At 40.9% G+C, this 144,179-nt stretch overlaps 1 protein-coding gene across 4 annotated transcripts; it reads right to left on the bottom strand.

Annotated features, from left to right (window-relative positions):
- Nucleotides 1-74,849: 74,849 nt before the first annotated feature.
- Nucleotides 74,850-127,711, bottom strand: HRH2 (histamine receptor H2). 4 transcript variants are annotated; one of them, XR_015794814.1, is made up of 5 exons: nucleotides 125,337-127,711; nucleotides 96,592-98,458; nucleotides 83,649-83,790; nucleotides 82,938-83,043; nucleotides 77,452-77,568 (listed from the first exon to the last, which is right to left on the bottom strand). XR_015794814.1 is itself a non-coding variant. In XM_088133907.1 (3 exons), exons 2-3 carry the CDS (start codon nucleotides 97,719-97,721, stop codon nucleotides 77,382-77,384), a joined length of 1,317 nt encoding a protein of 438 aa, XP_087990033.1. In that variant the 5' UTR covers nucleotides 97,722-98,458; nucleotides 125,337-127,711; the 3' UTR covers nucleotides 74,850-77,381. The 4 variants fall into 4 exon arrangements, 2 of the variants coding, with proteins under 2 accessions (XP_087990033.1, XP_087990034.1); XR_015794812.1 differs by lacking the exon at nucleotides 82,938-83,043 and having other exon boundaries at nucleotides 77,430-77,568; nucleotides 125,337-127,710; XM_088133907.1 differs by lacking the exons at nucleotides 82,938-83,043; nucleotides 83,649-83,790 and having other exon boundaries at nucleotides 74,850-77,568.
- Between the last annotated feature and the right edge of the window lie 16,468 nt (nucleotides 127,712-144,179).

Below are 144,179 nucleotides of genomic sequence, written 5' to 3'. Positions count from 1 at the left end.
AGAAGAAGGCCAAGAATTGTCCTCTGTCATCTCAAATCACAGGACATGGAATTCAAACTACAGGAAAGCAGATTCCAGTTGAAAGTTAGAACATTCTTAATGGTGAGAGCAGGGTTAGGGGATCAAAAAGGCCCAGATGTTGGATGGATGGATGGATGGATGGATGGATGGATGGATGGATAGATAGATAGATAGATAGATAGATAGATAGATAGATAGATAGATAGATAGATAGATTCCTTTGGGTTCAAAGACAACACTCTATTCACATCTGTGAACATGGAGGTGGCTCTGCAGTCCCAGTCTGGAAGTGCAGAATCTAAGTGGAAGTGCACAATGGAGGCACTGGAAGTCCATTGTTGTAGTAACTGTGCGTTGTTATTCTGTAATGCCGCTCACAGTTTTCTATTAGTTTTTGGTGGTGCCAGTCTTCAAATCCAGTGGAGGCTTCATAGCACAGGGCTTGCTGGTGGGTTCTGTCAGCAGCTGGAGCTTCTAGTTTCCTTGGCTGGATGTCACAGTAGTATAGGGTTTCTTTCACAGTGTCTTCATAGCGCTTGTGTGGTCGATCCTGAGGTCTCTTTCCAGTCTCTGGTTCACCACAGAGAAACTGGCAAGGTATACAGTGGTCATCCATTCTGATGACATGTCCCACCCACTGCATCTGGGCTCTGATAATCAGGGACTCAATGCTGGTGGACTCCACATGATCTAAGTTCTCTAGGATGGAGACTCAGTCTTGCCAATGAATGCCAAGGATGGAGCAGATGGCATATATATGAAATTTCTCCAGTTATTTGATGTGCCTTCAGTACAGAGTCCAGGACGCACTTCTATATAGGAGAAAAGGAATAACCTAGCTCTGTAGACTTTCAGCTTTGTGGAGATATGGACATTGTGTTGATTGAGCACTCTAGTACCAGCCGCCCCAGAGCCTGGCTTTCCTTGCTGATCTTGGAGTCAATTTCTTTGTTCAAAGACCCATTGCTTGAGATAATGCTTCCCAAGTATTTGAAATTGTTTACGTTCATCAGCTGGGTGTCACCAACATTGATTTTTGGTTTTATAGGGTTGGTATTTGGGACAGACTGGTAAAGTGCTTCAGCCTTTTTAAAGCTAACAGTCAGGCCAAAGAGCGTAGTAGCATCTGAGAATTTGTTCAGCATCAAATGTAGATTACTGTCTTTGTGCACCAGAAGGACAGAGGCATCAGCAAAGAGGGTTTCTTGAATGATTGTATGGAGGCACTTCATCCGTGTCTTCAAGTGGTGAAAGTCAAAGAGAGAGCTGTCCGGTCGGTACCTGATGTACACTCCCTCCTTCAGACCTTGGACAGCGCACAACAACATGCAAGTGAAGAACAGATTGAACAGGACTTGAGCTAGTACACATCCTTCCTTCACCCCATTGGAAATGGCAAATGCAGCTGACGTATCACCACTGTAAAGGACCTGTCCTGTCATTCCATCATGGAGTAGCTGAATCAACTTCACGAATTTCCTCAGGCATCCATAATGTCTTAGAATGATCCAGAAAGCCTCCCTATTTACAGCATCAAATGCCTTTGTCAGGTCAATGTAGACAGAATAAACAGGCTTGTTCTGCTCAATGAACTTCTCCTGGACTTGCCTCATGGCAAATATCATGTCTACTGTTCTTCGTTTTGGCCAAAAGCCACACTGTGCCTCTGGGAGGTTCCTTTCTGAGACAAGTCTGTTCAGGAGAATGTGGGCAAAAATCTTGCCTGCAATGGACAGTAGTGAGATATCCCTGTAGTTTCTGCAGTCTGATTTGCTTCCCTTATTTTTACAGAGAGCCACAATGAGGGCACCACAGAAGTCATCAGGCATCTCCTCTGTGAACCAAATATCTTCCAAAATGTCTTGGAATGCCTGTAAGGCATTTGATTCTAGTGCTTTGTAGATCTCAGCAGGAATGCCATCCTGCCCTGTTGCTTTATTTGAGTTCATCTGCGAGATTCTTTCTTGATCTCATCAGTAGAGAGAGGCAGGTCTAGGGCATCCAAGACTGGCTGCTGAGGAATCTGCTGTAAGACATCATGATCAACTGTGGATGGCCTATTGAGTAGGTTGGAAAATTGTTCAGCCCAGTGATTTTTTCAGTCCTTCCTGGTCTTTGATCAGGCTCAACCCATCAGATGACAGCAAGGGGAAGCATCCTGATTTAGAAGGACCATAAATGGACTTTAGGCACTGAAGAAGTCTCTGGTGGCACGCATGTCTGCATAGTGTTCCACCTGCTCAGCCTTTTTCTGCCATCGGTCATCCTGCATTTCTCGCAGTTCCGCCTGTACTTTGGACTGCAGGTGCTTAAACTTGTATTTCTTTGAGCCAGATGATGGATCATTCTGCCAGTCTGCATAGGCCTTGTTCTTGGCTTAAAGGGCTGCTGAAATGGTCTCATTGTTTTCATCAAACCAGTCTTGATGCACCCGGGTTTTCAGTCTGAGTACAGTTGTTGCAGTCTGCGTGATGATATCTTTAAACTGCATCCACTTTTCAGAACAGGTTCCCAGAAGTGATAAATTGCCAGAGAGTTTTCATTAAGTACATCTTGAGAACATTGGACGTGACCTAGGTCTTGCAGTCTGCCGATATTGAATGACATTCTGATGGTCTTTGTTTGCTCACAATGTAAAGGGGCTATGTGCAGGTTGAGGACTGAGTGAACCAGCCTGTGATTCAGCTCTCAAGAGCATCTCACATGGCCCAGGTGATGGTGACGTCTTTAAGGTCACACTGGTGTACTAATGACATACTCAAGTAGGCGCCTGTGTTTGGACCTGGGATGCATCCAGGTTGTTTTGTACTTGCAAGTCTGAACTTCATGTTAGTGATGAACAGGTTGTGTTTGGCACACTTCCTCAGAAGCAGCAGGCTGTTACTGTTTAGTTTTCCCACCCCATGTCTCCCAAGGACTCCGTCCCAGTTGTCACTGCCTGTCCTCATACTAGCATTGAAGTCGCCCAAAATAACAAGTTTGTTGCTGGCGGGGGTTGACTAATAGTCTGATCCAGGTCATATCAGAAACCCTTTTTGTCTTTGTCTGGACTCACGAGAGTTGGTGCTTAAGCACCGACAGTGGTGATATACCAGAACTTGCTGAGAGGAAAGTGGAACTTCACAATGTGTTCATTTATTCCAGTGGGTAGAGTACAGATATACTTCAGCAGAGCAGTTTTGATTGCAAAACCTACTCCATGAGTCCTGTTGTCAGTCTGTGGTTTCCCTTTCCAAAAGAATGCATATCCACTCGCTGCTTCCTGTAACGAACTCTCATCTGCCAGCCTGGTCTCACTGAGTGCAGCAATATCAATGCTATAACAGTGAAGTTCGGCTACTATGAGCACTGTGTGTCTTTCAGGCCTTGACACCTTGTCTCTATCCAGCAAGGTGTGGACGTTCCAGGCTCTGAAAATGAGTTTTCTTTGATTCGTTTTTCTTGATACATGTTGATCGCTAAGGAGATGATCCACCAGCCTCAGTTAGCTAGCCAGATCTGGTGAGGCAGGCAATGTTTAGGGTACCTTTTTCAACCCCCTCCCTCAGGCGAGAGTGGGCAGTGCTATCCTAGAAGGGCTGCCTAGTCACCCTGGATGCTGCTGGATATCTCTGCTGCCTTGGGTACTGAGATGAATGATCACTGGTCCAAGGGCTGCCCATGTGCAGGTTTGTAACTACAATTGCCAGTGGTCATCTCCACCTGTTGCTTTGCCACTCCCCCATTGCCACAGGGTTCAACAAATTACATTTGGACTGAGATGAATCACACAACAGAAACCTGCGCGTGATGGAGTTTTAAGTGGAACAGCCACTGCACAGGGGCAATCCCACTCTCTTGGCTGAAGAAACCTTAATCCAGTGGCACAGACAACCATTATGGCTGGAGACTTCATCTGCTGCAGTGGATGACCAGCACATCTAAGTGTCTTGTCATGCTCTATGTGGTTAAAGTCCCCCATTTACATATACAACATATATTAAAAAGTGTTGGGCTTCATTGTCCAATGGCAGCTGCCTTCTTGACTTTTTTGACCCCATGGATGCCCCTAAGATCATTTTGACACTGGTGTAAAATAGCTGGAGATGTGGTGAGCTGCTCTTCACTGGATTGTTCAGATGGAGACTGGATAGCCACCTGTTGTGTGTGTTTTAACTGAATGATATGTATGAATTTATGAATTTATATGTACAGCTTATAAATACCAATATAAACTTACTTTGACAATTTTGGAGGGATCCTGTAGAAAGCTCAGGAAAATCTGAGAACCATTTTTCTGAATCCAACTCTTGTACTGATCCCGAGACGAGAAAGAATGTATATATGTCTCTCTCTCTCTCTCTTTCTTTCTCTTTCCTGTGTATCTCTGCCTGCTACTATATTTTCCTATTCAAAACAGGTCATTCCACTTTTCTTTCCTAGGTTGACCTCCCTTCCCTCCTCCTTCAGAAACTGAAAATAGCCAACTTGCTCTGAGAGATAGAAACTCCTACATAGAAGTTTGCTCAAATGAAGAGGTTTGGGCAATGCTGTTGCTGTTACTCTCAAGTAAAAGTAGCAACAGTCATCATTGGGTTCCGAAGAAGCCTGAAGAGAGTTGCCTTAACAGGGCAAAGTCCTGCTGAGCAATTGATTGAAGGAGTAGAGAGACTGAATTCATCCCTTGGTTTCTCTTCCCAAACACTCAATGGCAAAATTTATACTTCTGAAAAGGCATTGTGCTGTTGGAGCAGACTGGTCAGTGAATAAAGAAAAGAGAGCATGTGTTGGAGAGCAGAAGAAAACCCATTTGAAATGCACCCTTTGCACAAGTGCTGGGAAATGTGCCATTATGATTGAACTGATCAAGCAGTGGGATGGAATTTGGGGGAAAATATCTTTTTTTCCCCTCTATTGTCTGGAGGCACTCCAAATGGTTATAGCAATAAAAGCAGGGAGAAACAGATAGTTGCAGCACATTTTATCTTTCCGATTACAGAAAAGATTACTCTATGGCTTAAATTTTACAGCCATTTTCTTTAAGTGCTTGTGAAAAGGTCAGTTTCTAAGGTCATGTAAAAAAAGAAAACTATAGAGTTTAAGAATCTGTGAGCTGCTAAAGCTGCTAGGAGAGGGAGAAAAAGATGCTGGTTTTGAACTGAGTTGGGAAAAGGTATAATTTTATTGGATAATCAATCCCCCATCTAGCTAAAGTTAATTGTAGGTATACCCCATTGATAGCAGTGGAATCTAACTTAGTGGTGACTCAATACTTTTCAGTGAGACCTCAAATAGTGTTTTATGGATGTTTATAAATAAGATTTGTAAGTTTTCTCCTTTGTACTGATCAAATTGAAGTTCTGTTTATAACTAACTTTTATTTGATTGAGGAGCATGGTTTTATGTGACTCTTCTATTGCTCTAAAATGTTTGGAGCTTTGAACATGTTCTCCAGTAGCAAGGACATGGCTTACTTGAACAACATAGTAGGAATTTGTTTTCCACGCCCCTTTCTGAATCCTAGATTTCACCCATGCTTTCCCCTGGTATGACAGAGCGACCTGAATATTTTGGTTGAGCAGTAGGATCAGATATACATATTGGATGTGTGGATGAGTTCTGAGGGAAGAATGAAAGTCTGACTTTGATGGAATCTTGGTTCTTTCCCAATTTTATGATTTTTATGCATTGTTGAGTGGAAACTGTTCCTCCAGAAAAAGCAAAACAAAACAGACCAGTATCTGCTAAAAGTAAGTTGGAATGACAGGCTGTTTGAAAGGCTGTTCGAAATAGGTATTTCATAAAGAGAAGTGGTTGTGCATGGACACTCATGTGGAGAACAGCTGGCAGCAGCTTCTGAAGCACATGCATGAGCCTGGAAAAAGTCAAGGCTACTTCAACAATTCAGAAACAGCTCTATTTGAGCTCTGCCTGGTTCCATTGCTAAATGATAAACACATGTTCCATTCAAAACTCTTAAACTGGATGCTATCTTATATGATTAATGTGATATCAGTATCTGGAAGGTACAGGGAGTGGAGGAGAAGGAGAAGGAGAAGGAGAAGGAGAAGGAGAGAGAGAGAGAGAGAGAGAGAGAGAGAGAGAGAGAGAGAGAGAGGTGTTCCACATAACATTCTTTTGAAAGGAAGCCTTAGCTGAAAAAGACATCTAAACCAATTTCCTACTGAGGTGGTGGTTATTTAAAAGTGTTTGCTTCTTAGGTTTGCTCCAAAAACCTCTAAGTAGTAAATTCGATGTGTGACCTAATGTGCTCTTACAGAAACTGGGACAAGCAAAATAGTTTGAGTGAAAATAACCAACCCAAGGTTACCAGTGAACTTTTTCAAGCAGTGTGAACTCAACCTGTCTCTAAGGGCAGAAATGCACTAATATTAAATGCATATTTGCCTCTGACATGTAGTGTGGCTTAAAATGAAAATTGCATCAGATGGGGAGACAAGTAATTAATGGGATCATAACAGGCACCAAGACCTTTGTCCCTTTCTCCTCCTGGGTCATTCCCAAGTAAAATACTTTCTTTGGAGTTACTACTTGCTTTGAGAGAAAATATGCCATTGAGACTAATTTGTTCCCCAAACAAATTTTCATCCAAAGCAAATTCTACCTTCTCACAGATATATATTTAAAATATTTTTCAGACTTTTTCTTGCTGATTTTACTCTCTATTATTGCTTTAGTCTGTTGATTATTTTTATTTGTATATTTTATTCATTGCTTTAACCCATCAGTTTAATTGCTTACATTTTATTGTATACCATTTTGATTTTTTCAAAAAATGGAAAGCAGTATACAAATGCTTTAACAAACAAGCAAACAAGGAAGCACTGCAACAGGAGAAGAGTTTCATTTCTCCTTGATGTCTACCTCCAAATATTTGCCATGAAATCTCAGTGCCGTGGGCTAGATGGAAAAGTTAAAAAAAATTCCTAGCAGAAACAATGGCAACCTTCTTTTGTACTGTTTCCAAGAAGCCAACATACAAATGTCCTTTTGGTCAACAAGAGCGGAGCTTGACTTGAGGGAGACATTTACTTTTCATTCTGAAAAAAAAGCAGTTGAATTGAACTGGTGGATGGTCCAGTGTTTATAAGGAAACTCCCAAATTGGAGTGCTTCAGCAAGCCCTAAAGAACTACTGGTTGAAAGCCAACAGGATAAATATGGAGAACTTCTTTTTAATAATGATCTTCAGCTCATGTGGCTGGCTCCCTTTCCGTGAAAACCTCTCCAGCCCTCAGAAATCAGCTTAGTAGCTACTTGTGAGATGAGATGGGGATTCTCAGCTTTGAGGTCAGACCCATGTCTGCAGTCTCAGAAGCAGTTGTCCAACAAGCCTATGCAATCCTGTAGCAGCCTAACTGGAGATGATAAAGATCACACCTACCTATAGATTACAGGAAACATTTTGCAGGAGACAATTTATCCTACTGCTTATCCTGCTATTTTATTTGCCATTGATATAATGCGGGGGTGCCAACTGTATGTGGATCCAACCAAGGGCTGCCCACAGTCCCTAGAGTTTCTTCCAAAGGCTTTTAATGCTGCAGGTTGGGGAAATTACTAAATGCAAGGAATAATCATATTAACTGTATTTAGTTCATTATTGTACTGTTGCATCCTTTTATAGATGGAATTCCAGGCTATTAAGTGAATTGAACCTAGATTTTTTAAAATCAGCAGGATGTTTACTTACAGGACAAGCAATATCTGCTGAAATGTTCTATTCTGCACAGCTGTTAAAGATATATGAGCCCTATCCAATTTTACAATTGGTCACACTGCCAACAGGGAAAGAAATCAAATGTATTATTTTATCACATTATATGTTTTGCTTCACTTATCCTTTTATATCACTGCAGATGATGCTTTTGTAAATCCTTATTGGAGGATAGGCCAGCATTTTATTGTCCCCTTACACATGCTTGGAGGATTCATTTAGTGCCTCGGTTTTGCTTGTCTCAATGATATTTTCGCCAAGCTTGAAATGCAGAAGTTGCTTGTTTGCAGTTTTCTAAGAGAGGGATCATGCTAAGAAATTAATTACACACCTGAAAACAAAATCTGGCTGTTAAAATGCACATTAGGAACAAATTGTGTATTCCAAATTAGACCATTCTCAGCTTGACTAAGTAGCCTGAGATCATAGAAAAACAGCTGAAGATGCGGAGGAGGATTTAGAGAGATGTGGCACCCCGGCATCTTAAGCAGAGATACTTGTTTCCAGCTGGCAACAAACATATTTAGTCAAATGGCAACCAGTGGTCTAAGAGCAGCTCTTTTGTGGTCCTGATCTGCTTACATTGGGCAGCCCATCTTAAAGAGCCAGGAAGAAAAAGTTGAAGGTTTCTTGTAATGTCAATGTATAGAAAACAGATATATGGTACGACATCATTTTAGAGTTGCTAGGTATGTGGGGGAAAGGAATAGGGAAACAGTGCAGAAATGCTTAAACACCTACATACTGACACTGCTGCAGTCCTGATTCCTCACAGCTTATTTTTGTCTAAAAGGGATCATCAGAGAAACAGTATATGTACCTACAGGTAACTTCTGACAAGAAACTGAAGTTTTCTACTGGCATATTTAGCTTCCTGTGCAAACAAAGAGTTTATGTGATGGTTGTTTAGTTTAACAATGTTTTAGAGTAGTGTATCTCAACTTCAGCAACTTTAAAATGTATGGACTTTAACTTCCAGAATTCCCCAGCCAGCTGGCTGGGGGATTCTGGGAGTTGAAGTCTGCACATCTTAAAGTTGCTGAGGTTGAGAAACTGTTTTAGAGGAACCATGCCATTAAGGATGGGGGACCTGTGACTCTCCAGGTGTTTCTGTACTATAATTTCCAGAGTCCCTTACTATTGGTCAGTTCAGACGGAGTACTAGGAATGGTACCTCACAAACCTGGAGGGCTACAGCTTCCCTATCTTCAGCTCACAGAAGCATGGAAGAAACCACAGAATTGGAAACAACCATATTAATGCCTACGTGGTAAAAAAAAGTGTCAAGCTTTACCATTCCAAGTTCTACAGCAGCTTCCCCCAACCTGGTATCATTCAGATTTGTTTGGAAAACAATCCCCAGAATTGCCAACATCATGCTGGCTGGGAATTTAAGGACTGGCTTACTATAATGTTGTTAAATATGTCTTAACAAAGCACATATTTCCTATCTTTCTCCCCTTCCCATCTCCAAATTCCATCAAATGGTATAACAAAGAAATGTAAATGGGAGAAAACACTAGGACCAGAATAATCCAATGAAGATTACAGACAAAACAAAGTACTTCTTCTCACTGTGCATAATTAACCTGTGGAATTCATTATTACAAGATCTGGTGATGCCACTAACCTGGGTGTTTTAAAAGGGTAGTGGATAAATTCATGGAAGACGTGATTATGAAGGGCTGTTAGTCTTGAGATATTACTAGCATGCCTCCAAATATCAGTTACATGGGAACAATAGCGAGAAAGGAATATTTCTCCATCTCAAGTGTGTTTCTTAAATTCTTACCATAGCAATTATATATATATATCAAATAAAATATACCAAATCATAGCAATTAAATATACCAACATTCTCCTCCAATGCAAAATAAAGTATTGAAATCTGATCTCCTAAATATTCAGAATCCTTTGATGAGTGGATAGGAAATGGAGAGCTACAGAAGAGGAGGAAATGAGGAGGGAAACCTGAGTCTGAAGAGGGATGATAATTTTTTAAAATACATACCTCCACGCCAGGATTTTTCAAACTGAGTTCTGCACAGCCTAGGTTCTGCAAGAAGTGGAAGGGGCTCTGTGACAGAGGGCAACAAAAAATAATTCACCTGAACGCAGCCATTTTTTAATCAATACTCTTAATCAAGGATTCTGGATTTTTTTTTAACTAACAGTTTCTGTGGCCTGAAAAAGTTTGAAAAACCCTGCTCTAAGCAATCTTGCTGCCTGGGATTTCTGGGATTCGTAATCAGAACACATCTGGAATATGACAGAAAGTTAATCTGAGCAGAATGCATACAGGAGTAACACTAGCCTTTTCTACTGTTTTCTACTCTCTCATGAGACCTATCTTTATGAAGCTTGAAGAAAACCTTGGAGAAAAAGTTTAGGAAGGAAGAATGAGAAGATAGGATATAATGAAATCTCTGACGTATTTTTTTCTCTTAAAATATTTAAACATTGGATTATCCAGCAGATACAGGATAAAGTAATATAGGTTTATGCAAAGCACATGCTCCCCCCCCCCGCCCGCCACCTGGTGTGGTGAGTCAAGCTGCTGAAATGGCTCAGGTCAAGGTGAGCAAACTAATGGAGGATAGGTCTATTAATAAGGAGACGTGATAGGCATGTGAGACCTTGAATTTCAGAAACATTATTTTGTTGAATGAGAATTGCCAGGCAGCAACCGTGGGGATGAGCTTTTCATTTGAAGCGCTGTTTGTACAGTTGCCAGAGACATCTGGCTGACTACTGTGGGAAGCCAGATGGTGGAAGTTGGTCTAGCCCAGCAGGTTTCTGCTTATGTTCTTATTTGGCCCTTAGAATATGGGTATAGAAGTTATGTTCCCCTCCTAAGCCAGCAAGACTGATCTTAAATGTGTTGGAGCTAAAAAAGTAGCCTCAAATGCAGTTCCGGTATAAAACTGACATGACAGCCCTGCAGAAGTGGGAGAAGTTTTCTGCTTTAGATAAGCTAGGAAGAATTGTTTTGGTAAAGCAAATGAAATCAAACAGAAGGTTCAGATGCCACTTCATCTGTCGGGGTGGGGTATGTTTGTAAAATCCTGAAGTACCGAATTAGACATAGCAGGTTATATATTAATTGCAGGGTAGGCTAAATCACTATTGCATTAGTAGCTTTAGCACTTCCTTGATGTGTCAGGTTTTCCTGCCTTCCTCACTCAATGCTGCTCCCTTGTACCTTTTGGTGATACTTTGTGTGGGAGTCATCAGAACAGTCTGCCAAGGAACAGGCGGGTGTCCAAGATTTCTGTAGAAGGAAAGAAAATTATTCACATTTCTTCCCTTTTGTGTTGAAGTAGCCAGCCAGAACAATCCCCTCCCCTCCTATGTATAGTACTTACACATCACTTGGATTTATATTGGAGGTGCACGCCTGCAGTGGTATGTAATCATGATGGACCTTGATCCAAGGTAGTCAGTTTAGTTTCTCCATTCACTCAGATTCTTGGCATCTGTGTGATACTGGTGACATAATAGTCTCCATATTAGGATAGTACGAATGTTGTATATGGAAGATTGACTGGGTAGTTTGTATCTTTATTATGGCATTAAGAAGACACTATGCTTCTTAACAGATAGGAAATAGGGAACAGTAGGAAGAGCATGACACCCAAACAGAGAATCACAACTGCAAGCATGATTACGTGATCATTAGAATAGTATTAATTTATTTCACACTTTTTCATACTATTGTACCATATTTCTTTAGTAACCACAACAGAATGCTGGTGAATGCAAAATTAAAATCTTTAAGAAGGCCCATCTACCTATCTGGGAAAAGAACATTACTGTTGTTGTTAAGATAGCTTCTAAAGGATCTAAGGGTCAGTTGTACATATAAACACAAGTAAAAAATCAGTTATTTTTCTTAAAAATTGTGTCTGTTCTTTTTGGAAGCCAGAAAATGTCCTGACTCTGATGTTACATGGTATACAACAGTAGAGGTCACATGATTCCTAGCTAAAGAAATTTTGTTTTGTATAATACAACATTACTTGCCTTTGATCTCTACATGGTATCTAGTTCCTAAACTTGTGAAAACTATTTTGGTTTGTTTCAAAAATCTGAGTTCTCCTGATGGAAGTCATATGAAAAACTGGTAGGAGTTCACCAGGAGAAATAAGGAAGTTAACTTGAGTGCCATAGACATAGTTGCACAGGGATGTAACTGGGGTAGTTAGAAATGGAAGAACTAGGACCCTTAGATTTGAAAGGAAGAGATAGAAATAGGCTTCTTGGCAGACAGTGTAGGATGCACAAGGAAATCAGAATTGGGGACTTGTGGAAGGGAAGGACTTTGTTCTAAAGAGTAGGAAGGGGAAACATTAGATGAATTAGGAATGATTGTCTGTCTGTCTAGTTGTGGGTACAAGGGATAGACATATACATACATGTGCAGGGGGAGAAGGGAGAGAAGGGAAGCAGCTTACCCTGAGAGCAATGGCTAGGAAAAAAGAAAAGGAAATGGTTAAGTGTAGTAGGAAGCAATCTGGAAAATAAAGGGAATAAGAGACCTAGAAAAGACTATATACAAGCAAGTGATAAAAGGAAGAAAACACAAGTCTTTCCTCCCTGCAGCACTGTGCTCTGTTGGGACCCTTCTTCCTGCAACTACAAGGGCTTTATGCAAGGGATACAAATCAATTGGCAGTTCAAGCCGATGTAGCTAGGGAAACTGGCAAGTTTCATCAGCAAGGGAATAGCCCAGTGATTCAGCTGGGAAGAAGCGCTCCTTATGTTGCTGAGAGGTAGCAGACTGGGTTGGATGGAGGAGGTCTAAGAGGAATCAAACAGCCAAGAGGAAAGGGATACAAACTGCTACATATGATTGTACAAAGGCAGCTGCGACTATCTTTACAAAGGGAGTTGGGAGAGTTGGTTTCTTTAAGTATAAATGGGGCTCTTGAAATGGCTGATACCGCTAAAGAGACTGCTTAGTCTGTTGTGTAAATGTTTACATATTTGTACTGTAAAAAGCCAAGTCAATACATTTCCATTAGCTCCTTCATGTTTTTCAGTTTTTTCCTCTGGAAATGTCCATTCATTTGTTTGCATTGCATTCCTTCTAACAACATTGTATTGTACTGACATTTCCTCCACTGTATTTTGTTCCATTTTTTTTCCTGTTATCTCAGCTGGATCCTGTTAAATAGTTAAAAAAAAAAAAGATACCCATAGTTTCTACTTGTTTCCAGAGTATAGAACAGCAATTATGAAACAACAAATGAGCTCTTCCTTAACATAGGACACAGACAGTTTGAACCTTTCCAAGTATAACTAATTGGCTTGTCCCTTTTCTCTCAAAAATATAATTTGACCAACTATAGAAAAAACAATATACATTTTACTGTCTTAAACCTGGAGAGATCAAATCAATGAGAAATAGCAGAGGCACCTTTCTTGATATTACCTGGTAGACTACCTCAAGAAACCAAAGGATTATAAGCATAGTAGAGAATTGCACCACTGAGCAATGTGACAGTTGGTTCAAAAATGAGATAGAAATCTGACTCAAACATCAATAAAGATAAATGTGAGCCATATGGATAAGCTCTCTCTGATCATTGCTAATAAGGTCCTCCCAAGGTGTCTGCTTTGGGGCACCAAAGGTAATTTCTGAGGAATGAAACCAATGTAGGTAATATGTGAGTCTCTAAATGTTGTTGGTCTGCAACTCCCTCCATCCCCCACTATTGACAACATTTGATAAGGCTGATAGAAGTTGTAGTTCAATAACATCTGGAATGCCATATGTTGGTCACTTAGCAAGCAGACAAGGAGAGCTAACAGAAGTCTCCCTGGAGAGTTCAACAGGAAGGAGGAGAAAAGCAAGCAGTGAAGTAACATGTCCTAAGGAATTGTGTGCTGAACTATGAGAGGTGAAAAGATCCTCTGAATAGCTGCTGATTGCAAAGGGATGCTGCATATTGCTCTCAGGTGAATAGGGTGACTGCTTCCTGCTGAGTAAAGAGAAGCTGTAAGAGGAATATAAGACAGCCAGGTTGTAGGGAGTGAACTTACCCATTGAGCAAAAATGGAGAGCAGTTGGGAGTTTGCTGGGAATTTTATAAGAGTATCTCTAACAAACTTGTGGCCCAGAGTTCTTTTTTGGTAGATGGGCAGATATAAATTTTCTTAATAAATAAATATTTTCCCTCTAAGGGTTCATCCACACATCCAGTTTGTCCTGGTGCCAAGATGCTGGATATGTTCTCCATCTCAATGGAGCCTTCATTTTGATATAATCCTGCTGAGGCAAGTGAAGCTAAATCAAGGTGATGCAGCAGGAAAATAGCATTTTCCAAGGGGAAATGGAACAGATCCTACTATGCAAACATTCTGATTGCATGGAAAAGAGCCTGTTCACTTGCAGGGCTCTAATTGGCCAGTTTTAGGACTGCTTCTCCCATTTGGCCATGGGGCTCTGGACCTCCATGGCCATTTCTCTTTTGGGTGATGGAGAGAGAAGATTTATCAAGTCCCATGAAGCTGGGAAAGGAACCAAGAACTACACAGATTCCAATAATGTATTTAATGCTAATCTGGGTTATATACAGAATCCTGGAAACTGATAGATATTTTCCAGTCACATTTATAGTGAATTAATTAAGGTGGAGCCTCTCTGAATACTTTCAAATGCTTTTGCCCAGAATTTTTTTCACCTGGATTAAGTTATCATTTATGAGATAAACTGTCAACTCCCTCGCCCACTATTTTTTTATATCTATTGATTGTTTATGCCTGTTCTCATCCGTTCCTTCTCCAGCCTTTCCACAAACTCTCCCATGAGCCTCATCTGGCAGCCAATTTCTTTTCTTTTGTTTTGTCAGCTCCTAAATTGGGGATGGTGCCTGCTGATTTAGTAATTTTAGAATATTATTTGGAAGGAAGCACTACTTTATTCCAGAGCTCAGTGATTCAATCTCATCTTTTTTACCCACACGTCTGAGATATGTCTTGGAGCTGCCCCTTTTTCAAAATGTCAGCTGATAACTGACACATGTTGCTACTTACTTTTGTGTTTTAGTCAGAGCAGGAACTTCAGACTTATATTACTCTCAGCTTTGAATATTTCCCATTAATCCAACGAATGCTTGAAAACAACTGTTGGAAATATATGATAACAATTGTTTTTCTTCTGTACAAGAATGCTGGGTCTGAAATTTCATTTCCTGAGACCATATGCTGCTTTAATCAGTTATTAGCTATTCCTTTATGTGGCAATCCAAGTTTATTATGTGAAGACCTGCAATAAATTTGAAAAGCTTGTATAAAACTGGTTACACACTGAAGATTATGGAAAGAGCCATACGTGCTAATGGAGGTGAACTTTTCAAATAATAATCCCCAACTTAAAATAAAATTGTCATGAAAAATGAGGGCCTATCTAGCTCCTTAAATATTATTCATCTCCTGAAATTTGACTGCATGGAGAAACAAACTCTTCCTTTCTTTGAGAGAAAGTGTGGGAGGATCTTCCAGCAGCCTTATTTTTTGCTTTTAGAAAGACTTTGCTGTTCTAGCACATTTCTGTGCAACACTGTTATCTAAAAATGCCTGGAGGTTGAAAACAGTTTAATATTCATAACCAGTGATCTGAGCATATGGAATATGAATGCGAATAATGCTAATTTTGCTTATATAGATTTAGTAGAAGAAGCTTTAGGAAATGGGGGAGGAAAGCAAGAGAATAAGAGAATGAAAAGACTCATAGAAGAAAGCTACCGGGGATGGGGAGATAACTGAAAATCCAGGAAACGGCTAGATGCAGTGCACTGTGGGGTCAAATGAAGTGATGGAACAAAGTTTTTGAAGGCAATCGTATAATGTGACTATGTTGCTAACAAAAATTGTCTTCAGCTGTAATCTTAAATACGCTTGCTAGGAAAGAAATCTCACTGACGATGAAGCAGACCTGCATAGAATAATACAGTAATGGAAACATGTAGGATGTAAATGCTGCTACTGCCAGTTAGTGCATCTTTGATCCAGTCTGTAAGAAAGGAAATCTTAAAGAGACATTGGTTTGAAACTGAAAACTGAAATCTCCTAGGAATGGTAAACATGCCATTTCTAAACTTTTCATCAGCTGCTACTTTTTACAATTGTTTTTCAAAGGTGTAGTATCCATCTGACCTGGATTGGGCAGGTATGTTATTGGTAGTAAAAAAGAAAAATTGGAGCCATATTCTAGAATAATAGGCATATTTTCTAGAGCTGTCAATGTTTTTAGAAAATCTATGGAAGAATTGGCTTGGAGTTTTTAGTACCATGTGAGTGAGACTTTTGTGTGTGTGTGTGTGTGTGTGAGAGAGAGAGAGTTGGAATATTTTTTTGTTTAAAGCATTTTTTAAAAAATTTTATGCTAAGAATGGTCTTTAATCAGTTCTAATCCCATAAAAATTTTTTGCATAAGAAATGTTTGCATCCAGACCAATTTAAAATGAGGGGTGTTAATTGCCCGGTTCACTCAAATAAGTCGGCTTTTACACAGTCTTATTAATTGCACACAGATGTAAGAAGAAATTAATCTAACTGGGTTCAGCTCTCCAGTACTGCCCAACCGGGTAACTTGGAGCTGTGTTGGAATGTAACTCTGATAATTCACATGTGACATGGCCAAAGGTTTGGGAATATATAAATCAGGAATTGAGAAAGGATAGGCAATTAAGATCTTTTTATTTAGCTGTTTGGTGTCTCCTCTCAAATCTAGACTTCTAGTCCCCTTTTCTCTTGTTCTTTAGCTGCTCCCTGGGAAAAAGTTCAACAGCTCAGGAAGAGAACCCTCACTGGGGAGTAGAGATAATGTTCCTCCTTTTCTCACAATAAGCGTGTCAGGCTGACAGACAAGAACGTGGCTGTAGTTCCTGGAGACTCAGTCTGGCATGGCTTGACAGGGGTCTTAGGCTTGAATTCAGGTGAAGACTCTCAGACTCAGTGACCCAGCATGACTAGGTAAGAATTTCATTGCATACTAGGACAACACCACTTAAAATAGTTGATTGCTTCTTCTGAACATGACAGTACAGTCTCTCATTATAGCCACTGTACTTGGAGTCTTGTGCTTTTTTTTCCTGCCCTTTAATGCAGTTTTTGCTTTGTGTTTTCTGGTCTTGAAGCTGGGCAACTGTTAGTTGTTGGCATAACTGATATCTCTGTCCGGAGAAACTCTGGCTCTCACTTCCCACGGAACTCTGACTGGTGCAATGCAGCTAAGCTGCACAGAAGTCCTGCCTTGTAATAGAGTAGTGGAACTTTCTAGACCCTGTTACTTCCTGACATGTGTTTATGTATTTAATATGATACATTCAAATAATCCATGCAAAACTGAACAAAATCTGCCTGATCTTACTGATTAGCTGTAAAGGTCCAGCTCCAGGACTTGGCCAAGGAAGTTCATCAGATTGGCAAATAAAAGACAAACCATTTTATGCAGTGAATCATTGATGCAGAACCAAAGAAATGAAGAAATGGAATTATTAATTTTTCCATTCAGCTGCATGCATTACAAATGCCCCAAAAGGGAAACTTCACAAACTCAAGTTGCCATGTTTCAGAAATGTATGTGAAGGAAAGAATTGTTATGGGTGAAATGAGATGAGAGTTTATTTCCAGGACACTTCTCCAGGACTTTTCTATTGTTCTCTGTTCATCTTCCTTAGTAAGCTGGAACTCAGCTACTATTTTTTCAGTAAAGTGTTATTTTCCTCCTCAGAGTTGTGCTCTATGATTTTAAAAACAGCCTTGTAAGAAATCCATCTCTCATCTGACCAAAAGAAAAATGAAAGGAAGTTTATAACACATTTTGCTAATACGCACGGAATGGAGCTGGTGCAGTGTGCTTTCATTTAATACAGCTTAAAAGGTCCTTGGGAGGAAACATATTTAAAGAAGAGAAAATCATACCAGACCGCACTCATTAAAACAATGACAATGAAGAGTAAGTTAAATATGCCTGTAAATCACAGTCTACTTAGCTACATAAATAGGAATAGGATTAAATGGCTGTGAACCCATCAGAATCTATTTTATACTATTAGATAGATTCCTATTGAACCTTCATTCATTCCTAGACATTTGCAGTCTCAGGGACAAAGTTGCAAATTCATGCTGTACGTAACATGAGTGTGAGATAAAATAATTACAACCTATGAGTTTGAGTGAAGTGTCACAATATTTCTGTTTTGAGCTGTTTTGTCGAGAGAGGAACTAATGGCCACTTGGTGAGAAGGACTAACTGTCTGACCCCATGTAAGATAATTTTAATCATATATTGAGCTTTTCTGTGTTGACATTGCCATATAGAAATGAGCTCACTGTAATGCACTAAAGGCAGCCTGTAATATATGAAATGTGTTTACATACCAACACACTGTAAATAGTAACCCTGGTTTCTCATGACTATGATTGGAATGTAGCACAAATATTCCTTATGTTTGATTATCATAGTCATAAAATCACAGGGCTGGAAGAGACCCTTGGGGGTCTTCTAGTCCAACACCCTGATGAGGGCAGGAATCCTTATAGCATCCTGGATAAATGGCTGTCCAACCTTTGCTTGAAAACTTCCAGCGATGGGTCATCCATGACTACAGGCTGTTCCACTACTTAATATCTGTCAAAGTCCAGAAATTCCCCCTTATTTTGAGTTTGGATCTCTCCCTATAAAGCTTCCACTTGTTGCTACTTGTCCTGACTGCAGGAACTATGGAGAATAAATCCATGCTCACTTCACTGTGACAGCTCTTCAAGTATTGGAAAACTGCTATCATGTTTCCCCTCAGCCCTACAGATTATGGGAGTTTCCATTCAATGCATCTGAAAAGCACAAGTCCAACCACCCTTAGTCTAAGGCACTGTGACAATATTTTCATTTTCAGACTGTCTGCTAAGAATCCCTAGGGAAGAAATCTGTCCTTGTTTTTACCCATATCTCATACAGGCTTCACATTTTTGATTGAGCTGGCCACAAGAATCCAAGACCTGCTTCCTGGTTAGACAACACCAGTTCAAATCCCATCAGAATGAAACTGCAACACTTTACAGTTATTTGCACTTAGCTTCATTTTCCATTTTTCAGCTTGAGTGATCCCTAATACTTCACAATTTGCTTGAATGCTCACTACTCTGAGTAATTTAGTGTCATCTGCACTCTCAGCCAATTCTGTGCTCGTTCCTGACTCCTATCAACAACAGATACCAGGATAGATCTTTGTGAAATTCCACTCTTGACTCCTCACCATTTGAGACAATCCATGTAGTCCTATTGCTTATTGTTAATCATACATATGAAGACCTCTTCTGTCACCATGGTTCAGTTTGTGAAGGAACTTCTGGCAAGAGGCTTGATCAAGATGAAGTTCAGATGTGTGTCTGTATGTGCGTATTTTGCTTAATGGAGCAGCTCTACCTAAACATTTGTTTACATTCTTTAAAAAAAAAACTAATAAGGATGATGAGGCAAGACATTTGGATGGGAAAAATGCTGATTTCCCCCCCAACAAGTCTCATTCTTCTAGGTGCTTAATTCTATTAATTACATTCTTATTAATAATGTTTTCTATTATTTCACTTAAAAGCGAAACTTAATTAGTTTATTATCTTCTGGGTTCCTTGAAAGGATTTTTCTGTCTGGACCCTATGTGAGGAGACAAATCTTTAAGAAATTACCTTGAAGCAACAGGCAAAATTAAACAACACCTAACAGAATAGGACGATTAATTGTGGGGGATAAAAAGTAACTTGTCTGTTTCTTTCCTATAAAAATGTTAAATATCATGGTTTGAACAATGAGGCAAAACTGAAACTTTGTGAAAGGATGACCCTGGAGGAAAACAGGATAAATGGCAAAAAACAGGCTGTTGTCTTTTCTGAAAGTGTGAAAGGGGCCAAATTAATGAGCATTAATTTAATATTATGAGCAATGCTTCTGTTAGCTATTGTTAGTCTCAGAAAGGCAGGTGGATGAGGAACCATCTATAGAAATGTACCCCAGTAGCAAGGTTTATATTAGTTTACATTATCTTTGTAATTCTGTGTATCATCTTGTAAAGGTATATAATTCGTAACTGTGTAAGCTTTGGGGCTCTTTAGCAGTACCTGCCTGCCTGCCTGCCTGCCTTCCTCCCTCCCTCCCATTTTATGTATTTGTACAGAAAGAAAAACAGCACAATATTCATAATAATTTTTCATCTTATTGAGGGTCATTATGGGAAAACCATAGAATTCCCAGCATGATACTGGACACATGCCATTCAAATCTTGGTCACTGCTCATTCAGGGGACAAAAGCATTACATAAAGGCATTTTTTCCCCTTTCTCTTTTTTCTTGTCTGCTTGCTAGCATTCCAGGAAAAGAACTGGTGAGCAGAGCCAATGTTTTTCACCTTTCAGCCACTGCCCAGTTCAAAATCTGTCTCTTTAAATATTAAAATGTTAAAATTGAAAATTGCCTACAAGGTATGTGCCCAAAGATCTTGTTCTCTCTCCTGTGATGACAAGTGGAAGTCCTAAGTGACTGATAATACCATCCCTCAGTGCAGATGTTTAACTGTTTCAGTATGTGAGCAGCACTAACAATTTTTCATACAGTCATGACAATGGCAAATTATACGCTTGGGCAATTTCTTAAAATTGGGGCTCAAAAGTTAAGGTTTCCATGGCAATGATAACTCATTCTGCAGAGATGTACAGCAGTATTTTCAAGTATTGTTTCTAATGTCTTGAAAATGATTTTGTAGATAGTGCATCAGGAGTTAGACTTAAGGCTTCCAAAATGTGGGTTGCATTCGTAAATGAAGATTTTCAAGTAAGGACACTATTTTACATTTACTTCTTTAGAATGGCACATGCCAAGAAATGTGTGCTGTGGGCATTTTAAGGACTTGGTTGAAGAATATTGAAGTATCCTGCCTTGAAACAAAAGTGCCTTGTATATAAACATTTGGATGTTTTTAATATATTCCCATACATTTTAGCTATACATAGTGCACAAGCTCATGAGAAACACTAGTATTCTTTCCAACATTATAGTTGAGAAAAGTCTGTGACTTGCAATTTGCTTCTTAGTAAAGCTGAAGCTAGTGGCTCTATGTTATTTACCTCCTTCTGGGGAGCATTGCTAGAAATCAGGTTTGGAGAAGCAGGGCTCTTTCTGAATGAAGATCCTTTCATGGTTGCAGAATTGTAGATCTATGCTTATTAGGGGATGCAGCAATCACTTAATTGGATTTGGACCTATTTGATGATTCAGAAAGCAGATTAATTCATGTCCAACTGATTTGGCAGCTCTCCAGGTTGACCTGGGGCCAGCATTTGGACCTCACAAATCTAAAGCCCCATATCACTCATGGACTGTAACTGGAATTCAAGGAACAGTTTTAAATTCTTCCCAAAATTCTTGTTTGTCAGAATTGAACATGCATAAAACTCTTCTGAGGGGATAAACCATACCAAATTTCAGGTAAATAGATTATGTGCCATGAAGTCATTTTCAACTCCTAGAAACCACATAGATTTTCTCCATGACAATCTATCCCTAACCTGTTCTTTCAAGTCTCCCAATGGTGTACCCATTGCCACTGTAACTGAGTCCATCCACCTTACTGCTGTTTGTCCTCTTCCTCTCTTTCCTTCCACCTTTCCCAGCATTACAGCTTTTCCAGAGAGCTAGGTATTCACATAATGTGTCCAAAATAGGATAATTTGAGATATAAGCACTTTATTTAAGGTGCATTTACATTTTGACTTTTAAAATAAATGAATAACTTTGTCTGCAAAATTCATCCATTTTTTTCAAAGTTAATCCTTCTGAGGATATCAAACCTGTACAGATGCTTTCTTGGGGATTTTTTTAAAAATAGCTTTTTATTTTATAATATTATCTATTTACTTACTATATTTATATCCTGCTTTGTTCTAGCATCTCAAGGCATTGCATTATTCCCATAGCAATCATCATAGGGGGCAGGATGAGCTTGCTAAATGCACGCAGAGTGCTCAATGGTAAGGATGGAATTGAGCCTGGGATTCCCTCATCTTACTTGTAATGAAGATGATACACATCACAGATGTGTTAAGAAACCTGTAAATGTTAATTTACACATGTTAAGAAACCTGTAAAATTTCAATTGGGATTAGAGGTTTTTTGGGGCGGTGGTGGAAAAAGTTATTAAACTGGGGGTGGGGAATGGATCCTGCCTCTATTCTTAAGAAGGATAACTGCAGAGGTTAGAATATTTTCCAGGCTAACACCCAATGCATTGTCCTTCCATATTTCATGGAATTCACCCAAACATTTAGCTCCTTGCTTCTAAGAGAAAGAGCAAGCAAAGAGCATAGAACTCTAGGAGATGTTTTGCAGTAAATGACTAACTTTGCAGTAAAGGATTAACATCCTTTATCCAAAGCACTTTGATTGGAGAATCCTCATAGAGTCACAAGGCGAGTGTACAAATGATAAACAAACAAATCTGTTTAGTGTTAGAGCTGTTAGCCACAAAATTACACTCTCCTGCCCTTCTTCACACTGGCCTTTTCCCTATTTGGAGAGTTTGGATGATATGTATCACTTTTTCTAACCTCTTTGTGTCCTAGTGCTTCTAAATCTCTGAATGACTAGAAAAACTGCCATAGGATTCATGTTCAGTCCTGCTACAGGGGAATTATGCTTTGGTTAGATGATTTCAGCAAACTGTGCAAATCAGTATGATTTTTTTGAGATTTGGCCAAATCCAATGAACTCTAGTCCTCATTTGCTGTGTGATCTCATCTAGATGTCACTTACTTGCTTCCTGCACTTTTTGCATGAAGCATTTTGGATGGCACTATTGTAGTTGAGAACTTGTAGGGCTTGAGTTGGGGTTGCTGCCCTTCTGGTACTTGATAAATAAGAAACATGGCAGAAGGATTCTTTCTTCCCTGGTATACACGAGCATATGAATGGTTAATAGTTGCAATAGCTAAAAATGGGACTTAAACAGTAAATTAACTGTGGACAAATGAAAGGGGTAACCAGCTCCACTGTGCTCTGCTTGGAAACCTCCCAGGGGTACCTTCTAGGCTACTTAGAGACAAATATTAAATCAAATGGAACTTTGATCAATCAAGCAAAACAATTGCTTTTTCCTCCTTATCTCACTTACTCCTTTCAGTGTACTCTGGGGATGAGGAACCTATGGCTCCAATTTAATTTCTTGTTTTAATTTAATGTGGCCCACAAAGACAGGATGAGAGAATGCAAGCAAGCTGGAGAAGCTATATAATTCCACAAAGTTTGCCTGCTTTGAGTCTGGCCTTACACCTATGAGTGGCATGCCCTTTACCCCTGGGAGAAGGCATTCTTCAAAAGAAAAAGATGCCCCATCTCCTGATGGTCTCCATCTTCCTGGTGGGGTAGGAATAATATGCTCTGTGCAAAGACATGCAGCCTTTGCTCTCCTGAATCCCTAAAAAAGTGGGATTGGCTTCCAAAGATACCTACTGAACAGATTTCCTTTGTCCTCCTTTTTACTGTCTGCTCCTTTCCTAAAAGTCATAAAAGGATATGCTCCTCTCAGTTCTTCTAAGCTCTGTTTCTTCTATTGTCACATAAGGAGTCTTGACCAGGATTGTGTCCAAAGGCTTGAGAGAAAACTGGAAGAAAATACAGAGACTCCCCCCCCCCCCCCATTTGAAGCCTTCAACATTTAGACTCAACTAAAAGTTCACTTTGGCTCTTGTGAAGACAGTTTAGTCAATAGTGGCTGCAAGTTGAGAAGATAATAACAATGATCTGGCAGCAGAGGCTACTCAACTTATGGCTAAGATAAAAATCAATTGCTTTCATTCCAAGCTGCTCTTCCACAGAGGTAAGGCTTAACAGACACAGCAGAACAAAATAAATTTTTTGTCTGAGGCACCTTGATAAACATTTTTTAAATCTGAGTATTACTTTAGTAAAATGCATTTAATTTCAGTGGATTAGGTAATTAATTATGTCATCCAGCAATGTATCAAAACATGAAAAAGCAAAGGAAAAGCAAGCCAGATCCAGGTTTTCTTATGAGAAAAGGCAAGAGAGGAAGCAAGTGAAATGATGTTCTATTAAGAATGTTTCCTTTTTGTCCTTATTTTCTTGTTTTAGTTGAATAACTACATAACCAATCTGATGGTTTTAATGGAACTGGATCAATGTTGATTTGTTTTCCACAATGGTATATGCTTTTCAGTCAGTTACATACCAGAAATTATGTTTTAACTGGGATGTATATAAATCTGTGTTCTGTACACACTTACAGTTCTACCATAAGGGGAAAGCCCCATTCATAACTTTGAACATCCTAAGTGTGGAGAGGATACACAATCCAGCACAGCATTCTTCATCCCAATCTCTTCACGTTGATGGGAAAAGTCTGGGGTCAGAGTATAACCACTGTTTTTGGTATTAAAAGAAACTAAAGATCAAGTCAAACCAGATGTTTTCAAAATTTATGTTCAGATTACCATATTTACAATTTATATTATAACTCTATTGCTTTTGTTCCTTTTGAACAAATTAAGTCCTTCCATTGCGCATTCCAGTGATGATATTCATCCACAAGCGCCCAGCTAGGGATTTACTATTTGTTTTCCTGTAATAAGATAAGTTCATATTTTTCATATTCTGCACTTTAATAAGACAACAAAGGCCATACTTGTAATAGTATTCTTCTTAATTTTTACTGGGCGATTTAATGGGTCCCAGTTTAATTATTCTGTCACTTTCTCCTGCAGAACACATCTTTATTGGAAGTTCTTACTCTATTTTCAAGCCTCAGAGGATTGAATCTTTCATCCAGCTAACATCATTCATGATTCCAGAAGCCAAATCCCACTTGCTACCATCATTTCTATAGCCAGTCCTTCACCTGTGCCTTTTTCTATCTAATCTATGGATGGATGAGAAAAGCACCTGAGTTCCCAGATTCTTCAAGTGTCTTCCTATACCTTTGAAATCGAAGATGATGTAATTGTAGCTACTCTTGATAGTATAATTTGTTTTCCCATGGATAAGCAGGAAGGAATATCTCTCAGTGCATTTGATGAGTCTTGTTTCTGTTTATTATTCTCATCCACCATCTAGCATGTGCATTCTAATAATCTAATTGAATTATTACCTCCAGGCATGGGTACAGTTAGTGAATTAACCTCAGCTATGCAAACATACCTTAGCCACCACTAAATCCAGAAGTATATTTAAACTGAGTCTTGAGTTTTCAAGCAAAGTGTAATTGCTGTCTAATGTAACCTGAATCACTAGCTTTCTTTGATTCTCTTCCATGTGGAGAAATGTTTCTTCTGTTAACTCTTATTACAGTGCAGTGTTTGATCTCACTTATGAGCTGAAGTGAGGCTGTTTGCTGATTCCATCATCTTTTTAAGCAGAAATACAAGCTTGCACTCTCTGAAAATATATTCCATATTCTTTTAGGCAGGAATACAAACATACCATAACTATTGCAGGGCATAGCAGCAGAATCATATCTGTTCATATTCTCTAGTACCTCTAACCAAAAAAACAAACAAACCCAAACCAAACAAAAAAAACACAACCCCCTTATTTGTATTGTCGAAGGCTTTCACGGTCGGCATACGATGGCTGGTGTGGGTCTTCCGGGCTGTGTGGCCATGTTCTGGAAGTTTTGTTTCCTAACGTTTCGCCAGCACCTGTGACCGGCATCTTCAGAGTGCAGGAGCACAGACAGGAGCAGTTCTCTCTGTGCCCAGGGTGATGTGACCCTTTTGTGGGAATTTATAGAGATCCAAGGGGGGAAAAGGGGGGGATTGGGGGTGTGTGTTGGGTTACTGAGTGGCTGCTTGTTTTGGTGTCAGAATCTGTTACTGAAACTGTGCTGGTGTTTGTGAATCTCAATGGCTTCCCAGTATAGCCCGGTATAGTAGCTGGACAACACCAACAGCTACTATACCGGGCTATACTGGGAAGCCATTGAGATTCACAAACACCAGCACAGTTTCAATAAAAAAGAGGAGAGTCTAAAAATCAACAAAACCTGGCTACCAATCCTGAAAAATACAGCCTGCAAAAGGTCAAGGAACTCAGCTCAACCACCAGGACATGTGAACAGTTCACACAATGAACTTGCTAATCATCCCCAGCAGCCCCTCGTTAACAATTCAATAGAAGAAAAAACCCTGCCTAATCCCCAGGAAAATACACACAGATGCTGACACCAAAACAAGCAGCCACTCAGTAACCCAACCCCCCCCCCCCCAGATCTCTATAAATACCCACAAAAGGGTCACACCACCCTGGGCACAGAGAGAACTGCTCCTGTCTGTGCTCCTGCACTCTGAAGATGCCGGTCACAGGTGCTGGCGAAATGTCAGGAAACAAAACTTCCAGAACACGGCCACACAGCCCGGAAGACCCACACCAGCCAAACCCCTTAATTCTTCTTGTTCCATTCTTAGGCTCTCAGATTGGCTAGATATGCAAAAATGTCACAGGGAACATGTGTTAATGACTTCCCTTCCTGAATATTGCTGTGGAATTTTTGTTAACTCACTCATTGAGTTCATTCCCTGAAACTAGCTGTCTTATATTTCTTCTCATTTTTTGCAGATTTAATCTTTGGGTACAAGCACTGTTGCCCCATATCAACTACATGTTGTGGCTTCTGCATAGATAGTTTGGTATCCTTATTAAAAAAATAAAGGGTTGGATATCCACAACCTTAGACAGGAAACTTCAAAATAACAGAGATGAAAGAAACCTTGAACTCTTTAATCTGTTAAACCTGCCACATTTGTAATTTAGACCTACAACTTCAAGGAGCAATGGAAAACAGCATTTTCCATAATATTTGTGGCTAGCTGAAATTTTATCCTTTAATCTTTCACTGTCTAGGCAATAGTCATTATAATCCATTTAAGTTGGTATCAAAGGTCATAGGTATAGGGCAGTTGGAGGAGTTTGCTGTAACTCATCTGAGTGAGAATCTTTCAGCTTCAGTGTTGGTAATGGCCAGAATGAATCCGGTTGGTTTTGATTTCCACCTCTCTCTCTCATAATCCTGGGTGAAGAACATTGTGTAGCATGAAGAACTTTTACTCATACAATTACACAAGTCAGTGCAGTGTTGTAGCTGGGAAACAACCAAGGGGTCCCAGGGTTGTGGGAAAAACACTGAAGGAGACATGATCTTTAGCTTCTAGAGGAAAGGCAGATTGAAAACCAAATAAATAAATCCTTCCCTGCCTCAAGAAAGACTTAAGATGCTCAATCCTCTGGCTTTGTGCAAGGCTGAATGGAGATCTAGAGAAACATAATCTATACAACAGATTTATTGAGTTGCCAACTAACCAGGGAGGGAAAAAAGAGAATTGCCTTAGTTTGCTTTTATAATTTTAACAAAAATTATTATATAGAAATTGTCAAGTAAAGTTATTTACAGTTAAATATCATTACCTACTAACTGCTAGAGGTACAAAATGGTGCCGAAGAAGCAACAGTGGGGTTTGTTAAAAAACAAAACATTGTTAGCATTGCTAATGTTTGGATGAGTTAAGTTTCAGTGGGGACTGTGCTTTCTTCTCAATAGTGTTATCTCTGAGGTAATTTATTACAGTGGTTTAGTATAATATCAGACAATCCCCAGGAGATCAGGAGCCAACTTTAGCTAAAAGTGCTTCAGAGGGCTGTTGTAAAGAAAAGATGGAGACAATTTCATTTATGCAACCATCAGTTTTTTGTTGAAAGTGGGAGGGAAATATGTGATACATGAATATAGTGTGAGATTTGCCCCGTTCGACAGAGAAACTCTCGTGACACGTGTGGTTCACAAAGAAGGTTTACTCATGCGTAACGTAGTAGTCACAAGCAAAGCCAGGACTGGCTTGGTACAATTGCATCACTTGTTATATTCCCCCCTTCCCGCGCTTTTTCCCGCCTCGTGATCGCGTTGCAGCTGTGGGCTATTAGGCCCCCCAATGTCCCCCCTGATCGTTCATGATGGCAGGGTCAGTCAGAGTCCATTGTCCTTGATTGCCAGTCCCCCTCCGGCTGGGTTGGTCCCTCCCTGCTACGTGCAGACCCGCGGGTTCTGTGCTGCGTTGCGATCTTGTTTCGCTGCCCTGCGGCCCCGTTCCTTGCTTGCTCGCGCCGTTATCAGTTCATAGTTAAAAGCTTCCGCTGCGGTTTTCCTGTTTAGCTGGCCGCAGGTGGCTCGTTAATTAGCAGCGCTTTCGGTTCCTCTTTTCCCCGCTAGCTACCGCCGGTGGATTCCGCGTGGTCTGGTTGCGAGCTTCCCTGCAGCCCCGTGCTTCCCTGAAGCCTCGTGCTGACCGAACCTGACATGCCGCCCCCCTGACGACAACTCCCCCCCCTCGGTCCTATTTCGGCTTCCCGGGGTATTTACTGTAAAAGTCCCGCACTAGGTCCGGCGCCCTTATGTGGGTTTTACTCACCCATTCGCTGTGGGACTTGGGGAAATGTTTCCATTGCACTAGGAGCTGGGTCTGCCCCTTGTGCCTCCGGGCGCCCAGTATCCGGTTGATTTCGAAGTGCTGCTCCCCCCCGACCATGATGGGTGGCGGTACTCCCTCCGCCTTGTGCCAGGCGTTCCCCGGCTTGTGCAACTTTAGCAGGCTGCAATGGAACACCGGGTGGATCTTCCCGAGGCTTTTCGGGAGCGTCAGCCTGACGGTCACCGGATTGATGACCTCCGAAATGGGGAACGGCCCCACAAACCTCGGGCTGAGTTTTTTCGATGCCTGGTGCGTCTTTAGGTTTTTGGTTGACAGATACACCTGGTCCCCCACTTTCCACTTTTCCTCGGGGAGCCTCTTGCGGTCCGCGTGCTTCTTGTAGTCGGCTTTGGCTCTCTGCAATGCCGCGTGCGCCGCTCGCCGGGTCTCGTCGATTTGGGCGAACCAGGCGTCCAGGGAGTTGATCTGGGATTCCGGCTGAGGCAGCTCCGGCATGGGGACGAAATCTCTCCCGGTGGCTACTTTGAACGGAGAGAACCCGGTGCTCTTGTGGACGGCGTTGTTGTATGCCACCTCCGCGAATGGTAATAGCTCCGCCCAATCGTCCTGTTGGTGCCCCACGTAGCAGCGCAGGTACTGTTCGAGCCCCCCGTTCAGGCGTTCCGTGGCTCCGTCCGTCTGCGGGTGCGCCGCGGAGGATAGGGCTTGTTTCGTCCCCACCCGCTTCAGGAACTCCCGCCAGAACCGTGCGATGAAGTTGCCGCCCCGATCGCTGACGATACGTCGAGGTGCGCCGTGGAGTCGGTAGACATGTTGCACGAACAGTCTCGCCAGCCCCTCGGCCGTGGGGACTCGCCGGCACGCTACAAAATGCGCTTGTTTGGAGAATAAGTCCGTGACCACCCAAATGGCGGTCTTCCCCTTACTCTCCGGGAGCTCCACTATGAAGTCCATGGCGACCTCTTGCCAAGGGCCGTCGGGTTCCGCTACCGGCTGGAGTAGGCCTCTAGGTTTGCCTTTGGCTCCTTTCGCTGTTGCGCACACCGGGCAACCCCCCAGTACGCCTCCACGTCCTTCCGGAGCGTGGGCCACCAAAACTGCCGCCGGATTAAGTGGAGTGTCTTTACGAAGCCGTAATGCCCCGCGCTCCGGCTGTCGTGGGCTCTCTCCATGACCTCCCGTCGGCAACCCTCGGGCACGTACAGCTTTCCTTCGTGCCACCACAACCCCTCTTGGCCGGTTAGCGCCTCTCGGTTCTGCTTGAGCCAATCGTCCCGCTCCGCCGCCTCCGCGAACCCTTGCCTTACTTCAGACGCCGCGTCCTGTCGCTCCCCCTTGGTCTGGCTTCGGGTCACCGCCTTTGCAGCCAGCCTGCTGGCGGGGATGACGGAGTCCACGATCTCCTCCCGTAGGCTGGCGTGTTGGGGCATGCGAGACAGTCCATCCGCTAAGAAGTTGCGCTTCCCGGGGATGTGTTTCAGTGTGAACCTGAACCTCCCGAAGTATTGTGACCACCGTGCCTGTTTGGGGGATAGCTTACGCGGGGTCTTCAGGGCCTCGAGGTTCTTATGGTCCGTCCACACCTCGAACGGTTCAGTTGCCCCCTCCAGTAGATGCCTCCACGTGGCCAGCGCCCACTTGACCGCGTACGCCTCTTTCTCCCACACCATCCACCTCCTCTCCGTCTCGGTGAATTTGCGGGAGGCGTAGGCGCACGGGTGGATGGACCCCTCCGGGCTGGGTTGGAGCAGGACTGCTCCCGTTGCCACGTCTGATGCATCCACTTGGATTATAAACCGCCGGTCTGGGTCGGGATGGCGCAGGATCGGCTCCGCGGTGAACCGCTGTTTTAGTTCCTCAAACGCCCCCTGGCATTCTGCAGTCCACGCGAGTGCCATGCTGGGCTTGGGGGTTTCCCAGTGCCCTTGGTTTTTAGCAGGTCGGTTAGGGGAAGGGCGATTTGGGCGAAGTTCGGGATGAACTGACGATAGAAGTTCGCAAACCCTAGGAAGCTTTGGAGTTGCCTCCGGGTTCGCGGCGCTTCCCAGCCCAGGACATCCCTTACTTTCGCCGGGTCCATCTCAATTCCCCGGCTGGATATTCGGTAGCCGAGGTAGTCTAGTTGCTCTCGATGGAACTCGCATTTCGAGAGCTTTGCGTACAGCTGTGCCTTCAGCAGTCTCTGGAGCACCGTGCGCACCAGGCTCACGTGCTCCGCCAGGGTCTCGGTGTAGATGAGGATGTCGTCCAGGTAGACCAGGACGCCCCGGTAGAGTAGGTCGTGCAGCACCTCATTAATTAGCTGCATAAATACCCCCGGGGCCCCTTTTAATCCGAACGGCATCACGGAAAACTGGTAGCTTCCGAGCGGGGTGTTGAACGCCGTCTTCCACTCATCTTTTGCGCGGATCCTAACTCTGAAGTAGGCTTCGCGCAAGTCCAGTTTTGTGAACACCCTCCCCTTCGACAGATGCGACATCAAGTCCTTCATCAGGGGGAGGGGGTATTTGTACTCCGTGCTGATTGCGTTCAGCCCCCGGTAGTCTACGCACATACGGAGCGAGCCGTCCTTCTTCTCCCGGAATAACACCGGGGCCGCTAATGGTGACTTCGCGGGTTGGATGAATCCCCGCGCTAGGTTCTTATCTATGAACTCGCGCAGGGCCCCCATCTCCCTCCTCGACAGGGAGTACATTTTCGGCTTAGGCAGGGTCGCTCCTGGCTCTAGCTCGATGGCGCAATCACTGGGCCGGTGTGGTGGGAGCTGGTCGGACTCCTTCTCCCCGAACGCTGCCGCCAGGTCTCGATACTGCCTCGGGATTCCGCCGCCCGTCGGGGGTTCCCCGGGTCCGGCCCCTCGCTTTGCGGTCGCCTCGCCAGTCGCCGCTGCCTCACCTCGCCTCGGGATCGTGGCGGGTCTCCGGGGTCCCGGCGCTGCTGCTGCTGCTGTTGCTGTTGCCGCCCGGGTCTCGGGCCCCATCTGCTCTCGCCCCGTCTCCCGGTGTCCCGGACCCTCCGCTTGTCCGCCGGTGGTTGCGGCTGCCTCCGTCTCCACGGCTCGGTCCCCTCTGCTCTCGCCCCTCGCCGGTCTGTCGACCCCGAACCGCACTGCCTCCGCCGTCCAGTCGACTCGTGGGTTCCGCCGCCGCAGCCACGCCAAGCCGAGTACCACCGCGTAGTCGGCCACCGGGACCACCACGAACCTCAGTTCTTCCCGGTGACTCCCGATCGTCATCTGGACCGGCTCGGTGTAATACTGAGCTGGCCCCCCCCCTGCCAGCGTGCCATCTAACTGGCTGAATGAAATGGGCTCCCGGAGGCGCCTCAGCTGTAGCCCGAGCCCCGAGACCACCGCTGGGTGCATCAAGCAGTGGGTGCAGCCCGAGTCCAGTAGCGCCCGTAGCTGCGCCTCCCCTCCGGATCTCACCCCCGGACGTGTATCCTCACCCAGAACGGTGGGCAGTCCTCGTCTACTATTGGGTCCGCGCGCCTCGACTCCCCTGATCGCACTGGGACGCCGTTCAGTGCGAGCGCGCCTCGTTTCCCGCCGGCTCCGAGTCCTCTCCGGAGGATGCTGTCTCCGGGGTCGACCACCCCCCGCGTCCTTTCTCGGTCACCGCCACCACTGCCCCCTTCCGCGGTCGGTCACCGGTCCTTTTCCCGTTCGCACGCGGGGTTTTGACTTCGGGCCGTGGTGGGGCGCCTTCCCGCTCCGTCGGGCACTGCGCCGCTCGGTGGCCTCTGCCTCCGCATCGGAAGCACAGATTCGGGGCTCTGGTCGCCTCTCGCCTCCCGGTGGACTGCCGTCGACCGCTCCGTCTCTCCTCGGGGGTCCTCTCCCTCGGCCGGTCCCTCGCCTGGTCCCGCCGTCTTGTGCTCTGTTGGATCTGCCGCCACGCCGATTCCGCCGTTCCGGCCAGCCAGATCCAATCCTTCACTGTGGACGGGTCGTCCCGCCCCAGTGCCCGTTCCAGGATCTCTGGGTTGAGTCCCCTCTTAAAATACTTCACCTTCAGGGACTCCGGCCAGTCCGCGAGCTTCTCGGCCAACCTCCGGAACTCCAGGGCATATTCCGATACCGATTTGCCCCGCTGTCTGAACTGTAGGATGTCCTCCGCCCGCTTGGCGCTCAATGTGTCCTCGAATCTGTCCCGGAGCGCCTGCATGAAGTCCGGGAAACTCCGTAGTTCCGCCGCGTTGGCATCGTACAGCCCGATCACCCAGCTGGCTGCTTGGCCATCTAGCAGCTCGGCCACGTAGGATACCCTGTCCTCGTCTCTAGCGAATAGGTGACCACCCCTCTGCATGAACCCCCTGACGTGCGTCAGAAAGTGCGGCAGCTGTTCGGGGTCCCCTGAGAACTTCCCAGTGATACCTCGAAGTCTCAGGGCGTCTGCCGCCCGTTGGTCCTCCGACCGGGGCGCCGTGGGTGGTGCCGGCGGGGGTGTCGGACCGCCCCCCGTCGCTCGCCTCCTCGTTCACCGCCGGTGGCCCCACTCTCTGTAGTAGGGTCTGGAGCATCGCCTCCACGGCGTCTAGGCGTCGCTCGACTCTCTCCTCTAGTCGGGCGAATTTCTCGCTCCACTCACGGTTCCGGAACCCCGAACCCCGGGTCATCGTAACGCCTGAATCGTCTGGTCCTTGGTTCACGCCCATCGACCACCGCTCGGATGGAGTGCGCCCGGCCCTGGCCGCTGCCCCGTCACTCCCGGGCGGCTCCGACCGCCCTTCCGCGAGCCTGGATCCCTCGCGCTCCAGCTGACCCACGGATTCCTCGTCGCTGGTCATGCCTGTATTGAGAAAGAAAACGCTCCTCGGTGGTACCGGGTAGCGCTGACGGTGAGTCCTGGCTTTATGTGAGATTTGCCCCGTTCGACAGAGAAACTCTCGTGACACGTGTGGTTCACAAAGAAGGTTTACTCATGCGTAACGTAGTAGTCACAAGCAAAGCCAGGACTGGCTTGGTACAATTGCATCACTTGTTATATTCCCCCTTCCCGCGCTTTTTCCCGCCTCGTGATCGCGTTGCAGCTGTGGGCTATTAGGCCCCCCAATGTCCCCCCTGATCGTTCATGATGGCAGGGTCGGTCAGAGTCCATTGTCCTTGATTGCCAGTCCCCCTCCGGCTGGGTTGGTCCCTCCCTGCTACGTGCAGACCCGCGGGTTCTGTGCTGCGTTGCGATCTTGTTTCGCTGCCCTGCGGCCCCGTTCCTTGCTTGCTCGCGCCGTTATCAGTTCATAGTTAAAAGCTTCCGCTGCGGTTTTCCTGTTTAGCTGGCCGCAGGTGGCTCGTTAATTAGCAGCGCTTTCGGTTCCTCTTTTCCCCGCTAGCTACCGCCGGTGGATTCCGCGTGGTCTGGTTGCGAGCTTCCCTGCAGCCCCGTGCTTCCCTGAAGCCTCGTGCTGACCGAACCTGACATATAGAGCATTGATCCATTCTTCCTTCAGAGCCTTCCAAACTCCTGCTGCAGGGATAAGGAACCTGTTGGCCCAGTTATTGCTGGAATACAACTCCCATCTCCACCGGCCATTGACCATACTTACTGAGGATCATGGGTATTGCCCCTAATGTTTTGGAGGGTCACAATTGAGAGGGAAAGAGGAATACAGAAGTTATTGTTGGGAGTTAAAAATGACTTGAAGTTGCCCCACTCTCCTCTTAGGGAAAACTTCCCTTTTCTGACCATAGCTCCTGAGCATACCTAGATACGCTATGCTATTGTTTTCTGAAACTACCTCAAACTAGGGAGAGATCAGGAGACATCGCCATGGTTACAAAGGGGCTACAAGAAGCACAGGAAATAAGGACGGGGGAGATGTCTCTGGGATGAGGCAAGGTGTGATAAAACCAGTCTGGAGCAATTTAACCTGTCTAAAGTGACACTTAGCAGAGATCTTTTAGGAATGAGTGAACTCTTGCCATCCCAACCTTCATTATCATAACAAAAACCACACCCTGCATAGCTAATCACCTATTTACCATGAACATGTAATGTATGTAGTATGTAGGGGTCTGTAGAAGGGGGGTAACAGGAAGTAGGCAGACAAAAGATTATAACTTCAGAGTACCCCTCAGCCAATGGGGAAATGAAGAGGGATGGGCGTCGGCCTAGGGTTGTATAAAATATGCTGAAATCTGTAAGGAGGTGTGGCTGCTTATTTGCAATGAAGCCCACCAGCCTTTGCAAACGCTTCAATAAACTTTACTTCTGACTAACCCAGAGAGAGACTAGTGAGTGCATTTCTTACACAGTCCCTTTTCCACCGCTGTACTGCCTGCATTCCACCCACCCACCAGCATCTCTTGATTGGTTTTTCTCCCTAGACTTGAATAATGCCTTCACTTTAGATTTTAATTGTGTCTGTTCCACTGGGCTTGTTTGCTACTGTGCTCCTGGCCCATTTTTGCAAGACTACCCCTATGTGGCTTCCTAGCTTACTGCAAGTTTGTCTAAGGATAGGCTAGATCTGAGGACACAGCTGCCATTCTGCACCTACAGAGTATCTGCAGAGTATTTCCAATTTCAGCAGCATGATTTTCTGCCTCAGATACATGCAAAATAGCTTTATTGGACTTTTTGAGATTAATACTTATTTTACACTTTAAACCCATCCTGATTTCAAAAGAGAGAGAGAAAAAAAGAGGACATGAAGATTTCCTCCAGGGATGTTCTGCATCTCCAAGCATATCTAAGTTCTTTGAATGCCTAAATAATAAAATACAGTTCATCCTTTGATGAAAACAAACAAACGAAACTAGGCCCCTGATATAAAATGGTCTGGGATCAAATCCATCTTTTGCCCATATTCTTCCCCATGGTCTATAATGTTGGCTAAGAATTCTGAGAGTGAGGAGTTCTATATCCTTGCACATATGGAAGAGTCTGCAACTTGTAGTATACGTCTGCCTTCTGGAAAATGAGTACACTCAAGCATGTTACTAAGAGAAAGCCATTTCATATGAGAGAGCCAATGGTTTATTTTCCACTCTTGCCTGTATTTTACAACCATCTCTAAGAAGCTGATTCATTAAGAATGATAATGTCATTCCCCACAGGGAATATGATGGCAAATCTCTGCAGGAACAAGCCTGAGAAATTGTAAGAAAACAGCCCACTGTTGGGCACTCTTCTACCATAGCTTCCTGTAGAATAGCATTTGTCATCCTGGAAGACATTTTCCCCCTTTCCATCTACAGGAGGAAAAAAAATGCCAATGATTTGTGTGAAAGCTGTGCTGGGAGAAGAATTCAATGTAGAGCAAGCTCTACAAATATTCAGACCTTGCAGGATCAATCTGATTTATTTTTTTCTGAGAAACTGCTTAGCTGCTTGTGACAGGCAGTAAAGAGAGAGAACTGCATAAGGCCAGCATACTGTAAGGATGACAAAATAAAATGACTATCTGGGAGTCCCATGGAACTTAATTTTCCTTTTGCCTTACATACCTATAACACAGCATCAAGGACTCATTTGCAAGTCATCTTCGTGTCTCTCAGTTTCAGAGTTTGCAGTAGTCAAAAAGGCCTTTTTTTTAACATTCCTTTAAACTTGCTTTTCGAGGGTGGTGGTAGTAGTAGAACAGAGAAAAAGGTTTCTCCAAAGGGTCCTAAAAACCTGAAAGGATAAGAAACTACAGTCTTTTAAAATATCCTGCTTTTAAGTCATAAGCTTTGTGGATGATATCCAGCACTTTGAATAATTCCTAGAAATAGATGAGAAGCCTGCAAATAAGCCCATAAAAAGTGAATCAAACCCATCCCCGCCCACCCTCTATGCTGGCTGGGGAATTCTGGGAGTTGAAGTCCACATGTCTTCAGGTTGCCAAGGTTGAAAAACACTGCCACTGATCCTTGTCACAGCATCTGGATCAGCTGAAAATTTGGAACCATTTTAAATGCAGTTCCATGAACAGCACACACATTCTAATTATCTAACTGAATTGCCAACCCCAGAAATGGGCACAGTTAGTAAATTAATCTCAGCTATGCAAATGTATCCTTAGCCCAACCCCGCTGAAATTTTAGGCATCCAGGTTTAAGACTGAATCCAGAAGTTGTGAGTCAGAGTTTTCAAGGCAGCTGTGAGTCAGAGTTTTCAAGGAAAGTATGCTTGTCCTCCAATGTAACTTGAATCTCTAGTAATTCTCTTTCCTGTCCAGGAGCCCTTTGACTTGTTTAATTTTCTTGGCCAAATCAAGTCCATTTCCAGTACTTAACACTGTTTTAGAACTGAACTTCTTGGATTTATATAGAAATGTTAGGCAGAATTGAGAGTACTCAGAATATTATTGGCAGCAGACTCCAAAAATCCAGAGCAGTGTTTCCCACATTTAGCAACTTCTGAATTGTGACCTTCAGCTCCCAAAATTCTCAGCAATGGCTATTTTGATTGGGGCATTTTGGTTTACCCTTTTGGAAGTTGCCAGATGTGGGAAACACTGCTCTGAAGCACATCTTCCGGTTTTCTCACCCTGGAACTGAGAGAGAATTCCGAGAAGTGACCATGAGTTGGGTCAGAAATCTTCTAGCATCCCTTTTTGAAATTACCCCTCCCAGAGGGATTCAAGTGTCTGTGAAAGGGTGTCTCTGAGCCTTGCAGCTGTCCATCAGTCCAGAAAGATGCTATGCCTGACATTACTGAAAGCCAACCAAAGGGGCAGAGTAAGTCTCCATCAGTCCAGATCTTCCATCAAGCCTTCTTCATATCATACCTAAGGGCTTTGTCTTTCCTTTGGCTGGCAAAGTTTGGACTTGGAGGTTTTAGCTTTCATAATTTGGTGAAGTAGGTTTTAACAGATGGCTGGGTTTTATTTCTTTTACTGATTTTGTTTACCAGCCTTTCTTTCAATAATACAGTAATTTTGTATTCTATCTGTATTTTCTCATGATTCTTGGAATGACTAAAATTAGGGGACTAGGCATGGAATAATTCTGAAAAAAAGCAAGAGTTTGCAAGCCCTCAACAGCAATTTGTACATGTCAAATGTTCTGCTGCCTGAAAATATATATATACCAGCTAATCTCCTAATTCAAATAAGGAGTGTCAGATAAGCAGAGACTAATGTAGACTAAAGCTATTAGCACCATAGAAATCAAATGTGCCAGAACCAACTTCTGAATTCTTTGGTGTGCAGACTTGCCTGTGGGGATGTTTCCATGATTCCCTTTGTGTGTACAGAGGGTTTAGTAGAGAGATCTGCTAGGAGATTTTAGGGACATGTGACCTTTGAAGAGGAAAAGAAAGGGATTTCTTCTGTTACATAGTTGCTAATGTAGATGTTTTCTGGATTTACTTTGATCCCTTCAATTTTAGCTGCCTCAAAGTGCTAATCTCTCAGCAAGCAACTTCCTGCAGTTTTGGCATCCAAGAACTTCCAGTCTTAAGAGTATATAAACAAAATCTCAAATGTGAAATTTACAAAACCGATAATCTGTGAAGTTTGAATCATACCCACCTGTTGCCATAAGTATTACTTAGCTGTGTGGAGGCTTATGGAGTAAGCAGATAGAGTAGGGGTGGGGAGAGAAGCTCACTGAAATATTTACTTGGCTCCTTAATCAAATCCCAAATCATATATTGGCATGCCTGCCTTTTTACTTCCCCAACCTGATATACTTCCTTCTTGTTAGGGGGTGCTCAGACATTCTGCTTATTTGACACATGGGATGAATTTGGATGACATTTGTGAGTTTTGTTATTTACAATGTGACTCTTCTGCTTATCCCTTTCTTTTCAAAAATCCTTTTAGGATGCTAAAGTGTACTGAAATTAGTACACTTATTAGATTTGCAGGGAGGAGAAGGCATATAGTTAATATACCTTTCAAGTGCATTTTTTTATACTCTTAGTAACTTTGAAGAAGCAGGTACAAGCAAGAATACGTCTGATAAGAACAAGTAATGAACTCTTGTTAACAATCTAAATGTTGTTGGTTTTGCCTTACCTATTGCTGGAAATGCAGTGCAGCAGGTAGGTGAGGGAAAATCATGCCATAATTTTCTTATAACTAGGAAGGAAGGCATTAATAACATGAATGAGATCAAATTTAAAATTCAGAGTTGCCCCTCACTGCTTATCTGTGGAAGAATCAAGTAGAGATTTATTTTGAGTGAAATTTAGTTGAATCTCAAAATATGCTTTACAAATTGAATTGTTAAATAGAACAATGCAAATTGAACAATCCAGGTATGTTGTACATGCACAGAAATGCTTTTTTCCAAACTGAGTCAGTCATCAGAATTGAATTGACTCAATTTAGTGACTTGACTCAAACATCAGGGTTAAATCAGATCAAAACTGACCTCTTGAATCAGATTTTGCTGATTTGTACGGGCCTAACAATTCCCATTTTGTGTGCGTCTGGCTAGAATAGTCTTTTGACTCTTGTGCTTGAAACTATTATGCAGATTCAGACATTTTTTTATAAGGAACACCGTGCATTTGTTGGCAGGAGAGGGAAGTATGGGGATCGTAAGGGAACTAGACTTCCAAAGCAACTCAAACTACTTTCACTATAATGATTCATCACCAACAATTTAACAAGTGCTATAAAGTCCAAAGCAGAAGACAATCAGGTGACTTTTTGTGTGGCTGAAAGCTTCTACTCTTAGGTCATACATGGGTTTTGCTTGAGTCTGTGGCTAAGAGAATCTTTTTAACACTGATGATCAGAGGAGTGACAAGTGTTGCAGTCAGATCGCCCTCACATCCATATGCTGACAATGCTGTAATCTTGTCTGCCTTCATGTACTAGCATCCTACTGTCAATCTGAAATCCTAGAAATCAACCAGGCAAAACCCAAGGTGTTTGTATTTATCAAGCGCTATGCTAACCATCCTCATACTGGGAAGATCAATAACTATCAAATTGACCAGGTCAAGGCTTTCAAATATCTTGGAGTCTACAGTACTTCCTTTCATCTTTGTCCTGGAAGCTTCACACTTCAAACCTTTCACTGTAAGCCCAAGCAGCCTCTAATGCAATTATTCTATATTCAGTCCATAAGGATAACCACTATGTTCCTGCGGCAATTAAACTTTTTAAAGCCAAGTGCTAAGTGTTTTGCTTTATGGTGTGCAAAGTTGCAAGGACATATTTGCAATAGAAGCTGTCCAATCTAACTTTCTGTGATCCCTACTCCCAGTTCCCCATCCCATTGCTAATGTGCTTCTCCAGAACTCAACTGTATCTCACTCAAGGCTTGATTATGACTCTGTGAGTTGAAGTATTGGCTTAAACAAATTTGGAGAGGTGAATCACTAGTCCTGACAGAAACCAGTCTTCTTGGAAGAAAGAAATAATGGATGACTTGGCTGATTGTGGGCTCAACCCCCACCCCCCACAATCTGTACCCTGTACTGAGCTCAAGCAGAGAATTTTAGAACTTGACTTACAGAGACAGAACCAACACACATCTCTGCTACAAAGAACGTACACACTCCCCTTTTACAATTACGTACAACTCCAAATGGCTGGACAGCCATTTGTCCAGAATGGTATGAGGATTCCTACACTGGGCAGAGGTTGGACTAGAACCCCGATGCCTTCCAATCCTATGGTTCTATGAATTAACAACCTGCATCATTTATTAGTCCCCTCTCACAGGAGGGCCTTCATGTTGACACACGTGGATTCTCCCCTCAATGGTATCCCTTACCAAGAGTGTTCGTGTATCTGCTCAGACTCCAAAATTGAGACAGTAGTGCATGTGCTTTTGAAATGTCCTATCTTCCACTTCTGGAGGTCAGTTAATTTCCCCTCTAATTACAAATTATTCAGACTACCTTTATATGGCAATCATGTACTACTTACGAGACGACCAGGATCAGGAAGTCCCCAGAACTGTAGCCAAATTTTATAATGACACTATGTCAATCTGAAGTTTTTGGACCCAGCTCCTTTTTCTAAGTTATCTTGTATGGGCATGAACAGAGTTTTGATTTTGTTTTAATTGGATGCAGTGTGATGTATTTTTACATTTCTGTATGTTTGCTTTATGACCATATTTTAATAAACTAACGAGGCTAACTTTTTAACACTGCCTCTCAGGGGGTAGGAGATTATTGAACAGCACCAACCCCTTTTCCTAGTTCTATTAACTTTAGCTTAACCAAATACAGAGAGCCAGAGAGAGAAAACTATGAGCAAACCTTCAACTCAATAATTTAGGGCTTAAGCACAAACACTTGCTTCACACATTGCAATAGACTACAGCTGGTTTTAACCATGGTTGTCAGAATGAGCCATAATGGTCTGTTAACTCATGAATCATGGTTTTTAAGCCACTATTCCTGGGTTAACATATCATGCTAAATGAATCCAGCATGGGATATGTTTTTCTGCTGCAGAGATGCTGTACAATTGATTAAAAAATGGCCCTTAGGGTGAGTCATCACTGATTTTAAGTAACAAATTAACTAAAAAGATCATCTCCCTTGTACTTTGTGCTAGAAACTTTTGTTAAACAAAGTTATACCAGGATTGCTCAGTCCTTCATGCAAAAAGGGAAGCATAAAACATATCTTAAGGCTTCGGAATCAGTTCCTGGAGAGGCAGGGAAAGGATCTGATTTTCATCTTTGATGCATAATATACTTTTCCATCTCTGTATGTATATGTGTACATGTGAGGGTAAACAGGCTTCCTGGCAGAGATCCAGATATTATCTACCAAATCTCCCTTAACAGCTATGTGGCAGGCTTGCGGAAAGACCTTCACAAAAGACAATTAGTAAGATTGTGCAAAAGGTCAATTTGGAAATTTGATTTGCAAGCAATTTGATTGAATTTCTGAATTGATTTTCCAAAACTGAATCAGAAAATCAAATCAAATGGTTGAATTAGATGCCTCTATATTGATTTGAATGTTTCAGTTACTTTTGTGCATGACAATTCAGAAATAGAAAGCAAAATTATTCATTTTCAAAATCAATTCAAATCAAGAATTGGTTTTTCTGAAACAAAATGATGATTTGAATAATGTTTAATCTGATTTGCATAGGATAATTGCCTCAAAGATGGCAGCAGCTGGCTGACACTGTCTGGACAGGTTAAACTGGTTAGTAATTGGGTAGGAGACTTCCAGGTAATATACAGTTGCAGGCTATACTGGGAAATGGATAAACTTCCTAGAAAAAGCCAGTGGCAAATGTCTTCTGCCCTGTTGCCATGAGAATTGCCTGGATGTTTCCATGAAATTTCCAGGAGCTGAGCTCAAATCAAGAAGGCTTCATCTATCACCCCATTGCCTAACTATTAGTTTCCACTTGGTTTTGCTAAAGTTCAATGTCTAACTTCCTTTCTGATTCTAGAATTGCATTATTTGTAAACATTGGGAAATAAGCAAGAGACAAGAATACTTTATGTAAACAAAGCTCGCAGGTCTTTACCACTCAGCAAGTCCTTAACACAAGCTAGTTTTAATAAGGAGGAAAACAACAACCCAACCCAACAACAACCCAAGTTCTTGCCTGTCTTTATTTTAAACATGCATTCAGTCTGATAACCTTGGGATAACTTTGGACATCTGCCACAATCTGCAAATCTGCCATTTGTACTTTGCAGTGCCTCAATGTGTGTGCGATTTACAGATGAGGACCAGCAAGGTTTACAATCATCATTCCTTGCCCATTTGGAGTAACTGACTTCCATTTCTGTGGATTTTGCATCCCTTGCATATTTGAGTCTATTTACACTGGCTGAATTTGTACACAGTTCTAAACACTTGCTCAGCATTAGGAGGATGAGCCATAGAAGACTCTGGATCACATTCTTTCACCACCTCCTCTGGTGTTGAAAGCCTCTGCTTCTATTTTAGATGAGCTGAAGCTCATCATGACATCACAACCTAGAAAACTGCTTTATCATAAACTATTGTTAAAGCAGTCTTGTTTCAAGGAATCATAGTTAATGTTGCCTTGAGTTTAGGAGTCAGATATTGGATAAATCCACACTTTGTACCAATCCAGAATTTTAACCATCATTTGAACAAGCCACAATGCCGTTTTGTATACATTACTAACCCATAGTAAGTGTGTTCAACATTAAATTTTGCCAATAAATAAATAAATCACTTGATGTGTCATGTCCCTGGCTGAGAGTTGTTCTTGATGAGGAAGAGGAACATAAGACACTCAATAAGACAGACACAGATGTAGAAGGGGAGTGTGTGTGTGGGGGAAATGACAATACATGCATGATGATGTAATATGTGATGAAGTAATTGTACAAACATCACAATTTATGTAACTGCATGATTATTTCATTACATGTATGGCATCATTGTGGTTTGCTGCAGACACTGTGGGACACAGACTCCCAGCCCAAGCAATGGGCTGCCTCCGGATCTGCTATTTACCTTGGCCCTTGTGATTCACATCTTGAACTGGTGTCTTCTCTGCCAAGCCCTTAGGATCACCCCCTCTTGGAGCAGCATAAGAGAGCTGGGTGGCAGAGGGGTGCTACATCTGGCCAAGGCAGGTCTACTCAGAGTAGCTTGATGCTGGAAATCAGAAAAGTAATGCTAACAATGCTCAGCTATTGTTAGGCTATGGATTTCCTGCATTTCAGTTCCCACCAGGGTGCATTCAGTGTTGGAACTAGATTGCATTTAGCTCTTGTTAGGAAGCTTCCTTAGAAACCCCAACCCTTACCTGGCTGTGATTATGAGCTCTGCTTTGCCCCATGAATTATGGCTACTGATACAAATCTTCTTTCCTTTGAGCCATGTACTTTCCTTTAACCTGGTCAGCCCTAAGCATATGGTGAGGCTTCAGAGAAAAAGGGCCGAGCCAATGCAGAAAAGCGCCATCCTTAATAATTCAGGTTGTTTACTTGTGTTTAGATTATGCCTCTCTGGCTATGAGCTATTTAGAAACAGAATGAAAATCATAAGTAGTAGTTCTCAGCCCCCCAGGAAAACAAAATGCAGCAATGACAAATGAACAACAATATAGTCGGTGGTCCCATTCAAACATGGAAAGAAATAAGAAATTGTTTAAAATCTTGGCTCAGATTTCAAAACTTTGCTTAATTTTATTTTTACTGTTATTTATATCCTCCTCCTCTTGAAGCTATTCAAAGATGCTTCCAAAATATGCAATAAAAACAAAAATGCAATTACAATATAACAATATATGCAACATAATAAATGCAGCTACAGCAAAATAAAGGTAGCTGTAATAAAAGCCTATTTAAGATGCATAGTTTTAATATTATGAATATTAACCAGAAACATACATTTGAGACCTCGACTTAGAGTTTTGGGGTTCAGTTGAAAAGTCCTCATTGCTTGTTCCTGTCCTGAACTATCTTGTTGGTGATATCTAAAGCACTGATCTTAATGGGGAAGGACATTCACAGCATAATATTTAAAACTGGTCACAGTTGGACTGGGGTCCTGAATGTACTTACTTCCTTTCAGCTTTTCCCATATAACTGAGTAGTAGATAAGTATTTGTAAGAGGAAATATTGCAGTGAAGGAGAAGACTGATGCACTGGGAAAGAAACATCTGCATGCTTACAGACACACCCTCCAGGATACCACCATCATTTCCTCTGCCCAGTTTCTTACAGAGCATAGTGGGCTTTGTAAGTCAGAAATGTTTCAAACTCAGAATGGGTTGTTCCAACCATTTCCCCAAGTGTTTTGATCTTGAAGCTAGACTATTGCAACCCATACAAGTTTTGAACTCAAAATAGAACGTTCAAAGTTTGAAACTTTTTCAATTTAAATGTTTTGCATACTCCCAATCTGGAAGATGCCAGGGTGGGGAAGGTGGCTACATAAGGATCTCCTGGGCAGAATCTCTTCTCTGGTGTCCCTCTGTGCAAGTCATAAAGGAGGCCAACCCAGTTGGGACATGTGCCACAGATTTCCTCTCACTTCCAAGGGCTCAGGTGAGGTGGGCGTATACTGGCAAAAGGGATATTAAATTCAGCATAACTAAGAGAAATCAAGTGACGCTTCCACTGACTGCAAGGTAACGGATAATGATAATAGCTTAATTAATCAAGTAATTAAGGAGAGACATGGCTGAATTATTCAGCACTCAATGTAAAGCAAACCAGCACTTATCTTTCCTTCCTTCTTCTTACCCTCACCCCACCCTCATTCTCACTCAAGAAGAATAACTCAGAACTGTATTTATAGAGTGCTCATTATGAGAACTGTATAACTTAGTCTGTTCTATCTTTAGTTACCTAGAAAACTGAATAAACAATGGTTGAATAAAACATGCTCATATAAGGCAAATACAGCCTTCCTCTTCAGACAAAAAACCTGCATGTCTACCTTCCAGCTCCACCAGTCTTCTCACTCCCATCACAAGGAAGTCTTCCTCCCTCTTATATCTAAAAATCAGGTTTAGAATCTCAGATAACGTTTCTTCTTTCCATCTTGACTCCCTACCTTTCTGATTGAGGTTCTTTATTTCTTTCTTACATTTATATTTTACAGATCCTGCAGGAACTCAGGGTGACTTATATAACCCTCCCTTTTTGTATTTTGCTCCACAACCCAAACCTGTAAGATGGTGGGGCTGCATGAGGGAGTGAAGTTGAAAAGTGGCTGCAGCCAGGCAGAAACATTTCTTACCCCCACTTCCCTCATACATTCATTCATTAACTCACAACTTTACTTACAAGCATCCAAGCTGGTGTTCCAGCTGCTTGTGATAATTGAGCCACACCCTAGCATTTTCAAGGACATACAGAGATCCAGAGGCAGCTTCACCCCGCCTAAGACCTTAGCTTACAAAAGTAAATGCTAAGACAGAGTGTGTGCGGGTAGGAGAAAAGGAGATAAGAAAATAGCAAGCAGGCAAGGAAGCAGGAGGTGATGTCTGGAGATTAATAGCTATTATAAGCAGGCAAGAGGACTATTAGTCAACTGCCAGGACCGCAAGCTACAGTGAGCAGCATATCCTGCTTGCAGCTTTGGCGGGAGCTCAGTAGCAACAAGAGAAGGAACAACCACACTGAGGCTACATCTCATCCCAACTAGTGAAAGAACTTTTGGAAAAAGGCAAAAGATGCATGCTACTTTATAGACTTTGAGACTTTTGTTTGAACTGAGTATTAAAAGACTAAGTATAAAGGACTGAGTACTAAAGACATGTTTATGTGGCAACAGCAACTTGTGAGTCCTAGAAGGGTGGAGTTAACTCAGACCAATAATCTCTTGGTGGGGAATGTATGTGCTGCAATAAAGCACTGGATACCAGTTTGCTACACTGTGGTGTGTCCAGTTCTTGGAAAGTAAAGAACCCTCACAGGCTGAGAGTGACTGGCCCCAAATCACCCAGTCAGTTTCTCTGGCTGAGAATGGAGATGAACCTGGGTCTCCCTGCTCCTAGTTCAATATCTTAACCATACTGGCTGTTATAATGGTTTCCTCCAAGGCAGTGTTTCTCAACCTTGGCAACTTTAAGATGTGTGGACTTCAACTCCCAGAATTCCCCAGCTAGCAAGGAATTCTGGGAGTTGAAGTCCACACATCTTAAAGTTGCCAAGGTTGAGAAACACTGCTCCAAGGTAATAACTGAGAGCTATTCATGGTGCATGTTGGGAATAATTTGTCTGAAAATGTCTCCGCGGTGGCCTTCTATCTGATAGTCATCCTGTCATGAGAAGGAAGTTTTGATATGAGCTTTCTTTTAAAAAAATGTAACTATCCTGGAGACATTCTGAAGTGGTACAGTCAAGCAAAAGGATGATATATAAGAATGGCTGCAAAGAGTTTTAAGGGGAAATAAATTTTACAGAAAGTAATTAATAGTCCCAAGAGCCAGCTGGCAGTTGCTGGACTACCACATGTTGAACATATTATTCAGTGTATGAAGCGAAGCTTGGTAGATAATGCCTGACTGTGTCCCTTCTTTATTTATTCATTTCTCCCTCTTGTATTTAATTACTGTTGCCTTATGCAGAGCCTGAAGCAGATGTTGAGGCTTTGTCAATTGGCTTCTGATAGACGTGAAATAAGAGACTGTAAGCTTGGATGAACTTTAAGTGGAATGGTTTTGATTGCCCAGCTGTACCAACCTGGGGAACATGAGACCCGAGGCTTGACATCACCTGTGAGCACTTCTCAGATACTTGATTAAAAACAAACAGCCTAAGGATTTGCCGTGCTAAACAGTAACCATGAATACGTTACACACATGGGCTGATGAACATCAGGTAATGTGAAATTTAGTACTGATACCACACAATCATTGCTTAACCCTCAAGTCACTTGTGTAACCTACAATATGTTGGCAAAGATGCTCACAGTTGTGCAATCCAATATGTACTGCTAATGAGCAAGGCATGCTGGATTGAGTATGAACAGCTTTGAACTGGTCCTTCCCTTCTCTTCACTGCAGTATTACTAGTAGTTATCATGTACTTTTCTATCTATCATCTTTTCAGCCATGTACTTAAGTGAAGGTAGGAATGGAAAGGCATGACAGATGGAGTATGTGGGAACCACTCCAAGCAGTTAAAAGAGGCTGAAGGATGGAAGGGTATTTGAAAAAAACAAACAAACCCCAGAATGGTAGTCTTTAAGAAGATCCAATATGAGCCAGTTCTCAAAACAAGTGATATGAACTGGATTAAGACTAGGAGGCATGAGAAGAGTATCAAACTGGGACCAGCCAACCCTTTTCAGAAGATATAAAAGTGGATGGGAACTGTAGGACTTCAAAGCTTCCACACAGAACAGGATAGCAGGTACGGTGGGCTTCCCACCTTCATTCTGCAGGAATTCAAACCAAGCCTAGTCAGCTAGACTTTGAGTCGGTTACAGTATGTATGGGGTAGGATGGCCATTAAAATGACCTCAGAAAGGAGGACAACAACTGGAATGAAAGAAATGATGAACAAAAGAAGACTGATGAGAAGTGATTGTTTACAATTTGATGCACCTCCAGCTTTAAAAAAACAAAACCAAAACAAAACCTGTAGCAGGAAAAAGCAATGTTAGATGTATTGGAGGTAGAAGTATTTGTGACAGTGTCTGAGCCTTTGTCAGAGAGGGAATCTACTTGAGCAATGATTAGTGAAGCAGTTTTTACAAGTATATAACAGAAAGATTTATTTGAGGAAATGTATTGTAGAGCAGTGTTTCTCCACCTCAGTGATTTTAAGATGTGTGGACTTCAACACCCAGAATTCCCCACCCAGCACATCTTACCCTTAGAAAGGAGGTCAAATCACCTACATCCAATTAGGAGGAGAGTTAAAGAGTTTGTGGTACAGTGGAGCCCCAAGCTCTCTTTTTTGGGTTTGGAGAGATATTTCCTGTGAAATACAAGGGAATGCTTCCAGAAAAATGCAACTCCACTGGTTGTGCAAAGCTAATGGTATGGTTCTAGATCCTAGTTGATATAAGGAAAAGCCTATAACACTTCTGTCAGCACTATCTGAAAAAAAAAAAATGACCTGCATTTGCAGACCCTTTTTAAAGGATCCCATTAGTAAATATTCCTCCAATGTCTACCATGAGCCTCTTTAAATGTGTAACCATGCCTCTTTTCAGACTAGCATTAACCTGAGCTGCAAGAATCCTTTTTAAAAAAAATAGTTTAGAATAAAGCTTGGACTGAAAAATGTGACCTGTTGTAGGGTGGCATTCAAGTGAACATCTCAGTGTTGATCATCTGTCAGTATTCGATGTAGGCCACTTCAAACCTAGGAGAACCCAAAATCTGCAGATGGAAAGCATACAATAATAGGGCATTAAGGAAGCACAAAACAGCAGGAACAATACAAAAGCGATCTAATGAAGAGTGAGGATGCTTAGTGGCTCTGGAACACCAACTAATTATTGGAATGGAAAACTAATGACAGAAGAGGAACAGCATGATTGGAATAGTGAATACACGAGCATCCCACACTGCATGATTAGTTGCAATTTCCATGCATTGGTTCACTGGAGTGGACTGAAGTTTTGTATAAGACTGTCTGAAGTTTTCCTGGTGGATGATTTGTGGAGAGAAGGAGGGGAAGGTATTTTGGGTAAGGAGTATGGATAGGCCACATGGAAGATCTTTGAGTGGAAGAATGGTGTTTCATTATGTGATATATAAGTGATCAGAAAGCTGAACTGTTGCTGGATTTCAAGAAGGTACACTTTGCATTTTTTGTGGATATGGCCAAGGTATCAAACATAATACTCTGCCTAATGCCAGCTCTGGTTATGCCGATTTTTTGTATATATAGAAGGGTGTTTGGCAGAGCGGGAGAAGAAAGCAAAATGTTATTTTTTGTGCTAGTGAGGGAAGAAGAGAAAGATCTGCCAAAAGGGACTACTTATTTGGACAGTTTCATATTGTGCATAGAAAGCCACATTCATTTCCAGAGGGGAAAGGAAATGAAACAGAAAAATTACTTCCATTAAGAATAAAAGGTTGGTGGTGGTGTGCGATAAGGCTGTCTGGAAGGCTTTTTTCTTTTGTTTTTTTGGCTAGCTTTGCCTTGTATTACCAGAGCCTAAAGGGAGACATCACATATGATATATGCTTTTTTGTGCAGGATTGCTAGAAAAACACATCAGAGTTTGGCTATGCTAGAGATGGCGTGGCTTTCTGAACCAGACTTCTCTGCCTAATCCCCAAGAAGTGCATCTAGTTTCCTAACCAGATCCTGAAGCCACTTTTCCTCTTTATTCCAATAAACTCACTGCTGTTGGAAGCAATTTTTGACATGGATATTGTCGACCTGCAGATCGAGCAGCTTCCTCTTAAGGGAGAATGCGCAATGCATATAAAGACATGAAACAAAGGCTTCTAGCTTCAACCAATATCCAGCAGCCCAGCCTCTGATTTTTCAGCAAATATCCCTGGAAATTTACAAAGAGAGCATAAAAGCAAAAGCTTTGGCTTTTTTGTTTCTCTCCAGCTTGCAGGGTTTGGAGGTCCAGGTCCTCTTGGTGCTGTCTCTTGGAGGAAACCCACTCCTATGCAGAAACACATGCAGCAATGGCTTGTTCACCAGGCTTTCCAAAAGAGTCTTCTTGCAGAGAGGAAATGCCATTGGACCTCAAGCACAGAAGCACCCGTTTACTGTTGTCAGGCACAAATGCTGCAAGGGAGGCTTTATGGGGGATAGTGAAAAATTCTTCAACAAGAGCAAAAGTGAAGGGATGACCATGAGGGCATGGGGCTCTTCTCTAGCAATGGTCTCCAACCCACCCCTCTCCAGATATGCTGGGAATGCAACGTCCAGAATTCCCAGCCCGTGTGAACTTTTGTCTGAGTTCCCAAAGTTTCCCAGATGTGGCTCTTCTCCAAGCCTGACAAAGTTGCACTGAAAGATGCTTTAAATAGCTTTTCTTTAGCCATACAGAATTATTGTGGATTAGCAGATCACTGAATTCTAATTTCCTGAGTAGTTTTGTGACTTTTTGCCAGGACTGGAATAGACGATCTTGGAATCCAAGATCTGGCACCAAAGAGAAACCTGGACTATATAACAAGCATGAAAACAGTTCATCCACATAAGCAGGCCTATTTGCAAAAAGAAGGGTCATCTACTGACAGAGTCCTTCAGTTCATCCAGCTCTGTTGATTAGATTGGCTTTCTGCTGCTTCTTACAAAAATCCTTCCTGGCCTTGTCTAAAGATACCAGGGACTGAAACCTTTGCTACAAGCAGAGCACGTTTGTTGGCTTGAGCTACTGCCCTCTCCTGAGGACTTGGAGCCAAAAGCACTTGGAAGAAGTGAACAGGAGCAAAGGGACAGTCAGAAATTCCATTTGCTTCTGAGGTGAAGGCTCTCCTTTCTTTCTTTTTCTTGCTTGCGGTGCAAAGAATTACAGATGGTAGAGGAATTACCAGGGAAAGCTTAAGTTAATGAAACAGGAACTTTGCTCACGCTGGTAAAATATGGTAGTAATTTTTCAGAGAAATTAATCACCAGAGTTAGCATTGTGCTTAATCAGCATCTGTCAACACTCCTCTTTTGGTTTGATGATATGTTTCTTTCTGTTACAGCATTGGATTTCACCACTCGATGCTACTTCATCTTTCAGAATGGATGTTGAGATGGATTAGACCTAACTACAAAGGATGCTTGAAATGGAATATTCTTTATACAGCCTTTCTTGTCCTATAGATGTGAGCCACCTTGAATCTAAAACTGAGACAGCATTCAAGCTATAGCAAATACATACAGGTAGTCCTCGACTTATGACCACAATTGGGATTAGAACTTTCATCACTAAGCAGTGCAGTTGTTAAATCAGTTGTGCCCAATTTTATGACCTTTTTTGCTGTGGTTGTTAAGCAAATCACATGGTCATTAAATGAATCTGGCTTCCCCCATTGACTTTGCTTGTTGGAAGACCCTTGGGAAGGTCGCAAATGGTAATCAGGTGATCCCAGGACACTGTAACCATTGTAAATACAAGGACCAGTCATAAGTCACTTTTTTCAGCATCATTGCAACTTTGAATGGTTGTTAAATGAATGGTCATAAGCTGAGGACTACCTGTACATGCATACATACTACCTGCTCCTGCTCTCCAGAGCAGGGATATTTATCTTTTTTGAAGTGCCCTAAATGATATAGATGAATCTCTAGAGAGCTTCCTGCTCTCTGAATGTGCTGGATGGTATTTTCTTGGTGGGGCTAATGGAGGAAACTGAGTTAAGATGGTTAATCTGATTGACAATTGTTACTTAGGGCAAAGGTGGGAAACCTGAAGCCTTCCAGATGTTGCTGAATAACTTCCAGCATCTTCCAGCAGTATCTGAAAGGTCATGGGTTTTCTACTTCTGACTTAGGCTCATATTAAGATAAAAAATCTCCATGCCTGGAACAAATTCTTCTATAATCATTTAGGAAAGCTAAGATGAATGCAAACAATTAAGATACTAGTGCTAAAGTTCCAAGTGTTTACTGCTCAGATTATGATTACTGCTTAGAAGCTCTTGTTGTTTTTTAATGTCAAATGCTTCTAATTTCCTCTCTCCCTGCCAGCAGAATTCAAGAATTGGCTAGATGTGTCATAGTACAGTATAGGCAGGCACTTGCAAGATGCACTGATGCTACTTTGTCTAATCTCCAGCGCAAAGTAGATATTTTAGTGACCTGGTCCCTAGATATCCATCTTGAATGCATAATGATTTCATTCTGAAAGTAATACATAAAAAATTATTTCACTTCAGCTTAACAGCTGTCAATAGCTAACTTTGAATTTAGAGACAACATGAATTCCAAAGTAGATCAGGATTAATTGGTGTAGATTGTCATTGACACAAGGAGTGGATGGATCAAACCTAAGTGAAAACCCTCCTCAGATTGGTCATTCTGGAGGTGTGGGGTAATGCAAATGATGGCGTTGTGCTGGAAAGAAAAATATATTGTTGGTTGTGTAAAATGCTACATTTTCCTCCATATTTCATGCTGTTCTGTTTAAAATGAGAATTTGGGTATATACTGTATGTTTCCCCTTTGCTACATATTGGGAGAAGAAGTCCATTTTTTCCAGACCTGTGTCTGATCTGGGGACTGAATCAGAAGGGATTATCCTTGAGTTGTTCTGAATTAGGACAACCTATTTCTGAAGCTCCAGATCCAGTCCCTGAAATAGGCCAGACAGTTTCTTCACAACTTTAGGCAAAATGTCACATTATTTTGACATCCAATTTACCTTCCTCCCCAAGATGAACTTTCTTTGGATGTGCCTTCTGCTTTTTTGTAAATCATAGTTCTCTTCACATTTTCTCCATACTTCATTGAACATGTGAAGATGGGGTAACTGTCACTGATGCAATGCACAGACTTTCCATTTGAGAACTGTGCATATGAATGCTAGAAGAGGGACCACCCACCCACTCCAACTTCCTCCTTCTCTTCCATTGTCAGGATCTGAAAGCAACCCATGGTCACAATAATTCAACAAACTTATCAAGGTCTTGATATGGACAGGTCACATTAAAAACTAGAAAAATCTACATCTTTGACAATTTGTGTCATTGAAAGGAAATGAAGTCTTTAACTTCATCTCCCAAGTTTAACCTCTTGCCTGCAGTTTAGCTGCTGGGACATTATTCAAACACCACCAATACATCAGATCACTCTCCTCTAATCAATCAAGTACAATTACTATCTTTGGTTCTGCAAGTAACTACAAGCATACACTTACTTTGATTTATTGTTATTGAACTCATGACCATATATTAATGCCAGTCTACAGAGTAACACAAACCCTGGTTATGTAACCAAAATAGTACTACCAAGATAAAAAGAAGTATCAGCAGACTTATAAGAATCTTGTGGTTTGGAAAAAGTGAAAAAAAAATAGCAAAAAAGAAATCTTATCAGTGGGCAAATGTCTGCATTAAAAAAAAGACCAATTAAGATTGAGCATGCTTAATACCTGTTGAATGTTGATTGACTATCAAAGGAAAATAGAAAACTCTAGGGAAGGAATGTAATGTGAGGAACAATATATGTGTGTCTTTTACTGTTATAATGTACTGTTGCAGGTACTACTCTTATTTTATATTTTTTGTTGCTTTGTTCACATAGTTTCTTAGACAGGCCTCATATTATATTTTGGTTTGTGCATCTGTACATAATTTCATTTAATATGAGTGTTACACTCATATACTCATATACATATCTATTTTACTACATTTCTGTATTTCTTGCGGTGGCTTCTAGTTCTTACAAATTAATCAATACAAGAAAATTAACGGAATGTCAATTTCTCACATACATAGGTACAAAGAAGACTGACAACTTTTTGTAGCAGAGTTATGGTGCCTTTAGTAGCTGTGTGACAGACCAAAATACACCAGGAATCAGTACTTCAAAAATGACTAATCAGAAACCAGCATGAACAAAGGACCAATCAGAAACCAGCACCACCAAAATGACCAATCAGGATTGGTACAAAGAACTAATCAGAAACCAGCCCTCACCAACCTGCACCAGTCTGAAACCAGCTCAGCTAAAGACCAATCAGAAGTCAGGTCACCTGGCTATAAAGACAGGAGCCCAGTCAGTCCTGCTCACTTCCCTATGGTTCACATAGCAGACTAGCTGGCCTCTGAAGATGCCAGCCATCGTTGTCAATGAAACATCAGAAAATATGCTGTCTAGACCACGGCCACTAAACACTGTCCAACAGGCACTGGCTGTGAAAACCTACCCCAGCACAAGGCAGAACTACTTATTATACCCTCTGCCTATCTCCAACATGGAGTAAAGTTTCTTATCCAGCTTTCAACTTAATTTTGCTTTGCTTTTTTGCCATTGGCTCTATATTTATATTGTAATATATAGCTCCACATTCTCATATACTCATTACTAATCTAAGAGTAGGTGGAAGTCCCTGCTGAGTATATTAAAACCAGACTATTACTTTTCAAGATTGAGAAATTCAAGTTCTTATTAATTGTATAAAAATCTTGAACTAAAGCATAAGTATTTGTTATGGTGTTCAGTAATTTGGATAAGCTTATAAAAGGTTTAATAAGTCATAGTTATTATCATTCTTTTACTATAGGCCTTGCCATCCTTTCCAAAGCAGAGTTGAATAACTGATCTTCAGTTGCAAAGCTGTACCTTGCTAGTACATGGAGTCCCCTAGAAGTTAGTTGCACTAACATCCACACTGTTAGTTTCACACTGTAGGTCAGGTTTCCTCAATCCCAAGGCCTCCCCACATCATCAGCCAGCATGCTGGCTAGGAATAATGGGAATTGTAGTTCACTACCTTTGGAAATATATGGAGGAGGCTATAGTAGGAAGTTGAAAGCGAAACCTTTCCTCTGCCATTTAGCATGTGTGTTATGAGATGGGTGCGCAGACCAAGTCTGAGTGAGAAGCTGCCTGTTGCCTGCAAAACCCTTGTGCCCCCAAACCCAACCTTATAACTGCTAGCCAGGCCAGATTCCTACCTATGTCTGTCCTGTCTCCTGTTAGTTCTGTCTTCGTGCTGTGCTGCTGATTGCCTGCAGTGGCAGAAAGACATATTTGCTGAGTTGGATTCTAGGGTATAATTAAGGCTGACAAAAGGATTAGCATTTTGTCTCCTTCTGGGCTTTAACATGGCTGAGGCTTAAGTCTTTTCTAATGGCTCTTTTAACCCGTAAAAGTCTGGATAACTCTAGCTTCGGTTAGGTGATTCGTGCTTTGTGAAAAGGTCTTTGGAAGAAAATATGTTTGGGGCAATATTCCCCTAGAAACCTCCCCATCCTAGATTACTGCAGGTGATTTGAACTATGACTATTATTATCCATAAGATTGGTCAAATACATCTGAAAAGTGGCAGGTTACTTATTCCTAAGTAGGGTTTTTTTTTTTTTTTTTTGGTGCCTTCAAGTCAGTGTTAACTCCTGATGACTGCCCAGAACACCCTACTGTTTTGGACCTCCGGATGGGAATATGGCGGACTAACATGTCTCTGAAATAGCGGAGATGACACTGAGTTTGGAACTGTGATCAGGCGAGAAGCCCAGGTCAGAGCTTCTCCGGATAAGGAGAAGCCGAAGAAATTGCCCACATGCACTCTGGATGGCTGCTCCTCATGAGGAGGCCTGCAGGACCCGGCGCTAGTCTGCAGGCACCTCACAAATACAGTGCCAGGAGCCAAGAAAGGAAGATTAGACGTACAACTTCAGCAGAGCCTTTAATGGACACTGGGTCTGACCAAGCTCCACTTTCCAAAACACATTGGGTTATAACTGTTTAAAAGCTAAAAGAGATATTCAGAGCAGCAGTTTAATTGGACCACCCGATGAGTGTTCCTATAGCTTATGGCGTGACTAGCAGAAAAGGAAAAGGGAAAATTACAAGAATTTAAAAATTAACCTGCAGCAAAAAGCAAATGAAGGATTTGGATTATAAAAGTTTTTAAATGGACAAAGGGAGCAGTGGTGCTTTTATGGATTTTGTTTACTCTAAATTCTTTTGAATTAATTAAATAAATAGTTCATACCTCCATGGGAAAGCGCTTTGTTTGGGTTCTCTGAGGAAAATAACTGGTGGACATTTTTAAACAAAAAAGACAAGGGATCTTTGTAAAAGCGCATAGAGAGTAGAAATACAGAGAGCTTAAGGGACCGACATGAAAATGCACAGACTTTATGAAAAAAGAAGAAAAATAAAGTTTCACCTTTTTTTTGGATGTCTCTCTATTTTGGACCATAGATGAAGATAGAGAAAGATGGTTACTACTAGGAAAGCAGATAAAGAAGGGAGGAGAGAATCGTTGGCTGGCCAATCTGCTGGGATTACACCTGAGATTTTACAGAGGAAGTCTGAAGAAATGGGAAAGACTGTCACAGAGTCAACAGCAGCTAAGTGCCTAAGACAGGACTAGTTTCACACTCTCCCGGTTTCTAGCCTGGTGCCTTAACCACTACGCCAAACTGGCTCTAGTAGTAGTAGTAATAGTGTATGTTAATTTTAACAAGGTCTTATGCTAACTTTAACAAAGTGTTTATTTAATCAGTGATGTCATCAAAGTAAACAAACAAAACCCACATGATGCTAGGTGTCCCAAGGTCATGACACCTACCGGATTTGATGTGTTTAACCTAATCCCATCAAGAAAAAGCTGCTAATGATTAGCTTAACCCTAACCTTAGCCCTAATTCTATATGGATTCAAATCAATGCTAACTAAAATGAATGATGAACAGAATCCTAGGCTTCACTGTATTTTGGAAGTAAACCCTATTTTGTGTATAATGAAATAAATAAAAGCCTAATGATGTTTTAGCCCTATTACCCATAATTTCTTCCTTTAATTAACACATAGGAAGCTGGGGAGGCTCTAGTCCACCGGAGGGATGATTCTCCAGTGGAAGATGGGACTACACACTTCTTGGCCACCTCATCACGAAGCATGCGCACCAGACCCTACACACCAGAATTTCTGAAAAAACAATTGTTTTTAAAGAAATTCTTTGTCATGCTATTGAATAGGAACTGATAGAAAAAAATTGTAGAAGAAAATATTTACCTGAACTAGAACAGAAATGCAGAGGATGCATCATTGAGTTTTTAAAGTATCCTGGTTCAAAGCAGATAGTAGACCAAGATATAGTTTGCTATCTATTGGACCAGAAAGTTGCTTGGCTGAGGTGTAGTGATGGGTTAAATCTAGTAAAGTATGGGCATATCTCTTGCATGATTTTTTTGACCCAGTCTAACCCAGTTTTCCTCTGCTTGACACCTTCCAGACGGTGGTCATCTAGAAAGCATTAGGTTGAGAGAAGCTAGTCTAAAATTATTTTTCCTGCAGTAGACATATGGAAAGCAATGAGAGTTGTTCTATTGAACAAAAAAGGAATAAAAATACAATCTAGGAACATATAAATGTATATATAATATTTTGCAGCTAAGCATCTATGTCCCCCAAAATGTGAGTGTGCAAATGTTTAAGGGCATTAGTGTTTCTGCTGGAAAAGGATGTACTGTAAGTCAAACTTGAAAGCATTCCCCTGGCTGCAGCTGACATCCCATCTCACTGACAAGTAGCATTTTAGAGTTTTAATCAAAGCAATGACTGCTGGAAAGACAATGGAAGAGAAGGAAATTGATTGGAATACAAGACTGGAGGTAACAGAGAAGAGTTCTCCTTTGCAGTTTTCAGAAGAATTCTAGATGGCTCCTTACCTAAGTTGTCCATCCATCTATCTGGCATCCCCAAGTGGATCCAAGACAAATGTTTTATTACCATATTACAGTGATGAATAATTTGTGAATTCTGCCTTTTACTGTTGTCAGTTTGGTGTAATTCAGAGTGGAATGGAAGAGTTCAGCACAGCGTTATCTCATCCTTGGATGAATTTGTTTTCTCATGGCAAATACAACTGAAAGCCTTTGTGACTGACTGGCTGATAATCAGAATTACCTAGCTCCATTATGAAGCAGAACTGGGAAGTGTGGGAAAAAGAAGAGGTTATAATTATGTCCAGGAGAAATGCAGAAGGATGACAAGGAGTCCATGGAAATAATGTAGTGCTAAGGAGAGCTCTTAAGGTCAAGGTGCAACACTTAAAAAAAAAAAAAAAAAAAAAGGTTATGATTTTTTTCAACAGTTTTAAGATTTATATCAGGGATATAGACAATCAGGCAGCTGAACTAGTTAAATAATTTAAACGTCTAGAATTTTTTTCAATCACCCAGAAGGAAAACTGCCCAGCTTGTTTCTTCCCTTGTCCAACAGGGCACAACAATGATTCTAATATTTATAATATGTAATACTAAAGCCTGGGAGGGAACTATATTCCATTGGCAAATAAGCTGCTTGCAGCCAAAACAGTAGCTCAGTGCCTTTATGGGGAACAATTAGACTCTTCTTCCAGCTTCAGTACCTATGAAAAAGTATGACCAAACTCCCAAGAATAGAAGTTGAAATCTGGCAAGTAACATTATTGTAAACTGTACATTTACAGGCTGTCCCCTGAACACCTGTTCCGTCCTGCTTTAGACAAAGCCAAAGAGACTGTTCCAGGACAGATTGGGGATGTAGAGCTACAGCATGAGGGGAGCCAAACCTCAGAATGTATTCATCGCTCTGAGAAAGTCCAAGATACTATTCTGTGAAGACTTATCTACCTTAAATCAGGAGTCTGGTAACATCTTTTCAATCTAACAAATGTTATTAAAAGACATACACTTTTGTGAACTACCGCTCCCTTCATTAGATGCATGGAGTGCTAAAGCGATGTAAGGTTTAAATTGGGTTGAGGTGGGGGGGAAGGGGGAGGGAGACAGGGTTGTTATGCAGATTACATGTGAGGCATGTTACAACAATTCAACTGTAGTGTGTTAAAACCCCATTGTGTTTGCTAGGACTTTCTAAGATAGCCTGACATTTTTGATGTATGTGAGGTCAGCAACTGAGCAATTTTGCTGATAAAGATTTTTGTCCCAAAACAGCTACTTTGAAATCTGTAATACAGTGTCCTAGGAGGTTGAAATGCTCTGTTGCTACTTTGTCTTTCTTTTTAGTCATGATGTTAAATGGGTGTCCATTAATTCTTTTGCACAAAGTCTGACCCTCTTGTCCTATGCAGAACCCAGAGGGGCATTGCTGGAATATGATGACGTATATTACATTGGAGAAAGAGCATGGGAAGGTACCTCTAATCTTGTGTGTGAAGTTATTGGGAACTAAGATTGCACTGTTGATGTAAATGTGGAGGCAAAGTAGACATCTGGGTTTGTGACAGGGTGTGGTACTCATTTAAGATAATTTGCTCTTATTTTTGGTTGCTTGTGAGAATCTGCTTCAGGTTGGATGATTGTCTATATGCAAGTATGGGCCAGACACCCAGTGCCTGAGAAACTACAGTGTCATTGGCCAGTATGAATTGTAGCTTACTAATAAAGTGCTTGAGAGGCTTGAGCTGGGAGCTGTAGGGGACAACCAGTGGTGTTCTCTTGTTCTGTTTTCGTGGTCTGTCTTTTAATAGATCCTCCCTGGGAACCGAACTGCCTCTATTGATTTGTCTATTGATCTTGCTGGGTGGAGAGTTCAGTCTCCTAAATGCCTGGTTTAACTCCATCAGTTGAGCATCCTTATCAAGTGGGTCAGAACAAATGTGGCTATAGCACAGAGCCTGGCTGTAGACAATAGATTTGGTGGTGTGTTCTGGGTAGAAACTGAAAACATATAGGTATACATGGCGATCTGTAGATTTCCTATTTAATGTGGTGTTTATGTGTTCAGTTTTATTGCAGATAGGCTGAGGTTGAGGTTGAAGTTGTTGAGATCTTGATGGAATTTGAAAAGAGATTCTTTCCTATGTATCCAAATGAAGAAGATGTTACTCCCACATCACCCCAGTTTAAATCCTATATCAGTTTAACCATTCTATGCTTCTGATGAAGTGAGCTGCAGCTCATAAAAGCTTATGCCTTTTAATAAAACGTGTTAGTCTGAAAATGTGCTACTAGATTCCTTCTGATTTTTGGCTACCATATCTACTATGGCTACCATGTCTACTATGAGAAGATACCTATTTTAAGTATCATTGAGTCTTGTTCAGAGCCTGTTTTAATGTCCTTCCTCCCCTCAGCATTCCAATCCTGTGGGATACATGATAGAACATACGATTTTATAATGCAGGTTTTACATTGATACTCAGTTAAAGCTATTCTGGCCCCTAAGAGCAAAAATACCTGACCACCTGAATGAATTCTACATTTATTTATTTATTTTTTTGACAGACAGAAACCCAAAGGTCACATGTTTGGTACCACTAGTAGGGTTGGACTAATGTATATGTTTATCAAAGTTGTATTACATATAGTTTATGGTTCTCTTTTAGGCATACGTGTATATGAGCAATTTTCCAATCTGGTGTTTTCCAGATGTGATGGACTATAATGCATATTATTGCCAGCTGACATTGCCAAATGCTATTTCCATTATCCCCAGCAAGCATGAACAATGAGTTAATTTGCTTCAAGCTACCCCCCAGCCTAGCTCTGCAACCAGAAGTGAGCTACATAGGGAGGAAACAGCTTGAATGTGGAGTACTGTGAAGTAAGCAGGGGAGAGCAGACGGGGTTTCAAGCCAGGTTTCTTCTCCTGAATCACAGGTTCTTTTTCTTCTGAAATAAATAGATCCCACACTCCCCATATTAGCAGTAAACATGGCAGACAAGCCAACTAATTCTCAGCATTGCATGCTCTTTTGTCGTGCATCCCTAAGCTGCTTAAGTTTAGCCCTGCCATTTGTGATCTCAACAGCAGCATGCACAGCCATGCTCTAGGGACATATCCTCTCTTTTCAGAGCAGATCTCATGCCTATTCAGTTGCCAGGGATGTGCCATCTCTACTTGGCTCGGTCAGTTTGTAAGTTAACCTGGAAGCTTTCCTTTCCATAGGACGCAGTTAGGAAGCATGGTGCCTTTATAAATATTAGTCATATCATTTATTATGTGGCAGGAGGTGGCCTGTCAACTGACCTATTTTGACTTGCTCTTGCACATATTATAGACTCAGAAAATGGGAACTTAGAGGAAGATGACTGACTGTGACCTATCCCTGTTGTTTCAGTATTTGTCAGTTAACATCTTTCAGTGACAGTAATGATGGGAAATAGTTTGGCCTCTCATACTTCCAGCTGGCTGCTTCCCCCCGGTATTTTGCTATAAACAATCACTCTTATTAGGAAGCTAAAGAAGATTTATCGTATTGTTTTTTCTTTTCTCCCCTGCTTTCCCTTAAACCATCACGGAAAGGGGTAGGCAACCTGCAGTTCAGAAGCCAGCTGAACCCTCCCTGAAAAGATTTTCTTTGTAGTTCTCCCATTTGCTGATATTTGGCACAAAATGCCAAAATCAGAAGTACAGTTAAAACAGAAAGTAAAATACAGTGATTGTTTAGACTGCGGAAAGTTGGGCAACATGATCTGAATGCATCTTTTTTTCTGTAGAAATGCTGTTATGATCAGAACTAGAATGTGACATTAACTCCTATTAATGAGCTCAATTTCTTCACCAAAGAGCAGAGCTATTGTAGCAATGCCAGGTTCAAGACACAGTGCGTTGAGTAAATGATATGTTTGTGTATTCAGAAGTTAAGCCTAGTTAAGTTTGATGGGACTTACCATCTAATAACTGTATTAGAACTCCCACCTTAGCTTTACATCAGCTCTGGATCCAACTTATATGAAGCTCATATTGTTAAGAGTTAAGGGCTCAGGCAGCCCCTTTATAGACATTTTGTAGACATTTTCCAGTTTTCTCCACTGGGATTCAGATCGTGTCTTCTAAATGGTAGTTGTTGTTTTTTTAATTGCCCTTTTGGAGAAAAGCAGGTGGGGACACAAACAAAAATGTTGTTCTTAACCTTATAGCAAGTCCTGTGAAAGAAACAGGCTTTGTGATGTCCAATGTGGTTCAAATAGATGATTTATTTTGGTTATGAATATTTATTTAGCCACACTCACAGACCATGTAATCAAGACAATTAAGGCATTAAAGCATATAAAATCTCCGCATGAAACAAGTAAGAAAAACAGAAAACTGCTGGCACCCATTAAGAGTAACAGTCTATAAATTAAATAGCCTCTAAAAAAAATCTTTGTCTTCTGAACAACAGAAGGGAATAGAGAAAATCTAAATTACACCCTAGTCAGTGTTGTGCAAAATCAAAATGCTGCATTCCATTTAAAAACATTTTTTTCCGGTTTGGATATTTACATTCCTGTTTGGCTGCAGGAAATTAAAAAACTGAATTCAGAAACCAAAGGAAATATAGCCCCCGTGCAGACACTTAGGCTGATTATATTTTTTTACCCTGGATTTTGTAATCACCAGATTGTCTTTTGATCAGCCATTGTCTGAGATTAACCTGCGCCCTTCCTTGCTGAGCTTGGCTGGCATTGTTAGACCAAACTGCACTGCACTCTCAAGATTAGTCACCCAAACTCATTTGATATTATGATGACCCCAGTAAATGGATGGAGTAGGCTCTCAGATTATCTACTCCCTAGTTGGCAGGGTCTGGGAGAGCTGGAGTATGCAAGGACATGCCGTGTACACTCTGCAGATTGGTTTGGCTTGTCTCATTTCATTAGCTGCTCCCCTGAGGTGTTCAGGGGAGCAGCTCTTTTCCTTGACCTCTCTCGCTCCCTTTTTAATATAGGGATAAAACCCCCTTTGGAAGCTGCTCTCCACACAGTTTCAGAAATATAATTTTCCTGCCATACGGATGGGACTTTGAATTTCAGAAACTCACATCTTCTTGACTGAAGCTCTCTTGATGTTGGGTGATATCTGTGCCTATTGATACTTTCTTGAAGGGGAGAAGCTGTTTGAGATGATCAGTCATAAAGGTAGAACATGGAGTATAGGATAAGTTAAACCCTTTTATTCCAGCTACATGTACATGGAAACTTCCTACACACATACTTTGAATGATCTGAGGATGGAAGCGGGGGCAACCAGTATTATTCTCCTTCTTTGTGTGTTCAATATATGTTAGGAAGAAAGCAAGTGAAAAGAACATTTACATTTACTTTTAGGCTTGCCCAGTAGATGCATTCTTTTTAAACCAGAAGCCAAATCTTCTCCGGCTCACCATAGTCCAAAATATCTCCCAAATGATCCTCTGTAGGGCAGTGCTAATACTGCATGAAATCCTTGCTCTGACCTCCAACAGGTCCCTGCATCCTCATCATTGGCCTTGTTAGTTAGGGCCTTGGGTGTTAAAGTTCAGCAATATCTGGATGACCACAGGTTCCCCACTAGTGGTATAAAGATTCTGCTGCAGTCTTCAATTTAACCATGTTAACTTCTCATTTTGTGTTGCCTTATCATGCTTGTATTACCTGCTCCCTCTTTTTCTGAGCATTTTGGCCATTTTCTCAGCCTCTGAGGAGCAATAAAATTGAGGAACAGGGAAAGATTCTATCTTTGATCATAAGGCCAGTGTATAACTAATATTCAGAACTGTGGAGACCATATCTATCTTGACCATTTTCTCCATTATTTCTGGAAAAAAACTTGAGTCTATTCTTCACTGAGGTTGAAATTAGTTCTTACGTTTATTTTCTCTGCTACATTTTTGCTTCCCTGTGCTTTTTTTAACCCCAAAGTCAGTACATTGTGCTTTCTTAAATGAAGTTTTGGTTGTTTTACTGCTATTGGTTTTCTGAGGAATATATCCTTTGGGATGTGTTAGGTTGAAGTGAACTTTTGCTTTCAAGGGTTTGTTTCTTTAGGGCAATGAATCCACAATAGTTTTGCAGCAGTAGTACCTTTGCAGTTCTATAAGAATTCAGGGATCTTGTACAGGGCAATCCAACTGCCTCATCCAGAGAGCATTATTTCTTCCAGATGTATAACACTTCTGGGTTTCAGCAAACCCTTTTGTCTCTTTTCCCTACAAATAAAAATCAAGCCAGAAAGGAAAAGGTGGCATGGCTACCCAATGTCTTTTAATTGGTAGCAGTCTCCAATCTTTTTTGTTGGTGGGCACCTTTGGAGTGCTATGGTGGACCAAGATACTCATTTGAAAGAAGGCAGTTGACTAAACTTGCTTCTTACCATCCCCAGCTTAGTCCTGAATGCTGCCTTCACCACCTTTCAGAGAACTCCTGGAGATGCATAACTAAAGTGTATCTTTTTGTGGGGTTGCTACTGGTGGTGATAATTTTTTCAGTGCTGTCTCTAGACTTGGGAAGAGGCAGTAAGATTTCTGCTGTGTGGTTGGAGAGCCCTTCCTTCCCTGCTTCCATTGCTTGTGACCATATCATTGCTCAGACTGTGTCTCTCTCATGGTAATGCTCAAGCGGCAGGCACAGAGCCTTACCAAATACAGCAGCCCAGAGGCAGATTCACTCATTGTCCTCATCCAGTTGATTTTTTTCAGAGGACCCTGACATACTAGGTTAAAATCTTTCAACCTCCTCTAGCATGGGTAAACAATATACTTCCAGCCCATCAGGAGACAAAGTCTTAGGAATGAAATCTACAATGGTGTTCTCAAACTTTCTGCAATCCTGGATCACTACATAAATTAGTGTTGTCCAAACTTGGCCACTTTAAGATGAGTGGACCAACTCCCAGAATTCCCCAGCCAGCATGGCTGGCTGGGGAATTCTGGGAGTTGAAGTCCACTCATCTTAAAGTGGCCAAGTTTGGACAACACTGACATAAATGATCAGGAAGTGCGAGGATGACCCAATTAAACAACTCCTCCTGTCATCCGTAAGAGCATGGGAGTGCACGTGAGGTGATTTGTGTATGCTTTTTCATCACCTCCATTTCAAAGGCCTTTTAAAACCACATTTTGTTCCGAAATCCATTCTAAACTAAATATTTATTTACTAGCTGAATTGTGTTATGTATCCCATGTCATAGTAACAACACTTAGTACTAATTTAGAGTACTATGGAATAGGGATGAGTGGATCTGCAGTGCAATTAAATCCTATTTTTAAATATTAATTGTCATATTTCCTGTTTATACTTTTCTTCTGGGATTGCTTACACAAGATCACAGTCCCACTTAACATGCCACATGTGGACTCATAGTCGCTGCACTTGAAACCTGTTCATTATTGTCAATTTCTGAATTTTAATACTTGCTTTGCTGTTTGTACTGTGTTTTGTACTTGCACAACTCTATGAACCACTTTTCAGCCACTGATCCCATTTTCATGAGCCAAGTGATAGGGAGGCAGGGACTGAGTGATAGGGACTGGCAGATGGACTCTGGCCTGGCCAGCTGATTGATGATGACCATGGAAAGGCTGCAATGGATCCCAGTTTGAGAATTACTGACTTTAACACCATTCTAGCAGCCTTTTTTTTTTTTTTTTTTACTTACCCAAGATTCACCGTCTAAGAACACAAAAACTATTTTGTGATAATTGAATATGTTCATTTCAACTTAATTCTTAGTAACACTTCTTTTCTGTTCCCCCCTTTTTTCCTCTCTCTGCCTTACTACTATCTCTTCCTGTACTCTCTTTCCCTGCCTCCACCTCTGCCTCTCCACTCCTTCTCTTCCCTCCTACTATGCCCCATAGCGTATGCTCTATTTCTTCTATTTCCCTTTCTTCTTTCCTTTCTTCAATCCTCTTTCTCAGTTATCACCTCTTTTTCTCCACAAGCCCACCGCCTAACCAGCATGGCCAGCTCATCACTGTTTCTGCAACTGATGGAACATTCTAAATCTTATTTCTTGGTTCTTCATAATTCTCTCTCTCTCATTCCATCCCATGGATCTCTCAACATCTTATTTTACGCTTGTTTCCTTCTTTGTTCCCAGTTGTACTCTCTGTTCCCTCTCTGCATAATCACATGCAGGTTACTGTAAATGATTGAAGCTCTCTCATGACTTTCTGAGTCCAGAGGAGACATGCAAATATCTTCCATTTCCACTTTTGATGGCCTTGAGAAGACCTTGATGTTCTAACCAGTCAAAAGAAAAGACTCCAACCAATAAATATTTGGAATTTATCCAGAAAAGAATGCTGAACTTGGACTATATCCCTGAGTTGTGCAAACTGCATCTAAGAAACAAAAGCAAGGTCAGCCTTTCCTTCATATGATTCAGTGCTTTCACTATTTCATATCAACATTAACTATGAATTGTTTGTTGTGCATTTATTCTTTTTTGATAATACATTCTAGCTATGTAGCTATTCCCTTGCAATATGTGTTGAGAGACTGATAACAAAAGAATCCACTGATTCCTCCTTGGTGATACAGATGATGGCATAAAACAGCAAACCTTAATGGCTTTATCCCCCTCCCTTCTGTCAAAGTGCTCAACTAACCATTTCTAGTTATCACTTTCTCATCTATTGAATTACTTATTCTGATGTTTTATTATAAAGAAGAGAGAAAAGGAACAAAGGTGGTGGTGGGGGGAAGAATACAGAGGGCAGAATAGATGTCTATTCCTAGCTGCAGTGATGCCAAAATGATAAAAAAGCTATTATGATGTCACAGTACAAGCTCTTCCTTTTCATACTTGCATCATAATATTGCACACAAGTACTACAAGGAGTGGAGTTTGTGTTGTGATACGTGTTTTGTCAGTTGCCTTTCTTGTTCCCTGCAGACTCACTATGGGCAGAATCTAAAAGCAAAGCAAAGCAATATATTAAAAACCAAAGAGGGGAAAAATTGGAATTGTTGATACAGAGAGAATCAGAAAGAGTGAGAAATAGGTCCTTTGTTCCTCAATCTGCATATGCTAAAGGTAAAAACACCTCTATGCCAAACTTGACTTCTGGCGACTACATGGACACAACCACACAGTTTTCTTGGCAACAATATAGAAGTGGTTTGTCATTGTCTTCTTCCAAAAGAAGGTAGCCTTCCAAAGACTACCCAGTCTAATGTAGAGCTCTGGTTTTCCCTGGTGGTCTTCATTCAAGCCCTAACAGATCTGGTTCTGCTTAGCTTCTGGTCCAAACAAGGTCTATCAGGTGCTGCCATCTGCTGAAACCTGTGTGTCATAAGCAGCCTAATATAAGCAATGGGAAGCAGAATATTGGAATTTAATATAGAAACATTGAATATCTTGTGAATTATTGGTTTGATCCAGCCCGTTCACCTAAAATTAGAATTCCCTCTCCTCTAATAAATGTATTAAGGCCTAAGTTTTCACGGATTAGAATCTACTTCCCCAGATCTCTGATAAAAGTCAGGTCTTCTAGATGCTGCCTTCATGTTTTTATCCCTTCTTTTTCATTATTGCCATTCTGGGGAAAATGATTTATTTAGCAGAATGGTTTTGGGCATCAAAGAATGGCTATTTGCGACTGATCAATGCCTCCTTGGATTCTGCTAAAGGTGCTTATTTGGCTGGCTGAGGGTCTATTGGATTTAGTGGTCTGCTAAGGAGAGGTGAGAATTCCTGTTGTAAAAAATACAGCAGTAGGATGGTGTGATGATGTGGCCCCTTCAGAGTCTGAGATAGACAACAAGCCAGCTAAATCTGGATCCTGTGAAGAATAAGGACTAAGCTCCTGACCCTGAGGCTAAACCTAGTAGATCCACAGAATCAATGTTCAGATCTCACACGTATGAGGGCCTCTTAAACCATGCCTGCACAATTCAGGCACACCGATGAGCAATCCTTCAAGCATGTTGGTTCCAAGCCATCAAAATATTTTGAATGGAGCACTGAAAGAGATCAAGAGTGAGTGCAGCTCTTTAAGGCCATTTGAGATGCTACCTGTGCTTGGCTCCAGTTAGCAGGCCTGTAGCCCAGCTAATTGTACTTCCTACATAATCCTCAAAGGAAGCCCATGGATTGCACATTAGGAGAGTATAAGTAAATGTGACAAAAAGGTCTCTTTACAGCAGGAGAGCTCTGTCATGTAATGCCTATAAACTAGGTGATGATTAATGGATACTTTCAGGACATTTGACTTTGCAATTACGTAATGTGGTATCTGTAAGTGAGCTAGAGGAATGCATTACAATTGCCATGGAAAAACTGAAGAAAAAGCCTTCCTAGGGCAAATGATCCATGACTTCAAACTGTTTTACAAAAAAGATTTAGACACCAGGGATACAAGATGTTATTTAATAGCAGAGATACACATCATCAGTTGGTCTGTCCATTAGAGCCAAAGCAGCAGCAGCAGCAGTTGTTTTAAAAGAGGGCAGGGTCTGTTTTAAATAGTATCTAACGATGAGAATAATGTATGATCTGATCCTAAAATCTCATTCACACAAGCATGCCAAGGACATAATGGCCTCCTAAAATGAAGCTGTGTGGGGATGGCTCCACCATGTGGTCAGTGAATCACTATGTGGGTCCAGTGAGTTTCACTGCTGCATAAATAGAAACAGCACAGGGCTTGCATGTGCCTGTCTGTGAGTTCTTAAATATACACAGCAAACTTTACACTATTTTTACACAAATGGCCAGTATAGCCCGATGATGTTAGTCCTCTTGCATGTAGGCTCTATACCTGAGAAGGGGATGAAGGGTTGCACACGTTAGCACCATCATCTTCCCCCTCATCACTCTGTATAAATGGAAAGTAACTGTCTACAAAGGAGCACTTTGTTCAGTCTTCAGGCTCTCTCCCAATTTTTCAAATTTTGGAAATCCATGATTATAATACAGAGATAAACTGTGATAGAAAAAGAGGTCCCTCTACACCTATAGAAGGTGATATTAATGATGGTGAGATGAAGCTACTATACTGGCCCCACTTTCCCTGTTCATGCTTAAAGCTTAGAGTGCTTCCACACAGCCGCTCTTCACTTCTACAGTACAATTGTCTTTACTTCTGCTGACCTGAAATGGTGAACAAGGAGTTAAAATCACTGCCCTGCCCCAAGCTGTCTGTGCCCCACAGCAACTGCCCTCCACCACCACTCTGCAGAAAAGAGAAATAAAAAAAAAGAAAGAAAAAAAAATGCAGTAGCCTGGCACTTTGTACACCCCATTGTTCTCTTGATCAGTTTCACCTATGCTCTTCTTTGGGCTCCTAAGGGGGCTGGGAGATGAGGTGAGGCAAGAATTTTTCCTGATGGGGAAAGGGGGTCCCAACCAACCAACTAAATAACCAATCAATCAAGCCAGCCTAGTTGGACAATGAAGCAAAAATGAATAACCTCAGTTCTCCAACATTACTGATGTCCTGGAAGCACAAATGCCCTGGAGCTACTTTCAAACTGGCGAAGATTCCCTACTGGATGTTACATGTAACAAGAATGGCTGAGTAGGGCTTATATCAGTCCAGCATTCATTAATGTCAATTAAGAAAAACTAATAATATGTGGAAGAAGCTTGGAAGGCCATAAGATTAAACCTCATTAGATGCAATAAAAGAGAGGTACGTCTTCCTCAGGTGATAGTTGTGGCCCACCATAAAAATGAGCAGAACTACTCCTCTCCTGACTGCAATCTAATAAAAAAGCAAACCTAGTCCAAAACTTGATCTGATGACTAAGGCAATTCTTTCTTAAGATTACAATTCTTTGCATGGTAATGAATCACTTTGGTTGCAATTATTTTTGCAATTAGATTAGCCTGTAATTCTTAAAAATGAAGTCTTTTTGTTTTCTTTCCTTTTTTCCCCCTTATTTCATTGGGGTACAGTGGTCAAGGATGAATTCTCATAGGCAAGAATTATAAGCATACTATTAGGAGATTATCACATGTCACAGACTGTAGACTTCTTCAATGTGAGTATCTTCCAATGTGGCTTTAAACCCCCAGTTTCTTAGACAGCATGGCCATCACACAGATTTCTGAGAGTTGAAGTTCACACAACTGGATGGTGCCCAATCATCTACTGCAGGAAGGAGACATGCTATAGCGTCAGTCCCCCAGAACCCCCCAGAACCTTTGGGAACAGTCAAATCTTGGCAGCGTTCCTAAATGCAATCGGTTTGTGCTGACTTGACCTTGAACGGAGCACTATTCCAAAAGAGAGGGACAGCTACAAAAAAGGCATGCCTTTATTCTGCAGTCCAAACCTGGGTAGCCACAATTTCAGATTTGCACAAACTGGAATTTGAAATCAATATTTCACGTAGATTTGAAATTTCAGTTTTCACCAACTGTACATTTCTGTTGTCCTGGTCTGGGGTCTGCTTCTCCCTACAGTGTCCTCACAATCACAACCATGCCCTTCCCCATGTACCCATCTGGGTTTCAGGGCAACTCTTCAAAAGCTAAACCCTAAATGAGAAGGCAAGCTTATTCCCAGAAGTCACAGGCTTATTCATTCTCAGAGAGACTGGAAGCTTTCGTTTGACTTTGGCTCGACTTCAGCTGACCTACCACATTATTGTCATTGATAATGATGTCTGAAACATCTTTCAAATACTGTAGTGTGGTGTAGTGGTTAGGATGTGGACTAGGAGTGAGAAAACCCAGGTTCTAATTCACCTTGGCCCAGATGGTGGACCCTGGTGGACTTTGGGCTGATTACTTTCTCTCCATCCAACTCACCTCATAGGGTTATTAGTGTGGGGAAAAACAGGAGGAAGAGTGTTGTGTACACCACGTTGAACTCCTGAATCTATAGTGGGATACACATTTAATAAATAAACAAACCTAAATACTTTGACTCCGGGTTAAACACATTCAATTAATGCTCTCTGGGTAGTTAATTGCACTATCAAGCAGTCATACTGTTAGGCCGTTTTCCCAAACTTGCATCAGGAATCTGCCTTCCTATAACTTAAATTCATTATTTCATGATGCGCATTATGGAATGATAACCAAATTTTGATTTCTTGTTTGTGACACATTTTCAGGTGCTATACCAACAAATCCAGTCCCCTCATTCTCACTTTAGAGAACATAGTCTCCAGTCTCCTGGGCATCCTTGGCTGAATTTGCTCCCGTTTGTCTAGCCTTTCTTAAATCATTGTGGCCAAATCTAGATATAATAGTTGAGGTAAGATTGGAAAAATACAGGGTAGAATGGTATATTTCTTCAGTTGATTTGGAAATTATTCTTCTGTAATCTAAAAGTGTGTTGGCATTTTATATAGTGATGTCAGATCTCTGTCTGTTACAGAGTTCCAGGATTTTTCCCTCAAGTCGGGTACCCCCCTTCAATATCTATGCATTTGGCAGATGAGAAAATGAGAGCCAGTTTGGTGTAGTGGTTAAGGTGCTGGATTGGAAACCAGGAGACTATGAGTTCTAGTCCTCCCTTTGGCATGAAATCTGCTGGGTGACTTTGGGCTTGTCACTCTCTCTTAGCCCAACCCACCTCACAAAGTTGTTGTGGAGAAAATAAGAGAAGAGAGTATTAGGTATGTACACATTCTTGAGCTGTCCAGAAATAAAGGTGGGTTAGAAATTGAATGAATAAGTCAATTTCTATGTGAAGAATTTCTCTCAAATACATTCTGTCACTCTTAGCCCTTTTCTTTAACTTAGCCCATTTATCTAACCTATTCAAATCAGTTATTTAAGTCAGCTTGATTTAAATCAGCCCAACTCTTCTTCACATGTTGTAATGCTATTCTGATTAAAGATGAAGAGCACAAACATCTGTGCAATGCATAACATGTGCATACAGTATTTGTTGCAAGGTGTCCTCGAAGGGGGTAAAAAAAGTGAAGGTGGTGTTCATGACCTGACCAAATCCTTGTTTATGTTAAGATGGCATGTGCAATGCATGTAGAAAAGGGGCAGGGCTTTGATTGAAATGTCAGGGCCACTATATTGACTTTTTCGACTCCTCTACAGTTGCCCCTGATTTGATGCCACACATGTTGAAGAGTTATAATATGTGCTAAAAAGAAATTATGAGGGATCCAAGAAGAGCAAAACAGAAGATACCTATAAATGTCTGTGCCCTGCCCTAAAAGATCAAAATTATGATAATGATTTTGGAACAGAAAAGTTGGGGCATTTGGAACAGAAAAGTTGTTGGAGATGAACAAGTTACAACTTCTATCTGCTCCAAATCCTCCCTCCTTGTGCAATTATTTTTCTTTTTATAATGGAGCATGCATTATATTTTAATATGTAAGGAAATGTGTTGCCATTTCTTATTTTAAGCCAGTGGGTTTACAATACACATTTTCCCTTAGAATGAAAATTCCACAATGGAGTTCTCACTCTCAGCTTGAGCCTGGAAAGGTGAAGATTGTCCAAGTTTGTTCAATAGCACAGTATAGTTACTTCCAGGAACTGACAAGATGAAAGACTGACTTTTGGTGTGTCTAATAAATAGATTATTGTCAGCCTCTTTCATTGAGTATGGTCTGCATTTTGCAGATACTTTGTGAGGAAACAAATATCATACAGACAGAATGCCGCTGTGCTAAAGGAAATTCCACAGAGAGCAAATCTGACAATAGGTGGCACTGGAAAGCCTTTTACCGCACATCCTTGCCTGTGATTCCCAAATCTGAAAGCCTCCTTTCAGAACACGAACCAAACTGAAAATCTCCACGGGGCATTTGGAACAGAAAAGTTGTTGGAGATGAACAAGTTACAACTTCTATCTGCTCCAAATCCTCCCTCCTTGTGCAATTATTTTTCTTTTTATAATGGAGTATGCATTATATTTTAATATGTAAGGAAATGTGTTGCCATTTCTTATTTTAAGCCAGTGGGTTTGTTATAAATCAAGATTCTTGTAAGATGGGCAACATGGAGGGTTGGTCTCCTGTGGCCTTTTCCTGATTGCAATAGCCCTCTGCAGATCTCTGATAGACAACCCTTCCCTGGCAGAGTAAGGCCTGGGAGGAGGAGTTGAGAGTGTCAGAAGGAGAAAAAGAAAAAGAAAATGAAGGGAGGAGAGAGAGCCATTCAGCAAGAAGGGGATGTCAGGAAAAGCAGAAAGTGGGGAGGGGTTGTTACCAACTTTTGACTCTGCCCCTATCAGTTGTTTGCTTTGTGCCTTCCCTATGGAAAATTTGTAAGGAAATATGACCCTTGACAAAGAAAAGGTTTTCATCCCTGGCTAGTTTGAGTGCTATTCCTATTTTAACTATTGCCCTGGAGAAGAGTTTTTTCTTTGAAACATGTTGGGATTGAGACTTTGGAATAAATCTATGGAAGAATCCCTACCAATATGCTGTCTGTTATCCACAAAGAATTGTAAACCACTTGAAAATCATATTTGTCCTATGTGGACGCTATGCTGTTAAGTCTTCCTCATGGCAAGCAAGCTCTGAGCTATTATAATAATTCCTGTTTTAAAAATCAGCCAGGTTAGTTTTGCTTTAGGTATCGGTTATCAAAAAAGCAAAGGTCATTATCATCAATACCATTCCTTGTAGTGATAGAAATGGGTATGTATATAGTCTTTGCATTTAAAACAAATGCTGGCTTCCTGTCCCTAGATCCATCCGAGTTTAAATATTTAAATATTTAGGTTTTAAATTTTTTAGCAATAGCTGAGGACCCTACTAGAAATTGTCATACTTCTGAGACCAATCATTATAATTAGGGTCTATCCTTTACAAGTTGGAGAAGATTATCTTCTAATTGAAGAATTGTCAGAGGATAACATTCTATTTGAAAATCTTTTCTACTTCAGGAATGGGACCATTCTTTCCTATGGACTAGATTTGGCATTCAATCTCAATTCCCAAAGGGCTTCCTGAAGCCCCCCAGCACTCTTTCTTCCCTCACTGCCTGTAGATTTTTCTCTGGTGCTTGGGGACATTCTCCCCTTTTTCTGGTTTCCAGTGCCTGCCCCTCCCTCCCTTCCTTCCTTCCTTTCTCTGTGTGAAAATGCAAATGGGTAGAGTATATGGATATAAAAATGGGAGGTATGGAGGTGTGTTTGTATGCATGTGTATGTGTGTATGTTCATGTGAGGGAGCATGCCCACTCTGAGCTCTGATGCTGATCGTTATCATGCAGTCCCCAGGCAGTTGTCCCTAAGAGGCAACTTGGACTTTAGGCTAAACAAATTATCCACCCTGATTCCAGATGTAGCTATAGCCAGCCCAAAGTAAGGGACTTGAAGTTGCCTTGAGTAGTTCTCTCCTAGAGAGCAGACCATGCAGCCATAAAGTTGTCTGTTATGGTAAGATAGTAACAATTTTAATTTTGCATCTATAGAATTCTAAAGTTGCATCCATATGTACATATCAGTAGCCTTTTTGTCCTATGCGTTTTTTCTATTTTTAAAGAAATGTTTAGATGCCACCCCTAGTAGTTTCCTTAACATAACTGTCCAGTGACAAATGCATATGCTATTTACATAATTCAGAAATCAGATGAAAATGTGTTATGTTAAATAATTCCACTACTATTCATCCTATATACCTCTGGAGGAATCATATCCTCTCCAGGAGTTTTTCCAAGGGCCAAGGTTGAAATCAGCTGCTTACACTCAGATTTTGAGACAGCTGGCCACTCTGATAGTATGTTTAGTTCACTAGAGACTATTATTGGCTCAGTATATGGGCAGCTATAAATGGAGGAAAAATATTGGGTCCAACTTTGTGCTGGGGCATGGTGCTATGTGTGGAAATACCATTAGCCACCAATTCCCAAAATTTCCTCTCATTTTTTTGAATTAAGCTGAGGCCAAGTTCCCTCCATTGATCCAAATAGTAGGATAACTTCTTAGTCTTTAATAATTCCTTATATTGAGATTGAAATTAGATCAATAACTGAATCAAGGAATCTGTCCTTTCCTCTCTAACTCTCCTCTGTAGTTTTCTCAGAACTTGTATTTTGTTTCCACAGTCTTGGTTGTACCATCTCTTCCTGGTATTATTCCTACTGGGATGACAGGTAGTCGTAAGCTGGGAGCTTAGCACACTATTAATTGAACTAAAAATATGATAATACATTGGAGTTGGATTGTAGTGCAAGATGCCTTTGATTCAGCATCTGTGAATTTAAAAAAGCAGTGATTTTCTTGCAGTGATTAGGGCTCCATCTAGAACGATATTTAACCTGGGTGATGCCATCAAGATTATGGTACCTTGCTGGGGGAGGGGGGGGCAGGGGGGGCAGGGGGGGCTTATAAGATAAAAGGGTCAGAACCAAGGGTAATTGATCCCTCTCTATTTTGTTGTGGACATCAAAGGAGCTAACCTGGGAAATGAATACAGGAGAAATCAAGATGTAATCAATGACACTGGCTCCAAATGAGCTTAGAAAGGTATAATGCCCATTAGAACTGTCAAATTGGAGCCATGGAGACTGTACAGCCTATATGTAAAGGCCAGATTCAATAAGGAACCCCCTTGTTTGTTTAGTAATTTGTCCATGGAGGACCAGGGCAAATACCATTCATCCTCTGGACTAAACTGCATCTTCCTTACATAACTGCTGATTTTTTTTTGGCCAATTTTGCTGTTAAAATCACCAGCCAGTAGAATATTTGCATTTGATAGTATTTGTTCAGCTCTCTCCAAAAGGGTTTGCAGGGAGGACCAGGCCCTGAACCACAGATCGGGGTTCTGTCCTGTTGGAAAATAGACATTAATGCAAAGAATTAACCCAGAATGTTTGCTCCCTATCTGGACTACCTGGATATAATTACTATCTGACCAATCCCTTTGCTGCATATTTCCTTTCGTATCAGCTGAGATCAAAATTGATAAATCACCACTTACTCTTCCATACAAACCCAATTTAGTGGCAGGGATGGTATATGAGCAGAATCCTGGCAAGGAAGAAGAAATACCCAGGCACCATGTCTCCTGTAATAAAATGATGTTAAATTCTGACAGGTACTGTTCAAAACAGGTATCCACCATTTTATTGTGCCACCAAGCAATATTCCAAGAAGTGGCTTTTATTTAACCTGGAGCCTTAGGGGTGAGGCAATTGGTATTTGAAGCATTATGTTCTTGTCTAGGTGCAAGAAGACATACTGATGACGTTGTGGTGATGTTCTCATCAGAATGGGAATCATCAGCAGGCAGCAACTTTGGGCTATCAGTTTGCTATCTTTGGGCCTGGCTGGATTTGCAAGCTGGAGATCTTGGTTAGAATATACTCTTGATACAGTAACCTCCTTTTGTCCTCTTTTCTGATCTAGGCCCTCAGATAGTACAGTATGAAACAGATTGTCATTATCTGAAACTGAACAAGATGGAATCAGTTTGGGCTGTTTCTGAATAGAAGGTCATGTAGGCTTGTTGGGGTGTAGGTTATTTTCCTTCTTTGGCGGAGTTGTTTGATTACAGGATTCAGAGAGTTTGTAATGATTTTCTGTGGAGTTGCTGTCAGATGAGAGGTCCAAAGACATCAAGTCAATTAAAAGTTTGGCTGCTGCTCAGGCTAACAGCAGTGTTTGTTTCAATTCATCCAATTGTCTCAGTATTTCTTCCTGTTCACAGTCTGGTAAGGCTTCAAAAGAGTTAATTAATGGGCTTCATCTGTCCATTTCTTTTCTTTCTTTTTTTTTTTTTTTTGCATCATTTCAATATGGTTATTTGAGCAGTGTCTTGTCAAGGACATTAAAGGTGCTATGTTGCTGTGGTTTTTATCATCTGGCACACTGCCCATGGCATGAGGCGGGGGAGTCTCTGCTTGAGATGTTAAACCAAAGAGTGCAGTCCTTTTTCCATCTGGGAAAATGCGCAGTGTGTATATTTGAAAAGTGGAAAGAAAAGATTTCATTTTAAGAGTAACATGGTGCATTCCAATTAAACCTAGCATTTGTATGAACATGAAGAAAGTTAAGTTGGTGAGTAATTTTAAGTACTACAAAGAGAGGAAGCCTACCTAGGACTCAAATCCTCTGCTGTAAGCCTGTATGTTGCAAGGTGGGTCTGGTAGTCCTAGCCTTACAGTTATTAATGAAAATTCTTGAAAGAACCTCATTAAACAGGTCCCTGGGACAGCAACCTAAGAGCCATAGGACCCTTCTCCTATGGAGAATTTGGAAGGGAACCTCCAACCGTGGAGATGAAACTGAGATATCAGACTTCCCCTTCTGAATCTTCACTACACTTCAGTGCAGAACTTTAATGGCACTGAGTGAAGCTGAGCATTCATTGGGTCTAAAAGCCTTTCAGATAAACAAATAAAAAATCAGGAAAGATAGTAAACACTGCTTCTTCTTACTACTGCCCTATTGCTGACAGGGCATTTGAATCAACAAAACACTCTATTGTCAGATACTCTTAGCAAAAAGGACATTCTCTTAGAAAACATTTCAGTCTCTGAAAATAACATCTTTTTCTACATCACCACCGCCTCTTTTGCTCTCATTTAAAGGCTTTCAGTCATAATTTTGTTTTTAATCTGAAGCTATCCAGATGAGGAGCCTCATGGATTCTGGGAGTACACATGAGCAAAATTTGAAAGGCCATAGCTTTTCTGTTCCCAATGTAAGTTATCCCAACATGAAATATAAAGAATGACAATATGAAATAGCATTTAAAAACATATTTTTACTAGTTGGTTTCTTTTTCAGTTTTTTTAACTATAATGTACAAAACCAAATATTTTGTCAATGAAAACAATTGAGTCTATTAAATATTCAAAACTCTAATTTTTTTTAGTTAAATATATTTTACCTGAAGTTTTGACAATGTGCAAGTGATTCTAGAATGTTTAAATGAAAGAAATATTTCCAGGATATACATTGTTCTCTGTCAGGAAAGTAAAGAATAGGAAGAACTTATACTGTCATGAATATGTAAATGAAAGCAATGGTTCTTCCTCCTTGCTTTACCCAAACCCACCCTTCTTTTCCTGCCTTATTCCTTTCCCCCCTATACTCTTGGTTTTCAAAATCTGTTATTTGAACTATATTTGACATGCAAGACATTGTGAGTGAATGCTATATGCCATTTGTAGATTAGGTCAAAAAGAAAGATTGTCTGAATAGTTGATGGCATTAAAAGTGAATTATCAGAAATATTGATACTAGAAGACTCTGATAGTATGGCTGTCAGAGAACAGAGCCCCAGGATTATTTTAATGCCCTTATACTGGAAAGAGAAAATTCTGTAGTCTCCAGTAATGTCAGTATTTCTTCCCTTTTCTTGGCATTTCTTCTGCTTTCTTGGATAGGAATAATCTTAACGAATTGATAGGAAGTAGATGAAAGCTTTTTTCTACAGAGTTTGGACATTCAGAAATTAATCTCCACTTTCTTCCACATGTGCAAAACAGCACACATTACATAGCAGAGTCAACTGTTTTACAACAAATCTCATGCAACAGTGAAATGCAAGAACTTCCAATTCATCTTTGGTTCATCTTGGCTCATCATTCACTATTTTCAGTTCCATAGAAAAACATGTTGGCTTAAGAGAAGACACAGTAGATAACTGTATGGGAAGCAGAGCGCTGCTCTGTGTTCTGTCCACTTGCTATTGATTGCTTGAACACTCGGATCCACATGTCCCTCTTAGGTAGAACTTTGGCCAACCAAAGACTTTGACAGAAGGGCAGGATAGTAGAAGATGAGGTATCACATGGTAGATTCTGATTCCTAGAGGTGGAAAACAAATCCAAATACAGATATATGACTGGAAGATAATTTTCAATAATTTTCAAGTTTTGTTTTAATGATCTCATTTTTCAGAGTCTTTTTCTAGGTCATATCTGTATTAATAAGAAGTATGATGCAGGCATTCTGAACTATAATTTAGCACCTCTTTACAACTTTAGTTTTGTTTTATCACCCCTTCACTTTATATATACTAGTTGGTCCCACATTAAAATCCAGTTATTAATTTTCCCATTTAGGCATTCATACTCAGAAATACTCTTTTTATCCTAGCTTATGCATGGGATAAAAAATTACCCATGAAAAGGAAAATACAGATGTGAACTAGTTACTATGAAGCCCAATTTGCGAATAGGATCTATACTATTTAGCCTTGCATTTTAAAAGAATACATGCAAACAAGTCTTGAGATACTGAAAATTCTGCTCTATACAGAGTATATGCAGGCAACATTTATACTGTATGCACTCCTTGCATTATGGGTGACATATGAAAATACACTGTACTTCTATTAGGGTGAAGGCAGGGCCAACACGCCTTTTCAAATTGGTTCTATTTTTTAGGTTATATCCTCTTTTCATTAGAATTTACCCATTCATTCTTCAGGACCCTGTAAGATATGTCAACTGTGTAAAAACCAAGTTGGATTTTTTTGCTCAACAAAAAAGAGATTAGTTGAATATGGGTGTGCATGGGGGGGTGGGGGGTTTCCATATACTCTAACCTATAGATACACAACTTGTGGCTTGGGGCTATATGTGGCCTCTTGGGGATTTAGTTGTGACCCCTGATGTCCTCCCAGATTCTGTGTTTATGAGAGGATATTATTTATTTTATTTATTTATTAAATTTGTATGCTGCCCATCTCCCCTGGGGCACTCTAGGTGGCTCATAATTAAAGTAAAACCCGAAAACAGTTAAAAATATAAATACCCACATTAATTAGTTAAAAAGTCAGACTATATAAAAAGACCTTATACATAAAAAGACTAAAAACATTCAAGATGATGGGTGTGTGTGTGTGTAGAATCAATTACGCCACAAGCCAATTCCATTGGTGTGAGCCCCCATCTGGCCCCCAGGCCATCTGACATAGCTAAAATTTCACGCTCTTCCTGAAGGCCATGAAAGTGGGGACACACTGCACCTAAGGTGGTAAGTTGTTCCACGGAGTGGGGGCCACGGCAGAAAAGGCTCTCTTCCCAGACCCCACCAGTCAAAATTCCTTGACTGGTGGGGTCTGCAACATGCCCTTTCTGCCAGACTGAGTGGGGCGAGCTGATATAACAGGGGTGAGACGGCTCCTCAGATAACCTGGTCCTGTGCCATGAAGGGCTTTAAAGGTAATAACCAACACCTTGAATTGAATATTACTGTTGTCATCATCTTTACCACCAACACAGTTATTTATTTAAATATTTTAAAAATATTTAATGCAAGTATTTTTAAATAAAAATGTTTTAAGTAAAATATTTTTAAGTGCAAAACCTCATACAAGAGGGCATGGTTTAATAATATAAATATTATTAGTTTATTATAATTAGTTAATATAAATATTAATAGTTAATAACTATTATTAGTTATAATCTAACATTCATATTGCTCTGGTCTGACAACTGAAGCAAAAGAAGGTAGGCTGTATATACCATTCTAAAAATAGATTTTAAATAAAGGTTTTGATTTTGACTTGAGAGGATGTGCTTTAATATAATTTTATGATTGTCTAGGAATTGACATTCACCAATCGATTTAATTAACGAGTAAATTAAAAGAAGGAATCCCAACATGTATTTCTTTGTCCTGTGCCTGCCACTTTCTATTTTTTTTTGATGTGTTAACCCTCTGCTATGCTGCTAAGGGCTATATAAATGTGATGAATGAATGAATGAATGAATGAATGAATGAATGAATGGCCCTCTGTTTGATGTAAGTTGTTCTATGCTGTAAGGTTGCTTGAGTTGTTTTCAGATATCACTTGCAGGGTGCTATATTAAGTAAGGAAAAGGTTAGTCATTATTTAATAAAGCATTTCACTTGCAGACATTCTCAAGTGAAGCAGGATGTGCGGAACTTTCTAATCAGAGTTATGGAGAATGGGTGGTCAGTTCCCTCTAGGCTGAGCAGTTTCACATATTTCAGTCTATGGGGCCAGGAGTGTTGAGCAGTGGTGTCCCTCAACAAACAGCTTCAGAGTTACTAATGAAAACCTTGTATAAGAAAGAGGAATAACTTATGAAAAATGAAACTGCTCCACAGATGCTTTGCACCAGTTGTGATTTGTAGCAAATCTAAAAATCCAGGGTCAATCATAGAGAATATGAAACAATAAGAAAAAAAAGTGGAAAAGTAAAAATTCAGTTATTGAACTACTCTTTGCTATGGATGGCCCCTTAAAAAAAAAGAAATAAAAACAGATTCCATCTCTGCCTCAGGGAACTACTCAGAATGCACAGGAGAAGCAGAAACTGATGACCATTATCCATTTTTAATGATGGGTTATTTGCAAAAGCTTCACACTGAGCAGGTGGGTTTACTGCTAGGCCTGCTTAGAAACATAAGTGAGAGGAAACAACTATAAATCCACACACAGTTTGGCAAGTCTAATGAAATAGTTCAATCTACAGCTAAGCCATATATTAGCAGGTTTGTTGTTTGCAGAAAAAGGAGAGATTTCTCTGAATCCTGATTAAATCAAGCCTCATTTCATTGAAATTTCATGTTCCCACAAAATACTTTTCTTCTTTTGTACCCAGCTTTTTTAGGAGGTAATTAAAAGCAAAAATGGTTTTTTTGCTTAAAAGTAACAAGAAATACTTTCCAGGAGGTGATCTCTGGCACACTATTCTTTTTGTTGTTGTTGTTGTTGTTGTTGCCTTTTGCAGTCACTTTCATTGTTATGCCTTGAAAAATCTCAGAAACTACAGAACAGAGGAGAGCTTTTCATCAAAATGAATCACAAATAAGTATCTTCAGTTGAGTTTTAGCTAGGGTTCTCTTTCTGGGTAGTATGCCACAGATAATATATATTGGACAAGTTTATATTAGTCTGTACTCCCCTCTGAATGCTTCAGAAGCATATAAGCTTGCCTGCTTCTATATTTTTGCCTGAGAGATACTCATACAGAAGTGTCATGTGAATTTAACAATATCTTTATAAGGTACCTGCGCATATAGCTACTATGATTTGCACAGATTACATTTCAGAAACTGCACAGTTGCACTGATTCACACTGACATATTTTGCCATGAGTCTTGCTGCCTCATAACCTTATGAGCTCGCTCCTCTGATTGTCTCTTAACAGACACATTGAGATTAGTTGGAGAAACTCTGCCTGTACTTTCATTGGTAAGTTTGGCTCACAGTGTGGTTGCCAGGAGTAGGATCTTCTCACTAACAGTGCTCCACTTATGGAAGTTTCTCCCAAAATATGCCCACCTGGTCCCTCACTGTCTTCTTTCAGAAAAGAACTGAAGACCTGTTCAACCTGTTGATGAGATGACAATAACTACACCAGGCCCAGGCAGATTTTATGTTTGCCTATTACCTATTTTGTTTTTCTGTGTTTAAAATAAACTTCATTTTTAATGTTTCTATTTATTGTTTTGAAGCACTGCTGATTTTATGGCAATGGTTTAATTTCAGACTCCTCCTCCCCTTCCTGTGTAAACTGCTGCGGCTCCTTTGGGAAATATGCTAGTAAGCCCTGACAGTCTATCTCTGCTTTTATTAAGCAATCAATATGACCCATTAAACCTGACTGATGATGCTGATGACAGAGCTCTTTTCATCTTCAGAATGAGAAGCCCTTCTCTGCTAAAACCAATTTAAGACATGTGGATTTACTATAGGACTTTACATCCGAGCCTCCTCCTCAGCTTTTGTGGTAAGTCCCTGTCTTTTGACAGCAGATATGGTGTGTTTAATATATATACACATACATGTATCTCTATCTCTACACACACACACATACTATGGAATAATATATGTAAGACAGGGAAATACTCAGCTAATGTTGAAACTGATACAGGAACAGAACAGTCAAACTGCAGCAATTGCTTTAGATTCAGTGTTTAGCTTCAGCTAACTTCTTTTTCACGTGAGGTTTAAATTGTACATTGTTGTGAGTTTGAGCACTGAATGTTCCTTGTGCTATTGAAGGGACTTCCCTGATGTAAAGCATGATCTTTCTCTTCAGTGCTCTTTCTCTTCAAGGCAAATGACATGAATCAAAGTCAAAGCAGAGGGACATCTAGAGCTGGATGTAAACTAGACTCTTGAGAAATTCTTGTACAGCCTTTTTAAAACATGAAGGGTATTCCCAACAGAAAGGTAATGGTGTGAGGAATAGACCTAAGCTGGCCTCAGGAATGAGGGTTACAGGCTTGTCAAGCAGGTTGTTCATGTTCGAAAGTTCCACTTTTGCCCATGGTTGTGTTCATTTTTATTCAAAAGGTATCACTCAGCCATTACTGCTATCCTGTTGCTTTTACATCTCTGCAATAAACGTGGTCAAAAGGTTGCTACTGACTGTGACATCGATACGCTAAGGCCAAGTGCCTCTTGCATAAAAATCTAATTTTCAAGGCTGAAAAGGTGGCATATGATTTATTACTTCAGCTAATTTGTTCCAAGGGCTGCAGAGAGTAAATCCCTCAAAAGCAGCTGCTGATAGCAGTGCAGTCTTAAGTCTCCCTTCTCTACAATGGCAGGGATTCTGTTTGCATGAGATCTTGCACAAGGCTATAACTGCCTCGTGTGAAGCCAGCACAACAATTGTATCTGGTTTTTAGCAGCAAGGTGACCTCTGCTTTTTAATCCCTGTGACACTGTCAATAAAACTGAGGCAGAACAGAAAGGGCATGTTATCAGCAGAAGAGGGTTGTGGGACGGTATGCAGAGGTGATTCTGACCTTATTTTGTTAAACCCTGCCCAGACTCCCAACAAATAATATCTTGATTAAATTCTGAATAACTGAGTTTCCAGGTGTGAGTCAGGCTCCAGTATTATTATGGATTAGATCCAGAGGCAATTCTTAGCCTGCATTATTGGGATTCTTTACAGAGATTGAATGCTACCTGTATTCTTGGTTAGCTGAAAGGGGTTTGCTCCAAAGTGTTGCAAATGATGAGATATTCTTAAAAAAAAAAAAAAAAAAGCTAGTGAAACACAGTCCCCTCTGGGATGGCTTTTAAACAGCCTAGCAAGACCATAGGAGTTGGTGAAAGGGATAAAGAAGAACACTGATACTTGTGCAAAAACAACGGTGAAAGCAGTGGGAAGCAGATCCTCAAGTAGAAATGTCAAAGAGCAGTTTCATTCTCACTAGCAATGCAACTGAACCATACAGACCTGCAGATCTGCTCTTTCAAAAAGGAGACTTCAAGGGATGGGGAGTATACCAAAAGAAGAAAGCAAGTTTGCCACTCAGTTACATGTCATCCTGTTCTAAAGCATCCTGAATACAGTAAAGAAAGTAATAAAATGTATCTGTGACAATGTGACATTGTGATATTCTTTCAGAACCTCTCATTCAACAGAAAAAGAATAGGAAATTTGGACGAAAATAGTTCCTTGTCTAGCAGCCATTTATTTGTTTATTTTAATTTCTATAGCCTATAGAAATTAAATTTATAAGGCTATTAGGCTATTAGGCTTCAGCCTAATAAAGAAAAACAAGCATCATAATACTATTGCCCACACAGAGATACAGGTAGTTCCCAGGTTAAGAACGCCCGGGTTACAGATGACTCATAGTTAAGAATGGAGCCTATTGTAGGAAAATTTGAGTTAAATACACAATGATTCAAGTTAAATACACGATGGTTCAAGTTAATTACACAATACTACTTATACAGTATTATACAATAATACTGTACTGGCTTACATACAAATCCAATTTAAGAACAGACCTTGGGAATGGAACTCGTTGTTAAACTGGGGACTACCTGTAGTAATGAACAAATATATTACAGAGAGACTAACATGACCTCTCAGATATAAGGAGCTGGAAAAAAAATGGAAGATTACTGCATTCTAAGATGTGACTTCCCAGATACTCACCTGAGGGACCCTATTTCCTCAGCAGAAAATCTAACTGTGTCCTTCTGTTCTCAGTAGATTTTGGAAGAGACAGTCAGGGTTATGTCACAGTGACTACTCTTACTGGCCTGGCCTGTCTGCAGTTTATGGAAAAGGCCCAGAGCTGAAAAGGTTAAAATAAGAATGGGAGAAAGGCGGGGGGGGGGGGGGGGAGGGGGGAGAATGAGGGAGAACATTTGTCAGTGACATAGAATAATAATAGTTTTAAGATATATATGCTCATACAACCTTTAGGCTATTATTACTCTACTCAGCTGCCCAATGACAGACTTAGTTCCATGAGATCTGGTCTATGTCATTCAGTTCTAGACTCAAGATGAACAAGTGAGGAAAATCAGAATTACAGCTCAGAGCAGACTGGTAATGTAGTTACATCTGCAGGAAAAATGAGCTTATTTTTCCTCATGTCTGACAGGTCAAAACAGCAATCTAAAGATTGCCTCCAGAGTCAGTCTGAACATGTGAGGTACAGACACAATTCAGGTCTTGATGTATTATGTAAACTGGTTGGGGAGGGGAATTAAAAGTGCAGCCTGTATGAGAGGAAAGGCAAAGGTTTTCTGCCCTCCAAATGCTATACATGAGCAGATTTTAGAGCCCCACAATGGTATTTGGATTATAGTAGTTAAAAACAAATGGACAATGAGAAGATTCAGCTTCCTCCTTTTTAGCTTAAAATAATAATAATAAAGCTAAGATAGTAACAATAGTTATAGATGCCTTAGGTGCAATCCCTAAACATCTGGAACACCACTTGAACACCACTGACATTGACAAAATCACCATCAGTCATTTGCAAAAGGCACCTTTACTTGGAACAGGTCCTTGGGAAGGACTTGATAGGTAGATAAAAATGCCAAATCCAGTTTAAACATCTGGCTGACTGTGCAACAACAATAATAATTCATATCAGTCTACTAGTACCACACATCTATCTGCGAGAGTGTAGCTGAGCTGACACTAAAATATATATGTTGCAAACATTTAATAATAATAAATAGAAGTAGAATGACTATGGCAAAAGAAAGCAAAGATAATACCAACAGTTATAGGCGTCTTAGGTGCAATCCCTAAACATATGGCTGACAAGCAAGAACTGGTGGGACCACAAAACAGACAAAGTAATAGAAAATGAAGAAGCTAAAGTGCTCTGGAACTTTAGAATTCAGACAGACAAGCACCTGCCATATAACACCCCAGATTTAACAACTGTTGACAAGAAAGACAAAAAGGTCTGGACAGTAGATATTGCAATACTTGGAGACAATGGAATAGAAGAGAAAGAACTGGAGAAAATCAAGAAATACAAATAGAATTAGAACTGTGGCAAAAGAAAGCAAAGATAGTATCAATAATAATAGGGACCTTGGGTGGAATCCCTAAACATCTGGAATACCACTTGATCACCATCGGCATTGACAAAATCACCATCAGTCAATTGCAAAAGGCAGTTTTACTTGGAACAGCTTACATCCTGTGACAATACCTTTAACACCATCAAACAACATCTGCCTATCCCAGGTCCTTGGGAAGGACTCAATAGCTGGATAAAAATGCCACATCCAGTCTAAACATTTGGCTGACTGTGCAACCAACAATAATAATTCATATCAGTCTACTAGTGCCACACATCTATCTGCAAGAGTACCCTAAAATATATATGTTGTGAACTTTTATAGCAAGACCTGGGGACTGGAAATCAAGTCCTATGAAGAGTGGTTAGAGAAACTGAGCATGTGTAGTATGGAGAAGTGAAGACTGAGGGGAGGGCAGGTTTCAGATATCAAAAAGATTGTCATACAAAGGAGGGAGTAGATGTATACTCTTCTGCCTTGAAAGGCATGACCAGAACCAAGGGGTTGGACCTGTGGGGAAGTAGATTCAGGTTAAATATTATAGCTGTCAACCAGTGAAAAAAGTTGCCTCGTGAAATTGTATGTTTCCTTCACTGCAGGTTTTCAAAAACAGGTTGGATAGTTTTGGAAATGTTTTAGCAGATCCTGCATTGAGTAGAGAATTGGACTAGATGATCCCCAACTTTATGATTCTATGAAAACAATAGATGTGAAATTGATGGACATGAAGCTTTGACAATTAAGGCAAAGTAAAGACTTGGTTATGGCAAACCTAGATAGGATATTAAAAAGCAGAGACATCACCTTGCTGACAAAGATCCGCATAGTCAAAGCTATGGTTTTTCCAGTAGTAATGTATGGCTGTGAGAGCTGGACCATAAAGAAGGCTGAGCGCCGAAGAATTGATGCCTTTGAACTGTGGTGCTGGAGAAGACTCTTAAGAGTCCCCTGGACTGCTAGGAGGTCAAACCAGTCAATCTTAAAGGAAATCAACCCTGACTGCTATTGGAAGGATTGATAATGAAGCTCAAGCTCAGATACTTTGGTCACCTAATGCGAAGAGAGGACTCCTTGGAAAAGACCCTGAAGCTGGGAAAGATTGAAGGCAAAAGGAGAAGAGGACGGCAGAGGATGAGATGGTTAGATAGCATCACTGAAGCAATGAGCATGAAACTGAGCAAACTCAGGGAGGCAGTGAAGGACAGGAAGGCCTAGCGCGATATGGTTCATGGGGTCATGAAGAGTCGGACACGACTTAACGACTGAACAACAACAAAGACTTGGTTTGCTGTTTAAAAATGCAGATTATCATACCTGACTTCAAGTTAGCTCATTTTATTTCTGAAAAATAAATATTTATTTTATTTATTTTTTTATTTATACATAGACTTATCCCCGCCCATCTCCCCGCAATGGGGGACTCTGGGCGGTTTACATCAAGTTAAAACAATAAATACATAATTAAAATTTATAAAAAGACAAACACATCTACACAGATGGAAAGAAGAGAAAAAAATCCAAGAGGCTGATGGAAGCTGCACTAGGCCTCTAGGGAGCTAGCCAATCCCATTTCTGACAACCTCCCTCCTTACCCCAGGCCAGATGGCAGAGCCAGGTCTTCAAATCCCTCCCAAAGGCCAGGAGTGAGGGGGCCTGTCTCACCTCTGGGGGCAAGATGTTTCAAAGGGCGGGGGCTACAGCAGAGAAGGCCCGCCTTCTGGACCCCGCTAGTTGGAGTACTTTTGCCCAGGGGGTCCGGAGCATGCCCTCTCTGTGAGATGGGTTGAAATCGTGGGGGCGAGGCGGTCCCTCGAGTAGTCTGGCCCCATGCCATGTAGGGCTTTAAAGGTGATAACCAACACCTTGAATTGGACCCGGAAGCAAACTGGTACCCAATGCAGCTCACGGGCAAAGGTGTTATATGGGTCCTCTTTCAGGCCCCAAAAATAGCTCACGTGGCTGGACCAGCTGAAGCTTCCAGATACTCTTCAAGGGTAGCCCCATGTAAAGTGCATTGCAGTAGTCTATCTGGGAGATAACCAGGGCATGAGTGACTGTTCAAAGGGCATCCCGATCCAGGAAGGGGTGTAACTCGTGCACAACCCGAAGCTGTGCAAAAGCCCTCCTAGCCACGGCTGCCACCTGCTCTTTGAGCAGGAGCCGTGAGTCCAGGAGGACCCCCAAATTACGCACTGGGTCTGTCTGGGGCCGTGCTACCCCATCCAGCACCAACAATGACAACATCCCGGATACAGAGGAGCCATTAACCCACAGCTACTCCGTCTTACCAGGGTTCAGCTGGAGCCGGTTATTCCCCATCCAGACCCTCACAACCTCCAGGCACCACGAGAGGGCAGTCACGGCATCACTTGCCTCACCAGGGATGGAGATATATAATTGAGTATCATCAGCATACTGATGATACCTCATCCCATGATGACGGATGATCTCGCCCAGCGGTTTCATGTAGATGTTGAAAAGGAGTGGAGAACCGAACCCTGCGGAACCCCACAGAGGAGGGGCCAAGGATGGGACCTCTCGCTCCCTATCACCACCGACTGGGACCAGCCCTGAAGAAAGGAGGTGAACCAGCACAGAACTGTGCTGCCCACCCCCAAATCCCTGAGCTGTCCCAACAGGATACCATGGTCAACGGTATCAAAAGCCGCTGAGAGATCAAGGAGAGCAAGGATGGTCGCACTTCCACCATCCCGCTCCCACCAGAGATCATCCATAAGTGCAACCAATGCCGTTTCCGTTCCATAACCGGGCCTGAAACCTGACTGATGAGGGTCCAGATAATCTGTTTCCTCCAGGACCCTTTAGAGCTGTGATGCCACCACTTTCTCAACCACCTTTCCCAAGGAGGGGAGGTGGGAGACTGGACAAAAATTGTCCTTAAAGGCAGCCGGAAACACTCCCTCCTGCAAGGATGTATTAACTATCGCCTGGATCCAACCACATATCACCTCCCGAGCTGCTTTCAGCAGCCAGGAGGGACTTGGGTCCAGATGACAAGTGGTGGCCCTCACAGTCTGGAGGATCCTGTCCACTTCCTCAGGAACAACAGGATCAAACCATTCCCAGATAACTGGGCAAGAACGATCCCCTGGTATCTCCCCAGACCCTGCGCCATGCTCGGAGTCCAACTTTGAACGAATCCGCACGATCTTATCCTCCATGCATCCCTGCAAATGAATCTCCAGCTCCCTCCTACCGAGGAGGGATCTAGTGATCCCAAACAGGGCTGCCGGGCAGCACTCTGCGGACGCGATAAGGGCGGAGAAGTATTGGCACTTTGCCACTCTTATTGTCACAATGTAGGCCTTAATAGGAGCTCTAACATGTGTTCGGTCGGATTCAGTCCATGTCTTCCTCCAGCGGCACTCTAGACATCTCTTAACCCTCTTCAGCTCCCTCAACTCCTCCGTAAACCACGGGGAGTGTCGGGGCTGATGTGGCAAGAGAGGTCGCCTAGGCGCGATCCTGTCCAAGGCCCCGGCTGCCTCCCTATTCCAAGCAGCAGCCAGGGCCTCCACTGGACTGTGCAGCAGGTCCATGGGAATGCTACCCAGCTCCCTCTGGAACCCTGATGGGTCCATCAGGTGCTGGGGGTGGACCAATCACATGGGTCCTGCCTCCCTGCGGAGGGGGGTGGCATAGGAGAAACTCAGGGTCACCAGGACATGATCTGACCATGACAGCGGGGAAAGCTGTACATCTCCCCTCAGATCACTTTGCCATTGCTCAGACAAGAAAACTAAATCCGGCATGTGGCCACTGTCTCAGGTTGGGTCCCGTACAATTTGAGACAGGCCCATGGCTGCCATGGTAGCCATGAACTCCTGAGCCGCCTCCGAGGACTGTCTCAGGGATGGCAGGTTGAAGTCTCCCAGAACCATAAGCCTGGGGAACTCCACCGCCAACCCCGAGATGGCCTCCAGCAGCTCAGGCAGGGAGGCTGCCACGCAGCAGGGAAGCTGGTACAGTAGTAGAACTCCCAACTGTTCATGGGCACCCAACCTAGGAAACAGTGTCTCACAGCCAGAAACTTGTGGAGCAATGCCCCTGAAGGCCACTAGAGACTCTTGGATGACAACAGCCACCCCTCCTCCCCTGCCCTGGCATCTTGGCTGGTGCCACACCGTAAACCCAGCTGGGCACATTTCTGAGAGGGGCACCCCCCCAGGCCCCAGCCAGGTCTCGGTGATACATGCCAGGTCTGCCCCTCCTCAGTGATCAAGTCACATATGATGGGGGCCTTGTTTTTAACTGACCTGGCATTAAGCAGCAGCAGCTGGAGATGAGGGCCCCTATGAACCTGCTGGTCAGGACCTGGGAGTGAGCAAGGAGGGCCGGAACACGCCACTGGTAGCACACACCGGGAGTGTCTTCCCCGAAGATGGCCCGCCCTCCTGCTCCCGCCATATCGTCCCCTACCCATCACCACCTCGATAATGTAATATGAGTAAGATGAAATGTCTTTGGAATAAATAAGTACCTGCCCTTTCCATTGCTTTTTCTTCAGAAATCTCTATGGATATTCTCAATATTATTCACGTAAATCCTAGAATAACTATTTATGGATTGCTAAAAATAATACTAAGAAGATATGAAGTCTTTATAAAGAGGGCAGAAGAAGAAACTGATTTTGCATAAAATGGTTCCTTAACAATTTATATGTGTAAATGGACATTTAAAAGTAATTGCTAACCATTAAATAGAAACATACTACATCTCACTGTTGAGAAAATTGTCCAATGATTCAAATACCTGCTGCTTAGTCTGATGTCCAGATGTTAAGTGTGGTTAGCCATCCTCAAGAATCTAGATTAAAACTGGACATCCCTTCAAAGACACATGCCCTTCAAACAAAAGTTTTTCCTCTTGTAGTTCTTCAGATGCAGGTCTGTTCTCTATAAAGGAGGGCACATGCCTCCCCTCCTAATCTATGATGGGGAGCATAACTGCATATTGTAACACCTTTTTCTGGCAGATTTTTGTACTGGACAGAGAATAATGACTGGCTTACTTATTACATCCACTGTTCATTCCATATCATCTATGAAGTCAAGCTTGCTTGTGAGGATGCACAGCTCATGTGAACTGGAAGCTCCCCAAAACTGACATTTCTTTTTGACTTCAAACAACATTTGACAAAATTTGCAAGCAAAATTCCTGTTGCAGGGGTAAAGCCAGCCAAGTTTCAGAGAAAATGGTTTTGGTGCTAGATTCCTTTACATGCTGCTTTTGTTTGTTTTGTTTTGTTTTGTTTTAAAGGAAAGTGCCTATAATTTTAAATCTTTAGGGAGTGGCAGAACTTCATGGCATCAGTAGACAATGGTGTCCCTTGCATGGTGATAAAGTTTAATGTCAGACATTGAGGTACAAGACTGTTTATACAAAAAGACTCTTTGCTGTTTTGGGGTGTCATTCTCCAAATCTCTAATTATTTGTATGATTTGGTAGAATGAATTAGCACATGATCTGGTTTAAAAAATAACATTATCTAATTTGAACCAAATTTGAGGCGGGAGACAGGGAAAGGACATACATTTCCTATATAGCTAAACCACAATACAAACCCCCCCCCAAAACAAAAACCATACCCCAGCTAACAGAAATGATAAATTAACCTGCAGAGCTGGGACAGAAGATGTGGCCCAGAACCTAAATGTACCTAGACATTTTCTCTGGCATCCCTCAGCTCCTTGTTCTACCAAATTTAATTGTTTAAAATGATTTGAAAAATAAAAAGATAAAAAAGACAATCTAGCATGCTGCAAAGCAAAGTGTCAGCCTTCAGCATTTTCATTATTTAGAAGAATGCCTCTGGGCTCCATGAAGGCCCTGGAGCAACCCCAGCTGCTTGCCTTCTAGTAAATGTGTCCAGTCACCTCCATCATGGCAGCCATTTTATGTATGTATAAGTCCTGCCCCCTCCTCCAATAACTGACATTTTGTGAGAGAACAAAACTCATGCTCTCAAAACTCCACATATTCCAACCAGCCAGAAAACCTGAGTTATTTCTCTGAGGAAGAAGCAGAAGATTTAAACATTTCCCACCAAATCTATGGGCAGTGAAATTTAAAGATTTCTCTGAATCTCTCAGGGAAAGAACTCCTCAGTAATTTCTTGAGAGGAGGCTCTCCCCCAGTGGTGACAGTAGCACTGCCACTGAAAAAGCTCCATAGATGGAATTTGCTCGTGATGTTTCCCTCAAGGTTTAACTGAAATGAGGAAACAGAGAATTGCTGGAGAAAGGATTGCACAGTGAAAGGTAGGGCATACACCTTCCAGCTACATAAACGCAGGAACACCTGACTCTTCCAACGAAAATTTCTCCGAAATTCTCTTCTTCGAAAGAATTCCTAAAGCAAATCCTTTTTCTTGTAATTGAATGGCATCTAGTAAAAAAAAATTGCAGGTAATTTTTTCTCCCTTGCGTTTAAAATAATCAGTACTAACAAACAGTATGTCTCTTACAAAGTATTTACTGAACAAAGAAGCTCTGGAAAATCAACCAGAATAATGCAGATCTAAGATCTAAATATTTAACAATAGCAAGGACTGTTATCAAAGGAATTCAGAATCTATATTCTCATAAAGGTCTGGTAATGACAATGAGGGTAAACTCATTCCTGCATTGGACACTATTGCTGCCAAAGTCCTCTATATTGACTGGCTGTTCCCCTGCACATTATATAGGGGTAAACTGCAAAGATTTAGGGCTGGCAGATGATATGGAATTTGAATTCCTTTGTCTTTATTGCACAGCAAGGAAAGGTTTCAGAAGGGAGAGGCTACAGCTATTATGGAAGCTTCTCTTCCTGAAATCTCCAATCGTAAAGCCAAAAGCACAGGATTCCTGCTCTAGACTGGGTGCAGATGGTTCTTTGGTGCAGGTCCATATTTCAGTAATAAAATGTATGAGTAATCCTCGACCTCTACAAGATAGCATAGGCACAAGAAGAACCCAGTTAGCTGTGCTTACAACCGTGTGTAATGTATTTTTTATTCCATTAAATGAGCCACTCTGAACATAGCATACTGCCTATTTCTACCAGTTATAAGTATGCTTGAGTTCATTCTATATAATAAAAGCACAGCCGCTCTTTGTTTGGATATGTACTGTTTTAGTTCTTTTTCTGTAAAATGGAAAGAAAGATAACGGTATTGTGTCTGGATTGTTAGAGACATGATTTTCAAGAGAAAAATACAACAAAATGTTAGCTAGATAGATAAAAGGTTTGCTCTTGACATGTGAAGTTTTTCATATGCAAATTCTGTCTTTGAGAGTCATTCCAGCTTCCCAAAATATTGATTGACCTAATTTTAAAGACACCAAATCTTTGTTGTTGCTTTAGAAATTAGGACAGGAATATTTCTTATCAGAAACTGAACACCATTTCTTCATTTTTAAAAAGTAGTAAACATACCTTCTGACTGATTTACAAAAAGATGTTTATTTATTAAATATTCGACTTTCATGAGACAGATGAAATGATCACCCTTTATGAGATTCCCTCAGCTTTTTGAACTATTTTCCCATAATGTTCCAATAACAAAAGAACCTTGTGATTGCTTGAATAGGAATATACCTATGACAAATTCCTATGATAGCCCCATCTCTCCCAGAAACAATGGTAGCACTGGGCTGACATGAACAATAATAATTTCATCAGTTCATTCCATATTATAGTTCAGCTATTTCCATGGGCTATTAGACCACTGTAGCCTTTAGTCATGTGGTCTAAACTACTTTTATATAGAGCTTTTACTATTGCCTAGTTCCATATTTTTTTAAAAGTTCAACCCCATCTTCTTGATTGGAGGCAATGGTGCAATCAGTACTGCCAAAGGGCCTAGATGAAATACATCAGACAGGCTTGTGAACAGGTAGCCACAGGCAAGGTAGCAACAACTCTAAGGCATCACAATTAGGAAAGCAATGGCAAGTTACTTCTTCACATATGCCAAGAAAACTCATGGAAAGAAACTCAGCAAGAAATAATGTCATGTTGCCAAAAGATGAGACCCCAGGTCTGGAGGTAACTCTTTAGCTACTGGGGAAAAGTTAAGAGATTTATTAGATTTAGGCAGTATGACATGTCTATGGGAAGTTCAGTTGCTGATGCAACATAAATTGAAAAGAAAGTTTGGAGCTTGTTGAAAACACAGGATGGGAACATGAAACATATTCAATATGAACCAGGGAAAGCTGGATATTGTTAAAGCAGAAATAATATGAACCATGCAGAAATTTTAGCAGTAAGTGAACTAAAATGTACAGGAATGGGACATTTCCAATCAGATAAATTCATTTTTTTCTATTCTGGAAACTAACCTCACAAAAAAAGTGGAGTAATAATTATTGTCTCAAAACATATTGTTGCATGTACAACCCAGTCAAGGATAGCCACTCAATTTCATGGTTATACAGCTGTATGCACTAATGACAAAAGTTGAAGAATTAGCTGATGAATTCAATGGAAGATTACAAATTATAGATCAAACATCAAGAAGGATGTTTTAATAATTATTGGTGATTTTGTTGCTAAAGTTGGAGAGGAACTTCCACTGAAAATGTTGGAAAATTTGGACTAGGAGCTTGTAATGATGAAGGACAATAGATTATATACTACTGTGTTTGTCATTAACCCATTATTTCAGCAATACAGAAGATGGCTTTACACCTGGTGTTCTCAAATATACAACACTGTAATCAAATAGATTATATCTTATATAGCAAGAAGTAGAAAAACTCTACGTTGAACTGAAAAACAGTACTGTGTGCTGACTGTAGATCAGAACAGCTAGCAATCACAGAAATATACATCAGACTGAAAAAGAGCAGAAAGGCTCCAATCCCACTGAAATATAACCTAGAATTCATTCCAGATGAATATAAGACTGAGGTTAGAAACACATTCAAAGACCTGGAACTTGTGTACAGTGAGTCTGAAGAATTGTGAGAAGATGTTAGAATGATTGTAAAAGAGGAAGCTGGAAAGCCCATAACAAGAGCCAGAAGGGAAATGAAGAATATACTGGCTATCAAACAAGATGGTAGAAATAGCTAAGGAAAGGACTGGCAAAAACCAGAGGAGATCTTGGGAAAACTGAAAAATGTACAGTAATGCAAACTTCCAATGACAGGTACAAGGTACTGTATATCTGAACTCAGAGTGTAGACAAATAGAAGAAAACAACAGAATGGGAAGAACAAGGGATCTATTTAAGGAAGTGTCAGCCCTCCAAGGTAGACCAAATTTCTTTTATTTGACTGTTGTCTTGGATGCGGCTTTTTCTCCTGTGCCAAGGTTATTCCTTCTTTCTACTACATCCTTCTTCCCACTACAGGAAATCGGAGAAAGCACAATAATGTTCCAGCCTTGTATTAATACCATAAGGAACAAGTATGGAAAGGAATTAAGGATGGAACATAATGTGAAAAAAGATGGATGGAATACATTGAAAAACCTGCATAGGAAGACCAACTCAGATTTGAAAGAGAAGAAAACAACAAGAAACCAATGGTGAGGAGGAAGTCAGATGGGCTATAAAACAACTGGCAAATACGAAAGCCCAAGGTGGAGCAATTAAAGGAGGCTGGCCTGGAAACCATAAAGTTTGTGACAACTCTCAGGCAACAATTGCGGAAAAAAGCAGCATGGCCCCAAAACTGGTAAAGATCTATCTATATCCCAATTCCTAAAGAGGGAGATTTAAAGGAATGTTTACAGAAGGATAGTCCTAAAACCACCATGATATGGTTGAAATTCTGTGGAAGGGATTAGTTCCCTATATGGAGAGAGAAATGGCATTTGAACAAGCTGGCTTCAGAAAGAACAAGGGAACATAAGACTGTCTAGCTAATTTAGGTGGATAAGGGAAACAGCAAGAAAATATTAAAAATAGCTCTATTTCTGTTTTATAGACTACTCCAAAGCTTTTGATACTGTTATCATTCAAGACTTTGGAAGTCTCTCAAAGCAATGGATATATCACAGCATCAGATTCTTTTGATCAGAAATATTTACAATAACCAGGAAGCCACAGTGGGAATAGAATTTAATAACATTGAATGGTTTACCATTGGAAAAGGAGTCAGATAGACTCCTTTTCTATTGACAGACCTGTTCATTCTCTACACTGAATATATCATATGGGCTACAGGTCTGGAAGAGATTGGTGTCAAAATCAGTAGAAGGAATATAAAAAACTTGAGATAGGCAGACATCGTTACCTTGGTTGCGGAAACTGAAGAAGACTTAAAAGCAGTCATTCTAAAAATAAAACAGGAGAGTGAAAAGGCAGGGCTTTCCTTGAACATTAAGAAAACAAATTATGTGAGCTGGAAAACTAGAACAATTTAAGATAAACACAGAGACAATAGAAATAGTTGATAATTACAATTTTTGAGGCTCCAGAATCAATAAAAGATGTGCAAAAGAGATTCAGAGAAGAACAACAGTAGGCAAAAAGGCACTGGGGGGCCCTAGATAAACTCATGAAAGACTGAGACATTTCAATCAAGACAGAAATTAGAATAGTCAACTCAGTGGTATTCTCTGTTAGGAGATACAGAAGTGAGGGATGGACTCTGTGCAAGAGGAAGAAGACTGACTCCCCTGAGCGGTTGTTTTTGCACACCTTTGAGAAGGGTGCTCCACATACCTTGGACAGCCAAGAGAACCAACCATTTGATACTAGAGGAAATCAAGCCAGAATGCTCACTCGATCATGAAACACAAATGATCATAATTTCAACACATTATGAGGGCTGATGCATCTATGGAAAATATGATATTGCTGGACAAGGTAGATGAAAGAAAAAGAAGGGTGCATTAGATGGATAGATTGAGTACTGGAAGCCACAGAAATGCAATACTTGTATAATGTGAGGATCTTTTATCCATAGAGTCACCAAGAGATAGCTCAGATTCAGTGGAACATATCAACAACAACATCATCAACAACGTATCAAAAAATGTTGGAATGGAAAGGAATGGATGACATAATGAAAATGTATACTTCACTGCTACTTAAAAGAGAGTTTACATATCTGGTGGGGATCTGTAATTCAATGACAGCCAAAGATGGCAGAATTTCAAACCTCACTGTACTAAAATATAACTTGTCTTCCTTCTTCTTTCCCTATCATTTAAAAACCTTTGTGCTAGGTTCAATTCATTCATGTTTTATAATTCATTCTCATAATCCTCAGTGTCCATATATTAGTCTAAGTATCACATATACTGGCATTAGAGAAAATGTGTGCATGCCTTTACTGCTTGCCTTTGTTGGGCTGAAAATATCTGAAACCAGGAGATCTAGATTTAGGAAATGTAAAATTACCCCAGGACAGATTGTAATTAGACTGACCAGGATTGGAGTTAACAGGCCACACTGCTTTCCCCAAGGCTGCCAAAGGGTGATGATCCCATCTGATCTGAGTGCCATTAAACAGGATGCAGAAATTTTCAGTGCTTCTTTTGTCTCCAAAGCAACCTTAGTAATGGCTGAACCTTTCAGAGAACTTTACCTTTCTATGGTCTCTTTGATTAGAGGCTTCACCTTCCCATTCATTAGATGTGTCTCTAGATGTTTACTTTCATAGAGATTTATCATCTGTTTGCAGGTCTTGTCTCTCAACTCGTGGGATGGAGAAGTCTCTCTGACATCTGGTCCTATTCGCCGACATTTGAGCAATCTCTGATAAGCTGTCCGAAAGTCCCTATTCAGCGCGGCATATAAGATGGGGTTCAGCGCTGAGTTGGCATAGCCCAGCCACATGACAACAGTCAGCAGTGGGTCACATACTGCACCCTTCACACCTCTGTATGTGAACACAGTAAAATAGGGAAACCAGCATATAATGAATGCTCCCATCACAGCTGCAAGAGTCACAGTGGCTTTGTGTTCTTTCACTGTGGGCAGTATATTTCTGTCCGTTTTGCAACAAGTGCTGTGGTTGATCCTTTTTGCTTGTTCCCTGGCTATTTTAAATATCCGGTAGTATGTGATGCACATGATAATTAAGGGGAGGTAGAAAGTAAGCAGGCCATCCACCAGAACATACATCACATTGACCTCCAGTTTGCACTCTTGCTTCCCGTTTGATGGGATCTGGTTCTGGATAGTTGTGTCGTTGGTGTTCCATCCCAAATGGATGGGTAGGAAAGAAACCATGAGGGACACTATCCAGATAAGAATCATAGCTACCACCACTCGTAAAGGAGTGACCACAGTGCTGTAGCGGAGGGGTGCTGTAATAGCATAATAGCGATCAAGGCTAATCATGAAGAGATTGAGAATGGAAGCAGTGCACAGCATGACATCCAAGCTAATGTAGACATTGCAGAAAGTAGCGTTCAGGAGCCATTCATGGGAGGAGATCTCATAGAGGGCTGAAAAGGGTAATACCAGTAGGCCTAGTAGCAGGTCTGTAAAGGCCAAAGAGACAATGAAGCAATTAGTTAGGCTGCGAAGCCGTCGATTGAAATAGACCGCCAGGCATACCATCACATTGCCACACACAGTCACAACAATGAGGACTGTGAGAATAGCTCCAATCAACACCTTTTCCCAAAGGCAGAGAGAACCTTCTGTAATGCTTGTGGAATTCATGGTGGTTTCACAGAATAATATCACTTTTCTTCCACGCAGACTCATATGACAGCTGCCACGCAGATACTTAGAAAAAAATCCTAATCTAGCTACTTTCTTTCACCAGTCTCACAATCAGTTCCCATGTCACAACCAATGGGACAGTATCAGGAAGATAGTTGGCTCAGAAAAGTTGATTACAATCAGATGCCTTCTCCTATTACATAGCTTAAAAACTATGAGTATGCTGAAACAAATTGGATCCTGTTCATTTTTCCCCAGAGGAATCCTTGGTTGATTAGTAGTTACAAAAAGACCCGAACTTTCATTAACAATGTTCTTATAAATTCATGAAAAAATTTGGGAGGATAGTTTATCATTATTTATCAATCCATGATGGCTAAATGGAATTTCCACATTTAGCGGCAGTATACATCTGAGAACAAGCTGCAGAGGAGGGCTGTTGCTTTTATACACTGATTTGCAGATTTCCTGGAAGCATTTGTTTTGCTGCTGTTTAATGTGATTGTAACAAAGCTCTCCTTTTCTTTCTCCAGATTCCTTTGGTTTGATCTTACTTTTCATCACTCTAAGTTTCCTCCTTTCAGAGAAATTATTAGCATAGCTTATGTTGCTTGATGTTTTAGTAACCAAATGTTGCTTCATAGATCACATCAAAGAAGGGCTGGAAAAGTCCTGGATCCTTAATGATTCTTAGCAGTGTTTCTATTTAAAATTCTTCAAGGTAAGTAAGAGCAGCTGAAGAGAAGAAGGACATATTTCATGCCTTTCCTTGGTAGAATCTGGAAGAAAGAATTAAGAATTAAGTGATTTATTCAGGAGACATAAAACTGCCTTATAACAGGTAATTATATGTGTACAGATATGTATATGTATATATGTATACACTTACACCTATATCCATACATATTTGTGTATGTGTACACTGTACCAAAACTATCTACTCAGACTGGCAGGATTCCTTCTCTTTCAGGATATTAGGGAGAGACATATTCTCAGGTAGAGAAACTTAGGAGTCTCAGGCAAAAAGAATGGCCTTCTAATCTTCTGCCACAAGATTATTTTAACTGAACAGGCCAAAGATTGAATACAAGACATTTCACATGCAAAGTAGGAGATCCTTCCTCAATGGCTTAAAACATATCTTAGACTTTGTTTTGTGGACATCTGGGTAATTATTTACAGGAATTTCAATGGTTTCCTTAAAAATCCCCAAGCCACAACCAAGCTACTACTACTACTACTACACACACATACATACATACACACAATAATAGTTCACCCACATACAGTGGTACCTCTAGTTACGAACGAATTTTTCGAGATACGACCAGCTCCGGCCCCAAAAATTTACCTCGACTTGCGAACTCGCCTCGACTTACGAACCGGATCCGCGGCCATTTTCCGCCCGTTCCACGTGGTCCGCGGCCATTTTTCCGCCTGTGCCACGTGGTCTGCGGCTATTTTCCACCCGTTCCACGTGGTCTGCAGCCATTTTTCTGCCCTGCCGCGTGGTCTGCGGCTGTTTTTCCACCCCTGATGCGTGGTCCGCGGACGCCGGAACGTATTAACAGTAATTACATTGAACCTTATGAGAAAATTTGCCTCGTGTTGCAACCAATTCAAGTTGCAACCAGAGTCACGGAACGGATTAAATTCGTAACTCGAGGTTCCATTGTATCACTGTATGGTTTCAGAGACACCACATCACTGTACTTACTAGTTAGTAAGATCCTAGTGTGGATCTGATGGGGTCAAAAGCTAATACAGTAAGAGTAGCCAGGGAAGATAAACAATAGAAGAAAATGCATTTCTATGCTTGGCAAATACAGCATTAAGTTTGCTATTGTTTAATCCCCACCTTTCTTTTTCATAAGGGTGTACTGTTATGGTGAATAGAAATGTACAGATCTATCAGTTATTCTCTCAGTTTCTAATTGTTAGTCTGCTGATTTATAATGTAAGAGGATGTTAATGATATATATGGATTGCATTTCCACTGCAGAAAAAATTGTGCAGAAACAGTTGGATAATCATATGAACTAGAACATTGATTCATACCTACAGTATCTAGAGATATGAATGTCATGGAGAAGCTCATGGCTACATCTGTAGTTTGCCTTTATTCCTGGGAAGGTCTGAATGGAGCCCCCCCCCCCCCAATACATAACTATAACTGCGAAGAGTCTCTTCATAGATCTTGTGACTAGGATGAATTGGAATGAAATTTAAAATACACTGTTTCAGAGTTAGAAAATAACAATTGGGACATTTTTTATTATCAGTCTTGAACTAAAAGACAACAATTAACTCACAATTGGAAAGAAACAATAGAAGAAAAATATTGGGTGGAGTGAAATTATAGATGGTCTTGTAACTTCAAAAGGAGCAATATATTAGAATACTAACTACTACTTAGAAATTGGGTGGACTATTAACAACTAAGTAGGGGTGTACAGAGACCACCTGATTCCAGAATTCCAGAATTTATTAGCTCTGGGTTATTCTGGAAGTAGTTTCATCAGAAGAAGATTTGGAAAAACAGAGCTAATGGTTTTCATTAATACTTCTTTTTTAATCAGGAACAAATCTGCAGGGTAGGTAGATAATTACTGTATGAAGGAAAAAAGATGACAGGTTTCACAGAATCAGTGCACAGATTTTGTACTTCTGGTTTAACATTTCTGTTTTTCTCTAGTATGGAATGACATTTGCAGGAAGGCTAAATTATTGTAAACAGATGAAGGCTGCCAAATTTCAAAGAAGCTGATTTAAAAAAAAAAAAATCTACAATCAGTTTCTTGCTAAATTGCATAGAATTGATGTTTTTGAGCTACAGTCCTTTAAGTTGGATAACATTCACATGAAAGCTACATTGTTATGAAGTGCATGACATTTCACAGAAATCATTGTTGGGGGTTTCAAGCTACATGCCTTTAAAATCATATACTCATGCGCTTATGATGACTTTTTGCTTTGCTTTTTTCCTGACTGAATATGCTGCAACGTGCAGTGAAAATGTATCTTATTATGAGGAATATTCATAATTCAACAGAAGGTTGTAAGGAATAACGAAGGCCCTTCCTGAATATTCTGGAATTTGATGGCAAGGAGAAGTAGAAGAAATTATTTACTAGTATTTCCATTTTTAAAAAAGCCATGAAGCCAACCATCTACCTAGATAGCTCACAAACATGATCATATAATTGCTACCATGAGAGATAGAAAACAAAAACTCAATTTAGGTGTTCTGATACCTGGAACAATAAATGCTCAAATAATTTTGGCTCTCTGCAGGCACTGTATGTTCACTGTGACTTTTCGCAGGGGAAAAAGCCTACCAACAGTGTGCTATATATGTGTAGGATTCCACCTGAGCCAAGAAACCGATAATGCATAATGCAGTCTCCTGACTTGCACAGAAGCTGTAGATTTTCTCCCTGCAGATAATCATGCTGAATGTGTGAAGTCTGCAGGGAGCCAATATCACAAGAATGCCACTGAGGGATGGAATTATCTGAAGTGCTCTTATGTTGAGCACTCCAGGTAGAATAATGTCTGAATTGGCCTGATGAGATGGAGAAAGCAGCAGAACTAAGGTTATCTTTTCCAAGATCTCTCTCCTCTCCTCTTCCAAGAGATATTTGGGTTTGCCTGATTGCAAGGGTCACTCTCATGTTAGCCAATGAATTCCGTACTCCCTTCTCATCTCCCCACCAGAGTGTTTTACATAAATTGGGTCAGATTTTCTCCCTTTTGTGGCACAGTTCTCACATACCTCACAGCATGTTAGGGCTCTGAAGCAATAGGTTAGGGTCAGAACTTCATGGAAAACTAGAGTTTGGAATGAAATCTCTTAAAGCTTCTCTTCTGCCTTGGTTAAATTCTGAATTACTCTACTCTGTCTTAAGACCTGTTTTGCTCACCTACCTTTAAGACATGGGAATTCAAACTGAAATGATAAATGTGAAAGAAAGTAAATTAAAGATATGGCAAGAATTGTCATCAGAAGAATGGAGCAAATTTTGAGCTGAGTCAGTTCCAAGGAGATGCAATTACATTACATTAACACAAGAATGGATGGGAACTGACTTAAAAAACAGAGTTAAATATATTTGGAAGGATACCGTATTATTTTAATGAACCCCAGGAAAGAAGGATGGAAGATTTTTCTTAAGTCCTCTCTTCCTCTCAGACGTGGACAGCTACCTTCACAATGTGGATGGAATGAACTTGTGCTAAGAAGGATAAAAAATATCTTGCACTGAGGTTTAATGGCTGGTCAATGAGCTAAATCAATCCTTTTCAAATGAGCAGTATGTTTGCAATGCATTTTTACACTGATGTGTATTTTCCATCCCTGTGATGCTGTATCTGCATATTTGTCGATAAGATGTTCTAGATTAGAGAACCTGAGGGCGAGCTGTCGTGCTGCTTGTTCTTGTGCCTTGGCTTTACTGACTGGCTGGAACCCTGAAGAGCATTTCTTACCCTGGAACAATAGTCTGGGGGGCTTTGGTTCAGGGTTCTAGGCTCCCCATTTCATCCCTGTCTCCATCTGTTCTTTTCCATTTCTACAAGGCTCAGTATGCATTCTGTGGTGCCTTGTTTCTTCTTTCCTAAAGGTAACTATTCTTTACAGTCCTGTAAACCTGAGATTCCCCCAGGCATTGTGGACTGCATCATTTTGATTATTTAAGGAACATACTTCAAGAAGTGAACTGAAAATATTACTACTACATGTGATCTATGTAAAAGTCCCTCCTTCCTTCCTTCCTTCCTTCCTTCCTTCCTTCCTTCCTTCCTTCCTTCCTTCCTTCCTTCCTTCCTTCCTTTTTCATTTTAAAGAGGTAATATTCATGTAGCTACTATAATAATCCAAAATTAATGGTTAACCTTCCCTCCATATTTCAGAAGCCTTCAGAACTCCTCTGCAAAGAATGAAATTGTTTCAATGTCTAGCAAAGCTAGAAATAGTTTTGACATGCATGAATGAGGTTGCTGTTAGTGATTGCTATAGCTAATATAAGACTTCCAAATTAGTTTTATTGTCTGATGGAGTGAGATTTTTTTACCCAGAATAATAAGGATTAATTGGCAGCTTCACACAAAGCCAGGTTTAAGGTTGCTGAACCTTAAATCTGGCTTAACAAATCATAATGGCATAACCCAAGCAAATAAGTCTTATTATGGGTTATATAAAGGCTAGGAATACCTGGGTGCCCACACCATGGTGTGGTACAAATTATGCAAATATTTTTTAGCTTAAAATAATCTGGGTTTCTACAAACCCAGCCACTGTGATGGCAGCTTCCCTGGGATGTTACTGAAATAAAACCACACAGTGTTTGTTTAGTTCTTGAGCAGGTAAAGTGAGGGGCAAGTCATGCAGCAGAAGGCAGGGTTGGTGAAACCCCCTCATGGACAGCTTCCCGCATAGGGTGTTGCTGTTTCTCTGGTCAGCTTGTCTGGCGATGGGAGGTGCCCAGTCGGTGCTTAGTCTGCCCTGCTTCTGAGCGGTACACCTGTGCTCCTGCCCCTTTGCCCTTCTAAATGGGCTGCTTGCCACATTTTGTCAAAGTCAAGCAGTACCATGTCCTAGAAAAAAAATGTAACACTGGTTTTCATGAACCAGACCAAACCAGAATACTCTGCAGCTTTCGCCACAGCTAGTACAGAATTTATAGTGTAAATTAAACATTGAGGTTGAGGAGTTCCATCCAATACACAAATTTTATTTCTCCTCTATACTTGCTCTACTAGTTGTCACCCTTTGAATTAACTGGGATCCATGTAAGAAATATCAAATCCCAAATAGCCTGCAAGCATTATGTTCTTCCAACCGTTCTCTCCCCCATCTTCTCCCACCTTCTGTGGTCTGGAAAAAGCCAGGTAAAAACTAACACCCAACTGAAATGTACTGAAACTAGGACATTGTATCAATAATTTTTCTAAATACAGGTAGCAAGGAAATTCAAAAACAGTTGCCTTATAAGTACTCTATCTCATCCAGAGCTGAAAGCCACTTTTTTTTTTTTTTTTTTTTGGTTCCTTCGAGTCATTGCTGACTCCTGGCAACTGCCTGGACAAGTCTGCAGTTTTCTTGGCAAGATTTCAGAAGTGGTTTGCCCTTGCCTCCTTCCTAGGGGTGAGAGAGAGTGACTGGCCCACCTGGCTTCGTGCCTAAGGTGGGACTAGAACTCTGAAAGCCACTTTGCTGTGCAGAAACATTCCTTTATTACAGTATAATTGTATCTGATCAAACCAAATGCCCTAAAACCTTTCATGAATGAACTGTTGTGATGGTAAGAACAGGTGAAATTGGCATCAAACTGGAACATAAATGACAAGTGAAAGGTGGGGAAAGTTTGTCTCTCCTTTTCTGGATAGAATTAAATTCCAGTCTAACTCAGAAACTGACCTTTCTGTGGTGTAGGTCCAAACCTCCAATAACAACATGAAAATGGGATGAAAACGGCTGCATTCTTTTCTTTTTCTTTTTTTGGCATTTCAGAGGAAAAAGTACACCGCTAGTCCTGGATGCTAATTAATTGATTGTGTTAGGAAGCTGCCAAATATTCTGTAAAAGACAGGCTATATTTGAAAGTCAAGACTCCCTCCTCTTTTGGCAGAGGCACAGAGAAGCCTCTCCATGATTGAAACTCAGGTACCATGAGCTTTTTCAAGTAAAAAGCTGGCAGTGGATGGCTCCTGCCAGCAATTTGGAGTATTTATTGTTTCCCTTCACTGTTGATGCTTGTAAAACTACCCACATTGCCTGAGGGTGAGGGCCACAGAAGTAGTTCCAGAGTTTTATCTTCTGCTGATTTGTGTTGTGTGTGTGTGTGTGTGTGTGTGCACACGTGCACGAGCACCTTGGAGTCAGTGCTGAGTCCTGGTGACTGCTTGGATGAGTCCCTGCAGTTTTCTTGGCAAGTTTTTGGAAGTGGTTTGCCATTGCCTTCTTCTCCCTAGAGCTGAGAGAGTGACTTGTCCAAGGTTCCCCAGCTGGCTTTGTGCCTCAGGTGGGACTAGGACTCACAGTCTCCTGGTTTCTAGCCTGATGCTTTAACCACTACATCAGACTGGCCCTCCTGCTGATTTTATCATGGGAACACACAAATGCACATATACTGTGCCTCTTTTACTGTGATATAGAGTTGAATTGGGGAAAAGAAAAAAAAAAGACTAAGTGCCTTTCCCCAGTGTTCAGCTGAAGTGCTATTCATCTATCCTTGAACTGGCCGAAAACTCTGAAATCTGCTGTCCCCATGGCTGATCTCCTTCCTACCTCTGTGGCTTCTGTTGCCATTCAGTACAGGCACCTGACTTTCCTTCAAGATAATAGGTGACAAAGCCTAAGAGATTTTGTATCTCTTGAAGCTGTCCTTGGAGGGTGTCAGAATAAGGGGGGAAGATACATTTAGACTTGTACAGTGAAAAATTAATTAAGTTTATATCACTCGTGGGTTGGGGATGAGATAGAGGCAACTCCATGGGGAAATGAAGTTTTCTCCATGAGCAGAAAAAAAGAGGCTACCAGGGCATGTTGGTGCCATGCCTAGGGACAAGTGAGGAAAGCCCTAAATCTTGAGGCACTGGAATGATATATCATTTCAAAAGCCACACTCATCACATCCTACATTAGGATAATCACTGAGAGAGTCTGTCTCTCTTGGACTGAAATTGAATATGCTGCATCGTATTTCTATTCTAAAAATTATCTTCCTCATCCCCCTCTCAGCCCAAAAAAGGAGAAAGGAAAATAGTGATCTTTTTTCTGATAGCTGACATAATTTCCTAAATCCAGATTGATGTTTTTGAAGTGAAAGCTTGTCTTTTGGTTTTTCATTGTACTAAATGTCTCGAAGAAGGGAATTTCCAGGATTGAGGGGAAGAAATGTTCTTGCCATCCAGAAAACTCCATCAGGACTGTTGCTCAACCGAGTAAGTTCTCTTTCTTCAGGAAAAGATATTATTTTTTCTATTTTTAGAGCTTTGTCTGTGATATTTTGAGGGACCAGATGATCCTTATAAGCACCCATGACAGGTACATCCTGGGAGAAGTCAAAAAAGTCAAGATGGTGCCTGCACTTGTGTGATCAAACTCCACCCATTGTAATGTGTGGGCATAGCCACCATCTTGACTTTTCTGACCTCCCTTTGGATGTTCCTGACCAACAGTTCAACGTTACAAAGCCCTGAATTCATGTTCAACTTGCACATGTTCAATACATGTTCAACTTGCACATGTAATACATGTACATACTTTATAAAAATAGCATGTAGGACTCTTCTAGGCCAATGCATGCTTTCTAGATGCTTTCCCAAGACAGTTTCTGAACAAATATTTTTAAGATAGTAGCCTAAAATATCTTGAAGTTATCTTTCATGTATGTTCTTTTTAAGAAAAGATTATATACCTTTGCAAATCAGTGATTATCTAATGAGAATGGCAAAATAGAGCCAGTTTGGTCTAGTGGTTAAGGCACCAGGCTAGAATCCAAGAGACGGTGAGTTCTAGTCCCGCCTTAGGCATGAAAGCCGGCTGGCTGACTTTGGGCCAGTCACAGCCCAACTCACCTCACAGGGTTGTTGTTGTGGGGAAAATAGGAGGAGGAAGGACTATTAGGTATGTTCATCACCTTGAGTTATTCATAAAAATAAGAAAGGCAGGATAAACAATCTAAAAAAAAAGGTAAATTGAAATATTTTGAATATGTACCAGCAGAGATCCTGTTTTACAAACTATTTAGGGATGACTAAAGAAACAAAGGAGTTAACAGTATAATAGCTAATAGATTAGATGGCTGAACTATTAGATCGCTAAACTATTAGATCGCTAAACCAAATAAAAATAAAAAATAAATAAAATAAAAATAAATAAAATAAAATAAAAATAAAAATAAAAAATTGTTTATAAAAACAAATGGGATGAATTGTGCAAAAAACAGACGGTACCTCTGGGTGAGGATTTTGCACCAGTTCAAAACAGGCTCCAGGTCTGGCTGATTAGATGCTGTTAGCTTCTCTCGAGAGCCAATTGTTTTTCTTCTTTTTTTCCTGGCTCTGTGCTGTTTTATTTGATATGGGAGCAAACCTGGTCTTTTGGGGAACTGTCAAATGTAGACAGTCCATTCTCCTCTTCTATCTTCTGGCCTCTTGGCTCAAGCAAATCCCTCAGTTTAAAGCAGACTTAGGAAAATAAAGCAAAGCAAAATGATCAGGCTGGTGTTTTGGACACCAGCTAATCCCATGCCAGAGAGATGGTGAAACAGACGACAGACCTTTTCCCATTTGCATCTAACCATGGTACAGATATGCCCTGACAACTGTTCCCTTGATATTGCCTTCATCTCACCTCCGGCCCATACCCCAGATGGCCTTAAGTTATCCTTAGCTGTTCCAGTATTAAAGCAACACTTTCCTCCTTAAAGCAGCCAATGAACAGGTACAGTTTTGCCATGGGTACAATATGATCTGCTTCACCAACCATCCATCTCTGGGCGAGATGGGAGGCACACAAATTTAATAGATAGATAGATAGATAGATAGATAGATAGATAGATAGATAGAAAGAAAGAAAGAAAGAAAGAAAGAAAGAAAGAAAGAAAGAAAGAAAGAAAGAAAGAAAGTCATGGCCTGCTATTGGAACCTCCAAGGGGTGGGATCAGCCTGGCATGTCACCCCTCCCTTCTGAGCCAACCCTGGCTCCCAGTTATGGATCGGCACAAGTAAAGCTAACCAGTGGTGGTGCTGATGAGAAAGGCTTCCCAGTGAAGCGGGTGCAGGTGTTGCTGTCTGCCCTGCCCTGTCAGTAGTTGTGTGGTCTGCTTTTGTGCTCAGGTTTAGAAGAGTGCTAAACCTGTGATCAGAGGCAGCTCAAACTATAGCTGAACGATGGGGTGAAGCGGCAGAAAGAGAGCCAGCATGGGCAGTGTCCCCATGCCTGTCAACTGTTCAGGCTGTCAGCTATTCGTCAGCTTTTAAAAAGCCTCTTCTGCCCCTTGGCCTGCCACCTCTCCAATTTGGGCAGCTGATACCTGAACTAGGAGACTGGACCAGGGACACAAGAATCAAATTCTGACAGATGGCTAAGCCCAAATGTCTAGAGATCTGTCATGACCATTACCAATTGTTTGTGATGGCTGGTGAGATTATAAAGGTGGGGAAAGGGCAGCCTTCTTTACACTAGAAATAAGGACTCTCTTCTCCAACTGCAAGCCAGAACAGAGGCAATTGGAATTTATGCTGGTTTTCTGTGGGCTCATAGATGGGAGAAGAACATTTTAAGTGAGTCATGGAGAAGACCTAATTTCAACCTTCCTCTGGGTCACTGTACTTGAGGAAAGTTGCAAGGACCTGCAAATAAACAAGGTGGTCTGGATTCACTCCCCAGATGTATTAAAAAGGCAACTTCTGGAGTAATTCTGTACTGCTTAGGACTCCCCCCCCACTTCCCCATCCATTTGCTATAGCAGCATGCAACCAGTGTACCAATGTTACAGATATTGGGGAAAGCATCTGGTTGCAAAGCTGCCAGTGTCATTACACTTCCAGGTGCTTTTACGGGCAGTGAAGTGATGGTGCTAAGTCTGTTTGGGTGTTTGCCTTTTTAAAATAAACTATCACCTTTTGCATAGTTTCCTTGTACAATAGCATGGGTATGGGTGGGTTGGAGCAGAGCTGGAAATTTATTTTCTTTCTTTTTTCATGGGAGTTTGAGATGATGATTTTTTTGTTTCTCCAGAAACTGCAGGAGATTAGAAGCTGGGGTAATGATGGAATGGCATATTTTGCATTCTTGTAGAAACACCCCAGAAGAAAATGATGACAAACCAGTTTGGTATCGCTGCCAGAAAACTACATGGATGTGTCCAATGAAGTCACTGGGAACCAAGCTCAACTCAAGATAGTCTTTACTGAATTGATCAGTTGGAGGTATGGAGCACCAATTGGCAGATGGTGATCTCAGCATATTCCTGTCTTTCCTGAGCAGCTGCAGTGAAAATAACTGGAAGTAATTTTCAGACTGCTTTAGGTGACTGAAGAGTAAAAGAAATGGTAATGTGGAATAACCCAGAGTGAAGGTTTGTTGTGACTCATTCATAATGTTTTGCATTGGATGGATTTGCAATTAGATTACATGTATAAATGAAGAGACCCATTAACTGGTGAAGTGATTAATAAAAGTAAGCCAAGTGAATGACTTAATTATTTATATTTAATCATATTTAATCATTAATGAAATGTATTAGGGATGATGAGATATTGTTTGCCAAATGAATACATTCATTACATGAATTTAAGCAATTTGGCACTGATGGATAATTAAGTGAAAGTGTTATGGTGATGAATGGAAGGCACTGAGAATAATTTGAATGGATATGGAAGAAAGAAAAATGGGAAATAATATATGAAGGATATTAGGAAATTAAACAATTAATTATTTGGTGGATAATCAAAATAACAAAAATAAGCAACATTATTGACAAAATGCATTCCTGGTAAATATCAAAAAAGACAGGAAGCAAAAGAGGTGGAAATCATCTGCATATAGCTCAAAAATCTTCTGACTGGAATTTAAATCATATAATGGCAGGATTACTCAAATTCAGCAGAAAAGTTGATATTAAAAAGGGACCCCCGCCCAAACCCCCACTTTTGTGGTGAATTAATAAAGGGAGAAATAATAGAATTCACAAAAAACAAGTCCGATGATTAAGGAACCAATTACAATCATGGAAGAGAAGGTAGATGATTAAAAAAAAACAACCCTAAAATCATATTTTGGAATGTTTCTGTTAGAAACAGAGAAATATATGAGGGAACATGAAAATTACCAGGAGATTTGAATTAGACTATTGTTTAGAAAATTACACAAGAAAGAAGTACACAGAATCAAAGACACAAGAAATCTTATAGGTCTTTAAAGAGGAAATTTAGTAGTATGTCTCTGTGTCCATTGCTTAGGTTATTCATTGCTTGAGAACTCACTCAGAATCATCTTGTGAGATGGCCATATCTCATGTTGTTTAGTCGTTAAGTCATGTCCGACTCTTCGTGACCCCATGAACCATATTGCGCCAGGCCTTCCTGTCCTTCACTGCCTCCCTAAGTTTGCTCAGTTTCATGCTCATTGCTTCAGTGATGCTATCTAACCATCTCATCCTCTGCTGTCCTCTTCTCCTTTTGCCTTCAATCTTTCCCAGCATCAGGGTCTTCTCCAAAGAGATCTCTCTTCGCATTAGGTGACCAAAGTATCTGAGCTTGAGCTTCATTATCGATCCTTCCAATGAGCAATCAGGGTTGATTTCCTTTAAGATTGACTGGTTTGACCTCCTAGCAGTCCAGGGGACTCTCAAGAGTCTTCTCCAGCACCACAGTTCAAAAGCATCAATTCTTCGGCGCTCAGCCTTCTTTATGGTCCAGCTTACAATATTGTTCTTTACAGCATCGGACCTTCTTTTCGCTTCCAGATACATCCACAGCTGAACATCCTTTCGGCTTTGGCCCAGCCGCTTCACTCTTTCTGGAGCTACTTGGAATTGCCCTCCGCTCTTCCCCAGTAGCATATTGGACACCTTCCAACCTGAGGGGCTCATCTTCCGGCGTCATATCTTTTAGCCTTTTAACATTGTTCATGGGGTTTTCTTGGCAAGGATACTGGAGTGGGTTGCCATTTCCTTCTTCAGTGGACCACATTTTGTCAGAACTCTCTGTCATGACCTGTCCGTCTTGGGTGGCCCTGCACGGTATAGCTCATGGCTTCACTGAGTTACGCAAGCCCCTTCGCCACGACAAGGCAGTAATCCATGAAGGGGGCCATATCTCATAAGATTTAATTAATCTCTCAAAATATTTCACAAAATTTGGGATAATTTTTTGAAATCATGCAAGATTTGGGGGTCATCACACAAGATACCCCAATGGTGCCTGAAAAGGTTGTTGATTGCTAATATTAGAGAGAGTTTTCTTAGGCTATATAATATTGTGATTTCTCCCTCTCAAAGCTGTGCAATCCTGACATTGAAAGGATGTGTGTGGGGGTAGGTGGGGGCTGGACAAGGATAGAAAGGGAGGGGGCTGAAAATCTAACAGACATATGCCTGACCCTTCCCAACACTCCAACTCACAGTGGGATTTAAACCAGACATTTAGCTGATCCAATTATTAATTCTAAATCCAAAAATGCAAGGGAATTATTGGAAGCTTGGTATTCAGACAAGGCAGCCATCAACAGGCACATACAGATAAACACCATCTACACGCTATTCAAAAGAGACAATAGAAAGGAAAACAAAAGACCAGAACATCTCCTCACCAGCAACCATCACCCAGATAAGCATAAATTAACATCAAGATTACCACCAGACATACAATCAAGCAGTAAACAATACCCTAATCAAGGAACTACCAGAGGGAAAAAAATAAAACAAAACAAAATCCACACTCCCAACAACACTGGCAGGGCATGCCACAATATATAAACAGAGAGCAAACCACATTCCATTCTAGCAGTGAAGATGTTACCTAGCTGGGTAACGAAACGTTTGCAAGAAAACAACCAAGCTCAGAGAACCTCAAGGACTCCCCAGTTGTTTTCTTTCCCATTACTTACAATGGAAGGGAAGCTTGGTCAAGAAAAGAACCTTCTTGACAGAATGAAGAGATGAAAGGGCTCTCTATCATGATTCCTCCTGCCAGCCACAGCCAGTGTGGCATTGGAATAGTCAAAGCCTTCCACCCTGTGGGTAGAGCTGCTCTGCCCAGTAGCTTGATTGAGCTCAATCAATATAGATTTGTTTAACAGAATAATATCAACTGATAGGTAGTTATCAAGACCTCTCAGAGATATCTTTGTTTCATAATTTGTGTTTCAACAGGAATTCTTGTTTCTACAGGAACAGTGTGAGGGAGATAATTGAGGAACATCCTATAACATTGGGGCAGGTGTATATCAGACATTAGCAAAGCGAAGAGGTTTCAAAATTTTGGCAAAACTACTTAGATGCTTTTAAAAATATAAATTGGGTTCTATTTAAACTACTAATACTCATTAATGAAGAAAAGGAAGAAGATTTCCATTTGAATAAGGTATCTTGATTGCCATGAATAAAAGGAAATTCTGTAATAGTTTATTCCTTAGCTTAGTCATATAAGAATTTTTCTCCATCTGTTCCCCTTTACATCACAAGTCCCATCAGCTCAGAGATTAGGGGAATTGTACTCCAAAATATGTAAAAGGCACAGTGTGAAAAAGATTAGAGTCTTTCCTTATATATTCTCTAAGGATTTGTTTGTAACATGCACTGGAGAAGATAGAATATAGTTAACCCCCATTCTCACCTATTGTTGTTCATTCCAAACACTGATAAGTTCTACCAGAGTTGGAGCTTTAGGATTTGCTGGAACCATTAGGACAAAAGATGTTAAACTATCTAACTTATCAGCCAAAACAAAGCAGGTGTGTGTTTGGTTAAATGATTCCACAGGACAGATGGTGGCCCAAAAGGATTCAGTGGCCCATTCATGGTCCCTCCTCAGCTTCAGTCCCCATCTTTTCTCACACATGTTAAATGTGAGCTCTCCCACTCATCTAACTTTCTCCTGCAATCCTTGGCTCCATGCTTCTAGGACCTGTTTTATACCTGGTGAAGAAACAATGGCTCTGATATATATTTTTTTCTGTGAATCAAAGGAAGTAGGAGCATTTTTCTTTTTTTCACTTAGGACCTGACTTCCCACTTCCTGTTTTTCAACTGTCTGCTCTACAGAGTGAGTCCCTGCGGACTGCTGTCATCGGGGAATCTTTGTGGCTTTCCCTTGCTCTTGTCCGAGACTTTGTGTTTGGCTCCCTGTCAAAAGAATTTTTTTTTCTTCCTGGAGCCCTTGTCTGAAGCCCATGTTTGCTCTCTAAACATTCTGCCCAAAAAGTTGTGCAATGCTATTTGGCCTTGCACATATGTTTGGCTCTTAAACAGTGGCTGGATACAGTAAATTGTGTCATGAATCTCCATCTGTAGGGGTAGTTTAGGACTGTTATGTGAGTATTGGCTTGGCTACTGGGGCGAAGAAAGGAATTGGGGCATTGCATCCACACAGGATATGATGGTATATTTCTTTCTCAGATAACAAATCCCTCTTTGGCATAAGAGGCTTGTTTTGATCATCCTTTTTAAAAATCTTTTTGCTTTTTGTTGAAAGATAGAAATCAATACTTTCAATAATTGCCCAGCTTGAGGCAGCAGGAGTTATTACATATATTCTCTTTGGATTTCTCAGTCATTTTTGTAAGAATTGACAAAATGAAATTAATTCTTCTTCCTGAGGTTCATTTACTTTCTAGACCAGCACCAACAATGTGTGGGTTTAACCACTGAACAGAGGGATTGGGGAAAGAGTGAAATAATTTTCTGCAATAATTTTCTTCTGAGAACTTTTGCCTTGAAGTTTTAATTCCTTTTGTTTGCTGCTGGCCTCAGTAATCCCTACATTTTCTAAAAATGATCAGAAGCTCAGAGAAACCTGGGGTAGCATTAGCAATGTGAAGTCGATGGAGTTGCACTGAATCATGTAAAGAACACAAACTGTGTGCTAATGAAAGCAAGATTTTTCTATTAAATCCAGGCATAGGAATATATAAAATCCTTTAGTGAGCCCCCCGCCAAAGAAGAGGTAGAAGTCTTTGCTGATTCAAATACACCAAAATCAGTGTTTCACTGGTTGATGTTGGGCAAAATAGGGCACTTCTAGGGCAATCAGAAGTGTGATGGATTCACAGGAGGTTTGAAGTCCCATTTATTCTGCCAATATGCCCCCAAAACTGGTCCAAGTTATGCCAGTCCTAGGGATGGCATTGTTAGTATCCTTTCATTGAGGTCACAGGAAGGAAAATGAAACATTCTGAACCCTCTTCTAGTCCCGGCCACAGTTAGCTATCAGGCATTTTGTCCCACAAAGAAACCTCTTTTCTCTAAAGACAGGGTTGCTTTGCCCAAGTGTATAAGGGGAAAAAGGAAAAAGAGTTAGAGATTTTACACCAAACGTAAGTTGTTAAAAACTATAATAAAAGTACAAAAAAGAAGAGATTTTAGCAAAAAAAAAAAAAAGCTGCAAACTTAAATTGATTAAATATAGGATACAAAATTACAAGAAATTGCTTTAAATATATGAGATAGCTTGAGACAAACTAGAAGTAAAAAAAAGACAGAAGAGTCAAATATCGATATCCAAATGTTAGAAAAGGCAGTCATAAATTATATGAAGATTTTCTGAATCTTTATCATCAGTAGCAATGGTAGACTGTTATTGAGGATAGAATATTATGTATCATGATGTTCTGTATGTATTTAATGTGCAAGCAAGGCCAGTCTAGCACTTGGCAGAGTGAGGCGCCTGTTTCAGGCAGGAGGTATTGTGGGGCATCATATTAGCCTTGCCCAGTGTTCGAGTCCCAGCTAGCCCACCCTGATGAAGGACCCTTTAACTATCTTCTTATCACAGCTCAGGTACAGCAGAGGGTGTTATTTTGTCACCAGTGTTGTAAGATTCCATGTCCAATCTGGTCAGGTTACATACATGGAAGAGAAAAGAGGATCTACACTATTTGTTTGTTCCTTAGATTTATATCCTCTCTCCCCTCCAAATGCCTTGAACAGCAGAATATAAAAAAACAGACTACGTAATTCTGGACATTCTTTATATCTGGATTAAGGAGAATATGGGTGGAAAATTCAATAAGGTCTTTAGAAAGCTTAAATATATGCAGTAAAACTTTTAAAACCCTGAAGCCATGTGGAAGAGTAGCATCAATCATGACAGAAGAAGGAGAAGGAGAAGGAGAAGGAGAAGGAGAAGGAGAAGGAGAAGGAGAAGGAGAAGGAGAAGGAGAAGGAGAAGGAGGAGGAGGAGGAGGAGGAGGAGGAGGAGGAGGAGGAGAAGAAGAAGAAGAAGAAGAAGAAGAAGAAGAAGAAGAAGAAGAAGAATCCAAAATAGATTGGGATCACTTGCCAGAATTATATGCTTGGGAAGGGCACTCATCTTTTAATTAAGAATACAATTCTCCAGAAGGTTTGAGTGCATTTAGTGGATTAGATTTATTTTCTTTTTCATTTTTGATGCCCATTTTCTGAAGTTGAAAGGACCTTCATAAGCACTAATGGGAGAAAGAAATAAAGACTTATTGATGCAAGTGTAGAAATTGTTGGGTTTTTACAATCATGTAATTAAATTTTAATTTGAATTAAATGTGTTTGAATTTACTTTTTGTCCTAATCTCACTTTATGGAGTGTGGTTCCCAACATACCACTCAAAGAGCATGGGAGTCCTCAGCTTGGAAAAAAGTTATGTACTTTGTTGTATATACTCATAAAATGATGTTTGTTCTAAAAGTTTTGGGGCTTCAACACCAAGAATTTCAAAGAAAGCAGTTGAGTTTTGCTTTTCTCTGGAAATAGACATAATAACTTTTTGTAGAAAAAGTAATAGAAATCTGTTGTTCTTTTTTCCATTATAGTTGCAGATACTTTATGTTAAAAGGTGAAGCTTCATATTATTTGTGAAAGAGAAAAAAATAAATTTTAATAGAAAAAGATATCTGTGCTTGATGTACAAAATCAGTTGATTTTATTATTTGGGGGCTGAGAATTTTAAGTCAAGAAAGATTTTTTTTAAGGAAGAAGGAAAATCTCAATGGGAAAAAAAAACTGTTTACATAAAGTCTCAGATTCAGGCCCAGGATTTCCCTTGAAAGAAAGAATGGGGAATCTCTGTAGTCCTCCAGATGTTGCTGGCCATTGGCTTGGTAGAGATTCTGGATTCTAATAATATTTGCAAGATCAAAGGTTCCCTCTTCTTTCAGAAAAGGATCCTTCTTAGGAGCACTGAAATTCCAAGGAGACTTGGAATGCTAGAAAGAAGAGTGCTAATTCAAAATTGGCACGCAGGGCTAGAATACTAATATTACACTTCAGCAAGGTATTCAGAGTTTGTCCTAATTCTGTGTACCTAGTTTTGTATATTCCAAATGAACAGGCCTGGCTGGGGAAAAAACAAACAAACAGCAGTCACATTTGGCTAGTAGAAAAGATTCGGTGTTATCTTTTGTAAAAATTCTGGGGGAATCAGCTGATATTTTGCACAAGATCCTTCATTACTGCTCTGCATGCCCAGAAATCATGTGCACCTTATTCTCCAGCCTTCCCCAAGCTGGTATCTCCAGGCTGACTTACTCAAAAAAAAAAACAAAAAAAGTTAGAAAGTTGCAGATCTAACCCTTCTGGGGGCTACTAGATTTGGGAAGGCTCCCTTAATTATTATGTCATTCTATGAAAGATGGCATCATATTTTGGGCATTGGGGCTGAAGTGGGCTTTTGCCACCTTACTGGTGATCCATGTGGACAGACATGGCTGAGGTGGTGAGCAGGTTCTAACCCATGAATATGGGGTGGCTGTAGTAGATTACCTGACTCACCTCCATAGATCATCAGTGATCCACAGACCACACTTTGAGAATCACTAGGATAACACAATGAAGATGTGGAATCAACGTGAAGCCGCTGTGAAAAAAGGAAATTCCATGCTAAGGATCATTAAGAAAGTGCTTGAAAATCAAAATGTCAACACTGTAATGCCCTTATACAAATCTATGTTGTGCCCACATCTGGGAAACTGTATACAGTTCTGGTTGCCAATCTTTAAATAAATAAATAAATAAATAAATAAATAAATAAATAACTAAATAAATAAATAAGTTGGAAAAAAGGCAACAGAAGACAACTAAAATGATGAGGGGCTCCAAACAGCTTTTCTAGAAGGGAAGGCTCAAATGTTTCTAGTCTTTAGCTTGGGGGAAAAAGCAAATGAAGGGGGATATGATTGATATGTATGAAATCCAACACGACATAGAGATATGAGTAAGGAGATACTTTTCTCACTATATCAAAATATTAGGACCATGGGCCACCCAATGAAGCTGATTAGAGACAAAAGAAAATAATACTCTTCATATAGCACGTAATTATCCTGTGGAATCTGTTACCACCAGATGTGATGGTCACTACCTTGGGTGGCTTTAAAAGGGTGTTTGATAAGTCCATGAAGGACAGGACTATGAAGGGCTATGGTCCTGAAGATTCAGTGTTATCTCCAGGTTGGGGGGCAGCATGTCTCAAATTGCACATTCAGTTGCAACAAAACAATGGTAGGAGAGAATTGTGTCTGGCTGGCCATTGTGAGATAGAAAATGGTGGACTGAGATGGCTCTTAGCTTGGTCCAGCAAGGCTGTTCTTATGAGATCTTCATAATGCAGTTGACTATGCACTGACTTTCAGCTTAACCATTTATCAATCCAGTATTAATTCAGACTTGAAACAAAGGCTATACCTTTCCATAATACTAGCCTACACTTCTGAAGCATTGTAATAATTGTATGAATTAGCCCTGAATTGATACCAAATAATTGGACTGGAGAGAAAATTTTGCCATATTGTACCCACACTGTTTGGCTGCCAATTTGCTACATAGCTCCTATGTTTTTATTTGTCTTTTAGGTTGTATAATAATGACTTACATCTTAAAATGTAAGTGTAAATGTCCCACAATTAGCCCATATATATTCTTACACTGACATGTTCAGAATGAAGTGATTTACTTTTGTCTGCCAGCTATCAAAACAAGTTGATATTACAACTTGGCAAAATAATATGTGCCTGCTGTCCAGCATTTCTCCCTAGAGAATAATAATACTATATTTTCTTCCAAGTGGTTGAGGCATAAGCAAGGCGTTATAAATCTTCTGTTTGCACCCATGCAGAGGTGTTAACATCACAGTTGAGAAACAGCTTAGATGTGACAGTCAGGAAACAGGAAACCTCATGTGCAAAGGTAGCTTACAGTTTCTTGCTACAGCTAAGTATTTGCCAAGGAGACTTAAATTGCAGTATTTGTCTTCTGTGTATTCAAGGTAGCTGTTCCTATAATCTTGTGCTTGTCCCTTCTCCTGACTTATTTTTATGGAATTTTCCTAAGAAAATCAGGATTTGCAACCAAACCATCTTCTAGATTCTGTTAAGGACTTATTGTAGCCTTATTCAGGCATACTAAGATTTAAGCTTACCTACATTTATACACAACATTTGGGAGGAGCTCTGTAACCGCATTCAGCTACTCACCATCCTCTGCACAATGCAGAGTTTTGATGATCTGGGATTCTCAGTGGTGTATTGGAACTGGATTCGGCCAGATGCAGCTACACTCTTTTTTCAGATCTGCCAGTTCAGCCTGGGAAAGTGGATGGGTTGAGTGGATGGTTGCACTCATACCTCACCTCAGAGTTCAGTTACTAAACTTCTCAGAAGGGTAGTACTGGAGTGTTGGGTATTCCAACATTTAGTACAATCTGGGAAGAATATTCTCAAGCCTTCCTGGCATTACCCAAGATCTGTAAATAGCATTTCCTGCAATAAAGGCTGTCCTTTGGGGCTTAATAACTGCAACATTTTCATGAGTAAGAGGATAAGCCTGCACCTCTCGGCTGCTGCTGTTCAGTCACCACAGACAACCAGATGAGATATAAAGAATCAGCCTGTTGGTTACAAAGTGTTCACCCACAATTAATAAATCCATACTATCTCATTTCTCATTAACCTATATGTTTAAAAAACCCTGAAAAGTCACATTTCGATACATACTCAAAAATAGTTTTAAATGTTTTACAAACACATTCAGAAATGTATTTTCTTTAAATTCAGGCTGCTTTAAACACTCAAGGATTTAACTGCTAAGAGCTGTGTGGATGACCGGGAGTTGGGCAAAGCTGGTGCATTGTTCAGTTCTGATCCTTTTTGTTGCCTGGGAGATAAAAGTCAGATCTGTTCATACAGATCAAGTTCCTCAAGCCTTTCTAAGCAAGAACATTGTTTGTAAAATAATTTGGGTTTCTGAAAGCAGCAACTGCATGGCACAGAAGGTTCCCCAGTACACCGTTCACTCTGAATTAGTACCCTAAAGTATCCACAGTGGGATTGGTCTGGAGATCTTTGGGTGTGGCAGAGCACCAGACACCATGGCTCCATCAGTTGTTTGCACAATCTAACTTGTAATGGGAGAGGAAATATTTACCAAATTCATCTGTTTCTCAGTTTTAACCTGGCAAAAAGCGCTGCCTGATGTTTTGATAAGCAAGTTAATGAACAATGTTTGAAAACTACCAGCCTGATCTTTCCAGTTACTGAGGGCAACACCAAACAGGAAAAGGGCAGTCTCTGTTAGGTCGTTGTATGCCCATGAACAACATGCTGGAGATGTGAGGGCATACTGGACTGAGGGAACTTTCCAGAGGTTGCGCATACCTGTTCATGCATGCCTATTCTCTCTGTAGGTTTCTGCCTATTTCATTCATGTACACATGCTCTTCATTGTTGAGAGGCTCTTTCTCCAATTATGTCAGGAGATGCTGATTATGGGGGTGGGGTGGAACATAACCTTGCCCTCAATAAAAAGAATATACCACAGTGAATATACAGTATTTGTTTTTCAGGTATCACAACACTTTGTTGTTTTTGTTTCAGTGGACCTAGACAGCTTTCTTCTGGCAGCTGGTATTCTGGATTTGCCACCATCTTTATTCTGTGTGTATTTAAACCTTAATTGTATCATCATCAGTTCTTTTTTTTTTCTCTTCATTTTATTGGCATCTAATTCTACTATTTTTCCCCCTCTATACCCCTCCATATAATATATCTACTAAATGAGTATTGCACTTTATGCCTCTGATGAAGTGGACTCTCATCCAGGAAAGTTAGTTCCAAACTAAATGTGTTAGGCTTAAAGGTGCTACAAGAATGTTTGTTTCTAAGCAATCTAGATCAGCGTTTCTCAGTCTTGGCAGCTAAAAGAAGTGTGGACTTCAACTCCCAGAATTCTCCAGCCAGCATACTGGCTGGAGAATTCTGGGAGTTGTAGTCCACATATCTTCAAGCTGAGAAACACTGATCTCGATGATGTCCTTCTGCTGGGTCCCAGCTAAGCTAAGAGAAAAGTGACATCAGAGCATTGCTGTAGAGATGAAATAGCCCCATTGCCTCACTCCCAAAAAATATTAATTAGCCATTTTTTTCCAAAAAATCAGCCACAGCAGTTCTTGCAATCAAAATTCATACCACTGGAAGTAAATTCCATTGACATTGGAAATAAATTGCCCTGAACTTAATTAGATTTGCTTCAGAGTAAATAGGGTTTGTGTTGAAGGATCTTGGGCATCAGCAAGGTTTATTTTTTTTTCAATCTAATATGCAGATGCACTCACACCCTTTTTTTCACCTCTGCAATGTGGAATTTGCCTGTGAGTAAACATGCTTTGGGAAGTGCTGCAAGTAACAGAAAAGTCCTATAAACAGAGGTGGAAAACTGTGCCCCAATTGTTGCTCAACAAGAACTCAAGTATTACCAATGAGCAAGAGGAGGCAGATGCAAGGAATTCTATTTAGTAAAAACCCGAAGGTTTCTGCTCTTAAACTAGAAAAAAGGGCCATTACATATTAACAATTCAAAAAGGACAAGCTGTTATCTTGCTTGCTAGTGGAAAACATACTTTGCATGCAGAAGACTGGCCCTGGTCCAGTCACTGTTATCTTCAGGTTTGCCTAGAATAAGGTTTGCCTTCAACTCACCTGAGGAGCTACCATGACTGTCAACCGTTCTGGGCTATACTGCTACATGGCCAGCTTCAATAGGAAGGAAGATTCCTGGCACCCTTTTGTGCTATGTGTGTGTGTGAAAGAGAGAGAGAGAGAGAGAGAGAGAGAGAGAGAGAGAGAGAGAGACTGTAGAATGATGTAGAGTGAAGGGATTGTGATCCTGCTGTATGCAACTGCCACAAAAACATTAACACATAAATACACACCAAGTGGTTTTTATTTCAGCATTACTGCTTCACTTTTCCTTTGCTATGTGCGTCAGTGTGATAAAAATCAAAGTCTGTTTAAGCACAACAGCAGGCTGTGTATATCAAGGACCTTCCCCCAACAGCAAGTTACAATGCTTCTCACTTGAAGCCAACTGAAAACACAGCTTTCCTGCAAGCGGCTCTCTCCATTGCCCGTCCCTAGCCCACCTGTATGGCCTCTGTTTCCAGGAACTGCAGTCACGCACCTTTTCTTGAAATAATGAGTGACAAAGCCTAACAGATCATGAAGCTGCCCTTGGATGGTGATGGAATAAGGGGGAAATAGTACTTTAACCATAGTACATCTAAAGGTACCTTAAGCCTGTCTTACTCATTGCCTGAAGACACAGCAGGAAAAAGATGCTGCCAGCACCCATTTGGACTGTGGTTGGGAACAAGTGAGTCTATGCTTCTCCCACACACTTCCCCTCCCAAAATCAGTTTTTTTTTTAATTTATTTATTTATTTATTTATTTATTTATTTATTTATTTATTTATACATAGGCTTATCCCCACCCATCTCCCCGCAATGGGGGACTCTGAGCGGTTTACATCAAGTTAAAACAATAAATACATGATTAAAATTTATAAAAAGACAAATACATCTACACAGATGGAAAGAAGAGAAAAAAAATCCAAGAGGCTGATGGAAGCTGCACTAGGCCAGATGCCAGAGCCAGGTCTTCAAATCCCTCCGAAAGGCCGGGAGTGAGGGGGCCTGTCTCACCTCTGGGGGCAAGATGTTCCAGAGGGCGGGGGCTACAGCAGAGAAGGCCCGCCTTCTGGACCCTGCTAGTCGGAGTTCTTTTGCCGAGGGGGTCCAGAGCATGCCCTCTCTATGAGATCGGGTGGGACGGGTTGAAATCATGGGGGCAAGGCGGTCCCTCAGGTAGCCTGGCCCCATGCCATGTAGGGCTTTAAAGGTGATAACCAACACCTTGAATTGGACCTGGAAGCAAACTGGTACCCAATGCAGCTCACGGAGCAAAGGTGTTATATGGGTCTTTCTTTGGACCCCAAAAATAGCTCGCGCGGCTGCATTCTGGACCAGCTGAAGCTTCCGGATACTCTTCAAGGGTAGCCCCATGTAGAGCGCATTGCAGTAGTCTATCTGGGAGATAACAAGGGCATGAGTGACCGTTCGAAGGGCATCCCGATCCAGGAAGAGGTGTAACTGGTGCACAGCCCAAAGCTGTGCAAAAGCCCTCCTGGCCTTAATGGATGGTTTTCCTCAATAATCCAGGATGCAGAGGTCTCCTCCTCTCCAACCTGCATCTCACATCCAAAGCATCTCCAGGATACACAACCATTCTACACATCTCTTCTCTCACTGGAGCTGAGTGTCTAATTTACTTTTGCCTTCAATCCCATCATTATTTTCATATGCACTGACTCTGAACACAGACGTTCTGTTTAACTGTCGTCATTGGGTAATATCCATAAAAGTGTGCGTATACCTTTCACCCATACATTATCTGTGCAATGTTCTTTTAAACCATCAAACTAGTGTCAATCTACTGACCATCACAAACCATCCAGGAAAAAGGTAGGGGTTGAAATGAATGGCATTAGCGATGCTTCTTATATCACAAGTCAATCTCTTCTCCCTCATTTCTCCCATTTCCCTTCATATAATATAATGCAATTCAAGGCTCATTTATTAATAATCAGGCAGGCAATCTGCTGCTTCATCCATGAGTTATACAGATGGCCAAACTCTCTCTGCAAGTGCATGTTACTCTGAATCTTTCCCACACCCTCCCAACCACAGTAAAAGCTGGAAAGTCTATTGTGGGTTGGGTGATATGGAACACAAATGGACTGTGTCAGTTCTTGGCAGCCATGATACCAGTGCACAAGCCTGAATTCTTCCCATATCTCCCATCAATATAATATACCCAAATGGATCTACTTTGCCACTGCTTGATAAATGAAGAGACTTTTCATCAGCAGATGTTCAACAAACGTATTAATTATTTCAGTGACAGATACAGTTGGAAAATGCTACCACTGTTAGTCTCCCATGGCTCTTAAGCTTGGCTCCACTGGGGTATTAAAAGCAATCTACCATGGATTTCAATGGGTGCACTTCCTTGGAGAGATCTGCCAAAATGGACTACCGTAGCATAGGCAGGAAGGAATGTAACTGGCTACCTCAAACACTTGGATCAGGATGCACATATTTGAAAATGATATGTTCAAAATGCATGGAGAAGGTATGTTAGAGAAAATTACTTTCTGTACAATGGGAAATTTTCTACAAAATCCAAATATTGGAAAAAGTTGTACCCGGTATTCCATACATCAGAAAAGCTGTAAACCACAACAAATGTGGATTTTCCAATAGTTTGTTTTCTTTTAATTGCAAAAAAATTGGCAGAATGGAATAATATATGAATCTATGACACTGAAACAGATTGGACTGAAATTTATTTCCACCACTGCACAAAAGAATTTAAGAGCACTGTAATTCTGATACATTGATGATCTGGAGCAAAAACAATTTTTTTTCCTAAAGAGCTTGATTTGATTTCAGTACAGGTATGTCAAAAACGTTTCTGTAAGTGTGAACGTATGATATTCCAGAATATTTATTTATCTAAAACATTTCTATACTGTCATTCAATTCAAAAATTTCAAAAGCATTTTGCAACTAATAAAACACGGTAAGGCAACTTGTGGAGAAAAAATAGTTTTGAATAAGATTAGTTAGCTGATTGATTAGATGTTTCAGTGTATTTCTATATTCTAACAATGAGCATTTGATTTTCTTTCTCTCCCTCTTATATATATGATTTCCTCCTTAGAAGATGTCTCTCTTTCTTGCTCCCGCATGTGATTTCCTTCCTACTATCATCCTACTTTGAGTAGGATTGCATTATTTTCCAATAGTTAGTGTGTGCAGTTCCTTTGTAAATCAGCATGATTCAAGACTGAGATAACTAATGGGAATGATAAGAAAGCTGCACTTAGCAACCAATGCTTAGTCTTCCCATCTGAAAGAACTTCTCATTTAGATAATCCTACTTTTCATCATCCCTCTTCTACAGCCAGCCCAAATATTTATATTTCAACAACACCTGCTATTGTACATTCTCACAGAAAATAGTTTTAACATCTGTATCTTTGACATCCACTTAGAATTAAAAATTAAGACAACACAGCAAGATAAAGACATATATCACAATTATATAATAAAATTATAAAAGTTTTAGAGATGCTGTCCAAATTATTTTTTTCACTGCAACAAGCAGTCACTTATGAGTTTTGCGGCTCAAGAGAAATGAGCAAGCATTGCTAAAAGAAGCATGCTTGACAGTAAGGTGTGTATTTTAAGATGCTTTTGAAATGATGGAACAAATGTGTTTGAATTCATTTCTGAAGCTGTTCCTTCCATCATACAATATTAGGAAACTCATACCTGTTTCTTTTCACTTTCAATTCTCCTCACTTTAGAGGAATTCTGAGACTGGAAATTTGTTTTGAATACCAGAACTGATTGGAGCTCACAAGCTTTCAATTGAAAAATCCATGTCTGTTTATCCCAAGCTTTCTTTTAGCAGTGTGATTTACAGCAAGAACAGAATCATTGTGTTGCACCTATTGTTAAAGAATTGGGAATCAGAAGTTCTTGCAGGTCTGTTGCAAATCACTCAGAGATCTACTGGTGATAGTTCCAGTTCTGCTTCCTGCCCACCCTTGCTCAAAATTAAAACAAAGAGATTCAGAATAAATCAGCTGATACTAACCACCACCACCACCACCACCACCACAATTTTAGTTCTCAGGACTGTAGAGGATAGCTTATACTTTCTGTGGGCTCCAAAATAGCACACATGTTCTACTCAGAGATTTGGCCATTTGTTGGTATCATTAGGTCAAAGCTGTCAAATTTCTGGGGTGCACTGTCCCCTCTCATACCTTGCCCTTAGTTTTCAAAGTGCCTTCTCGTTATTCCTTCTGCTTTCTGCCATGAAATGAAGGTGGCAATAGAAAATATAGATGCAACCTACTGAACAGATCCATTACACTCCAAGTTGGAATCAGCACTGTGGCCAAGTTCAAGGACACGATGTCAGCAAATTCTCTTAACATATGCGTCCTCATTGCTGAAAACTTGTAACAACTATTATAACAACTGGTGCACTTCCCAGTAATCCACAGCAAGGTAGTCTGTGAGCTCTATTTAGGAATCCAAAATATTTTCCTTAAAATTTGTAACATATACCTTCAGAAGCACAGTTGATGCTCTTCTAAGGAACACTAGTGGCTTAGGGATTCCTCAGAGCAACATTTGCTGTAATTATTTCATAATTACAATAAAGTAGTAAATCCTTCCTTCCTTCCTTCCTTCCTTCCTTCCTTCCTTCCTTCCTTCCTTCCTTCCTTCCTTCCTTCCTTCCTTCCTTCCTTCCTTCCTTCCTTTTGGCTGTGGAACAAAATACTTTTCTCCTGCCTAAACTGTAACTTTTGACTCTGGGAACTTTGCTTGGTCAGCAGTTTCCTCACCAGGATAGGTGGGATATAGTCCTGTGCAGCTTGAGGAAATGACCCTTTCTGAAAGGATCTGCTCTACTATTTCCCCACTAAGTGACAAGATAAATGCAAGAGCAGGTCAAGGAAGTTAACTTCCTGCCTTGTTTCCTATTCAAAAAAAGAAAAAAAAAAGTCACGCATCAATTGGAGAGGGGAAAAAAGTATCTCATTACCTGTGCAGAGAAGAGAAGGAGGGGAAAAACAGCTGCAAACTGTAGTCAGGGGTCTCTCTCTGTCTCTCTGTCTCTCTGGCGGTGCTCTTTCTAAGTTCTGTCTCTTTCAGCACACTGCTGAATTTCTTTGGGCAGAGAAGGAAATTCTCAGGACTGATACCGAGAGTGATAGCTCCCTCCAATTCTGTTCCTGCTTCCCTCCCACTTCTCCCCCACACCCACATATCAAAGCAGCCAATGAGTTGGCTGGCTGATTTTTGCATATGTGAGTCAAAGAAGGAGTGGGCAGAATGAGAGTTTTCAAGGGCTGCATTATTGCTCTGCTGCCTTTCAGAGAAAGTGATGCTCCCAGAATCCACCATCTCAGGCAGGAAAATATTCCTAAAATCCCAGAACCGCAGACTCACAAGAGCAGCTCCCTGCAGAGTATTATGTGATATGCATAGCTGGGAAACAGCAAAAAGTCATCCAGTTTGCCCAAAGGCAGGGCCGTCTCTCGCCAGAGAATAATGCACATATTATTGTGGAATTGACCAGGATTTTCTTTGCTTCATAAGCATAATAGGATTTCGTAAGAATAATACAAAGGAAAAGGCTTCTGTTACTGGGCCCCTATGAATAATTCATCCAAAGGGATGGTCAAAGAAAACAGATTTGTTTTCAGAAACAACCTACAGCACAGGTATTGGGCAATGGAAACAGTGATGCGTAGGACATGCGGACATGCTGTTTCCCTGTTTGCATCCAGAAATAGACTAATATTACTCAATGGGATAAAAGGAAGTGAACTTTTCTCACTAGTTCTAAGCTGAATTATTTCTACTAGAAAGGAAATTAGGGTTGCAGAGACACAGCTGAGAAATCTCACCTGTTTCCCTGATCTGCCCTGTGACATGGTGGATTAATCAGAATTCCCAGTTTTCCTCCAGCAGATTGCAGGCGTGGTCTGTCAAAAGGTAGAATGACGCATGAAAAATATGCTGCATGAGAAGCAGTTCTCAGGCATCTCTTCATCATCAACATTTCGTTTCATTGGGCTAATGAATATTTTAACAAGGCATTTAAAAAGCAGATTTTTTAAAACAAAAATGAGTTGCAAAATGACACAACTACTACATCCAGTGCTCTGATGTCTGGATATGAACAGGGAGTACATGAATATCTGTGCAGCACCCCCATGTGGTGCGGAACAGAACTGCACCTAGTCATGTCTGAAAGGGGTCCCAGGCCCTGGATTGACTCCATCCCCCCAGGAAGACCAATAAGTCTTTTTGGACAGAAAGAAGCCTAAGGGGGTTTTCTGTGCCAGCAAATCCTGGCTTGAGCAAGAAGTTCCTCTTGGGCTTCACGTGTTCTTGTCTGCTTTTGGTCTCGGCTGCTGGTGCTCAACTCTTGGCTTACCTCATGCTACAGAATATAGTACAGCTTTGACACCTAAGGAAAATTTTTATTTTTGTACACTGGCCAAAGTCCCAAATTGTGAGAGGGTGGCTTATAATTTTTAAAAAGAGAAATACATATGAATTTGCTACGGAACAAACTAGCCTTTCCCAGTCTGATGTTCTTCACATGTTTAAGGTTGTAATTTGCAGAGCTCCCAAATTCTGGCTGGTGTTTTGGATATTGTCGTTTGAAAGCCAGTTTGGAGAGGCCAAAATTTGCTCTTACTTCATGCAGTGCCAGGCACAGTTGGCAGATAAGGCTGTCAATTCTGATTATCAATGCCTAGGCTATGTTTTCAACAGCAACTAGATATTAGCAGGTGATAACTCTTGTTGCATTGCCAGGCCATGAAATGTATTGGCAAGTTGGTAAAGCCCGTTTGCAAGGTCCAAAGGTTTTTTTCCCAGCGGTTGTTAGTTGATCTTCATGTTTGAATGAGGTATAGAATTCTTTGTCCACTTTTAGCCCTTCTTCTTTAATTCCCATGACTTGCTTAGCATTTTAACTTTCTGGCAGTGATGAGCTTTAAAGTTCTGATGTGTCTCAACAATTCCTGAAGTTGGAGCCAGGTTCAGATGCCAGCTTAGGGCTTCACAGTCTGAAGGGGGCCTCTCAGAATTTCAGAAGTTTTTTTGTTTGTTACAGTTTTATTATAATTTCCTATCTGAAAAAAAAAAAAGAACTCTTCATAACTCAAGCCTTCCTGGACAACTCACATGACCCTCATCAATTAATTTAGGTATGCTTTGTTTCTGCATGCATTCACACGTTCTGTTCAAAGATGCCCTTCCCCATCCCAACATGGGTTTGTTACGCATCTTGGCACCCGCGTGTCAATATTGTTGCTAATTTCAAAAAACATTTTAAAAATTAAGCTGCTGTCTTAAGGTTTAAGCGTTTTAAAATTGTTATTCTAATGTTTTATAATTCTAAAGTTGGTTGTTTTATCATTCTGTGTTATATATTTCTATAGTGTTCTTTGTTCTAAAATTCTGTATTATTATTGATGTTGAGAGTCACTTAAAAGGGAGGTGGAATATAAATGTTTTATTTTTAAAAAAGCAGAGCTAAATGGCAATATTCATATTTGTGGAAAGGAGTTTTGCATTCTGCCTCTTATTCTCCCCAAATCCCTTTCTTCTGGGGCATTTGAAATACAGTTTAAACACTAATTTGTTTCTACCTCAGTCTTCTCTATAGTTTTAATTGGGCTTGTGCCCTGATCATAACTATTTGGAAATAATTATTGGGGGTGGTGACAGGACATATCATCTTGAATAATAAGGTTAATTCACAAGTTTTATTCTATCATGGTTCCATATTTTTGCCCTTTCTCTGATTTAAGGCACTATTGGCCAGCTACCTGTTTTACCCGCAAATCTCTTGATGCATTTCTATGCAGTCTGCTAATATCCTTGCTGCTGCTGGCCTTGCCACCCTTCACATTCTTCAGGGCTCTGTCCAGATGATAATGGTGGATGCAAAAATTGGCCATGAACCAGGGCCCAGCTGTCTTCCTCATTCTTGCCATACCAGATCTGTTGGTTGCAGAAAGAACAAGAAAAAAAGCCAATGAGGAGTGGGGGCAACAAAGCATGGGGAAATGGTGGCGAGGTGCCATGGTCCCTTCAGTTCAGCCGGAAGGCAATTCTGAGGAATCAGGTGACAGGATGAGGCTGAAGCTCCTCCCAGTGGGAAGCCACCAGCCTCAACGCTCCAGAGGCACTAATGCAATGCTATAGTGCAGGGTTGACTATGGACCATCAGTTGCAGAGGACCTCCTGCAACCTCCGGGTGTGACAGGGACCTTCACTTTAGAATGATGCTGTGGACAACAGGGCACAGTTTCATGATACCTCAGCCCTACCTCTCTAAATCTTCAGTCCCAGCTGAAAAAGGTTCCAAACATATTGCTCAGCTTTAGTTTAAAGTAAATCTGGAATTTTAGAATGTCACCAGACTGCATTGCGCTTCCAGTCAACTTAACAGAACTCTGTATGTGTGTTTGTCTGTTTGCACATTTAGTTATAAAGAGTTAATCTTCCTGAAACAGCCAAGAGATAAAAAGATGGCCACTATTTTAATATTGTGGCACTGAGTCTAGAATTGATTCCAAGGCACTAGCACTAAGGCAGGGCATTAATTTTGATGTAATGAAGAAGGAAATCCCTCTCCTCATTATAATTACTGCCCATGTTTGTTATTTTTATTGATTGTCTGGTTTTATGTTTTTCCTTGTGGACAATTCTAATTGTATACCAATGGCATTATTTATGTTGTAAATTGCTGAGTTGTTCCAGATTCAGCAGTAGACAATTCTAATAAACAAACAATTCAGCATGGGATTTTATCTGATTTTTGAGGGGGGGAGGGAGAATGTTATTTTAGAATTTTTTTCCCTAAACATAGAATTATTTTATGCCTCCCAAATGTAAAACAGGCATTCAAAGACCAGGCACAATCCTTGTAATGTCTTTCCTTGGCCTTAACCAGAGCTGTGACCTCCTCTGAGATTCTTTGCTCTAACCTGGTCTGATCTGCTGGTTGCCATGCCTTGGACATCAGACAACATTGTAGGAAATTTGTTGAGTAGTAACAAATGGGTCCACTACTCGTATGGTAAATGCTGGTGCTGCATTTGTTGCTCCAGATACCAGGAATTTGTCTCCCCCACCCTGGGCGGCCTAAAATGGGTTGCCCAATTTTCAGAATGCTCAGCTTTGGCCAGAAGAGCTGGAAAATTTTGAAATCTGGAGGAATGAAAGAGTAAGTCAGCCACAGTAGACATTCTTCCTAGCATAGCTTTGCATCCCACATCATCCCTCTGCATCCCTTAGACCAGTGACAATAGTTTCAATAAAATGAACTTCAATTATCAGTCCAGCTGGGTTTTGACCATGCTATCAACCAGCTTACCTTGGGCTGATCCTATCTATAGTTTCTACTCAGAAGGTAGCTAAAAGCTGCTATTACATACAAATATGGGAAACTATTTCAAAACTGGCAAACCATTTTTGTCCCTAAGGCTTTCTACAGCTCTAGTTGGATTTTTAAGTAATGTAGTGTTTATGAAAGGATTTTCTCTAATGGTTACTGTTCTGACCTCATGAGAATGTAGATCCAAATCACTGTTCAGCATTAATTCACATCATTCATTATATTTTCTGGTAGTTCAAACTAACTATGTGGTTAAAGCAATTGAATCATAAGGCTTCCAAAGTACAAATATATCAGAAATGCAGATGAAGGTCCTATTACAGCAAACTGGTTCTCAGTATTGCAGGGAGTTTTATGTGAATGAATTTGAGCATTAGAAATGCCTGTTTGACTTCCTCTTCTTTTAAACCATAAGTCTTAACCTGACCTTTTGGATGTAACTTTTAATTTCTTTCAGTAAAATAATCCTTGCTAAAGTGACTGTGTCTTTAATCCCCAAATCTCCTTAAGCCTCAGAGTGCCACGTTTTGGTTGCCCAGTGATCAGTGTTGTAAAGATCCCTCCAACATTTAGGTCCATGGGTCTGGAGCTGCTATTGTGGCATTTTTGTGCATTGGACACATGCATACCTGAATTCCCATTGTACAGTAGTCAGATTGCTTAGTTTATCCAAATATAGCCAAGGTCATTATAACAGGAAACTTCACCCTCTTCCTGTATTTCATGACCACATCTTTTCTTCAAAACTGTAATGCAGAACCACCATGGAGTCTTTGGCTCCATCCCTGAGAAACACCTTAGCTGAGACTTGAGCAAGCTGGCTAGGCAGTGGGGTCCTTGCTTTCAAGAGTAAGTGCTCTAGGGCCATTTCCCATCTAGTGACTGATAGACTCTTCCAGTGTCACCCTGTCATAGCTGAGCTCATATAAAGCCTGTCTCCGTTACTGTTGCTATATTGGCTATTGCTATCTTGGAGGAATGATAATTGAGCAGTTCTGGAAGATGCTGTAAGTGACCAGCAGGGAAATCATCTAAATCTGATATGACAAACAAAAGTATTCTTACTAGTGAGGATCATATAGTACAGGCCCAGTGCTCATATCTGTGTGCAACTATGGCTTGTGATTGGCTTGTAAGTGTTTAAACTTCATAAACAAATAATTCTTGGTAAGTGTAATAGCTGCAGGGTTGGGTCTGTTATTTATCCTTCTGTCTGGTCCCAGTTGACTACAACTCAGTCCTGATTTACTGGAGAGCAACCATCTTGGCTGGCATTTTTGAGTGCCTGCCTAGATGACACTCCCACCCACCCCTTCTTCTGTTAAAGACCTAAAATAAATCTGCAGTGGGCAAATGGAGTCAAAGCTTCTACTGAGGAAGTGAAGGGTGATCCACCTCTATCCCTTTGATATCTCTGTCCCACACCTCCCCACCTCATTCCTGCCCTGGTAAAAATAACTCAGAGGTATATGTAATGAGCAGTAAATGTGTGCTATATGATAATTACTCTACAGTCATATACTTAATATTTCATCCTGCTGTCACATTACAGCTACATTTCATGATAAGTTTGGACCCTTCTGGGGACCCTGAGCCAATAGCTGGGGAATTCTGGGAGCTGAAGTTCACACATCTTCAAGTGGCCAAGGTTCAGAAACACTGTCTTAGAGATTCCTCTTGCCTATTTAGATTATTGAGTTCCAAGGATTCTAGATTGTATAGGAGCTACTACTTGTACACCCTTGTTGAACAAGGTATACTTAAAGACATCTGTTAGGGAAAGTTGTAAAGGAAAGCAAATGCACATTTTCTGGAATTAAAAACAAGCAGCCACAAAAAGATATGTTCTTTTGTTAAAATGAGCCAAGAGTGGAATATATGTGCTGTGGCTTGTTAAAGACATCCAGGCCAAACCTATACAGAATATGTTTATGTAGAGGCCAGCTCAAATCAAGATCAATGAGGTTTATTGCTAAATAATATGTACAGCCTTTAACAAGGCCAGTAGGCTAGATGGAATAACACCTTTATAGTTTCTTAGTGGATCTGCATTTTTGCACCCTTTGCTGTAAAATGCATTTAGCCAATGAATTTTGCTCTAGTTCACTATTGCTGACCGAAGTGCAGTAACCAGCAGTATTTTGCATCACAGCTTTTGAGCCAATTTCAAAATTGGAGCAATCTATATGAAAAACAATACAGTAAGATTGTATCATCTTGCCTCTTACATAAAGCCTATCATTCTTAATTTTCCCCAGACTATAGCTGTAATCGCTCAACGAACACACTGTAGTTGACTTGTCTTAATTGTTTGTCTGGAACTGATAGGCTGATAACCCTGGATTGCTCTGTTGTTCCTGCATGATATCATCCAGCTTGCAGATCTGCCTTGGAACATTAAGTTAGGCTGGGTAAAGTTACATAGAAAAATGGTTCCAACTTCAGGTAAGAACACAGAACAAAATGTCCATCCAATCTGGCAATCTGGGGTTCCCAAGGATGGCTAACCACAGAGTAGCAGGCATGCAGGCCATGAATATAATAGGTTTTCTCCTCTGAATCTATAGAAAGAGATATATTGCCTCGGAAGGCAGAGGTTTTGTTTAGTTGCTGAGTTGAAAACTTGCTGAGAAAGGTACCCTCCATGAGCTGGACAAATCTGACTTAAAGTTGCTACATCAGTGTTGCTGGTCATCACAACTTCTTATGTCAACACATTCCAGAAATAAATGTTACATGAAAACATATTTTCTTTGGCCCCTCCTGAATCAGCTGTCAGGCTGTAGGTGGCTTGCCAAGCTTAACTAAAAAGCCCCATCTGCTCCTCCTTGCAAGAAATGTGTAGTAAGACTGGTCCGTGGGAGGATTGATGCAGGGCCTGTAGAGAGAGCAATGGCAAGTGAGAGGCAAAAGTGGGGGCAGGAGAGAAAGTGAGACACCAGCAGGAAATAATGTTGATGGGGAAGTGGGATGGCAGCTGGGCAGTGTGGGGCCTTAACCCTTATCTAATGCTTTCACCCTAACTCTAACCCTTGCCTAGTACTGCCTATAGCTCAGGAGATCCACAGTGCAATTCTATTTGGATCACCCTTTCCCCATTTCTTCAATGTCAGCTTTGAGACTGGGGGATCAGAACCATCATTTGAAAGCGCAGCAACATAAATAACTCCTTCAGAAAGAATGTCAAGAATCAGTTGGCTTATTGTCAGCCTCTTTCCTCAGAGGAGGAAGGGGTTGAATTTGTTTTTGTTTTGTTCTGAGTTTCCTTGGGACTTAAGAATTTTATAATGCACCAGCATGCCTCTTGTAGCAGCAAGGCTGAACCCAAAGGTGAAAGGGTAGAGGTCTCAAGCCTCCTCTCTCAGACGCTCCTGGGTCTACACCCAAGCCTTGCCTCCTGCCTTCATTCGTTCATCATATTTATATAGCCACTCATCTCACAAAACGTGACTCTGGGTGGTGTGCAATAAAAAATTAAAAACAATGATATTAAAACAATCAATGATGAAAAAAGATTAATATTATAATTAAAAGGCAAGGAGAGAGTAATAGATATTAACAACAGTGGAGCCACCTCAACAACTCACCATTCCCTTGGGACCCCCAGGCCTGTTGACATAGCCAATTTTGAAGGACTTGCAGTGTAACAGCTTGGAAGTCATTGCTCTTGTCATCTATCTTCCAGTGGGAAGCCTTTACCTGGCCTCCTCCCTGCTAATTCTGTCTGTGAAAGAGATAGGGCCTATGCCCATTATTGTTGGGTAAAAGGACAAAATAACATGATAGAGGGGAAATAAATCCTATAATATTAATTCTTGCAGTGATGAGGCATTTGGTTAGAGAAATCGGTTTTTCCTCCTCTTGGAGAGACATCAATTTCACAAAGTATAACAGAATCCAACTTCATTTAAAAAAGGAAAACAGCAAAGGTTAAAATTCCTTTTTAAATGTTATGTGGTCACATGCAAGGCATTCCGTGGTGGAGGAGATAAAAAATATAGAGCTGCTAAAATCACAGTCAGCACGTTAAACAAACCTCCAATAGAAGAATATCCTGGAAAAAGATAAAATTCTGGCAGACCACAACACGAGGCAGGTTTGCTCCTAGTTTAAAGGCAACCCTGTTATAAAGAAGTGCCAATTTGCATAAAACATGCAAGGACTGCACTTGTATAGAGACAACAGACACCAAAGACAGTAAAATACCAACTAGCGGACACACAAAAACTTAGCAGATTCTCTGTTCCACAAACGAATAAACAACTCTCAGCACAGGTATTACATCTTTGCCAATTCTGCTACTTGGAAAATCCTTCTTCCTGCAAATTCCATCTTAAATCTGGAAAATCTGACTGGTTTGCAGCCTCTCAACGTTTGCTTGATTGTTTTTTTAAAAGGCAAAGCATTTTCATCTCTAGCAGGGGAAAAAAGGGGGGGGTGTTGGAGAGCTCTGCTTGTTGCATATGTGCCAAACCCCATGTTCTTTAGCTGGAGATGTATGTTCAAATGTCTGAGCTGGCAGCTTCCCAGCTGGCATGAGGGGCTGTCATGCAAGCTGCTCATTCACTACAACTCTGTTATTATTTTCTTTGCTGTTAGGGCCTTCTTACCGACTCAAAGCGATATGTTTTTATTGACGTCAGGTGCCAGCACTGGCCCCATCCTCAGAATTCACGAGTAACCAAAGTCTGCATCATGAATACCTGAAATTGCTGTAGCTGCTAGAGACATCGTCTTCCCGGTTCGTCTGTTGTGCTTCTGTGGATTTGTTTAGTTATTTGCTAAAAGTTATGTGCTTCTAGATGATATGCTTTGGCCCAAAAATGTATTTCAGAAATTATGAATTGGTGGCATCTAGGTTGTAGAGAGTGCATATGAAAGTAGGAATGATAATGATGTTTGCCCCAGCAAATGGTGGTAATGGAAGAACTAGGGATAATTTTTAAAAATGTGTAACATTCTGAATGGATGCCACCCAACAAGACAGGAGATAACTGAAAAAGCAATCAGGCCATTCAGAGACCCAGGAAGGGATGAGGACAGAGATTGGTCAGCCTCTGCTTAGAAAAAGGTCTGTTTATTTTGAGGACCTGCTTTAAGCTTGAGTTATTCATGTCTACAAATGGCAAAGAAAAAACCCAAAAGCATCAATTGATTTGATTGATTACGATGAAGACTTTAATTAGGGAAGGTTTGGTTTATTTATGTATCTAAGCTATTTATATATTGCAGTGGTTCCAGTGAAGCCGGCTTGAAGCAGTTTATAACAAACCAATAAACAGGGATAATAAAAAGGGTCTGAATATGGGCCAGACCATGGTTTGGTTAATATCAAGCATGGATCTTGGGGGGAAAAAACAAGCAAAAAAGAGAAGGAAAGAAGTGAAAGAATAATGACTGCAAGAAGAGAAAACATGAGTCCTGTATGAAAACGTATTAGAAGATAGATTACCCTCCCAACAAAATGAACAGAAAGTGGAGATGTGGAAGCTGCTTAAGATGGATCTGCCTCCAGTGTCATTGGCTTACAACTTCTTACTATTTTCTTGCCCTTTGCATAATGTTGTTTACCCTGAAGAGGAACAGTGGGATGGTGGGTATGTAGGTATGATCTTTTGACTGACATTATGAGAAGGGAGCAAATTTAGTCTATGCTGAGTCAGCTGCATGGGTTACTAATTAGCTCGAAGGCCAATGAATTCTTTCCTTATCTGAAACCCAGGGCAGATCAGCAACAAGAGCTCCATGGCAGTCAGCTGAGTCTCAACTGCATGGATTAATCCCCAAAACTCAGCTCCTTCTCATAAGGAAGGACTGACTTCTCATAAGGACTTGTCAGCAGCTGCAGTTTCAGAGGGCATGGACACAGCCTCCACGTGCCTCCACTCTTGCCTTGTGGACTTCTTTCTCTCCAGCAAGGATGGAGTCTCTTACAAATGTCCTGCCATCCAGCAGTAGCTCCAATCTCCTGCTGCCACTTCCTTCTCCCCGATTGCCTTCAGCTCTGAAGGATAAACTTTTCATTGTGTTGCATAATGGTCCCCACAGGATTTACCAGATTCTGTTTATGGATTCAGGATGATAGTTAGGGGGGTGCTGCATTACATAAACACCCATAAAAAAGTGGGGGAGATAATTTTTCCAATGAAATATGAAAAAAAAGAAAGTGATGTTGGTGGAAATGAATCTGAATTACTCTGATGTTTTCTAGCCTTACTTTCCTAGGAATTGTAGAAGTGACCCCAGTGCCAAACTAATTACATGTTCTAATTTAGCACGCTTGATCCCTTGTCTGACTACAGTGATTTGGTATAAATAAGTGCTTTCGCTGGGAGAGAATATGCTGGGCTTGCTGGGGGACAGAGTAATGATGAGAATAGAACTGCTCCAGAAGGAAAAAAATAAAAAAGGATTGGCTTGGTTTCTGATATAACAATGAGTGCTCTTGATCCTATAATCTCCAGGAAAGTATCTTAGGACTCATATATGAATGTGGTTTCCTCTTTTGGAGACAGGGCTCCAGCCTCAGAAAGTGAACTCCCTAACTACTTCTGCACTTACACGTCCCATATTTTCCAAGATTAGAAAACACCCAGACCTCCATCAACCCCTGATCTCATTGGGAATTTTGACCAGAAAACCAATCAGACTAAACGCATTGCTTCCCATTACTGAAAGAACAGTGAACATTCTTCCTCTTTCATTTCGCCTTATCATTTTGCAATCAAGGAAGAACAGCTGTACCAAAAGTCATGGAACTAGTGCGAATCTTCCCCCCTCCCTGCCCAAAATAAATCTGCATAGCATTGCATCTATGGACTCTACAAGTCTGAGGAATGCTTCCATGTCTCAAATGATAGTCAATGAAAAGAACTGCAATTCAAATTTTAGCTCATGGGATGGGGATTGCATTTGACAGCTGCCAGTTTCCAAGGTTTGATCTGACTGAATCCAGTGGGTTGGAGCTACAGATAATATGTGATAAGACAGTATTGCTCATCAAATTCCATACATGGCTATGTGTGATTCAAAAGATGCATCTGATTAAGGATCTTAATGGTATTAAGCCATTTATTATAAAATATATTTTCTCAACCCCTAGCAGCTGGAGAAGCTTCAGTAAGGAGAAAAGTGCCCATATTAGGAGACGGAGGGAGGATGCAGTGATATCTGATCTGTGAAGTGACCTTCCCTCTGAGATACGTCAGGCCTAAACTCTGATGCATCTCAAGTGTGTTTAAAATCCAGTCAGCTTATGTTGACCTTTGTCAGCCATTAACTCCTCCAATATCTGCTTCTTAATGGTTTGTATTTAGTCTGTTTTACAGTTATTGTAAACCACTTTGACACTGTTGATGATAAGTACCAGAATATAAATACTTTTAATAACTTCATAAATATTAATGCCTACATTATTTATGTCATCTACTTTCCACAACTAAATGACACCCTCCTATTTCTTCTCCAAGTTATATAGCTTCTGATACTGTATAGCACGGTTTCTTAAACTTTTTTCTCTCAGGACCCCTTCTCACTTTTAAAAATTATGGAGGACCCCAAAAGAACTTTTGTTTGTTTGGGTTATATTTATTGATATTTACCATATTAAAAATTAAAATTGATGCATTTGCTGCCACTACTGTTTCTCACAATTGTTTGATGGGATTTTAATATTGTATTATTTTTCAGTGTAGGCTGGCAAATCATTTTGATTTAGCGGACCCCTGAGAGGGTCTTGGGGGGCCCCCAGGGGTCCTTGGACCACACTTTGAGAAACAATGCTGTACAGTATGCCCAAACATCCCTGCAAAATACAACCCTAATGCATCTGGAATTGAGAGATCTAATTTATACTCTTTTTAGTGTTCCACAAACAATTAGAGAGAGAAACAGAAAGTACACACCCAAGGATGGTTGAGTCCCTTGTGGCCACTACATCTTTCTCCCCGGGAAAAGGTATGGAAAATTGAATGATTAGTCTATTCCTGTGGATTGAGACTGTATTCCTTAATATGACTGGTTCTTCTGTAAGAAGTGACAAATAAAAACTGAGGACAGATGATCATCATTCACTACTGTCTATGCACTATGGAACAGTGATGCATTTTCAGCTATGAAAAATTGCAGTGTACTTTGAGCAGATAGGGCATCATTCCCAGTAAGCCATAGTGTCTCTTATGCTTCGGTTTTCTGCAACTCATGAGGCCATACATCTCAGCTGCTTTTTATAGGATGGAGGAAGAATGTGTTTGGTATATGAAGCCATGCTCCACGAGTCTGTATATGAAGTGGAATGTACTTGCATGCCATTGTTAATTTTCTGTCCTTTCTTTGGGAACTCAAGGTGGATTATGTGGTAGGCCCTCCTCCAATTTCTCCCCCCAGCTAAATCCATGTGAGGTAGGTAGGTTATCCTGTGAAGGAATAACTGGTCCAAAGCTGAGGGAGGTCTTGAATCCCCAATCCTAGTCCTATACCTTAATCACACCGGCTTTTGCAACCCAGTAGCCTATCAGAAGAAAGTGTTAGCAAAAAGAAATAAAATTAAGGGAAAACATTTCCAAAAATAATATGAGTCTTTATAAACCTAATTATAACACTTTAAAAAAAGGGAGGGGGAAATAGAATTCCACAGCAAATATCATCCATTATGGTGGATCCTAGTACGCCATGATGGCTCACATACTGATATCTGGCCAGTTTACTAGTGCTTCCATTACTGCCAGAATGAATCTGGGTGTCATTTAAGTACCCATCCCTGGACTGCAAGATTCTGGATTTGTTCGTGAGATTCAGCCCTAACTGGATTTAACTGAACTTCCCTCTGGAATTCCAAGGTTTGGATCTTTTCTTTTGCTATGATATTTCATAGATATTATTTTTTAAAATATTGTTTGGCATTAGACACATTTTCTTTTCCTGCTGGCAAGATGCTTTTGTTCCCATCCTAAGGATGCAATGAAGCTTTATGGAACTTGCATTGTTTCCCCTTCATTTTGAACATTGACCAGCAGGCTGAAGTCTGTGTGTACTCAAGAGGGAAGGGGAGAGAGGAAAGAAGGGGCAATCTCTTCCTGTTGAAAGGAGATGACATTGTTGACTATGATCAAGGATTGATATGGCAGGGAGAGGAAAAGAAATAAGAGAGTGAAGTGACAGGATAAGAGCAGCAAAACAGCAAGCAAACAAAGAGACGAAAAGCAGAAAGCATTGTGGGCTGAGAGGATGTTACTGATAGAGTTATGTTCACACTTCTCCAAGTCAGACTGGCTATCTTGGAATTAGCTGCAATAGAAAGCCAATAAAAATTGTGAAGAAATAAAGGCACATTCATCCAGATTTCTCTAAATTCTTTCTACCCCTGATTGCAAAATAATCAGTGGTGGGGTCAATGAAGCAAATTGACCATTTGCTTGCTGCTTTTTGCATCTCAGCTCATAATTTTGCCCCTTTGCTTCTTCATTTTTTCTCTGTGATTTATTTCTCAACAGGCTAAGAAAAAGGATTGCTGCCATACTACTGTTTTTGTTCTTGATTAAGTACCCTCAGCAGGATTTAACAGTAGACTTTGCTGAAACAGAGCATGATAATGAATCTTGGATAACTGTGTTTCAAATACTTGAGTGGAAATCAGTGACTGGGATTGAGTGGTCACTGAACCTGGGAGTATGTGTTGACATCTAGCATTTGGTGTTCCTACGACCTTGTCTATAAATGGTTATGTTCCATTAAGAGCTATAGTAAATACAGATAAGATTAGGCTACATAGTTCTTCAGCCTCACTCTTGTCTCATTTCTGAAACTTGTTCTCTAAGATTGCAAGGAGTTTATTTATGGGTGTATGTATGTGTGTGACTAAGCATTATATTGACTATCTAGGGAATTGTATCAAAATCGTTGCTTAAGATTCAGTTGCAAAACAACATAGGCCTTTTCCATATGAACAGAAAAAGAGCACCAGCTGGGTTCAGTTCAGTGATTCATTGATCCCAGCATCCTATTTCCTATGGCTGTGCAAAGCTTTGATTCAATTCAGAGTTTTGATCTGAAGGAAATTTTGAATTTATTTATATATGAACATCATGACCAGGGAGGTTTGCACAGATTTGTCTTGGGTGCCAGTTGCACCCATTTCTGGCCTAGGAGGCTCTGTGCACTGTCACTCATGCCTTAGCCACTTCCTGACTGGATTACCACAATGTGCTCTACATGAGGCTGCCCTTGAGGAACACTTGGAAGCTTCAACTGGTCCAGAATCTAGTGCCATGCACAGTTTGGAGTGCTCCAAAATTTGCCTGTGTGATAGCAGTGCTGTGCAAACTTCATTGGCTTCCAGGATGCTTCCAAGGGTAATTTAAGGTGCTGGTTATCACCTTTAAAGCCATGTATGGTATGGGGCCAGGTTACTTGTAGGACTGCCTACCTCCAAGTGTTTCTGCTTATTTCACCAGATCCAATTGGTAAGTCCCCTCTGCTAAACAGTGTAATCTTGTGGGCTGAGGAGACATGCCTTTTCGGTTGCAGTGATCACCCTATGGAAGACCATTAAGACCTGGCTTTTTTTCCAGGTGTTACAGCTGGGATGTTAGAGGAGCCCAGAATACATATGTCTGTTTTGTGAGTTTGTTATATGGTGCCTTGGCTTTCTTTTGTACTGAATTATTTTAAACTGTCTGGTTTGGGGGGTTCTTTTTATATTGTTTTTCTTGTAAATGGGTTGTCAGTGACCCAGAGTTATGTATCTAAGATGGGTGGCCATAAAATTTTCTAAATAAATAAATAAATGTATAAGGCCACCCAACTCAACTGACTCTAGGTAGCTTAGAATAAATTACAACCAATTTAAAAAACCCCAATAAGATGGCCATACCAGAATAAAATAATAGAAAGCAAAAAGAATAAGACTTGATCATGCAAAACATCCATCATCTCATTCCTGATCCTGGGGGAACAGCCAGGTCTTCAAGGCTCACTTAAAGGGTTGGGGCAGAATGAACTTCTGAGTGAATACCATTCCAGAAGCCACAAAAGAGAAGGCATTGGTTAGAGAACATTGTTTTAAGGATGGGATCCAGATCATACCTACTTTGCTGGATCTTACAGGTAGGCAGAGACAATAGGAGAAAAGTGGTCTTGTAGGTAACTAAACCATATGCTATGAAGGACTTTAGAGGTCACTAGCAGTACCTTGAATTGTACCCAGAAGCTTACTGGTAGTCAGTGCAGCTTGTGCAGCAGAGGTGTTGTATGGGTGCACCCAGGAGATGCATAACTGCTCATACCACCAAATTCTGGACCAGCTATAATTTCCAGGTGGTCTTCAAGGGCAGTCCTATGTAAAGTGCATTGCAATAGTCCAATAGTTAAGTAATTAAGGCATGAGTGACTGTAAGAAAGGAGTCCTGGACCAGGAAAAGGTGAAATTGGTGCACTAGGCAAAACTGGGCAAAGGCCCTCCTGGCCACAGCTGCCACCTGCTCTTTGAATTCGAGCTGAGAATCCAGGAAGAGCCCCAAATTGTGCACTAGTTGTGTCTATAGATGTGCAACCTGTCCAGAACTAAGAATGCCAGATCCTTGATACTGGGACAGCCCCTTCATCCTGTCAAGGTTGAGTTTAAGCCTCTTCCTCTCCATCCAGATCTTCACAACCTTCAGCCAGTGGGACATGACCTTGATAGCATCACTTGGTCAGCTTCAGGGTCAAGATGTACAACTGAATATCATCAGCGTACTGATAGTATGGGAACCCATACTAGCAGATGACCTCACCTATTGGTATCATGTAGATGTTAAACAGGAGAGGGGAGAATGTTGAGCCCTGAGCATGCCACAAGTAAAAAGCTGAAGGCTTGATCTCCCTGCCCCCCACCAACTGGAACTAATCTGAGAAAAGGAAGTGAACTGCTGTAACATCATGCCTCCCATTCCTAATCCCTTTAGCTGATCCAGAAGGATACCATGACTGACAGTATTGAAACCTACTGAGAAATCAAGAAGAGCTAAGATGGTCACACCATCCCCATTACTGCTCCACCAGAAGTCATTCGCAAGCATGATCAGTTATCAGATCAAATTGCCAAATTGATTTGATACAGGTGCCCTTGAACACATTGTAGTAGGAGAGCCAGGTTAGCCTATGGTAGCAAAAAATCAGAAAGAGTATCATAGCACTATTTTCTAGCTAACAATGTTATTGAAAGTCATAAGTTTTTATGAACTGCCACTCATTTCCAGGATCCTTCTGATTTTTAATTCAGAAATTAAGTGGACTCTGTGTAATTTTTTTCCCCAAATTGTCAGTTGAAACTGAACCATCCAGTCATCAGATCAATACACTCTTTCAACTGCATTGATCCATGGAATTGAATAGCTTGTCAATTTGGATTGATGTTTCCAATCAGATCATGGGTTATTTGCTGGCTTCACAGCTGCCAACTGCTACTGCTGCTTTTCAGGAACTAGTAACAGGGAAATTAATTGCTTCTGAACCAGAAAGCATCGTAACCACCATGATCGTAGATTAATATCTGTTTGGGGAAATATTTGAATATGCAATATGTACAATGAAATAAATAATAGATTTCTGCTTCAAATGCTTATTGGACTGGGGAGGTCCACTCCCTAATCCTGGGACGCTATCTTGGGTTCCTCCATATCATAGTTTCTTCTGCAAGGTTTGAGAATGAAGTAATTTACTATTAGAATTTGGCTCTCTGTTCAGATACTACTTTCATATATTACTCTTGTTTCAGACAAAAAGTAGTTTCTCTGCATTGAAGTATATGGCTAACAAATCAGAGTCTGAGGACCAGGAGTTAGGCATAATGCTCCAGGCTTCGGCTCTAAGCATCACATAAGAAATAAATGCCACTTGACCCAGAGGTTCTATCTCCTTTCTCCTTATTCAGATAAGAAATGGCAGTAGTGATGGGAGGGAGCCAATAAAGAAAAGTAGGATGGAGGGGAACTCATGGACTGGAACAGCTATTGATGCAGCATAGTTAAGCCTATTTTGTGCACTGATTTATGTTCTTCATTCTGTTATGTTATGCAACCACTCAATTCTGTAGGGAGGCATTCAGTTAAATGGAGTGTGACAAGGAAGTGATTGGAGTATCAGAATAGATGCAGGGGCTAAGAATGTTCCTGATATTGGCCCAAATCTCATCATCTGTCTTTGTGGCCATGGCTGGCTTGACTGATAGGTTTTGGAGTAGAGATGTGCAGATTTCTAAACATTTACTCCATTTGATGCCCAATTTAGGAAGGCAATTTTCCCTCTTATCATTTTTTTTATGGGTCTCTAATACAAGCTTCTTCAAGCCTGACTTCCTGGAATTACTTCCTGGATATTGCATGAACACTTGGGCATTCCAGGAAGGACTGATTCAGAAAAGGTGTCTCAGTGAGGACCTTTATCCCACTGAGAATATATAGCATATTTTAGAAGTAAAGTTAAGAATGAAGACCCTCAACCACCACATGTACTCAACAAAGTGAAGGCAATCCCCTCCCATAGCCACTTCAGTTTTTCAAAATTGTAGGGAACATGAACAGTAGCCAGACTCTGCTTGTTGGCAAGGGTTCATGCTGCTATGGCTTCTGCTGGGATTTGAATCTCAGAATCCCATGGTAGAATTGTTTGCATTCTTAACTGAGAGTTCAGCAACACCTTGCCTGTTCTTGTCCTGGAATATCTAACTGTTGCTATCTGCTATCAATTGTATTTTATATGATGTCTGCATTTCTTCTTAAAATCCTATGATTGGTGCTATTGCATCTTTGGAATCAATAACCATTATAGAGCTGCCCTAGAAAAAAATTAGGGGCTTTGAATGTGCAGTCATGCTGCTTATCTCAGATATAATAAGTCATTGGGCTGCTTTTGGACTTAAAACACTTTTTAGTCTGACTTTAACATGTTGCAAACAGTATTTCTCTTCCTTTGAGCTTCTGCACCAGTTAATATTAGTTGAGAACATTTGCAGCAAGGAACAGAGTCTTTGAAGATTTACGTAGTCTTATAATGACCAAACAATCTCCCAGAAAACATGTGGTTGGGGGTTTTTTTGTATTCTCTCCTGACTTTTGGTGGAAGGGTAGGAGAAAATTTATCTTCCTCCCCCCCCTTTTTTGGGCAGGAGTTCTGATAGATATATATTTCATCCTTTAATCTTCCATCTGATTATTTTAACAGGAGATGCTTCCTGGGATTGAACTCATACCTTTTCTGTGCAAAGCTATAGTTCCTCATTCATTGTCTTTAATGACCTTTCAATTGGCCTGTTTAGTTGAATTGCTTAGGTTTTCCATGGGAACCTTTATGAACATATAATATTTCTAAGGAATTTTGTACAAAACCTAGAAGGTGAGATTGAAGATCCTCAACTGCAAAAATTCAGTGCTTGAGTATTCTTTGCTGAATTTACCCAATAAGTTTGTCTTTGTCTTTCCAGTTAGC

Source organism: Python bivittatus, unplaced genomic scaffold (assembly GCF_059951505.1).
Source record: "Python bivittatus isolate LINGU-HERP-01145 unplaced genomic scaffold, Pbiv_v1 ctg000080_np1212, whole genome shotgun sequence".
Classification (NCBI taxonomy): domain Eukaryota; kingdom Metazoa; phylum Chordata; class Lepidosauria; order Squamata; family Pythonidae; genus Python; species Python bivittatus.
Note: the sequence above shows the minus strand (reverse complement) of the source record. Positions and strands in the feature narration are given on the sequence as shown.

Bases quoted from the DNA above. Each gene is read 5' to 3' on its own strand.
- HRH2 (XM_088133907.1), bottom strand. From the start codon at position 97,721: ATGAGTCTGCGTGGAAGAAAAGTGATATTATTCTGTGAAACCACCATG. The intron at 77,569-96,591 runs GTAAAGTTCTCT...TTCCACCTCTAG, and splicing joins ATCAAAGAGACCATAGAAAG to GAATCAGAATCTACCATGTG.